The following is a 144,179-nucleotide window of genomic DNA, read 5'->3' on the forward strand; positions in this document are numbered from 1 at the left end:
TTTACCCTGGTAACTAATATCGAATGTAACTTGGCACCTCAAATCACGTAATTTAACAAGATGGCGCAATTGCAATATCATAGGGTAAGTGCAAGACAAGAGGTCTAGGCATGTAACACTGGGAGAACACTGAGCATTCTCCACTGGCCCAGCTGCAGGATGAGTGGTCCAGGAGATTCCTGGAGAAGGTAATTCCTTATTTGACTCTTTCTTAATGTATGTGCTGGAGTTAGTAGTATGACGACTCTCAGGGTGGGCGGGACTGTTTCCGAGGGGAGCATTCTCAAGAAGACACTCCTAGGCCAGATACATTATATTTCTAGACAGATCCCCAAACCAAAATGATTACAGAAGTCTTAGTGGGTTCTTTAATCTCCTCATTTAGTCTCTAAAGTTCCTACAAATTCACGAGGCTAAATGTCACTGTAAAAATTGGAAACTATACTATTATTGATTAATCCTGGGAGATTTCTTAAATTTCATTTATGCTAAGAAAAACAACCTTCATTTTCTAAAGGAGCATGTGAGAACGGTCATTTATGGATTTAAAATATATCCTGATAAAGAAGATGTGGCACATATATACAATGGAATATTACTCAGCCAAAAAAAGAAACGAAACTGAGTCATTTGTAGTGAGGTGGATGGACCTAGAGACTGTCATACAGAGTGAAGTAAGTCGGAAAGAGAAAAACAAATACCGTATGCTAACACATATATATGGAATCTAAAAAAAAAAAAGTTCTGAAGAACCTAGGTGCAGGACAGGAATAAAGACACACACCTACTAGAGAATGGACTTGAGGACACAGGGAGGGGGAAGGGTAAGCTGGGATGAAGTGAGAGAGTGGCATGGACATATATACACTACCAAACGTAAAACAGATAGCTAGTGGGAAGCAGCCGCATAGCACAGGGAGATCACCTTGGTGCTTTGTGACCACCTAGAGGGGGGGGATAGGGAGGGTGGGAGGGAGACGCAAGAGGGAGGGGATATGGGGATATATGTATATGTATAGCTGATTCACTTTGTTATAAAGCAGAAACTAACACAACAATGTAAAGCAATTATACTCCAATAAAGATGTTAAAAAATATATATATATCCTGATAAAAACTGATCTTGGGAGTTGAGAGGTATGACTACTTTGAAATGATGATCTCATTTAAAAAGTAGTTCAAATAGGATTTAATGGACTGTGGAACTATGGTTTTAAATTAATGAGTGTACCTAGTAAAAAGCTTTGCACTGATAAGGAATATGAAAGGTCAACTGAAATATTATAATTGTCTTCATAGTTAAAGCATCTTACTTATTAATATGTCAATTATTTTGACAGCCTTTTTTCGGGGGCAGAGGGGGTGAAAGCAAGGAGCTGTGTCTTTTAGCATCCTTATGATATCATTATAAATCATTTACCAAGTGCTCACATAGACACCACCCATGATGGATCACACAATCCAAATGCATGCATCATCTGAGCTTCAAGGAAATTTTGACTCAATGCTTTTAAGCCACAATTATATACCTAATACTGGATCTTGATTTGATTTGTCAAAACCCTTGAAAGTCATTACCCACAAAGAAAAGGCAACAGACATCTGGTCAATCAACTTTATTTTTAATTACCCAAATGTGTACTAACCTTCATATCCAGATACAAGGGAGGATACAAGAGGAAGAAAAGACAAGACTTCTACCCTCAAAAAAATTAAAATGAGCTGAAGACACACGGCCCAAGACAGTAAGACTTAAGGAAATATACTGAGCAGCACAAAACAACTTAGTACAGAGTAAACCCACACAAGGGGACACGATCAGCGACCATGGCAGGGAGTAGAGAGGGTGATTGGGAAATTCATCCTGGGAAATGGGATAAAGCAATGGACCTGTGTTCTAGCCAACAAAATATCAGTGGCTTATTGTGGACCTTGGGCAATGAAGTCCCACCTCTCTTGGCTTCAGTTTGCTCAACTCTAAAATAGAAAGTAAGGACAAGGTGGTGTCTAAGTTCTTCCAGCTGTAACAATACAGGATTCTAAGGACAAATGCAGAGATCTTGGAAGATGTGGACCTTACAGGTAAGAGGAAGGACAAGCACAAAACCACAGAGGTAGGAAAAAGCTAGATTTTTGTGCCTGGGCAATGTATACTGTAGGATAGCAAGGACCTTTAACACGCCTCTTTAACTACTGTAAAGATTCTGAGACCAGTGAACTTGGAAATGGGTGAGACAGAGTGCTAAGCTAGGTACTAGACAATACACAGGGATCAAAATGGAGAAAGAGATATTGTTTTCCTGTGGTCGGAAGTCTGACTTATCGTCATGCTCCCCACTTCACTCTACATTCTTTGTGTCTTCATGGAACTTTGTTACAACTCCTTCCCCAAACCCACACACCAAATAGAAGCACAAGAGGGTGTGCTTACAGATGCCCTCTCTTTAGACCCGCACAAGTAGCCCCCTTTTGTGGGCCAGGTAGCCAAGAGCAGTTGCTGACAAGATGGTGGTCAATCCAATCAGCCTCAGCAGGCCGGGCACGGAGGGCAAATGTCTCTCCAAGAAGGTGGTGGTAATGGGCTTCGCAGGGACATCCTGGGTTCAGAGAATATTTGGTGTCAGTACAGGGCTTATGCACTTCGCTCCAGAAAGTCTGTATTTCTTCCAGTTCTCCGAACGTGACTCACACTTGCCAACCTCTAGGCCATGAAACAGCACATTCCCTTTGCTCAGAACATTCATTCCCCGTTCCCCACCGGGCCCTTTACTTAACTAATTCTGACCACTAACTTCAAGTCTCAGTTTATACCTCACTGCCTTCGGGAGCCTTTCCAGTGTCCCCAAACTAAGATGACCCCCTCTTTTTACATTCTCAGCGTGTCATCTTCATGGCACGTGGGCTTTTTTGTTATCTTCTGTTCTCCCCACCACATGCTGAGCTCTGAAAGCGCTGCTGTACCATTATCCCAGTGGCTGATGCAAAGCCGGTGCACAATAAATATTTGCTGAGTGGATGCATCTGTGGTCCACTCAGTCCTCAATCCCATCTCTGAAAGAAGCACTAAGAGAATGACTTTGGAGTGGCCAGGCTACTGTTTTTAACCTTACACTTGACAGACGAATAACTTTGACCTTTTGGACCCTTGTCCTCTATGACGTGTGTACTTCCTTCCAGGCAGGAAAATTTCCTGGGGTTTTATTACAAAATGATAGGTATATTGAAAATGCATTTTTAACCTAAATCTGCTCCATTTCATTCCACTCCTTTGTCCCCAGACAGGGGATACTGACATATCTTCCTTTCATTTCCTCCCCCCTATCACCAGGTTAGAGATTTATTCAACAGACATTTATTGAGTTCTTAATAAGTCTAGAACTCTCTGAGTAATATCTCATCCGACCAAAAAATAATTAATTTTTTCCTAATAATCTGCAAGGCATGTGGCAGCTCAAATTTATCAAAGTTCTTCTAAATCCCTCACCTCTGCCCTAACCCGTGGCATCTCTTTAAACATTCATGGGTTGAATCACTTAGGGGAAGGTCTGCGAATATATACAAGTGTGTTCTATTCGCAAGTAATTGTTTTTAGAGGAAAGAGATTGAAATTCATGATATAAAATATAACGTACCACAGACTCTGGCTCGGGCTGCCAGATTTCATCCTCTGGGATCTTTCCCATGGCATGCAGGATCTGAAAAGAAAGCGCATCTTGGTGAATAACAAAAATGACACCAACTTTCTCCTAATCTGCTCTTTAAATAAAGGACTAACAATGTCTTTTGGGATATCCGTCAAAAACACCAGGGTAAAAGCCAGTGTAGTCCACTGAACCTTTGAAAAGGTCCAAAAGGTCTTCCATCTATAGCATAAGAAGGTCCAACCATTAGACTCACCATAAATTTTAATAGCCGTGAACACGCCTTAATAGGGATGAGATCAGAGAAACTGTCGGAAAATATATAAATGAATTCTGAATCCTAGTGTAAACATGTTTGGTTCTATAATATTAGACCTAGGTTATCTCTCAAGTATAGCCATGGTGATCTTTTGCCCCATGGACTCTTTTTACCTTGGACTCATTGTTACTTTTGGGTTAAGGTGTTCATTTCACCTGAGACTACTGTTAAAAAGGTGTTTCATTGTCCTTCAGATGGGGGTTCATGGGGAATTGGCTCCCAGGATCTCAGACATATTTAACCTGTTTGTCAGGCCCATGAGTTGCTTCCTTCCCCACAGCCCGTGACCCTAGGCCTTACCTCTCGGGCTGCTCTCTCCCCGGCCTCCACAGCCCCCTCCATGTAGCCACTCCAGTGTGTAGCAGTCTCCGTGCCTGCGAAGTAAATCCTGCCCACTGGCTGGCGTAGAACCCTTGAAAGCAAAGCAAAGAGATAAAAGTGGTCAGTCTCAGAGAGCCAGAGGAGAGCCTTCCCACAAAGACCAAGGCTGGTCCGTTTCCTCAGACTCTAAATGTCAGGAAGTCCATTGGCAATTTTGGAATAATGTTCATGAGTTCCTCCAGTTCTTACATGATCTTTGTCACAGACAAAATGGAATAAAAGCCAAAGTTCACTCCTGCACCAAGAGCTTACAGGTAAAGGGACTGACATCAATGGAGGTAAAATAAGTATTTGCTTCACATATGTAAAGTGAGGGACTGCATATGCCCGGTCATGGATAGCTGGTTCACCAACTTTGAGCGAGGGGACACGTGCCCCCAGTTTCCCACCTGGTCATTCCACCAATGAACTTGGCAAATCACTTCCTCTCACTGAGCTCTGGCTTCCCCATCTCCTAAGGGGCATGATCCAATAATTTTTAAAACCTTTTCTATTAGTAACATTTAACAAATCTGTGAGTATGACTATGGCTCCAAAACCACCATTCCTTGAGCACTTAGCTCTACCAGTGTGAAGAGTTTCACTGCATTAAATTATAACAGTTAACATTTGGGGGGGGGGCGCCAAACACTCTTCTAAGTGCAGTAATCTTTACCACAACCATATGAGGTCAGTATGATTAAAACCCCCATTTTGCAGGTGAGAATATGGAGGTACAGAGGCTGTGGTGGACATTGTGGTGCCCTGCCTAGACCTCCCTTCAAAAATGAAGGACCTTGCTGTTCCTCCCTGCTCTTGGCCCATTCCAGGCCCCCCTCCCCAGTCAACCACTGATCTGCTTTCTGTCTCTATAGATTAGTTTGCATTTTCGAGTATTTTATATAAATGGAATCATACAGTAAAAACAAAAAAACAGGAAGGGCTTATTCCCAGGTGCTGGAAGTGCTGCAGGAAGATGGCCTTCTGATGTCAGCCCTCTTTGGCAATTGCCTCCACTAAAGAAAATTGCCTGGTTCAAGGTCATGCCTCCTTCCAGCAGCAATTGCATCCAGTGACTGATCATCACAGGGCTATAAAAACCTGACCCCTCGCCCCAACTTGGGACATTTCTGAAGGGCCATCTTAGCCCTAGAGCTCCCTGAAGGGTCAGCTGAGGTCTTCACTGGAACTTCACTGGGAGAAACTCAACTTCTCTCTCTGCCCACTCCTGCTTCCTTCCTCTCCCTTCCACAGATGTTGATGCCTAGGCTCTCCCTAGTACATATCCTATATGCTCATCTTTGCTTCAGAGTCTGCTTTGCTGGGGAATCTAACCAGCAACAAAGACAAAGTAATTTACTCTAGGTCATAGCTAGTAAGTAGCAGAGCCGGTATTTGAATCCAGGTCATCTGACTCCAGAGCCCACAGTCTTAACCACTTGGTTATACATCCTCCCTCTATTGAATTATTTTTTAAATGTTTTTAAAGAACTCCATGGCATAGCTACAATTATCCATTATCCCATTTTACACATGAGGAAACTGAGGCTTAGAGAAATGTGTGCTGACTTGCCAAGACCCACTTGCTAGAAAATTGCAGAGCTAGGAGTTGAACTAGGTCGACCAGATGTCAAAGTCTCTGTCTTTATGCTATATATTTTTCCTAGCGTATCATCATCATCACTAGTTAACAAAGAGTGCCCATATGCTACACAAAAGGACAGAGTGTCACAGCACTTAGTTTCTACGAGGGGCCGTTTGTTGTTACCCTGACAAAAATACCATAAGGGAAGCGCCATCAACATGTCATTATTCATCCTATTCCAGGTTTCCATTATATTCCAGATAATGGATGTGGATGTCCAGAGCTAACATCCAGGCTCTGTCTTAGTCAACACTGTATACCACTGGGCCTTTTACAGACAATCAAATAAGTTGGCTTGAATTGGTGGGTTTTCCTTCACCTACCCTTATTGTTGCCATCAAGCAAAAAAAGGGGAGGAGAATAGAAGATACTATAGAATACTAGAATGCCGATAATAATACATAGCATAATCTGGAATTATTCATAGCCAGCATGGGCTGGACAGCCTAAGCGTATTCAGGAAGGGTTCTCGGCAAGAGAAGGTAATTTTGCTTTTTCAATGTTCATTAAACAGACGGAACCCAAATTGGAAACCTCTGGGAGGCCTGGCCAAATCCTGGAATTAAATATTAGAAGAGAGAATAAAGGCTTAGAGAATTAATCATGCTGACTACTGGAATGTAAAAATGTAAAAACCAAGAATTTATTTCAAACAGGCAAAGATATCTTCCCTCCACTTGTCATGTGGAAATCTTCTTCCTTTGGGGAAAAAGAAAGCCCCAAAACTGGGGAAGAAAAATCCCTGCCGTTTCTCGTGCAGGTGAGGGAATAGACACCATAGGATATTTCCATGTATACTTCTTGTGGCTGGGTGGAGTAAAATATTTCCTTATGTGTTTTACCACTTAATCACTAAAATATTGGGTTGACCAAAAAGTTCATTCGGGTTTTCATAACATCTTACAGAAAAATCCAACCCAATATTTGTCTAAGAAATAAACACTCATTTCTTAAAGTAAAAAACCTTAAGAAATGTGAGTTTATTTTTTTACTAGAGTTGTACTGTCAATACTGTCCTCTGTCTTCCATTTGGAAGCAGAACATTTACTGTGTACTTTCTAGGCCATGAAGATAAAATTCCTTGCAGTATCCCAAACGTCATGGACCTGAAAGGTCAAGGGAATCCCTGCGGGCCAGTTGTCCTTGCTTGGATTCAGAGGTACGTCACTAAGATATGCTCTGCCTCAGTTTCTACCCTACAAATTGAAGCTAGTCACATGAAGCCTGAAACATGGCCCTGAGAAGGAATAAAGATGAAGGAGGGCGCTGCCATGTCACCACAAATGCCTGATATGATGGGGTTTATCTTGCTTCTTTCATGTGGTCAGAGTCAGGCTAGTGCAGGTGAGTGCCCTTCCCCCCCAGCCCCGCCCCCCACTGACCCCATGGCTCCAAAGGCATTTTCCTGACACTCCTTATGGGATTGAGCATGAAACTAGCTACCCCGTGGTCAGAAATCTAATCACATCACAAAACTGATGGTCTTTCTCTGTTGAGAGGTTAAGTTTTGTATTCCTAAATGTGTTTTATGAAGCAAAGGATCCTATCTGCCTTTCTTACTCTCTATTCTATCCTCAAAATCACCCATAGGGCCCAGCCGTGTAACTTTTCCCCAGACATTCCAAGAACTTGTTAGATTCCTGTAGGAAGCGTTTGCTCATATATGGTTCCGTCTGCCTAGAATACATTCCCCAGTAGCCTTTCTCTGCCTTCTACAATTCTCAGGTGGTATGTGTATTATGAAGCCTTCTCAGCTTTCTCTAGGTAAGGCTAGCCCATCCCTCCCTGGGTCCCCATGGCATTTTCACGCCCCTCTATTCTTAGAGTACTTACCATAGTATGTTTGAGTCAATGTTTGATATTCTCTCCTCTCCCCATCCCTACCCTACCTCCTAACACCGTCAGCTCCTTTACAGCAGGGAGGGCTTATCTTGGTACAGGCAAACTTTGTTTTGTTGTGCTTTGCTTTATTGTGCTTCGCAAATATTGCATTTTTTTTTTCACGAATTGAAGGTTTGTGGCAACCCTGCCTTGTCAGATGATGGTTAGCATTTCTTAGCAACAAAGTATTTTTTAATTAAGATATGTACATTTTTTTAGACATAATGCTCTTGCACACTCAATAGACTACAGTATAATGTAAACATAACTTTTATACGCACTGGGCAACCAAAAGAAAATAATTTTGTGTGACTCGCTTTATTGCAGTAGTCTGGAACCGAACTCACAATATCTTCGAGGTCTGCCTATATATTGAAGTTTTCAGCAGAGTGCTTGGCAAACAGTTGGCACTTGGCCAATAAGTGCTGACTGAAACAATTACTATTGACATATTCTACAATCAGCATATCCAAAAATTAACTTAATGACCAGTAGCTAATCAGGCGGCACCCTCTGAATGATCTCATAGATGGTATTTTGCCATCTTCAGGAAGATGAGGAAAGTGGTCACCAAAGCCATTATGTATCCTCTCACAAGCAGGTTTTAATCCTTCTTTGACTGGTTTTCACAAACAGATTGATTAGCCATTTACATTTACTAACACCCTTTTTTTGTTGCATACTCAGCCTTACTCATTACTCTACATTTCCTATTTTGTTTAGATTGAGCTCTTGGCATTAAATGATTGCTTCGTTTAGTATTACTTTCATGGTCATAATAATTACTACTACATTATTAATTCATACCTTGTTGTTGTCATCAAATACAATGAACTAAACACCAATGAGTCATACTTGGCTGCACAACACTGTAAATGCTAGAAACCATTGAATTATGCACTTCGAATGGGTGAATTGTATGGTATGTGAATTATATCTCAATGAAGATGTTAAAAATAACTTATGCTCTTATTAACATACTGATTCTTGTCTACTGTATGCCGTCTTGTGCTTTCTCATACACCTGCTAAGGAAAGTGAGGTCCAGAGAGGAGAAGTGACCTGTCCAGGATGACAAAGTTGGTTATTGGTAGAATCAGGGGGTGGAACCCAAGTCCCTTTACCCCCAGTCTAGAACACGATTTGCTTTTATAATGCTGTACCCATGTTGGCACTTATACAGTGACCATTGAGGAAGTTCCACCGAGCCCTAAACTCACTAGAAAGACACTTCTTCTGACAATATAAGTGAACCCTCTATCTAAATTCCTGTTCTTATGCTGCCACCTTCTTTGGTTCTATTGATTGGGATTGCTCCTTCAGAGGAATTAAGAGTCAAGGGCACCACCACGATGCAGAATTATAATGACTTCATTAGTGAGATTCACAAGATCCAAAGGAAATTGGGGATTTGGGGATTTTTTTTTCAGCATTTACAAGGAACAGGGGAGAAGAGCTACACGAACCTTCTTAGAGTTATGGACTCAGATTCAGGGAATTTCAGTTAGAACTGAGCCCACTTTTACTCTACCTTCCATATTGAGTCATGATCCCAGGGGGGAAGTAGGTCGTGTAGCAGCCCCCGGAGTACTGCTCCTCGCACCAGTTCTTCTCTTCATAGTGCACCGGCTGCAAGGCAGAGTGACAAAAACTCAAAGGAGACTCAAAGGAAGCAATCTAGTCTCGAATCAATCAAACACAGTCCAGTAGACTTCATATTGGAGAATCAGTAATTGTCTGAAATAGAGCCTTATTATGCCGATGTTTTTAGAGATAGGACTTTGGGCAGGTAAATGTCCTTGGTAATAGACTTCTAAGAAATTCTGACTTAGAAAGTTTTCTCACTTGGTTCATTCATGTCCCAGGTACTGTTCATAAGCTGCAATTGTCTAGCTCTATGTTTAAATTGGCCTTACGTATTAAGAAGTTTTTAGTGCCTAATGGTTTCAAGACGAGTTTAAAAAGGGATTTATGCTTACTGGAGTAAGGAGGATGAAGAAAGTAGAAAAGCATGCCTGTTAAGGAAAAAGAATGACCAGATTCATGTTCTTCATGCAAGTCAACTTTGTTAAGAGAAGTTAGAACAGACGAATTAATGTTTTCATGGGATGTAGGCCCTTCTGTTGATGGCGATGCAGGCAACTATTGGTCTGAAAAATGTGTTTTTGCCATGAACAGGCAAAACATTAGCTGAGATTTTGCAAAGTTCAAGCTCTTTATTACAATAGCTAAATATAAGTGTTATCATTAGGTATTATTTTGAAAAGATAAATCAACATGGCAAGTCTTAAGAGAAAAATGTGAGCATAAAGATAGATTTGGAAAAGATGTTTTGTTTTAAAAATTTGCAGTCACACATGGGACTTCGGATAGTCATTTGTAACAAATCCTATCTACAAAGCACGAGGCCCTGTCTGAGGCGTGTAAGTTGCTCTGATGCCTCAGGCCCGGCCCTCTTCCCTCTCTGCATCTGAGGGTAACAACCATCTCGCGGGCATCCTTCTCTGGCTGTCTCCAGCCAGCCGATCAGATTTCATCTTTCACCTTTCCTTGCTCCCAGGACAAACACCAAAGCAAGTGCCCATCTCTATGCCAAGAGCAAACAACAGCAGGACCAACTCGCTTTTTTCTTTTTCTTTTTTTGGCCGTGCCTTGTGGCTTGTGGGATCTTGGTTCCCGTACCAGGGATTGGTCCCTCAGCAGTGAGAGCTCGGAGTCCTAACCACTGGATGGCCAGGAATTCCCAGGACCAACTCATTTTTATCACCAGCAATTAATCATCCACATTCTTCTTAGGAAAAGAGACTTTCCCATATTAAAAATGATCAACTTTTTGGGAACTTGAGCACAGTTGCTTTCCCCTCCCACTGGGGTTCCCTGGACAACCATCTCACAGGTTGTCGGAGAATCCTCAGTTCTGCACTGCCTCAGCCTGAGGGTGTCTCAGAACGTAACTTCAAAAAAGTTCGAGTATCTACCAGGGAGAAATATCTTGAACCGAATATTTAAACAGAAAGACCAGTCAATTTTAGCAGCTGTGGTAGGATTAATTTTTAATGTGTATATACTTTGGGTCTTGCTACCTCACTCATATTACGCTTGTGCCCAGAGGCTATGCTTATATTTAAACTTGTTAAATGGTATATGAAAGCAAAAAATGAAACAAAACACATTCTTCATTATTATTATGTTTCTCTCCAAACCAATCAATTCATCATTCTTGTTCATTTACTGAGGAGGAATCCCCCAAACCTTCAAGAGCATGTGTTTCACCTGTAACAAGTAACTCTTGCTTTAAAAGGATGAACAAAAATGACAAATTCAAAAGCCACAACAACTTGACTAGGAGGAAGCAAGCCACTGCAAAGCTGAGCAAAGTAAGTGTTTGGGGGATAAGATGAAGCCATGTAGCTGTTCAACTAGGTCATGGCGTGCACTGCAGAGATTTGGATTTAAGAGGCTTAACAAGTTAAACATTCTCAGCCCCTTTATTAGATTTTTCTCATGCTTTAACTGCTCATTTGGACATCCTTTTCCATTGTCTTCAAGTGCTGCACGGATAACTGGATTTAATAATAGCTTTCAAAAGGTGATGTAATCCGTGTCAAAACATTAAAACCCAGCAGTCTGGTGAATGGAATGAGAATGTCGGTTCATTGTTTTAAATATTGATGAAGGAGGTCGTTATGGCTACTGGTTATGGGCACTTTGGGCCCTTTGACTCTCACCAAATGCCCCTACCGCACTGCCTCCCTACCCATCCCATCCCACCTTTAACCACCCAGTGGGGAAGGGAACTACTTTGAATTTGAAGATCACAGCTTCCTCAGGCTACCTGCCAAGATGTCTAGGAAACTCAGCTGACAGGGCTCACCTTGAGCCAATCAGCATGTCTTCCCTGCTACAGGAAGAGCTCTGAACTCAGGGACAAGGGTAGTACCACCTAAAACACATCAGTGTTGCAGGGTCCCTAAGCTGCCACTAGCACAGCCAGGGCCCATACTCTCTGGGACAACTCATAAGTTTACCAACTCTGGTGCAGACTCCTCTGAGAATAGATCAGGGAAAACATGAGCTCTAGGGCCCTACTTGCACAAGCCCATCCCTGCTAGCCCCCTGACAACAAAGCAAGATCTCTCTCCCTTAGGGAAGGGTTGGGAAGCCTTACGTGCAAAGCTTCTTGTGAGCCCAGAACTTTTGCATAGAGGTCACAAAGTTTCTTCAACCTATGGGAAGAGAGGGGGAAAAATAAGTGAAAATGAAGAAGGAAGAAAAAGTCAAAGATGTACCTATGATTCCCATCATTCAAAAAGATTCTGAGCTATTGCTTCCACTTGACATTTCATTTCAATTTTTCAAAACAAGGCACCTTGTTCTAGTTCCAATATCTTAAATCTGGGAGCACTGAGACTTGATTCTTGCTCACCTTCCTTTCTCTCCCCATCCCACTAAGAGGAAATGGGCAAAGTGGAGCAGGAAAAGCTTCGAATTCTGCTTCTGCCTCTTCCATGCTATGAGGTCTTGAGCAGGTTACTTAAACTCTCTGACAGTTAGTTTTATCAACAAACTCACCTGATTTTTTTCACTAATGATGGTAAAACAATGTGGTCTCAGGACCAGCAACAGCGGCTGCATCACCCGGGAACTTGTTAGAAATGCAAATTCTCAGACCTCATCCCAGACCTTCTAACTCAGAAACAGCAGTGGTGGCAACTGTGTTTTCACAAACCTTCCAGGTGATTATGTTTGAGAACCACTGATATAGAGCATATAAAGTTCCCAGCTCAATAACTGGTACATACGTAATAAATGCTCAATAAATGGTAGCTCTTAAGAAATTTAGTCTTATGGGGGAATTGGATGTAAGCCAAAAGTTATAATTAGTCAGTTAAGGTATGAGATTAGACTTATTTCCATTCTGATTTTTATAGAATAGTATTGTTAAAGGGGATCTTACAGGTGATTTAGAGTTAGGCCAATGATTTCAAAAGTATTATTATTATTTTTTTTTATTTTTTATTTTTTTTAAGTGTATTTTTTTAAAATTACTTATTTACTTTTGGCTGCATTGGGTCTTTGTTGCTGTGCGCAGGCTTCTCATTGCGGTAGCTTCTCTTGTTGCGGAGCACGAGCTCTAGGCGCACGGGCTTCAGTAGTTGCGGCGTGCGTGCTTCAGTAGTTGCGGCGCGCGGGCTTCAGTAGTTGTGGCTCACGGGCTTAGTTGCTCCGCGGCATGTGGGATCTTCCCGGACCAGGGCTCAAACCCGTGCCCCCTGCTTTGGCAGGCGGATTCTTAACCACTGCACCACCAGGGAAATCCCTATTATTATTTTAAACCCAGGAGCTCTTTCTACAAACAAAAGTATATGCAAATGCCTAATTTCCCCGCCCTTCTTCCCTCTCTTCCATCCCTCCTTCCTTCTTTCTCTCCCTCCACCATCTCTCTCTCTCTCTCTCTCTCTCATTTTTTTCCTTCTTTGTTTCTTTCTAATTTGTTTTTACATAAATGGACTAGTTTGGCACAAGCAGAGGAACAGTCAGACAGAGTAAAGAAAATTAAATTCAGGAATAGAATCAAATACATAAGGGAATTTAGAATCATAAAGGTGGGTATTCTAAACCCATGACAAAAAGATTATTCAATAAAATGGCACTGGGACAAATGGCTACCCATGAAAGAAACAAAGTTGGACTCCTATGTGACTTCTTACACCAAAATATATTTCAGAAGGATCAAAGATTTACACATAATAGATGAAACCAGAAAAGTAATGGAAAATGGGTAATTTAAAACATAACCTTGGAATGGGAAAGTCTTTTCTATGCATGATAGACCATTTGGAAGCAATGATTTTAAAAACTGATCAACCTAACTTTATAAAAAGTTAAACTTTTATTATAGTATAAAATGGATAAGCCATAAATATGATCAAAAGACAAATTGGGAAAAGATCTGTCCCAGGCACTGTTCTAGGCACTGGAGATCCAGCAGTGAACCCACCAGACAAAACTTCCTACCTTCGTGGATGTTAATATTCTAGTGGGGACATTTTTTTAGTGAGTGGGTCAGTCAGACTTCCATAGCCCTGGCCAAGCACAGTGATGGCAATAGTCATAAAGCAGCATGCTAACGGTGGGGGGGAGGGTGCAGGGTTGTGAGGGTAAGGAATGTGCCATAACGTAATTCAGGGGCTCTTAGTTGGTAAATATGTTATCAGTGGTGGTGTGGGAATAAATAATTGGTAGTGGTGAATACTAATCGCTGAAAGAAATTGCCACCTCCAGAGAAACTAGTCCTTCTGTACCTATAATCTGTAATAGTTATGCATCATTCATGCAGGATATACTGCAGACTGCCCTGCGATGCGGTCATTTGTCTACCTGGTTATCTCCTCCCCAAGTAAAATTTCAGCTCCTGGGCTATATCCATTTTTGTATCCTCCATAGCTCCTTGCATGGCATCTTATGTACGATAAACTCAATAAATATTATTTCGAATGCTTGGTTCTTCAGTTATCAGCATTGTGCCTTTATACAAGACCCTCATAATGAACATAACAGACATGTTGTGTTGGGAATACACATAGTATTAAGCAGTCTTTAAGTTTAAAAGTTAAGCAAAGTTGAAAGTGGGTAGAAAGAAGAAAAGAAGGAGGAAAGAAAGGGAGATGGAGTACAGAGGGGGGCATGAAGGGAGAGAGGGGCAGAGGAAATAAGGGAGGAGTGAGGGAGGGAGAGAGAGAGGGAGGGAAGAAAGAAGAGGTACTTTTTTTCCCCTACCTTTCCTCTTTGGTAAGACGGGTCAGTTTTCTGGCTTTGTGGGCAAGAATAAATCTAAAACATACAAACAAGAAAAAGGAAGGGAAATCAATGGCTGCTTTCATCCTGGCCTCATTTCTATAGCTACACATGTGCCTAGTGTACAGGTTAAAAGTGAACCAGAAGAAACAAATCATACACTATATAATTTTATGTTCCATGTTTTAACTATTTCCCAGTTACATTCCTGACACTAAAAGGCACCTTCTAGTTTTAGGGATTCAAGAGACTCAAAACAGATGACTGGCCATAATTTTTGCCTGGGATAATACCATGACTGACCCATCTCCCCCTGCAAGGCTGATGTTCAATAGGAATATGCCCTGGGTCTCAAAGGTCTATCTAAGATGTGTCTGAGACTTTCCATTTTCATCCAGCCCTTTCTCTTTGGTTCTGTCTTCAAGATGGTATCTCCCTAGTGCCCAGCCTTTTAGAATCCGCCTCCATTTCTAGCCCTACGATTGCCTTCAACTTACCAACTAGCTTTGATCTCCCTGTTTTGACCCTTGGCTCTCTGAAATAAACTCATACAGATCCTAAGACCCATCTCAATTTTGGCTGCTCCAGGTAACCACCACCCATGACACCCCCATCTGTGCTGCTCTTCCCTGCCAAGCTGAGAACTGGGCTGGTCTTGGATCCTCTCTAGTGGCACCTGGAAAATCTCAGCATCCCATGTAAATACCATGGATGCCTACACAGCCTCCACAAGAAGCCCTCTTAGTGAAACACCCTAAGTCAAATCTTCCTATCACGTTTTCACAAAAGATAGGTTACCAGAATATATCAACCCCCAGTGTTAAGCATGAAGCAGAAAACTAGTATAACAAATTTTCAAATGTTATTGGTATTCTAATTCCTTTCTAAATATTAATTTGTTCGGAGACATTATTTTTTAAAAAGCAATAAGATTTTTCCTACTGCTGAATTTGGAGAAGAGTGACGTTGGGAAAAAAATTACTGAACAAAGTTTGGGGCATATTTATTAACAGTATAGGAATACGTTGTCAACATGGGAGATCATCACACCACCATAAGCATGCCTTACCCTATTATGGCGGCATAGCTGCCATCAGGTTTGGTATCATCCAACGTGTAGGCAACTGGAGCTTCCTCTCCTTCGATAATCATGCTTCCACAGTAATCTTGGAGAAGAGCAAAATGGAAAAAGGCATTCATCACCCTATCAAGCTACCCTTAGCAGTTACAATGAAGCACACATTTTTCAACTTGAGAAGCCCAAAGGCTGAAAGTAAGATATTATACCCTAAATATACAAAGTCAAACCAAGCTGATGTCAAAAGGAAGGCTAAGGAGCCAACATTTGGTGAAAAACTCAAACGGTAAGCCCCTCTCTGCAAAGAAGCAACGTGACATTATGAATTAATCCAGGCCAACATTTAATGAAATCTTGTCTTCCTTGCTGTAAATACGTGTGCCCCTCTTTCCCCTTTCACAGGAAATCAGATAAAACCAAAGATGTGTTAAAGAAACGCTAGTCTATTGCTGTAAAAGAGAAGGGACTGAACATTCACCTTTTACGAGGAGCCACTTATTCAATGCTAACTAGTTCTTGATTATCTAGAGACAGGGCAGAGAGGACACAGATGACTAAGATGCACAGGGTCCCTCCACTTTTCCACCCTCCTCCTTAAAAGGGAGGGGACATATGTATACACATAGCTGATTCACTTTGTTGTACAGCAGAAACTAACACACCATTGTAAAGCAACTATACTCCAATAAAAATAAATAAATAAAAAGAAAAAAGATATCTTTGCTGGATATTGAAAAAATAATAATAAAATAAAACGCACAGAGTTCCAAACCCTCATTGCAAACAGGACCTCCGGAACAACTTGGAAAACAATTTCAGCTCATTCTGCACAAAAGTGCTTCTCTCGTTCCCCTCCTGAACAAAATATATGTAATTTCAACAAAAGAATACAACAGAGCAATGGTGAAAATGTCAGGGCAGAATCTGAAATGTTATAATAAGATCCTACTACAGTGTACCACTCCTCTTGCCCCATCATTTACTTGCAAATTGAGGTTGTTCGAACAAAATTGTGGTGGAAGACCTGGGAACTAATGCTGTATAGAAAATCCAATGAGTGGGTTTCAAAATGAGGAAGAAAGAACAGAGAAATAACTTGGAGGGCATGCACTGTCCCGACCTGTGTGGGAGCAGACACACCTGTAGGCTTTTTGACCTGCACTTGCTTCTCTCTCTCTCCCCCCACGACTCTCTCCACTTTGCATCCATGAGAATCAATGTCCTAGTCAGCCACTGGATTGAGGGGGACTTGCATGCCCCTGAGGTGTACTGGGGCTAAGAAAAACATTGAGAAAAACTGAAATAGGGGAAGGAGAAATGCTTAAAGTTTGTCGAAGAATTTAAGAAGATTTAAGAATACAACAGAAATAGCTAAGGAATCACCCTGTTATAAGAAGACAAGAAAGAGGACAGGCTGTGATAAGAGAAAAGAGCAAGGGCACACGGGTCACTTGGGGTTCTGCTGGACCGGACAGACGGATCATGCAGGACACCAGGCTGGCTGGGGTGGAGGCCCTGCTTTCTGGGTGGAGGGGCTCCTTGGACACGTCCTTCACAGCACAAAGTTGGCCTCTGCACCATGCATGTGCACTGGGCAGAAGTGAAGGAACAGGGGGGCAGAGGGAAGAGTCCTGTTCATGCCAGAACAAACCATGTGGCATCAGTAGCAGTTCTATCATTTGTAGGTAGAAAGCTCAGGAGCTCTGCCCATGCACATGGGACTTCCAGTTAGCTTGGTTCAGCCTCACTCTTAAAAAGGAAGGGCCATTCAAGGACATCTAGACAGTGAACAAAATTCTTTAACAAAAGAAGCAAAGACAAAAGCAGAAACAAACTAACAAACAAAAAGGAACTCTCAGGAAAAAAAGACAAAGAGTAGAAGAAATTTCCCCCAAAGTGGCAAGTAACATTCTCAAGGAGAAAAGAGAAGATATTGTACCTATGGGAGGTAACAAAGAGGACTATTCAGAATAAAATAATTCAGGAGAAGCTTTTTGAGTGTGAAGTGTGGAAGGAGGAGTTCTGAAAAGACGATCACATTCATCTGGAAGAATAACTTGACATTTACCAAGGACAAAATTACAGGAAAAATAATGAAGAGAGAATATCCTACCAGATATCAAACATATTATAAAGCCACGGGGATTAAGATAGTACAGTGCTGCCAAAGGATTAGAGAATATAAGTCTGTGTTCTCCAAAGTGGGGTGTGCACACCTAGATTGCACATCTGGATAGTGGAGAAAGATATTAGAAATTCTTATTTTTCAATTCCAGGTTTTCAAAAATGACTACTCTTGTATATTTTATAATAAAAACAATACACTTTTTTCCAGTGGTCCATGTACATAATTTAGGAATAAATATATTCAGTGGTAGCTGATGTTTAATTTTTTATATATAGGGCTATAAAAAATATTTGGAACCCAGTGACAAAAATCAGTGGAAAAGAATTGTTGGTCCAGAAAAGCCGAATGTAGATATATTTCATAGGAGAATGAAACCATCATAAAAAATTTTTTAAAAACTGGTACACTGGGAGAAGATATTTGCAACACATACAGAAAAAAAATTAATAAGCACAGGATAAATAGATAATTTACAAAATGATTTCACACAGCCCTGAAGCCTTATTAATGATGAAACTTACAAATTATAGATAAATGGGACATTTTCCCCTACTGATTGGCAGAAAGTTAAAAATATTATTAGCTGGTCTACCCAAGTCAATTGACTTCGTAACTGCACTTTTACAAATTTACCAAAAGGAAACGCTCCTATTCAAATCTTCAGAGCAATGTGAAGGAAGCTGTTTATTGTAGCATAGCGTATAATAGCAAAAACTTGGAAGCAATCGAAATGCCTATCATCAGCATACCTATCGGGTACATTTTGATAGAGCCATACAATGAAATCCTGTTTATTCAGCTGTTGAAATGAGGTAGATTTAAATGCACTGATGTGGAGAAATCTCTGTGGCATACCATTAATAGGAAAGAGCAAATTTCAGTATAATGTGTATTATGTTTTTTTTAAAAAAATGGTTTGGGGAAAGTATATAACATCTATTTAAAATTGTATTTGCATATAAATGTTATGCATATTCTTTAATATACATTTAAAGTATATATACATTTCAATATATAGGTACAATATATTGAAAATATTACCTGTGCCTACGATAAATCTCTAAGGATAAACAACTTACATTTTTAACAGTGGTTCCCTAAGGGGAGGGGCAATTGGAGAGGGACATTTTTCATACACTTTTATTTTTTGAAAGTTTTATCGTGAATAAGTTCACTTCTGTAATTTTTTTTTTAAAAGCAGGTACTGCTTCTGTTATTTTAAACTTCAGGTGAAATCATTTAGATTTCAGGGAAAATAGAAATGGTGCAGATGAGCAAAAGCGAGCAAAAGCCTTATACTGAAAGACATAAGGCTTTGGCAAGAGCCTGCTCTCTCCAGGTGAGTGGGGATGGGAGGCAAAGCTTAGGATGATTTGGTGGGAGACCAGCAAAGAAGAGGGGGCCCCTCCTTGTAAACTCACAAAGATATTACACACTTAAGAAACTGGAAAGCATTTCCTGGGACAATCATTCTACAAGCCAGCAAGAACTGGCTAGGGCTACCTGTATCAAAAGGCAAAAAGTTACCTTGTCTTTAATAGTCCAAACCACGCTGCACTTATAAAACAAACAAACAGTAATCTTGACCAATCGATTGATTGCTGAGTGCCTCATATGTGCCAGTCACTGTGCTAGGCTGTTTGGGGCTGCAAAAATCACCCCCTTTGAATCTGGTTACCTCATATTCCCTGTGCTTTTTTTTTTTTTTTCCCTGTGCTTTTGTATTACTCATTAATCACAGTGCCTTTAGGGATGGCGTTGAAAGTCTGACGCAAAGCAAAGACCTTCTTACAAGAGTTAACTTCCTCAGATTTCATTCCCTTATAGAATCCTTCAAAATATTGTTATTGAATTGCTTATCGATGTAACAGGAATGATACTGGATGTGAGTCTTGGAGCCCTCCCCTGTGTTTCTATAATAGGCTAGGTAACACCAACAGTGAACTCAATACATTGTAATGCAATTATCAGTTTACAAGACTGGCTTCCTCCCAAGTCTGGATTTTCTGGGCAAGGAAACATGCCTTTGAATTCCCAATGCCTAGCACAGCGCCTGTTGTACAATAGGTGCTCAGTAGTGGTTGGCTGAGGAAACACATTCAATTTCTCAAAAGAAACTAAAAATGCTTTGAAGAGGCTCTCACGTCTACAGTCATTTTTTAAAGTGTAACTCAAGGCTCATTACCAATAAGGACCGAGTCAGACCCAGCCTCTTCTTGAGGATGAAGAACTTGGGTTTTCTTTTTTTTTTTTAATTTATTTTATTGAAGTGTAGTTGATTTACAATGTTGGGTTAATTTCTGCCATACAGCACAGTGATTCAGTTATACATATATATCTATTCTTTTTCATATTCTTTTCCATTATGGTCTGTCACGGAATACTGAATATAGTTCCCTGTGCTATACAGTAGGACCTTGTTGTTTACTCATTCTGTATATAATAGTTTGCATCTTGGGTTTTCTTTTTGATACTAGTACCTAACAATGAACTTGCCTGGCACACTGCAGACCTAAGATAAAGGTCTGCAGACAGGAATGGAAAGCTAGAGATTCTCTCCATAAGTAAAGGCATTCTGAGTCATTAAGAGGAAAAAAAATCTCCGTTCCACAGTCCTAAACCTTATCCACTGCCAGCAACCAGCTGTCTAAAACGCGTGGCCTGGACCACGAGAGGAAGCAGCTTAGCACCAGCAAGCTCTCCATGGTGGGTCACTGCACCGTCCTTTGTGAAAGATAGATTACTTGTTCAACTGATGCACCAATCCAATAATAGTCCTAAACAGAATTTCCTGCAAAGGGGGAGAATCAGGAGGCTGCAATGTGGTGGAAAGGGGTAGATACAGGAAGAGCTGCCCTAAGGTAAGAATACGAAACTTTTCCCCCTTTGCCTCCAGCACATCCTTCCTCTCCCTTCTGCAATCTAGCTCCTCATTTCAGTCCATCCTTCCCTTTGCCCTCAGTCCCAGGTACTGAGGGTTCTTACGTGGAGTCCTCTTGGAAGAAAAGGAGCTGTGATGAGAGTCGATGTGATAAGACTCTAGCATTGTGCTGTCCAATACAGTAGCCATGCGTGGCTTTTTTACATTGGAATTTAAAGCTATTAAAATGAAATAGCCATGTGTGGCTTTTTATATTTGACTTTAAAGCAATTAAAATGAAATAAAATTGAAAAATTCAGGTCCTCAGTCTCACTAGCTACATTTCAAGTGTTTGATACCCACACACGTGGCTAGTGGCTGCTGTCCTGGACAGAGCCGCTCTGGAACATTTCCATCGTTGCAGAATCTAGTACTTTAGTGGGCATCCCTGTAATGTTCTATCCAGTAGAGCCACACACTTATTGAATATATATGAATGCATAAATGAATTTAATTTCATATAGTAGAATCTTGACACTAGTGAGAAATTGCCTGGAAATTTTCAGAATCCCCACCGTTGTGAACGGCTCTATAAACTCATACTTTAAAAACCTGTAGCAGAAAATGTTAATAACCTATTTTCACAAGATTTTGTGAAAGGATTAGTAAACTTTATACTGAATTATGAAAAGAGTTGATCATATTCTAAGGGAACTTAATTGCATGAGTGTGTGCCAATGTACTTTACTCGATGGAACTGACCTTAGAAACTGCATGAACGTTTTACGTCCGAATTCTAAGAAAAACAGTTACACACAAATGCTGACTTTGCACCAAGTTTCTTGGACCTTTTAAGCAAAGAAAAGTACTCACCCTTATTCCTCCAGAAGGGCTCTTTATAATAAACTATGCACTTGATGACTGAACCCAAAGGCACACGAGTGATCAGCTGGTTTCTCATCATTGGCAGAGGGGGATTGAAATGAATCTTCATGCCCAGAACAGGAGGAATAGCGCTAACCACATACTTAGCCTGGAAGAAAAACGGCATGGTTAAACATGGCTGGTGGGTTGTTTTTGCTCTTTTTCTAATGTTTCTCCCTCATTTACCCTCGTCCCCCACTCAATCTCTCCTTAAAAGAGAAACTAGAAGAATCAAACTTGTTAGAATCAAAATGAGCTCTTGTTGCTCCCTAGCTCAAAACCTCCAATGACTTCCCATCACACTTGGAGTCAAAGCTAAGTTCCTTACAGTCACTTTCAAGGTCATACATGAAAGGAACCCCTGTCACATCTCTGATCTCATCTTCTGTTACTCTTCCCCTCAATCCTCTTAATTCCACCATTTTGACTACCTTGCTGTTACTTCAACATGCCAGGCTTGCTCTTACCTCAGGGCCTTTGCACTGGCTGTTTCAGTCTACCTGAAAAACTATTCCCCAGAGAGCCACATGGCTCAATCCCTCATCTCCTTGGGTTCTGTGCTCAAACATCACCTTCTGAGTGAGGTCTTCCTTGATGACCTTATTGAAAATTGCATGAACCAATCGTCCCACCTCACCTTCTGGCACACTCTCTCCCCCTTCCCTGCTTGGTTTTTTCCACAGTACTCATTACTGTTTGGCATAGTCTATATTTTAACTATATATCTGATTACAACTTTTCTCCTTTACTAGAATGTAAGCCACATGAAGGCAGACAATTTTATCTGTTTTGTTCACCGCTATGTTCCCAACTCCTAGAATAATGCCTGGCACATACGAGGCACTTGATATTTATCAAATAAATATTTTCTTTGATTTTCTAATTATGTAGGAGCCCAATACAGAGGGTTGATAATACGTGTTTTGTAAATCTCCCCCCTCACCCCCAAATATTATGGTTCTGTTCTCCTTTCTTTCAGATAGAGGTAGCTTTTTCGCTTTTGGCAAAGGCATTGTCTACGAAGTCTAGAATATTCTTGGCTTTACTTAAGCTCTGGTTATCTATGGGACTCTGGTCTCTTCTCCCTGGTTTAAGGCTCTTGGTTACCTCGTACACCTCGTGGTTTAGGGTCTCCACAAGGACACTTTCTCCTGTCTGGTCAACGTGGATCACAGGCCTCTCCAGCTTCACTCGGTCCCCAAGGAGGTCCATTATCCGCTCACTCACTTGACCAGATCCACCCACAAATTTCCTCTCCTGGAAAGAAAAAAGGACCCAAGAGGTGGGTAGGAAATATAGGAATGGATATAAATTGCTAAGTTGCTAGTTTTCCTCACATATCTTTACTGTGTGAGGTATACAATTTCACACGGCCGTTGTGGGTAGTGTCTTTCACCATTGTTTTCTAACCAATGATTGCTGGCTTTCAACAAAATTACAGGTTTTCGAGCCTTCCAGGCTATGTTCTGATGGACTCCCAGGCTCCAAACTCAGCTGGACATCCTCAGCCTGACTCCCATGTCCCACCTGCCTGGCCGAGACCCCTGCCCTGTGTCCTACCTGCATCCTTTGGTTGAGTTGCTGGGCCACCACTTGCCTGAGCACACCTAGGCCTGTTTCCTGTCTCCTTGTTGCTCAGTCTCAGAATCTTGCTGGCCCACCCATCCCCAGGCCAGCTTACTCCCTGTTGCAGTCTGTCTGTCTCACCCTGGGTCAGGTGCCTGCTGTTTCTGTGGCCGCTGAGGCCATTTCACCTCACTGCACCCACCTGCAGAAGCTTCCAAATGTTCTGCGTGATTGCGCACACAGTTGCGCTGACTGTCTTCTCCTAAATTTTCAGTTCAGTTAATTTTTAAAAGGACTATTTCAAATAGGTCTAGGAAGAAGGTCACGGAGAAAGGGAAAGAGAAGGGAGGGGGAGAAGGAGAAGAAAGAGGGTGATGAGGCGGAGGAGGGGGCAGGAAGAGGAAGGGAAGGAAAGGAAAATGACTGTCGAGGAGATTATCTAAGAACTCTAATCCATTTCCTACTGTGCCCAGCATAGCGCATTATACAAGGCTGGGGCTCAGGAAATAGGCACTGAATGAATGAATGAATGAATGAATTCCATGTGGTGCGTGTGTTTTAAACTGAAAATACGTTTCTGACTTTTTTTGTTCAGCTTTCCAAGAAGTACTCAAGTTATGTTCGTCAGCTGGTCTCTTACAAACTTACCAAATAATCATCGGATGTATATCCAAATGGAAAGTTGCAAAAGTACATAAAAAAGGAGACAAGCCTAATTTTAAAATGACATTGGCCACTGGGTTGTCACACTGGGTACCTAACAACAGACTGTCCCTTTCAAAAGTCACTTTGAGCTGCTATGATTAAGCTCTAAAAGCCACAAGCCTGCCTCCTGCTCCAACCTTTCATGATTGAAGGTTGATGCCAATCTTTCATTTAGGCAGTGGTGGTTTTCTGTTTGAACGGTCGGGGTATGAATGGGTACCTGCCCTCCATTGGTTGTTGACATGATCCTGGCACTGCCCCCACACTGCTTCACATACCACAGGAACCAGAGAGCGGAGACCTCATGGGTCTCTGCGGTGACACACAGGTTCACAAAGAGAGTAGCAAGCTGCTTCGAAGACCTGCTCAGGAAGAAACAAGAGCAAAGCTGGCAAATGCAGGGGAGTATCTTCTTCAGTCTCTGGAAATTATTCAAGCAGTAAACTTACTTGGCTAAGTGGAGCACAATTTAGCAAGTTGCAGAAAATTGTCACTAGAATCTAATATTATAAAACATGACATCAGAGATTTGGGGAATAGGAAACATATTTTCCCCTTAATCAAAAGACCTAGCTCAGAATCAGCGTGTATTCCATTTGCTATGCTGTCATCACTTGCTACTCTCCTAGGCATCCCCATCTCAGTAAAAGGCATCACCATTCACCCACTTGCTAAGGCCAACACTCCAGAAATCAACCTTAATTTCTCTCTTTCCATCACTCACTCTCCCACCATCCAATCCATCAGGAAGTCCTGTTGTCTCTCACCACATCACTCCACCTTCATTACCACCAAACTGGCATCATCTCTTGCCGGGATGATTAGAATTATTTCCTCCAGACTGGTCTCTCTCGTTCCACTTGTCCTCACTGAATATCTATTTACCACACTTGAAGCCAAAAGCTTTTTATTGCCCTCCCCTCCGTGGTGCTCTTTCTATAGTGTAAATCAAGTCATGTCATTCCCTCGCTTAAAACTTTCCAGTGGCATCCTATCAAAACCAGAATAAGATTCAGATCTTTTACCATGGCCTCCAAAGTCCTAAGTGATCCAGCCCATGCTTACCTTTCCTATCTCATCCTGTACCTTCTCTACTTATTCTAATGTCCCCTCAGAAAGATGAACTCTTATACGTCTATAAAAATGAGCACCAGCTTCTATATTCCCAGCACCCTGGCATTCTCTATCATTTTACCATAGTGTGGTAGCTTTAAAACTATTTTCACTGTCTTAAATTATCTTAATTATTGGTTTTATTATTTTTTATTGCTGTCTCCCCCACTAGAATATCAACCAGTGAAACAGGGATCTTAACTTTCTTGCTCACCATCGTGTCCTCTTTAATAAAATAGTGACTGGCACATAGTAAGCACTTAATAAATTACTTGTTAGATGACTGAATGAATACATGGTTGATGAGAAATGTCAATTAAACATTACTTTTCTTTTCTTTCTTTCTTTATTTTGGCCATGCCACACAGCTTGCGGGATCTCAGTTCCCCAACCGGATTAAACCCGGGCCACGGCAGTGTGAAAGCCTGGAATCCTAACCACTAGGCCACCAGGAAACTCCCTAAACATTATTTTTAAATGATCCATAATGCTCAAAGGATATGCTAGGTGCTGTACCAAGTACAGAATTAGTCACAGTTATCTAGTCAGTTATTTTACTGTCTAATGGAAGACCAGCTCAAAGAATGGATGAGGGGAAAAAGTGATTAATAGAGTATAGATAGACAAACTTTTGCTTGAGGTTGGCAGGTAAATGATGAGAGGTTATGTCCTATCTGGAGCCACACCAGAAAGTGAATGATCTCCTGCAATTCCAACAGCTCAGTGAAATCTAACAGATCCTAAAATTCACCAGTAGTAATGTGTACTCTGGGATATCTTTAATTAGGACCAATCCCGCTTTTGACTCTGACATAAAGTTTGCATGTTGTTAATCTGGTTATACCTGAGGCAGAATTTTCCACCTGGTAGTGCTGACAATGGGTGGAATAAATAATACTGTCTTCCATTTATTGAACTCTTTCACACTCCATGGTTTTTAAAACCCATTGTCTTATCGATTTGTCACAAAAATGACAGTCATTATTTTTCCCCAGTTCACAAACCCAAACACTGAGTCTCAGGAAAGTTAATAATACGTAGTGCACAGCTCACTAAATGGTACAAGTGCAAACCACATCATACCTGATTCAAACTTCATGCTTTTAATACCTCAAAATGCTTTAAAATTAGTCAGTTGACAACCTTGAAGGGACAAATATTGACCAAGGGACACCTCTCTACCCTAGTGTACCTTGACTCTGGAAGTTTGTAGAATCACACCTAACACACATACCAGTTACTTGTGACAACGTGTGCAACCATAATCACCTGGTAGCACTTTTGTGACAGTCCCCATCATTAAGCCTGCAAATAGTGTAATATATATGTTGAAGTGACTTCAAGTTAGTTTTGCAAGATTCCTCATGATAACTGAAGGGATGGAAATTGCTGACTCATGCTTTCTTTGCAGAGGCAATTTTTGGCTTCTATCTAAAACAAATATCCAAAGATTGGTTTAAAATATTACTTCAAAGTGAAAACATCCTTTGCTGCTTCCTGATGTCCCGTTTTCTTTGCTCTTTATTGTATAGGTGAATTCGGATGGTATAAGGGAGTCATAAATAACTAAAACCTAATGGTGCCCTAGCTAGATAACCGATATTAAATATAAAAATAGAGCTGTGATTCTAGTTGTTACTGTTGCCAGTTTGGTGAGAAAGAAATAACCCTGGTTTGAAATCAAGGGAGATCTAAAAGTAATTTGTCTCTGGAGGGCCAGGCCATTCCTAATCCTTTATTTGATTTACTCTAAGAGCTTTACTGAGAAAAGAAATGAGAAGAAAAATATCTGAGGGATGGAAGGCCAAGGAAGCTAGTGCAATAATATTTTCGTGTTCCTTGCCCTGTTGACTCTTTAAAAGACAAACGTTATTATGTTTTCTACATGAAAAATATACACATATTATATAAAATTTGGAAAATTCATAAAATAAAAAGATGAGAGAATGAGTATCTTCCACATTTCTGCCCCCCAAAAGATAACCCCTAGACTCATTTTGGTGCACTTCTTTTTCTAGTTATAGGTTTTAAAAAGTGTATTTACATAGCTGTGACTACATCATAAATTTAATCTGTTTCTGAAAACCACTTTATAAATGATAACAGAAAGAATAATCAACATTAGTCTTTGAATATATGATTATGCTTTAGTTTGAACCACGGTAGGTTGGATATTCTGGGGATTACTTCCTTTAAAACCAGGAAATGATATCATGCTTATCTTGCTTAGGAAAAATTTAAAAATTACTTTGTGTTCATATATTCCTAACATCTCAGAATGCTTTATTTTGTCAGCCAACAACCTAGAATATTCACTAAGGGGAGGGTTAGGCCAAGGACTATGGCAGAAAAACTCAGATCTCTGTGAGACCAAAGAAATATAATTAGTCCTATCTTCAATGAGCTTCAAAGCTCTCCGGAGAGAGAAGACCTAATGAATTTATTAAAAGCTTTTTATAACAGGAGTTATAAAACAAATGCAGGTAAAAAATACTCACTATATTTTGAAAATCTCATGTATAAAATTTAAAAGTAAATACTGCAATTTTATTACAAACAAAATAAGTTGTATTACAAACTACATTCTAAAACAGAGTGGTAAATAGCATCAGGTAAGTGTTAAAAAGGATGTAATTAATAATAGGCATTGATTTCATGACAATAAAAGGGTTTTACTCTTTCAAAATTGGTTGCTTTCAAAGGCTGAAGACGTAGGAGAGGCACATGTTAATCATAGAGTATTATATAATAATAACGATAATGATCAAAAACTGGAAGTAACTAAAACGTCAAATGATAATAGATAAACACATTATGGTATTCACTTCCCATGGAATAGTCTGCAACCATGAAATATGATGTTTGATGAAGAATTTTAATGACGTGGATAACTGTTTGCATTGTAATATTAGATGTTAAAAAACATTCTGATGGATATCCGTTGCTTGCAGGGCATGTACCGTTTTCTTTTTAGAAACGAGATGATATATCACGCTGTACATACTTGACGACAGCCTGCTTTTCTATCTGTTTAACAGTATGATGTTCTTCAAGCCATTAAATATTCTTCTTCAACACGATTTTTAAAGATTTTAGAGTATTCCAGTTTTCGGACACACCATAATTAATTTAACCAGTCTTCTATTATGGGACATTTAGATTTTCCTTTTAAAAATAATGCTTTGAATCTCCCTCCCTCCCTTTCTGGCTCCCTTTCTCCCTCTCTTCTTTTCTCTCTCCTTCTTTAAGCTAAATTCTAAGAAGTTGAATTTATGTATGACGAAGTATGTACATTTTATGTTTTTTGGTTATTTCCATATCTTAGATTTAGATATCTTTAAAATCTTTTTACTTTTACTTGACAATGCTCCAACTTCCCCCCCCCCCCCAATGCCTAGAGAATGAAGACATCAACCCCAGAGCCACATTCCCAACTAATGCTGTTTAGCATGGGCAAACAGTCTCATAGCAATGCCATTTTCTGACTTTGCTTACCACAAATTCACCATGTGCTTGAGGTGGAACCCTTATCATCCTTTCCTTTCTCCCTGCTGTCCAAGAGCAGGGAGGCCTTTCCACGCTGTCTGTCTATACAGCTTCCACAGCCCATGTATAGTTCCCAACTCTGCCAACCGTAATTTAATACTTGACTCTTGAACACTTTCTTTCAATGCTACACGTTTCTCCCTAATGGGGAGCAGTCAGTCCAGTCATCCATGTTTCCTGGACAGTTGTGAATTATCCAGAGAACTTCTCTAGAAGTTCTTCTTCAAAGCTTTGAAGAGTTCCACTCCATCCCATAGGTGTTTGAAATGCATGTGCTGATGCACTCTCTCCATACTTGACCACCAGTGAGGAGTATACAAGTATCCCTACATCGACAGCTTGATAAGTGAGATCTTTAAGCTGTTCTAAATAAGGGAAGTGGCACAACGTGGTCTGTCCTAAGGACTTTAGGGGGTAATACCACCTTTGTGATGCAAAACTATTCCAAAGAAGTAGGTTTGATGTATAGACATCTTTAGGGCAGGACATGGTTCCAATATTTTTCAGCACTCCACCTGGACAAATGGTGTGGTTATAGACACAAAGCGGCTACTTGTTTCATAGCTGCTGAACGGAATTGCTAAATAAACCTGAAAGAGAGTCACAGTCAATGCCTGTGCCTAACGGCGAGTCTTACTCCGTCCAGCAGATCTTGTCCAGCAGCTCCTTCATCGTCATGTGGTCCCACTGTTCTGCAAGGGGCGCCTTCCATGGGGCATCACTGGGAATCTACATTCAGATGACGATTCAGAGGGGAAAAGCAAGTGTAATTTTCCATTTTAAATAACTATTTCAATAGTATTCAAAACTCTAACTTAAAGAAGGAAAATGCAAGTTTTCCAAATTCCCCCAATAGTGGTTTTTTTTACTGCACAATCCATGTTGTCTGTGTAGATTTCCTATTCGCTCAATCCATATTTCATTTTTGATAACCTTTCCTGTGCTATAAATGGAGGCTATGTTGTAATCAGGCTGTTTCCAAATATCAACTACTAAGTTACTATTATAATTTAGAGAGAACAATTCAGAAATTCAACTCCTTGGGACTTCCCTGCTGGTCCAATGGCTAAGACTCCACGCTCCCACTGCAGGGGGCCCGGGTTCGATCCCTGCTCAGGGAACTAGATCCCACATGCCGCAACTAAGAGTTCGCATGCCGCAACTAAAGATTTCTCATGCTGCGACTCAAAGATCCCAAATGCCACAACTGAAGATCCCACACGTGGCAACGTAGATCCCTCGTGCCACAACTAAGACCTGGCGCAGCCAAAAATAAATAAATAATAATTTTTTAAAAAAATCAACTCCTTAACAAAGATCAGACAGATGTACCAGATCATGTCTAAACTGGAGTTTCAGGTCAAGCTCTGTGTGTGTTTACTCGGGAGCTGCAGGCTTGGGCATGGTGGTGACTCAAAGACCCAGAAGTCTTACTTGCTATGTCCTGAGGATATTCTAAATTAGAAACATCCTCCCAGGAAAGCTGAATGATAGAAGATCTTCTCCCCCCTCATCAGTAGTATGCAAATTGCAGCCTGTTGGACATCTCATTCTTTTAGAGGTCAGAAACAAGTTCACTTACTCATCTCACAAATCTTTACTGCAAGTTACTGTGCTACACAATGTGCTAGGCACTGTTGACATGCTTCACCTTCTTCCTCTTAAGGACTAAACTTATTATGGAGAATACAAATGTCATCAAAGAAGCTTTAGGAAGCTTTACCTCTCGTCCCATGTCATCCATCGTCCTCCAAAGGTTGTTATGATCTAGGTAGGCAATTGGATTCCACATAGGTGGGAATGGGCCCCTGAAGGGGTAGGATTTGCCCTGTGAGATACAAGATAATTTTAAAAGGAAACATTTACTACAATGGAAAAGTAGTTAAATACGCCAAGTTGTTAAATATCTGTAAGCAAGATCACGTTATCAATATGTGATATACACTCAAGTGTTTTAGTTCCTACTGTCCTCAGAACCCAACTTAACTTTTTAGCATTAAGATTTCCAGCAAAATTCCCTGTTACCTAAAGAAATTTGGTGCCACACCAAACACAATAGAAAGGTTTCTCTCTGAAATTGGAACCCTTATCATGTGAAATGTAAATGCCAGTACAGAGGTGGGGTTACCTAATCTCATTTGCCAATGATACTTGCAAATATCTCAGAGCCAGGAGACTCTGCATGGTGGAGGGTCAGAAAATGACAACTATAAATATTACACAAGTTAGAAGGGGATGAAAAACCGATTGCAGGAATGCAAGTATCTGTAGGAAGAGCCACAAAACAGGGCCCAGCAAGCTTCTCCAAGGAATCAGATACGCTAGGTCAACACAGGAGTTCCCAGAGATCAAGGTCAAAGCAGAAAGAAGAGACAACTTAGGGAGTTCCCTGGTGGCCCAGTGGTTAGGACTTGGCGCTTTCACTTTCGTGGCCCGGGTTTGATCTCTGGTCAGGGACTAAGATCCCGCAAGCCGAGCAGGGCAGCCAAAAAAAAAAAAAAAAAAGAGACACGACTTCAAGCTTCTCTTTGTGACATGTTTACACTGCCTGGTTCTCCCAGAAGAGCAGGGACGCCTCGACACAGAGACAAAGGGCATATATTTCTCCAAGGATTACTAACATGGCAGCTTGTATGTCATCTCTGCGAGGCTTAACTTAATGGCAGTACAGGTACATCCACAAAAACCACTTTAGGTTCATTTGAAAACCTGAGTCAGAAGTCAGGCCATGCATTCTGGCATCATCTTGCAACCAAATTGGAGTAACTCAAGGTCCACAGTCAACCAAGATCTCACAATAGCTCTCAGTCATTTGGCAAAGATTCATCTCACACTGATTTTGTAGTTACAGAAACTATTTTAATAATTAATTCTATGGTCATATTGTTCTTTGTTCTCCAACAAGGCCCTAAGATTCTCAGGGAAGAGTTATCATACAGGCTTACTTTTCTTCTTGTATTAGTCAGGGTTCTCCAGAGAAACAGAACCGATAGGATGTATGCGTGTGTGTGTGGCGGGGGGCAGGGGGGCAGTGAGAGAGAGATTAATTTAGGGAACTGGCTCAGGCAATTGTAGAGGCTTGGCGACTCCAAAATCTGCAGGGCAGGCTGGCTGGCTGGAAACCCAGGGAAGTGCTGCAGTTCAGGTCGGAAGGCCGTCTGCTAGCAGAATTCCGTCTTCCTTGGGGGACCTCAGTGTTTTTCTATTAAGGCCTTTAACTGATTGGATGAGGTCTACTCACATTATGGAGGGTAATCTGCTTTATTCAAAGTCTAATTTAAATGTTAAACTCATCTAAAAAAAATACCTCTACAGAAGCATCTAGAATAGTGTTTGATCGAATATCTGGGTATGGTGGCCTAGCCAAGCAGACACATAAAATTAACTATCATCACACTTCTTAGTCAACTTTACTGAGGTATAATTTACACCCAAAGAAACAATTTTAAATGCACGATTTGGGAAGTTTTTGACACACTGTAAGCACCTGTGTAACCATTGCCACAATCAAGATACAAAACATTCCCATCACCCCAGAAAGTTCTCTCTTGCCCCTCCCCAGGCAACTCCTGCCCACTTTCTGGCCCAAGACAACTACTGATCAGTTTTTTGTCACTATAGATTGTTCTAGAATTTTTTTAAAAATGGAATCATGCAGTATGTATGATTCCACCTTTATCTGGCTTCTTTTGCTTGGCATGACGTTCTTGAGGTTCATCCATGCTGCAGTCAGTCCCTTTTGATTGCTGAGTGGTATTCCATTGTATGGTTGTACCATGGTTTGTTTATCCATTCCTCTGTTGATGATTCTTTCCAGTTTTGATTCATTCATTGTGGACTAGCATCCTGCATTGCCATCGTACATTTCTCAAAACCCGGAGATTGACACTGGTACATGACTATTTATAAAACTTAAGACTTTATTCGACTTCACCAGTTTGTAAACTAATGTACTTTTTCTGTTCCAGGATCCCACAGAAGATACCACATTACACTTAGTCATCAAGTCTCCTTGGTCTTTGGTCTGTGACAGTGTCTCAGTTTTTCCTTCTTTTTCATGACCTTGACAGTTTGGAAGGATACTGGTCAGGTATTTAGTAGAATGTCTCTCAATCTGGATCTGTGTGAATTTTTTTTCATTTTTAGATGGGGGCTGTGGGTTTGGGGGAAGAGTACAACATAGGAAAGTGCCCTTCTCATCACATCACCTTGGGGGGCACCTGACTTATCCCTGCTGATATTAACTTGGTTCCTTGGTTAAGGTGGTTCCTGCCAGCTTTCTCCACTGTAAAGTTATATTTCCCCCTTTCCCTGCTCTGTTCTTTGGAAGAGAGTCACTAAGTTCAGTCCATTCTCAAGAGGAGATGGTAGGGAGTAAACACTACTTCCTGGAGGGAGGTATCCACATAAATTTTTAAAATTCTTCTCTAAGGAATATTTGCCTCTTTCTCCCCTATTATTTATTTATTCTATCTTTTCTTTATATCAGTATGGGCTTATATATATTCACTTTATGCTTTGGGTTATAATCCAATACTACATTATTTATTTTCTTACTCAAATTGTTCCATCTGTGGTCGTTGGGGGCTCCTGTGTCCTTTTGACATGCCTTCATCCTTCTGTTTCTTGAGCACTTTCTTCATTTCTGGCACTAGAAGATTCTCCAGGCTCACTGTCTATTGTCTCTGCCACAGCCCTAGGATCTGCCATTTCTCCAAGGATCCTTCATTTCTTTTATTTTTAAAAAAGTTGAATTTAATAGAATCAACTAGGTGTATGCTGGCTTAAGAAAAAAAGAAAGCAGCTTTATTGAGATACAATTCACATACCACACAATTTGCATGCTGACTTTTTTAAACCTCTACTTATGCCTCCATCAGAGCTCAGCACATAGAATTTATTCAGTAGAAACCTATGGATGGATCCATGGGATCATTCCCCGCAAAGCACATGTGGGTCCCACCCCAGCACCGCCTCTCTGAAACTGATTGACACCGAGCGAGTGAGTTGCTTAATCTCGTTGTTCCAACTCAACATCTCTTGGCCTCATGATCTTCCGCCAGGAATTATGCCCAGATTACCATAAACAACTGGGTTAGGTGACCTTCTCAGTGTCCCAGAACTCTCTGTTTACCTTTCACCTGCCACTAACTCCACTGTACCAGCTTCATGCATTTACCACTTTGTGTCACCCATCGGACTCTAAGCTGCAAGATCATGGACTCAAGCCAGCCTACCTGGATCAAGTCATGGCTCTGCCACTCACTAGCTGTGTTCAGTTACTTAAGCTCTCTGTCCTCAGTTTACTTGTGTATAAATGGGATGACAGTAACTATCTCACAGATGTACTGGAAAGATGAAGTGAGATGATTCACATAAGTTACTTTGAACAGTGGCTGGCATGTTGTCAGTTCTCAATAAATGTTGTTGCTGCTATTACTGCGGCTGTCACTACTGTAATTATTATTTTTGCATGCCTAGGACCTGTTGGCATAGATTGCTGGCACATAGTAAGTTCACAATAAATGTTGGATATCATCTCAGCTGTGTGACCTTGAACTTGTTAATTATTTGGCACACAATGTCCTGAATTCTAAAAAGATCTTTTGTACTTAGATTTTTGTCTTAGTCCATTTGGGCTGCTATAACAAAAAAAAAAAAAAAAAACAGAGACTGGGTGCTTTATAAACAACAGAAATTTATTTCTTGCAGTTCTAGAGGTTGGGAAGTCCAAGATCAAGACGCTGGCAGATTTGGTGTCTGGTGAGGACCAAGTTCCTGGTTCATAGATGGCCATTCCTTACTGTATCTTCACATGGTGGAAGAGATAAGGGAGCCCTCTGGGTCTGTCTATAAGAGCACCGACCTCATTCATGAGGACTCTGTCCTCATGACCTAATCATCTCCCAAAGGCTCCATCATCTAATACTATCACATTGGGGGTTAGGATTTCAATATATGAATTGGAGGGGGACACAAACATTCAGTTTATAGCAGGTTTCCTACGCTATTATTAACTTCCTTGTTTTCAAGTCACCTACTTTGGCCTCCACAGATCCTCACCAGCAACAACTGCCCTGCTTCCCACCACACACCAGAGATGCATTTATACAAAGGGGGTGAGAGATGGAACTCCCGTCGTGAAGAACCAAGTCAGGCCGCCTCGCAAGGGCAGAGTACATCCGAGACCGGCATACAGAGACCTCTCCCTGGACTCCTCAGCGTGGCATTGTGCCCACAGGTAAAGGGCATCAGAAAGAGATAAAACCACAAGCAGGTTGAAGAGCCACCCCTTAAATGGGAAGAACAGCCCATTTTTGTTGCAAAAATCTTTAGGACCAAGAATGGAGGGGAAGAAATTGGTAGTCAGCCAGACAATTTAGTTATTCAGGGCTCTGTGTTTGCTTGTTTTTACAAACACTTTGGTTCTGCCAGAAATCACCAGCAGATGACTTGAAGAAGCGTGTGAGCCCAGCAGATTTGGTTAATTGGTGTCTGCTCTGTCACTGCCAAGGTCTGCACCAACAGCCACGGCAACTCCTGGGAACATAAGGACAATTGCTTAAGAAACTGAGAACTCCAGTCTGACTCATGGATTGGCTCGGGAAAAGGTGAAGAACAGCTCTCGGGTGAGGGCAGAGCTACCCGGAAAACCATGACCTGCACAAGGAGCCCCATCAACAACAGTAACCTGTTTCTCCTTCCCCGTTAACCTTCAACTCAAGGACACATTGTGAGATGGGCATCTCTCCACCATCCCTCCCTCCTTTCTCAAGGATAAGGTCTTTGTACAGCACATGTCTTATGGAAGGGATATGATGGAAGTGGGGTGGGGCTTCCAAGATTGTTCTTGATAGATGCCAGCTTAGTAGCCCAGTTGAAATGTCACCCCAGCTGAAGCCCAGGGATTCTCATTCAATGGGGTCCTAAACACAGTGAGGACTGCACCAACAGCAATCATTCCAGCAACTCAATGGTGTCAGAGACCAGCTGCCAAAGCCCTCCTAAATCAGGAACGCTCTTAGATAGGAGGTGTGTTCAGAACTCTAAAGCCAAAACCAGAGTGAGAAGTGACCACCACAGAGGGCTCTGTGTGAGTAAATGGAAGCCAAACAATATGTAAAGAGCACCGTGATGAAGAAGAATGAAACACTTCACCTTTTTTAAAAAAAATTTATTTATTTATTTATGGCTGTGTTGGGTCTTCGTTTCTGTGCGAGGGCTTTCTCTAGTTGTGGCAAGCGGGGGCCACTCTTCATCGCGGTGCGCAGGCCTCTCACTGTCGCGGTCTCTCTTGTTGCGGAGCACAGGCTCCAGACGCGCAGGCTCAGTAATTGTGGCTCACAGGCCCAGTTGCTCCGCGGCATGTGGGATCTTCCCAGACCAGGGCTCGAACCTGTGTCCCCTGCACTGGCAGGCAGATTCTCAACCACTGCGCCACCAGGGAAGCCCCACCCTTTTTACGTTCTCATTTACTGACAGTCTTTGGTGTCTTACGTCCAAGCAGGTAGCATCTTAGCTAAGTTTATAAAAACGATTACAGTTGTCCTTCAGTGTTCTTAGGGCACTGGTTCTAGGACCCACAGCAGATACCCAAATTCGCGAATTCTCAAGTCCCAGAGCCGGCCCTCTGTATCCACAGGTTCCGCATCCGCAGATTCAACCAACCACGATCATAAACATAATACACGATCTGTGGCTGGTTGAATCTGCGAATACGGAGAGCCAACTGTATTCTTTTATAAGATTAGAGAAAGCTTCTGATAAACCCAGGAAAGAACTATTGTTAGAGACATAAAAATCTCAAGTCTTCAAGCTTCAGGGAATAAGTAGGGGAGGGCGGGAATGTCTAAATTTATTTGACATGACCAAAGGTACCATGAGAGTTTTGTGTCTCAGATTTGGCTATTGTAGAAACAGTCCAGTGATTATTACTATTTAGAACATTGTCCAGGGAGGCCTGTCTTGTCTGAAGAAATCATGACAAGACATCAGAGTAAGTCCCCAGTTCAGGGACAAAACAACATATCACAACAGATTGAATGCCAACACAGATATGAGAAGCCAGCTGTCTTCTCTCAAGCCAGATGTGAAAGAGATATGCAAAAATGAAAGTCAATGCCACTCACTCATGTGTTTGCTTTAGAAACCACTTTTTTTCCATAAAAAATGTTAACTTGTCATAGGGTTATTATTGTTATTTTAGGTGAATTAATAGATATTGTTAAAAATCCTCAGTTTCAATTCCTAATATGGAAAATACAAAGAGATGGAGTCAGTTGAGCCAAAGCTACTTGAGGTTCTCAGTAATTTTCAAGAATGTAAAAGTCTGAAAAGGGCTGGTATAGAACCACAGAAGAAGGGATGCAGGGGGGCTTTTTTTTAAAAATAAATTTATTTATTCATTTATTTATTTTTGGCTGCGTTGGGTCTTTGTTGCTGCACACGGGCTTTCTCTAGTTGCGGAGAGCGGGGGCTACTCTTCATTGCGGGCTTCTCATTGCGGTGGCTTCTCTTGTTGCGGAGCACAGGCTCTAGGCGCACAGGCTTCAGTAGTTGTGGCTCGCGGGCTCAGTAGTTGTGGCTCATGGGCTCTAGAGCGCAGGCTCCGTAGTTGTGGCACACGGGCTTAGTTTCTCGGCAGCATGTAGGATGTTCCCGGACCAGGGCTCGAACCCCGTCCCCTGCATTGGCAGGCGGATTCTTAACCATTGCACCACCAGGGAAGTCCCCAGGGTGGCTTTTAAATGACCAAAGAACGGATTCAAAATGGTCTCGGAAACTTGATAGCTGTGTGACTACAGTCAAGTTGCTCAATATTTGTGTTCTCTTATCTTTAGATTTGGAATAATGGTACTCATCTCACAGGGGTATTGTAAGAATTAACCAAAATGACACGTGGCAAACAGGATGCACTCAGTTAATGGATGTAGCTGAAAAGTTCTGGGATCATGATGAATGCCCCGTCATTTATACAACCACTTCTTACCCATAAATCCATGCCCACATTTTTGATTAATCTCCTTTGGGTAAATTCCTAGAATCAGACACCCTGGCATGAAGATTTATGTTTGACTTTTTAAAGCAGACTTGCTGAAAACCAGCAACCAACTCGGTTATCACATGGCCTTATTTTGTAGCCTAAGAGCTTCGGCAGGCTCAGTAAAAACATCTGAAATCTGCCTTCTCAATTCTCCCCCTAACGAGTGGGCCAGGGCTCTCAGAGACGGGCTGGCTTGGTGGCAAACACATCACTAATGTCAACTTTGATGCTCCAGATGTCTTGCTCTTCTCCTGACCCTTGTTCTCTGAGGCAAAGACCGCACATCCTGAAGTCTGTCCCATCTGGGAAGCCCTTTTGCCATCTTATTCCCCATATTGACCCCAGTCTCTGCAGTAAGAACAGGTGGCCTGGCCTTTCTTCGATCCCGCTTCTCGACAGTGACCTTTCCCTCTCAGTGTCTCCTCTGCTGTTCATGGGAATCTCGCCTTCCTCACTGTGGGGAGCTGGAGCAGGCCACCCGGCCCCTCTAGAACTCAATGACTTTTACAGCTCTTGGAAAGGACTATGCTTGGGCCACAAGCAAAACAGGAGGACCAAGCTTAACTTTTGATCTATATTTCCAGTTTGGAAGAAAAGAAATTTAATCTACCCTATGGGGGAGGAGGGCAGGAAGCTCTACTTAGGCAAATGGCTTTCTTCCTCTGTTTATCTGTTCTCATGTCTAAGCACTTGGAGCCTGGGGTCAACAGGGGTTCTTTTTTTTTAAATATATTTATTTATTTATTTGTTTTATTTTCGGCTGCGCTGGGTCTTCGTTGCTGTGCGCAGGCTTTCTCTGGTTGCAGTGAGCGGGGGCTACTCTTCGTTGTGGTGCGCGGGCTTCTCATTGCGGTGGCTTCTCTTGTTGCTGAGCACGGGCTCTAGGCACGTGGGGTCTAGGCGCATGGGCTTCAGTAGTTGTGGCGCATGGGCTCACTAGTTGTGGCGCACAGGCTTAGTTGCTCCAAGGCATGTGGGATCTTCCTGGACCAGGGCTCGAACCCATGTCCCCTGCATTGGCAGGCGGATTCTTAACCACTACACCACCAGGGAAGCCCCAGCACGGGGTTCTGATTGCATCATCACATGGGCGAAGCTGGAGGGAGGGGCAGACAACGGTGACAACGTTTTTGGAACAGGCCAGCAGCACTTAGCATGGGAAAGGCCTGGAGTTGTTAGGGAACTGTTGACTGAAACCACCTGCCTTGGCCAGACCCCGCTTGCCTCAGTTGTCTCACAACAGGAGGTCCTGATAAGGAACATGGTGGTCACTGAAAACTAACTAGGTGAATTCGGGAGGGGCCAAAAGAGGGAGGAGAGGACCAACTTCCCAGAGTCCTCTTGCTGGAATCCATCTTGGCTGAGAGATTCGCACGCCACCAGGCAGGACCCTGAGTCAGACTAGGGGCCAAGCAAGATGATTGGCCAGAGACTACCCGGAAACTAACCCCATTACCATAAAACCTGAGACTGCAAGTCAACGTGGCAGAGCAGTTCTCCTGGGTTCCTTTACCCTCCTGCTCTCCGCCCAGGCGCCCCTTCCTAAAAAAGTCTCTTGCTTTGTCAGCACGTGTGTCTCCTTGGACAATTCATTTTGGAGCATTAGACAAGAGCCCACTCTCGGGCCCTGGAAAGGGTCCCCCTTCCTGCAACAGAATCATCCATGTAGGGAGAAATAGGGAAGATGGGGATGGTACTGGCTGAGAAATTAGGCAAAGCCTTGCAGGAATAATAATAACAAACAATAACGACAACAGCTGACAGAGAGTGTTTACCCCGTTCAGGCCTTGTTCTGTGCACTTTACATGTATTGGTTCATTAATCTTCACAGCCACCTTTTCAGATGGAGAAGCTGAGACATAGAGAGGTGAAATAATTATCGTCTGCTCAAGGTCTCACAACTGCTAAGTGGCAGCAGGATTGCAATTCAGACATTCAAAGGCCAATACTCTTGATCATGAAACTTCCCAGCCTCTTAATTATAATTATTGAACACCATTTGTCAGACACTAGGCTGATGGTTTTAATTAAATAGTTTAATTTAATTCTCACAACAACTCAGTAAATTGCTAATTGTATGTTTCATTTTACAGATGAGTTCTGAAGCACAGAGAGGTTGAGAAGCTTGTTCAAAGGTCACACAGCTTTGCACGCCAGGGGAAACAGAATTTAACCTCGGGTTTGTGCATTCAGAGCTCAAGCTCTTACTTAGATCTCTCCTCCATGAGCCACTGCTCAGTTGGTGTAAAGAAGGTCTCTGGAAGACATTTTGACCCAGTAACCACTTGAGAGTCTTACAAACCAGGTAGAAGCTGATGATGGGTTCAACGACCAGCCAGATCTTTTCCGTGGCTCTCCCTCCTGATCCCAGGCAAGGACCAGTCCAGCCCATCCTCAAATGACTTCCATGCCAGTTCATTCACTCATTTATTCAACAAATATTTCTTTACACACAGTGTAAAACACACTGGAATTTGAAAACTTGGTATAAAAAAAAAGTTAAACACCTCATTAACAATTTCATATTGAATACACGTAAAAATGACTATTTTTGATAAATTGGGTTGAACAAAATATACTATTAAACATATATAATTACAAAGGGGCACAAAGACCTTTGATTGTGGGGATGGTCTCACAGGTGTATACATATGTCAAATCTTAACCTCTATACTTTAAGTATGTGCAGTGTATTGTATGTCAATAATGCTGTAGCTCCCCCATTGCTACCCGAGAGGATTAACAAGAACTAATTTCACCTGTTTATTTATTTATTTTTTCGATGCAGCTATTAGAAATTTTAAAATCACATAGGTCAACAAATACTTCTTGAGCACCTCCTATGTATCTGTCACCGTTCCAGGCTCTGGGGGCACAGTAGTGAGCGACAATAGACAAAAGTCTCTGCTCTCCTGAGAGCTTACATTCTAATAGGTGTAAACACAATAAACAAACAAAACAGACACTAAAGAAAATAAAGAAGAAAATCATGTAGTATATTAGACAGTGATAAGTGCTATGAATAAAAAGAGAGTAGGAAAGGCCAAGAGGGGGTGTTGGTGGTTTGGGGTTGATTATAATTTTAAATAAGGTGGACAGGGAAGGCCTCACTGAGAAGGTACCATTTGAGGGAAAAGATGAGAGGAGAGGGGGAAACCGTGTGACTCGGCAGGGTGGGGGGCAGAGCACTTCAGGCAGAGGCCCCAGCAAGCATCCTGAGACGGACTGCACAAGGAACTGAAAGGAGGCCAGATTCACCCTCTCTCTTCTTCCGCAGGGATGTACTCTTGCTCACTGGAACAAATCCAGGCTCCTGAGCCTGGTTCTCAAGGCTGCCAGAAGAAGGTGGATGCCAAGGAGATGGCCTCTGTGCTCTGGCCGGGGCCTCTGTGCCCTGATGTCAGCAGGCTATCCTCACCACTGCATTGTCGCTGCGTCTGTCCTTCAAAGGCTCCTTTGCCTTCTAATCTCCGGCAGTGCAAAGCTTAAACTACTTTCTATGCCCAGCTCAAGACTCACTTTCTTCAAGAAGCCTTCCGAAATTCACCTCACCCCCCATCAGTGCTCGAAACATAAGGTTCACTCCATTTGGAGTCCTTACCACAGCAGCTTGTAATTGTTATCTTGGTATTATTCTCAAGGTGTTCCACGTGAGTATGCCTTTTTTCTCCAGCTGCTTCAGGAAAAGAAACATTTGCCTCCTTCTATAATGCTTAAGAGTGATATATATTCAATTGGTGTTTGACGAGCATTGGATGATCGGATGGAGAGATGGAAGGATAGATGATTGATTGGATGAATAGTGCTATAGACTGAATGTCTGTGTGCCTCCCCAAATTCATATGCTGAAGCCTAACCCCCAGTGTGATGGTATTTGGAGGTGGAGGCCTTTGGGAGGTGATAAGGTTATGAGGGCTGCATCCTCATGAATGAGATCAGTGCCCTTATAAAAGAAAGTCTGGAGAGCTTCTACCAAGCGAGGATACAGTGAGCAGACAGCATCACCAAATCTGCCAGCAACCTTGATCTTGGACTTCCCAGCCTCCAGAACTATGAGAAATAAATTTCTATTGTTTATAAGCCACCCAATCTATGGTATTTTTTTTTTTAATGGCTGTGTTGGGTCTTCGTTTCTGTGCGAGGGCTTTCTCTAGTTGCGGCAAGTGGGGGCCGCTCTTCATCGCGGTGCGCGGGCCTCTCACTGTCGCGGCCTCTCTTGTTGCGGAGCACAGGCTCCAGACGCACAGGCTCAGTAGTTGTGGCACACGGGCTTAGTTGCTCCGCGGCATGTGGGATCTTCCCAGACCAGGGCTCGAACCCGTGTCCCCTGCACCGGCAGGCAGATTCTCAACCACTGCGCCACCAGGGAAGTCCCCAGTCTACGGTATTTTGTTATAGCAGCCTAAATTGACTAAGGCAAATAGTATTAAAATAAGAAGAGGAATTCTTCAGGATCTGAGACAGAAGTCTGACTGAATGTTTTCTAAATACAATGAAAGTTAATATCTTCTGAAAAAAATTAAAATGTTTCAACTAGGAAGCTGAAAATTGTAATTCTTCCCTCCCAAAACCTGATCAATATCTTTGTCCGCTTTACTTTCATAATCTGTTGTAAATACACCTGCTGATGGAGACAGAGGCCTCCACAGGGGAGAGTTTCCAAAATCAGCCCATACATTTACCTCAGAGAATAACAGTGTGTTGAGAAGGATGCAGGATTTTGTGCCCCTAATCCTCTGCTGCTTGTATTAGCCATTTCCAGCTGTATCACATGGCAAACCATCAGGACACACTATTGATGTCAAGAGGTTGTTTCCAAAGCAGAATAACGCCCACAGCTAAAATCTATTTTCCTGTTCCAATTTTTCACTCTTTCAATTTGTAGACACGTAAGTGTTTATTAGATCAAATTAGCACAGGCATCTAGAATATCCCAATAAATGTAATCTCTTTTTCTTAGGGCGTGTAATTTTGAACATTGCCAACACATTACCCAACATGCATCAGCACTAGCAAAATGCCAGAGTGCTCAGGCCTTCCATAATGTGCTTTTCAAAAATAGAGACAGCTACCCAGCAGTTTTAGCTTTCCCAAGAGAAATCTTGGCTCAAATAAACACTGTGTGTACCATTATAAGAAAGCCAAAAACCTGAAGCAGTGGTCCTTGCTCTTCTCTGGGACAAGGGTCCCTCTGAAACTCTGTAGAAAACCATGTAATCTCTCCAGTAAAGTGCACACATACAAACAATTCTGTATATAAAACTGGAGAGTGTAACTGAAACTTATCTTGGGCTCTTCCCCAAGAGGCACGGATTTGAGGTTGAGAAGATTTGATTACAGTACCGAGTGTTGGTGAGATTAAGAAGCAACCAGAACTGTCATGCCCTGTTAATGGGAATGTGACATAGTATAACCACTTTGGAAAACTCTTTGTCAATATCTACTAAAGATGCTTATGCACACAGCTCGCGACCCACTTCTAGATAGATGCCCAAGAAAATGTTCTCCAAACACATACACAAGAATGTGAAACGTCCATTAACTGTATTATGGACCAACAAATTGAGTTCTATTCCCACAATGGAATACCCTACAGCAATGACAATGAATGATCTACAACTACCCATAAATAAAAATCTAGGGACTTCCCTGGCAGTCCAGTGGTTAAGACTCTGTGCTCCCAATGCAGGGGGCACAGGTTTGATCCCTGGTCGGGGAACTAAGATCCTGCATGCCGCAAGGCACAGCCAAAAAAAAAAAAAAAAATCTAATGCTGTGTTCATCTGAAACCATGTTTAGAGGCCAGAGGAGATTCAAAACAAATAGTAGCAATGCCAAGAGGGCAGTTATGCTTTAATCACGTATTTGGAAGGTGTTCACGATGAGCTCATCTGTGAAGTCAGGTCACTGTCCCATGGTGATTAACTGAAATACCACTGTGTCTGTCTTGACAACACTTACCATTGACCACAGGATGGCTCAGGCTGGCGGGAGGGCAGTGACCAATGTCAAACAGATGCCTTCTGTTAAAATGGGTCAATGTACAGTGGAGAAGCACTCTGTTTTTCCTCTGGGAAAGGACAGCTCTCACCCAATTGTATACACACACACACACACACACACACACACACATATATACGGATTATTATTAGAGAAGACTCCTGCACCCATCTCAAGGCCAGAGAAAGAGCTGCACACCTCAGTCCTTAAGCACCAGTGCCTTTTAGAATTATGCGGTCTTTTGCATAAAACAAATGCTTATTTTCTAGGTCATGCTTAGTAACAACTACCTTTGGTGCTTGTGCATGGTACTTCTCATATATCATTTTTTCAAGTTTAAAAAAAATTTTTTTTATTGAAGTATAGCTGATTTACAATATCATGTAAGTTTCAGGTGTGCAGCATAGCAATTCAGTTATATATATATATACACATATACATATAAATTCTTTTTCAGATTCTTTTCCTTTATAGGTTATCACATAATACTGAGTATAGTTCCCTGTGCTATACAATAGGTTCTTGTTGGTTAATCTATTTTATACTTAGTAGTATGTATCATATATCATTTTTAATCCTCACAAGTATTTTATGGAATAGGTACTGTTATTTTTTGTAATTGGAGTACAGTTGCTTTACACTGCTGTGTCAGTTTCTGCTGTACAGCAAAGTGAACCATCCATACGTATACATATATCCCCTCTTTTTTGGATTTCCTTCCCAGTTAGGTCACCACAGAGTAACCTTATTTTTTATTAACAGCTTTATTGAGATATAATTCACATCCATAAAATTAACAAATTTATCATTTTAACCATCTTTAAGTGTACAGTTTAGTGCCGTTAAGTACATTCACAATGTTGTACAGCCATCACTACTATCCTTTTTCAGAACTTTTTCATCATCTCAAATAGAAACTTCATATCCGTTAAACACTAACAAACACCTCATTTCCCCCTCCCACTAACCCCCTCATTCTACTTTCCGTCTCTATGAATTTGCCTATTCTAGGTACCGCATGCATATAAATGGATTTTGCATCTTATTTATTTCACTTAGCATAATGTTTTCCGGATTCATCGATGTAGTAACATGTTTCAGAATTTCATTTCTTTTTAAGGCTGAATGATATTCCACTGTATGGATAGACTTCATTTTATTTATCCATTCATCTGTTGATGGACATTTGGGTTGTTTTCGCTTTTTGGCTATTAGAATAATGCTGCATGAACATTTGTATATTGATCCATTTTACAGATTGAGGAGAGTGAGTCAGGATAAACAACTTCACCAGGATCACCCAGCTAATGACAGGGGCTCAAATTCAGCCATGCTTAAAGTCAAGCTTGTTCCCCAGCTCATACCACCTCTCATGCAGCAGGAGATCCAAGATCTGGATGGTCACCGGGGCACAGGAAACAGCAGGCACCAATAAGGGCCACCTCATCGCCATTCCACTCTGTCTGCTTAAATGTGTTTGTGACTTTAAAAGCCCTAAGCAAAATCCTAACCAAAATCTAACTATTAAATTAGAACTAACACTATATTTAGCTAAATGATGAAGAGAATTAAAATTGTTTGACTGATCGGCTTGTAAAGGCCCAGGAAAAATCTCTAGCCATCATCCTTTTAAGTGCTATGAACACCTGGACAATTTCTTTCATTCAGTAAAAACATCCTGACCACAGATATGAGACAGGTACCATGTGACACTCTGAAGACACAGAAATGAAATAAGACACAATCCCAGGCTCAAGGAGCTCCAAAGTCTAGTTGGAGAGGCAGGTCCATAGAAACAGAATTATAGCACCATAATTACAACATGGCACATGGCTGGCTTCACGGTGTCACCTGGCTACATGGCTGTGTATTGCAAAGCCCCTTGATGGAACCCCCAGTTTTTGGGTAAAGGGAGCTATTTCATGGAGGGTGCAGTCAGCAGGATTCATGACTGCATCTATCTTACCCCAAACACCCCTATGCTTCTCCATCCACAGCCATTCTGTTAGCCAGGTGTCAAGGTCTACAATAGCCCCAATAAGTAAAGATTTGTCTAGAACTACTAAAGAGAAGAGTGGTCTACCCAAGTGGTCAATATGGTGGACATTGTCATAAGCTTGCCCATCTCCCCATTCAGAAGAAAGGGTCTTATTTCTTCACCTGCTAGGAGTGTTCCTGGCAGGCAGCCCTTGGTTCTTAGCCCCCTTCAGAGATGACCCCAGCTGCAGAAAAACCACTTTGCCCAAGGTCATGCTGCCTTCTCTGGGAAGCCCACTTCCAATGACTGACTGATGTGAGGGTAGAAAGGTCTTGTCCTCCTGCCCCACTCAGGACAGTTCTGAAGTGTCATCCATCTTCAGAATCCCTTGCAGAGTTAGCCGAGGCTCCCATTGAAAATATATCACAGTTTTGAGACAAGAAGGGGGCAGGGCACAACCTTTAAAAGAATGACAGCCATTGAGGACACGACATAAACTGGTTAGGACCAACGAGATCCAAGATGGTGGACGAGTCGACTTCCACTAGACCTTGAGCCTCATTATACTCTCATTGTAATACATTAGCACTTTCTGAGGTGGAACGCATTCTGCCTATGGAATGTGTATCGCTCTCAATAAACCTGCTTTCACTTTACTGCGGCTCACTCTTGAATTCTTTCCTGCTCGAAGCCAAGGACCCACTCTTGGCAGCCCGTCCCAGGGACTCATCCGAGACCTGGGACGTGACCCTCCTCTTGTACCCCACCTTTTCCTTCCTGCGACAGTTTGACTTCTCCCTCTGCCAGCTCCTGCCTCTCTCCCCTCCTATCTACAACTGTCGATGCCCAGAGCACCTCTTAATAACCCTCCTGCATGCTCATCTCCATCTCAGAGTCTGCTTCCTGGGAAACTCCACCACAGCAGCCATTCAATGGAATGGGCACAACAGACTATAGCAATGTCTAAAGACTTGCAATCCCTGGGCTCTAGGGGGGGGCCCAAACCTCATGGAAAACATGTAGAACCAGGCACAACGGGACCTCCTTTGAGAATAGGGGTGTTTTCTTTGGAGAAGATTAGTGGGGAGGTCCCAATCCTCTCCGTGATCCTCACGGGAGACTTGCTGAAGGAAATGAGAAATACTACCATAGCTGCTACAAACATATTCACATAGTTTAACAGATTGACAGGGGGAAATTGAGAGGAGAAAGTTTGTAATCAAATCTAAGTGAAACTGAGCAGGACCCTGTGGGGCTCCCGGTACAAATCCTTTCTGTGTCTCCCTTTTCTGGTTTGTAGGAAATGGGCTCCATTCAGCCTCCTTGACCTTGCCTGAGTTCCAAAGGGCAGATTCAAACAGTTGCTAATCAGGGAAGGGAGGGAATGCAGAGACAAGGGAAGAGCAGTCAGGAAACAATGGTGCAGCCTTGGGGCAGGGTCCTGGTTCCGCCTCAAGGGATACACATAACAATACCTTTGAGTTCAGCAGGAACTAACGCCCCCATCCAGGTGGAGGTTGGAATGATGATGTTGACCCTCCTGACTTCAATCAACTAAAGCTTGTACTCTGTAGACCTTTGCCCCAATTCTATGCTGAATTCTCCTCTGCTCAAGCCCCCTCATGAATATGCATATACCTGTAGCTTAAAACTTCCCCAGATTTGCTGTTGCGGAGACACTGCTTTGGGAAAGATCCGCAGTGTTCTCCTTACTCGCTGCAAGTAATAATAAATCCTTCCCTCTCCCTCGCTTTGGCTTGGTTGTGTCTATTGGCTCAACCACCAAGAGGGTGTCTACTGACACCCACCAACAGGCAAACCCAGTTTTCAGGCAACAGAAGGCCTACAAAGCAAAGCTCACTTTTACATCACAGGTCATAATTTTAAAATCCCATTAATGTTCACCTGGAGGTTTGTGCCAGCAGCAAGAGTGAATTTGCCATCGTAAAAATGTTTCCAAAGACCTTACAAAAATAATTACTATTGTATGTTTTGAGTTATTTAGGAAAGGACCTGGGAGTTAAAATCCACATGATCCCCAAATTCCAATAAATTTTAAACAAGTCTAAATATTGAAATCTTCCCTTCTATGCATTTTTACATGTTCTGCTAGCTGCATTAACTTATATGTAATCTCAAATTAGAGAAAAGATCCTTTTAGTCTCACTAAAAGTCTTCATAAAATCCTCCATAAATAATTTACACGAAAGATAGTTTCCCCAGCTCTAATATTACAGTTTAACTAATAAATCCAATGTGGTTTTTCATAGAAAAAAACCTGATAAAATGCTTGTTAAAATAACCATTATTAAAGAGTTGTAAAATTGCATGCTCATATAGGTATGTTATGGTTTGGAAAATTTTACTTCTGATAAATGGAAGGAATATTTATAAGTGGGATGGAATATTTATAAATGGAATACTTCCTGCCATATCAATAAAGGGTGTCACAGTCACCAATGATTTGCAGCCCTCCAACGTGAGCTGGTGAGCCCTGAGGAAACTCAGGGCTGAAAAGAATACCTGCCATCTAGCAGCCATCAGACTGCAGCCACTACCTGCGGTGAGCCCTGAGGAAACTCAGCATGTGAAAATACAGGCCCCAGATAGCTAAAGTACATATCAAAGGAATGATTTCAGTGAGCCCAGACTCTTGCATCTTCCCGTACACAGAAAAAAAGCGCCAAATTCCTTAACTGGAGATATCTGCTTTTCTTTAATTAACAATAATCTTTTGACTACCTGCCCTTTGTTGCAAAACTCCTATATATCCTGGCTCCTCCCCCTCGCCTCCTCGGAGCAGTTTCTCAAGAGTTATCTGGAACGCCGTCTCCCGGGCTGCAGTCCTCACTTTGCCCCAAATCTAACTTAACTCGCAACTCTCACGTTATGCATTTCTTTAAGTCAACACTTCTTCAATAGTGTGACATTGTGATGATATATATTTGATCTTTGTCTCTAGTTCCTGGCGAGCTTCTAAATCCTTTGGAAATTCCTGAGTGATAGGGATGAGAAGAGTGTCTTTGTTATTCGTAACAAACCCTTTGCAAGCAAACCTGCGTTTATGCTAATGAGGGTGACTCTTAATGGGCCCTTAGATAGCTTCAGGATCGGGGCTGGTTGCCAAGGGAACCAACCACGTGATTAGTGGTTGGTTCCCTTGGCAACCAACCACTAATCACTCCCTGGACCTCCAGGGAGGAAGGGGGCCGCTGGATCTTGATGTAATCGCCAGTGCCCAATGATTTAATCAATCATGCCTACAAGATGAAACCTCCATAAAAACCCCTAAGCAAGGGAGTTCAGAGAGCCTCCGGGTCAGTGAAGTAGAGCTCATCCACGTGCCTGGAGGGTGGTACACCCCAACTCCATGGGGACAGCAGCTCCTGCGCTCAGACCTCACCCTTCCAGACCTCACCCTACTACCTCCTCATTTGGCTGTTCATCTGTGTCCTTTATAATAAACGAGTAATAGTAAGTCAACTGTTTTCTCTGAGTTCTGTGAGCTGTCCTAGCAAAGTTTCAAACCTGGAGAGTATGTCATAGGAAACCTTTGATTTCTAGCTTGCCAGTCAGAAGCAGGCGAGGCCTGGAAATTTCGACTGGCATCTGAAGTGGGGGCAGTTTTGTGGGACTGAGCTCTTAATCTGTGGAGCCTACGCTAACTTCAGGTAGTGTCAGAATTGAATTTAACTGTAGGTTACCCAGTTGATGTCCAGAGAGCTAAAGAACTGGTTGGCGTGGGGAAAACCCCACACATTTGGCCGTCAGAGGGGTGGTGAGTAAAAAATAGATCATAGGGGACTGAATTGTAGTATATTAAAGAAATAAAACCTAACACAACTAGTCTTAGCAAAAAAGGGACACTGGCTTAATCACAATCATGGCCAACCCTCATGTTAGAATACTCAGACATCAGAAGTCACTTGAAAAGGATCCCTTTTTGCACCCACAGACATGCGATTAGAGGCGAGAGCACAGCTTGTGATGTTCAACACAGCACTAGGTAACCACATGTGAACTCAGGCAAATGACTTCCACTGCCTGACCTCTGTATAACGTGGCTGTTAATAGAATCAATGTCATGGTGTCACTGCCGGCAAGCCCATAGCAAATGTGTAAATACCAACTAATATCATCACTACTGTCCCTACACGTTTCTTTCCACAAAAGGTATGGCCAACTCTCATTTATTTTTTTTAACTAAAGTATAGTTGATTTACAATGTTATGTTAATTTCTGCTGTACAGCAAAGTGATTCAGTTATACATATAAATACTTTTTTTTATATGTTCATTATGGTTTGTCATAAGATATTGAATATGGTTCCCTGTGCTACGCGGTAGGACCTTGTCGTTTCCATTCCATGTATAACAGCTCACATCTGCTAACCCCAACCTCCCACTCCTTCCCTCCCCCAACCCCCTCCCCCTTGGCAACCACAAGTCTGTTCTCTATGTCTGTGAGTCTGCTTCTGTTTCGTAGATAAGTTCATTTGTGTCATATTTTAGATCCCACATATAAGGGGTATCATATGGTATTTGTCTTTCTCCTTCTAACTTACTTCACTTAGTATGATAACCTCTAGTTGCATCCATGTTGCTGCAAATGGCATTATTTCATTCTTTTTGATTCACCAACTGTCATTTAGAGGTTGAGAGCGTTGGCTCTAGAAACAGACTGATTCTGTGACCTTAGAGGTAAGTTACTTTACATCGCCGACACTTTTCATCATTTATAAAATGTGGATAATAATACCTACCTCCAGGGCTGAAGCGAGGATTAAATGACATACTATATGCAAAGTGCTTAGAAGGATGCTATTGTTATAATTTTAATAAATACAATGTCTCTTTCCAAACACATCTCCCCGGGGCCCTCTAGGGGAATTCCACTGTGTGAGCCCATGGATGATTTTGTAGCAGAAGACACAAAGTTTCCTGCCCTTACAACATCACTCAGCATGCTGGGATTTACCAGCAGAAACAATCAATCCCAACTGCTCACCCCAGTACACCCTTGCGAGGGAAGGTGCTCATCTAGTCACCTTCTCTGTCAAGTACTCTCTGAACCTCCAGACCTGGACCCTGAACTCCAGCCTCAGAGAGCACAGCTCAACTAATCCCAAACAACTGCACCCTTTCCTAGTCCAACTGTAGTCTCACTGGGGTCACAGGTGCCAGACGACAGGTGCGTCCCTAGTCTTTCAAAGATATTATCCGAATGCTTTTGATGTCCCCAAACTATACAGAGTAATGAGAAGATGAAAAAGCTCTTTGTAACTCAGGGACAGACAACATCAAAGGGGAGAGAGAGAGAAAGAGAGAGAGATTAAGACTTCTAAAAGAAACGATTTTTCTCACAATGCGTTTTCCCTCAGATGTCAGTAATTATCCTCTTTGGGTTAGCAGACTGTCATTTTGAAATCTGAGGTAATGTGATGATCTAGGTCTAGAAAAACTGTGTCTAAAAAGCAAGTTAAAATAAATAAATAAATAAAATAAAATAAAAAGCAAGTTATCAAAAAAAATTTCCCTCCTGAAGGGTTTCTCTACCACATAAGATTTTTTAGAGTAGTAAAAGTACCTGATACTTATAAAGTCATTTTATATATTATCATATTTAATTTTCATGACAACACTGGGAGGTAGAAACTAATAGTCCCTCTTTACAGACTAGAACTTGAGGGTTCTAAGAAGCAGTAAATGACATACCCGGGGTCCATAGTGAATTTACTGAAAGCCCAGGACTTTAACAAAAGGCTGTGACTCCAGAGTCAGTCTGCCTTTCTCTACGGAGAGGTCCTCACAAGATGGAAATTCATATCCTTGAATGTTTCCAACACAACATGTATTCTACTTTCCACTGAATAACTCACCCAGTTCCGAAGTCGGCCACTGATTAATGCCGGTAAAGATATCAACTTTTCACTCCATAAATAGTGTGAGGGAAAATGCTTACTATCTCTAACGGTACAGACCAAAATGATGATTCACTTAGATGAGTCAGAAGATTCCCAGATTTCAAATTCAATGCTTTGAAATACGAACTCCACTTTGGAATAAATCAAAAGAGACTTTATGCATAAATAGAAAGGTTGCCTTGGCCCCCAAATGAGCTTTGCTGCTATGAACATTAATCCCTGGTGGCAGAATAGTGTTGATTTGAGGGAGTCACTTGTTGAAGCAGTAAGAAGGATGCTGAGCAGATCCTAATTAGAAAAACATTCTGGAGTCTCGCAGAGAAGAGACCTGGCAGGAGAAACCTGGAGTGAGATTCAGACGAAGAAAGAGGCAAGTCTGGCAAAGAGGCAACTTGTGAATTTTACATACACTCTGAAGACACTTTAAGGAAATTCAAACTTTACCAGCTGGACTGAGATGAAAGGAATATCCCAGAGGCATCTGCTTATTTGAAACAATTCATTTCAGGAAGAAAGAGTTTTCAAAGAAATTCACTTAAGGGGTACTTTTGATCGACACCCATATGCTTAAAAAAAACCCCACCACTGCAAAGGAGAAGTCATGAGCAAGAAGAAGATGGCTAAGAGAAATAAGGATTGTGATAGGCAAACATCGTAATTACCATCATCCCCATCACCACCACCACCATCATCATCATCATCATCATCATGGCTAGCACTTTCTGTACGTTTGCTGTGTACCAGGGATTCTTTCAAGGAATTTGCATATTTAATTCATTTCTCTCTTTCTCAACAACCCTACGAGGAAGGTGTTATCATTATCTTCGTTTTTTAGATTAAGAAATAGAGGCTCAGAGAGGTTAAGAAACTTGCCTCAAATCACACAGCTAATAAGTAGTGAGTCAGAAATTCAAATCCAGGTCCTCTGGGTTCTAAACCTATGTGATCCCAATCTTTGTATTATTACAGATGGGCTGGCTGTTTTATCTTTGACTTTTCCCCCAAAATATATTTTCAAGGCTATGAGGAACTTTAATATAATAATGCCAACACATCTTCAAGTTGGTGGAAGATATTAGCAAAAGACCACTGAGACAAAGGCTGTTTCTCTCATAGCTAGGAGAGACACTCTTTAAGATGTATTGTATTTAAGATATATTCATGTCTTCTGTGAAATTTATAAGCATTTACCTCTTTCTTCTTCTGGACATTATTTTCAGCCATCTCACTTTTTCCATCTTCAAGCCTATGTATTTATGCTCAGGAAGCCTGTCACCATACAAGTATTTTCTCTTCCTTTGATCTGTATCATTTAGACTCACTCGAAATTAATCTATTAACTTAGAAGGTTCCTAAATACCTCCATTCTTATGCATAGCTTCAACTGTAAAATTCCATTCAGGGATATTGTCTCATATGGTTGCTTTAAATTCCAAAGCAGCCCACAGGGTGCTAGCTAATTTACGGTGACCAAAAGAAAATTTAAACGTGACCATAGAAATGAGAAATGCAGACTGGCCAAAGTATAGTTTCAAAATGTTCCCCTTCAAAGTTATTGAATGTCTGCTGACAACCCTTATGTTTCCTAAATGTACATAAATCCGTTTGGATAGAATGCTATGAGCCTCAGAGTTGGAGGACAGGGCAGAATCCTACGAATACTTTCATCACCAATTAATGAAATGAAGTAATATAACTAATTGTGACTACAACTTAAGGCTTCACAACGTGTGCCTGATTTCACTTTTATGAGAAGCTCTAAGGGTAAATAAGCAACATATTCTTAAAAGCCATGATAATGTATGGCATTTTTATTTCAGCAGGCTCTTGGTTAAATGCCTCAATGAAGAAAGAGGATCAGACCTTCGCAGGAAGGGATGTGAATTCTTCTTTTGTATCTACCCAAAAGCAAGAGCAGAGTGGTGGTTGGGGAACTAACATCTATGAAGAAGAAATATACATATAACCATGTGCTCATGTGCGTGTATGTACAGGTGTGGCTACACATATGTACACACACATACACACACAGAGTATCTATTTGCTCATGAGTGAACTTCTGTAGAATGTAACTTTTAAAACAAAAGTCAGATCACGTTACTTCTCTACTTAAAATCTTCCAATGGATTCCCATATGACCAGAGTAAAAGTCAATGTTCTTATAACTGCCTATAGGTCCTCTGACCTTCCAGTGTGGCGCTGGGGCTTGTGAATGCTGACTCAGGAGAACTGACTGTGCTCCTCTCTTCGCAACTCTGTATTAATTAATGATAAGTTGGTAGGCTGACCTGAGCCACAGTGAAGTATTTACACCATGCAAACCCTACAGATGAGAGTTAGGTTTTGTTAGAAGGTCACCTCCTCAGTGAGGCTCTACCTGACTATTCTATTTGATATTGGATCCCACTCTCTCACATCCCCACACCTCCCATTCTTTGTAACACTTGGGACTTTCCGATAACATATATATATGTGTGTGTATATATATATATTTTTTTCAAATATGGCTGAGCAGATGTTTTATTAATGTATATGGGAGATTTAGCAGATCTGGTTAAAAAGTTTAAAGCCTTTGTAGAAATTATTAAATCTTGACGTGGGAAAAGTCACAGATTTTAAAAGCCAAAGCGTTTTGCATAATTCCACAACTTGGTGGTTAACCGATTTTTAACTCTAAAATATATTTGAAAATCAACTCATATACCCATTAGAGCTGAGAGTGTTAAATTTAAAATGAGCATTTTTTTTAAAGTTTCATACAAAAGAATATATGAATTTTTGGTACATCTAAATTAACTTCATTTGTAAGAAAATCCATATTTTACACCCTTTTTTATTTTGCACTTTATCATATTTCTTGATTGTGTCAGTTACTGCAAGTTAAAAGCAATATAAAATCAAACATGGCTAATTCCAATTTTATTTTCGGTATATAAGTTGGGTTTTCTATATTTTGAAAATATAGAAATATATATCTCTATATATTTTTTTTTGTTTACTCCTGGTCCTACACAGCTAACATGTAAGCTCCATCAGGGCAAGGATTTGTTTTGTTTACCTCTGTGTTTGTAAGTTTATTTGTAACTTAATTGTGGACAAAGAAAGTAGTCTTCATTTGTGGAATTTTGGTGGAAGCTGGTGGTGTACGTGTTGAGATGGGGGCGGGGGTCTCGTGGTTTCTTGATATCAGATGAGGTAGGCACTTGTTATCTGTAAGACTAGATTACTTGTGACTACAATATTTCACTTTTGCCCCTAAGAACAATACCAAATCAAAGTCCGCCCACTTGTACTCTAAAAGGGACAGGCTCACACAGGGGCAAAGACCCATTCTTTCAGTCATTCAGGCAAAAAAACATTTACCTAAAGCCTGCTATGCACCAGGTCCTCATCCAAGTGTTGGCGGTACCTCAGAGGACAAAATAGAAACAAACTTCTGCCTTCATGGAGCTTACATTCTACCAGGAGAAGGCATACGAAAAACGAATACATATATGATATTATGTTAAGCACGTGTAAGTGCAGTGAAAAAACAATAAAGCAGGGAAGGGATAAATTAGGGATAGAGAACATTAGGTGGGGTGGAAGAGGCTACTCCTTAAGGTGGGGTTATCAGGGAAGGTCCCTCTGAGGAGGGGATACTTGAGTTGAGACCTGAGAAAGAGCATTCCAAATGGAAGAAATAGCAAGTATGTTTTGATTATCTATTGATGCATAAAGAAATAGTCCATGTCTTAAAACATTAGCCTATTATTATCTCTTAGAGTTCTATGGCTTGACTGGGCTCAGCTGGGCAGTTCTTGCTTGAGGTTACTAGTGTGGCTATATCAGAGAGAGGCTGGAGCTGCAGTCATTTGAAGGCTCGACTGTGCTGGACGTCCAAGACAACTTCATTGCCAAGTCTAGTGCCTTGACAGGTAAGGCTGGAAGGCTGGATTCAGCTGGGACAGGAGACCAGAGTAAGTATATGTGGCTTCTCCAGTATGGTGGTCTCAGGGTATTTGGACTTCATACATGATGTAACTCAAAGCTCCAAGAGTGCCTATTCCAAGAGAGAAGTGGATTTGCCAGTTTCTTAAGGCCTGGGCCCCGACACTGGAACAGCATAACTTCCATCATATTCTACTGGTCAAATCAGCTACAGGGCCCTCCCAATAGGAGGGGGCATAGAACCCCCCTCTCCCTTCCCACAGGAGGGGTGTCAAAGAACATCTAGCCATCTTATTTTTTTTAACTTTTTTTTTTTTTTTTTAATGGCTCTGTTGGGTCTTCGTTTCTGAGCGAGGGCTTTCTCCAGTTGCGGAGAGCGGGGGTCACTCTTCATCACGGTGCGCGGGCCTCTCACTGTCGCGGCCTCTCTTGTTGCGGAGCACAGGCTCCAGACGCGCAGGCTCAGTAATTGTGGCTCACGGACCCAGTTGCTCCGCCGCATGTGGGATCTTCCCAGACCAGGGCTCGAACCCGTGTCCCCTGCATTGGCAGGCAGATTCTCAACCACTGCGCCACCAGGGAAGCCCCTTATTTTTTTAACTTTTTAAAAATTGAAGTATAGTTAATTTACAATGTTGTGTTAGTTTCAGGTGTATAGCAAAGTGATTCAGATATATATATATATTCTTTTTCAGATCTTTTTCCATTATAGGTTATTACAAGATATTGAGTAGAGTTCCCTGTGCTATACAGTAGGACCTTGTTGTTTATCTACTTTATATACAGTAGTGTGTATGTTAATCCCAACCTCCTAATTTATCTCTCCCCCCACATTTCCCCTTTGGTAGCCATAGATTTGTTTTTGAAGGCTGTGAGTCTGTTTCTGTTTTGTAAGTAAGTTCAATTGTATCATTGTTTTAGATTCTGTATGTGGCCATTTTTAATGTTTCAAAGTGAAAAAGCCCTGGAATAGGAATAAACTTGACACACTAGAAGCCAGAGTGCCTGGACTAGGGTGGGCTGGGTCAGGAGGTTGGAAGGGGCTATCATGTAGGTACTTGTAGGCCATAATAAAACTTTAGTTTCATTCATTCTTCTAATTTATTTTTTATTGCTTTTTTTTTCTCCCAGGGTTCTACAGTCAAGAAGCCAGCCTGGATATATAGACAAGATGTCAAGAATGATCTGGAAGAAATGCCTAGAAGTAACAATGGAGAAATATGAGGTCCCTAAAATAGCAGAAGCACAACTACACTGGCCTTAGAAAGAGAGGTAGCAGCTTAAAATAACATGTTGTTTTTAGATGGACTCTCATCCTTTCTAATCCAAAGGATCAATGTCATTAGGTATCATAATGACCCCCTTCAACTGCCAAAACATCTACTCTACATAGCTCACCCTTAAATATATTGCTTTATCTTCTCTTTTCTGCCTAAGCATGAAGTTGTACATAAAGCAATGCTTCTTCTAACTATATTATCTTTACAGTTTGCAGTGGGAAAATGAAATGAATGTGAGATACGTGTATGGCTGTCTACTCTCACATTTATCTGATATAACAGAGTTCCAGCAGTCTTACCAGAATGAGCAGCTTTAATACTTCTTAAAATTCCTGGATTGAGAATGAAATGAGATGGTTCAATGTCTCTCAATAGCCCTTGATTTAACCAAATGGAAAGTTCATGTCAGTGGCCTCCGTGGGCTCCTAATGCCACTAGGAGATCAGGTGGGTCTCAGGAGGTCAAATGGGGATTAAAAAAATTAGCAATGAGGCATAAGACAGAAGAAAGGTAGTATTAGGGGGCAAGAACCTGAGCAGAAAGAAGAGGGTTGAGTCCATAGTTCAGTTCTCAGCACCCTTACCCTTTTCCTTGTTTTTCTTGAGACTTCCCCCGACTCTCATGTACGATTTCTGTGTCGGTCAGCAGCTCAGCTGAGAAGCCAAGTACACAAACTCTGGAGTGAGGTGGATCAGAGCTGGAGTCCTCACTCCATCACTTACCAACTGAGGGATCTTGAGCAAATCACCCAAATACCTTGTGCTTCAGTGCCCTCATTTGTAAATAAGAGATAATAATGGCCATCAAGCTTTGCTGAGGATTGAGATAATGCATATCAAATGCTTAGACTGGTGCTTTTCACATATTTAAATCTCAAACGGTGTTGGCTATTGTTGTTGCTATTAAATTCAACTTTGAACTCAGTTTCCAGGAACCACAATGCACATGTGTGTTTGTTTCAATGTGAGAGCCTGAACTATAGGTGGTTATGAATTGTGATTTTTTTTCTTGGTTTGCACATGACTAGATGCTGTCTGTAGCAGCTGCCCTTAACATTTGCCAACTTAAAAAAGAGGAAACAGCAAATGTCAGAAGTAAAAGGCTCCAGGTCACTTTGCAGTCCGGTTGCTCAGAGTTTTGCATGGAGCATGTGTGCTAAAAGATGAAATGAATAAATAAACATCTTCCACTGAACTATAGCCTTATCTTCTCTACAACTCATTACTTGTGGGAATCTTCCTTAACTATATTTTAAGCCAATAATCTTTTATAACACTTTGGGCCAGTTCTGTGGTTTCTCCAGTGTCAGTCATAGTCAGGGACAATTTAAAAACTTTATTAAAATAATATTAAGGTAATACCATCATACAAAAAGTATTTATGCTCTCCATGCAGTTAGTCCGTTAAATTTATTTAGCAATGTCCTTCAAGGTTTTGAGAAGTGTCCAAAGCACTCTCTGGCAGTGTCTCTGACCACCTCGACCTCGTTTAGTTCCAACTTGCTCGCTGCCTTATGCATGAAAAACTCGGGGACATGGCATTTTCCTGGGCACCTAGGAGAGTTTTTAAAAAGGGATTCTAAGCTGGTTTGCCCTTAGGAAGCAACAGGCACATAAGGAGTTTCACTCTTTGTTTACTTCCAAGTTCTTTGTGATGCCATATATTTGGAGTTGCTAGAATAAGTAGAATTAATCTATGCCATAATGTAGGGTTTATGTTATAAGATCTAGACATATGTTTTAGACAGGTTGTTAAAAAACTGAAGATGGATTAGAAACATTTGCAGAAATCCATAGCATTTGCTAACTTTCTAGGCCTCTGCTGTCCCAAACAGTAGCCACTAGCCATACGTGGCTATAGAGTGCCTAGTATGGGGCGAGTCCAAATTAAGACGTGTTATAAGTATAAAATACACACCAAATTTCAAAAGCTTAATACAAAACAAGGATGTAAAATATCTTATTAAATAATGTTTTATATTGACTACAAATTCAGATAATATTATTTTGGATATCCTGGATTAAATAAAATATATTCTTGGGCTTCCCTGGCGGCGCAGTGGTTGAGAATCTGCCTGCTAATGCAGGGGACACGGGTTCGAGCCCTGGTTTGGGAAGATCCCACATGCCACAGAGCAACTAGGCCCGTGAGCCACAACTACTGAGCCTGTGCTCCGCAACAAGAGAGGCCACGACAGTGAGAGGCCCGTGCACCACGATGAAGAGTGGCCCCCACTTGCTGCAACTAGAGAAAGCCCTCGCACAGAAACGAAGACCCAACACAGTCAAAAATAAATAAATAAAAATAAATTAAAAGAAAAAACACAGTTCGAGTACTTTAAAAAAAAATATATATATATATATATATATTCTTAAAATTAATTTCACCTCTTTCTTTTTACTTTTCAATATGGTTGCTAGAAAACTTTAAATGGCATATGTGGCACATCTTGTATTTCTACTGGAGGGTGCTGCTTTAAGCTATTTTAATGAGTAGTCCCCATTTCACATATTTGTCAAAAGGGGGAAAATTAATGTACTTTGATTCTCTGAACTTAGGTTATTTAGGGATTAGTAAACTCTGACATGCCCACTGTCTCCTGACAGCTCTACAAGACCATCAGCACTTAGTAACCCAAAGGAAAGCCACTTAGTAACCCAAAGGAAAGGGTCTCAATAGGGCCAAATAATAACCATGGTCCCATATGCCAGGATCTGAAGAGTGGAGCGGAAGGAAACTTAGAAGGTAACACAACTAAAAAAGGGGATTTTAATTTCTCTTTTTTATTATCTGTTTACTCCGTCTGGGCATGTGAGTCTAGATGCAGCCAAATGCTGATGTCCTAGCCTATTAGTAATATGGGAAATAAATAAAGAAGAGAAGACTGGATTTTAAAGTGAGAAGTTATATTTCAGTGTGTAAGGAGCCCACGAAAATATTTTCAGGATGAGTTTATTGGCCTGGTTCTCTTTTGAAAAGAATTTGTAAAGCTTTATCCTATCTGGTGTCGCACCATTTAAATTTTTACTTGGTAGTAAGGCTCCTCAGAGCCTATTAGAAAAGTTTGTTTTCAAAAGGAAAGGAAACAAGCTCTATCAAAACATCCTTAGTATCTTCAGTGTATCACAGCAGGCTTCTTGGTGAAAATAATGTTAATCAGTGTCTTCTGTTCTCTTTCTCTTTAAAATCTCAAAGCACTCAGCAAGACAGGTACAAATGTCCATCTTTTGCAAATGGAGAAATCAAGGTACAAAAGCATAAATAACACGGCCAAGGTCACAAAAAAAGTCAATGATGAAGTGTGTGTGTGTGTGTGTGTGTGTGTCTGTAGCAGACACTGCGAAAATTCTGTGGCCCAGTAATACCAGGATAAGAGTCTTTGAGGGTTTGCGTTCAAACAGCTGCTTTGGGATCCAGACTGCCTACACTCAAAGGGTCAAAGCTCAGTCACTAAGCCTGGCTGGAAGCAGTTTGGTTATTGTTAATAGATATGTCACCCAGGAGACTGCTGCCTAGGCAGGTGAGAATCACAGATATCTGCTGGAAACACTGGGCCTAACCTCTTCTCATAGACCATAAACTATCAAAAGTAGAGTCTGTCCGTAGAAAACAAACTTATGGTTACCTAAGGGGAAAGGGGTGGAGAGGGATAAATTAGGAGTTTGGGATTAGCAGATACACATTACTATATACAAAACAGATAACCAACAAGGTCCTACTGTATAGCACAGGAAACTATATTCAATATCTTGTTATAAACTATAATGGAAAAGAATATGAAAAAAGTAGAGTCTTTTTCTAATTGCATTTTTTAAAATAAAAATGAGAGGAGCTCTTCATAAAAGGTTCAAGCAGTACTCAAAAATACAATGAAGAAGGCAACAAATTACCTCAAATCGTACCATTCAGGTTAAAAAAATAGCTATAACATTACATTCCAGACTTCTGTGTAAGCATCTACAATATAGAAAGATGGCTGGCTGGCTGGCTGGCTGGCTGGATGGTTGATATGGATGGACAAGCGAACGAATGGATGACTGAGAGAAAGAGGAAGGAAACAAAAAAGGAAGAAAGGAAGGAGGAAAGAAAGGGCAAAGAAAGAAATAACGAGTATCAGAATCAAATCATATTTGTTGTTTTCACTGACATAAATGTACTTAAATTTAATGGAAGAAACATAAACGGAAGGAACTGAAGGAAGAGCTAAACTTCAAATAAATGTTGCATAACCCAAGAGAAAGAGCCCTGTAGCATAAAGTCAAAAGATCATAAAAATCATTAAGAGATTTGAGCCTTTGTTTTTTTATTAGCTACAAGTATAATTTTGGTATATACCGATTTCATGCTATGAAGGAAGATTTCAGTAGCCCTCACCTTTCTTATACCTCTTCCCTTCTCACCTTCTCCACATTCTGATTTTATAGATTATATAATTTTTTACCATATAAAGGCTTTTTAAAAAAAAGGTCTGTAGTACATTCTTTACTAGAGTCGTAATTCTTCCAATTCTTTGTTTAAATCTTTATTTAAACGTATTTAATGTTTAGCGCCAATTTCATCCAAGCTGATCCATTCCTGAGTTCTTTATTTGGAATCATCATTTGATGATACCTTGAAGTGGAGTGACGTTAGGACAAAATTTTAAATTGTGTGCCATTAGCTTAGTGGGCAGGATGCAGGTGCCCAGTAAAGAAATGGCACAGGATTGAAAGGTAGAGAAAGTGGTAAAGCACTGGCAGAACTGTCGCCTGGATGACTGGGAAAGGCAGACCAAGTACTTACCAACCTTGAAGCTCTAAGAGAAACTGTTGGAGTTGATAGTGATTTTTTACTTTGTAACATGTTTGCTTTCAGCAATGGTGTAGCTCTGGGATTGAAGAGCCAGGATTGGAAACCCTTTCTTGTCATCAATTCTCAAATTTTATGATCTATGGCTGCTGCCTTTTCCTGGTTTAATTGTGCCATGGGATTTTTTTTTTTTTTGCTTTATTTTATTTAGTCACTTTTCCTTTTTTTGTTGTTTATTTCTTTTCATATTAAAAGAAAAATCTTTGATCCCACAAATCCCACACCGACTTCACCCCAAATTGTCTCAAATTCAATAACTTAGCCCTGTGCCCTGCACAGTAGTCACTTGTATTAGATGTGCATTACATGTTAGACAACTTGAATAGAGTGTAGAAGCTTAACAGTAACCGATTGGCAAAATATCCACCATATTACAGAATGTTCTTGTGACAGAATATTAAAATCGCATCTACAGAGAACTTTTAATGACATTAGAAAATACTTGTGAAATATTTATAAGTGAAAAGGCAAACCTAAAAACCTTCTTTATGTGAAAGTGTAAAAAAAAGAATCCAAGAAAGTCAAATATAAATGAAATATGTTGTGTGTGTGTGGTGCATAATCTTAAAGTACAAATAACTGTAAATTACAAAATGTGATCGAGAAAGTGAGGAGGAGACAGGACTTGGGAAGGAGTCAGTGGAATAACTGGAGTCAATTGCAGAACATTTTAAGGAAAGGTGGATCTTTAACAGGGTTTTTCCAAGATGTGAGAGGGTAAGTTTGGCAGGAAGGAAGGGGGGCAAGCTAGGTGCTGGGGCTCGGAAGGAAATGACAGAAACCCTCCCATCCAGAGGACAGCGAGCTCTTCAATGTGTATTCTTGGCGCCTCAGTTCATGCTCTGACTCCATCGCTTCCTGCCATATGCAATTAATCTCTTTAGCCTATACATTCTTACCTGTTAAATGGGAACAAAACTTCTAGTTCACAGCCAAATAACTTCCAGTTATTTGGGACTCACGTTTGTGAGGTCCAAATAAGACATAAGTGTGAGAGCACTTGGAAGGTTCTAGATGTCCATACCAGAGTAACGTTACCATTGTTATTATTTACTGGTTGTAGCAGAGGTCAATAGAAAGGCATGGGCTCTGTGAGGGTGTGGCAAGGTAGGCTAACACATTTTAGGCCATCTTGTACTTCCTGCCAATCCCTACAGGCTGCTGAAGCTTTCACCTGTTACATGATCACCTTTATTAGTCACCATCCTCTGATGAGCTGGGCCCATGTCGCTGCATCTCCTTTGGACTACTTGGCCATACCCCATGATGACATCGTATAGATGTCATATAACATTTCACACAGGATTTAAGCTACAGGCTTGTTTCCTTTCATGAATTTCACCATCATAACTGAACTCTATACATGCTCTACCCTCCACCCCCAGTATAATTTAAAACTAACTCTGTGTTACCCACAACTCTAGTTTTTGTTAAGTTTATCTAGATGTGTGTGCGTGTGTATTTGTACACAAGAGAATATGTTTACTGATTTTATCATATTTTAAATTCTAAAAGGAAACCTTGAAGACTTAGAATAAGTTCATCTCATATCCCCTAATATCGCTCCACATCTAGCCATTGAAAGCATCATTTTCAGCAAATTATCACATGCCGAAAATCTGTCTGTGTTTTCTAAAGAACACAAATGAGTACTTTGGTTTCCAGGATAACTTAACACAAGCTTCAGAATGATCACTAAACAAATGGGTTTCACTTGCTGAAGAGGAAATGACTATTCTACACATCTGGGGGGAAAAAATCTCCCATGATGATAAGACATATATGTTTCCAACAAATAAATGAAATGGAATGGGGGTGGGTGTGGAAGAGAAGGTTCAGGAAGCCCATCTCAGCTCGGGCAGACTCTCGGAACCAGTGAGCTCTGTGTGGCATGTGTGACATTCATGTGAAAGGGGCAGCTGTTCCTGGATGAAATACAAGATTTTGTCTAACCTGTTTCTGGATTCTTCTGTCATCATGAGAGAAGCAAGTACACCCTGGACTTTGATCCAGGCTTCTCTGGATTAATAGGATTGGAGAGAGAGGCATGCAGAAGGGGATACTAAGAGTCTGAAGAGGACCGGGCCCTCCCGGTCTGCTGATTTCTGGGAGATGCTGGGGTCCCGCACCATAGGACGGTTTCCGTTTGCCAAATGCAATTAAAATTTGAATATTTTCTTTCTCAACATTTCGCCTCTACTTTTGTTGCTGTTCCCCAACACTGACAGTGATCTCTTCCAAGAAGATCACTCAACTGGTCTTATCATGAGAAATCTAGTTTCCGCTGTACGCTTTTATGTGCTTTTTTTTTTTAACTGTATTTTCCACTGGCTTTCAGAGTTCTCACCAAACTGAGGGGCTCTGCCATATGGCGCCTGCTCCGTGAGGCTGTTTGAATAGCAGTTGTAGCAACAAGCAGTAGGTAATATATTTGAGAGATGGCTCCTCATCCATAGGCCTCTTCAAGCACTGACGTTGACCACATACAACACAAAAGGGACTTTGACAGTAAGCTTGGCTTCTGCTCATTGGGAAGTAGACTAAGACCAGAGCATCTTTTTTTCTCAGTTTCTCCCCATAGCTGAAATTTGGAAATGATGATCAGTGTGAAGTTGGGCTCTTAAGTTTAAGTCACGCTACATCTTTACATTCACCAAACTCCTAACAGTTAAGCTTTTGGGCCTAAAGCAGTTTCATGCATACTTTAACTGGACACTAGTTCCAAATTCCAGACTTATAAAAGCTTCTGAGACAGAGGAACTCTATTTGCCAATAGCCTAAATTGTACCAAACTTCAGAATTTTCTCCAACTCCTTCAAAGTAAGAACCCAAAAGAACAAAAAACAAGCAACAACAAAACCACACATGTGAACATGCAAACACACACACACACTCTCTCTCTCTCACACACACACACACACACACACACACACACACGATGAAGGAGGAGGAGGCACAAATTAAAATATAGCAAGATCCCTTAAGAGGTTAATATTTTTTATCTTTTTCTTTTTAATTATGAGATAGTCCCTAAAACGGAACATTTTTCACAAGTCACTTTCAAGGCATGTAAACAGCTGCCTTCTAAACTAACCTAGCAGAAATTAGCATGACGATTTGTGAAACAGATTAAAAACTTCCGTAGATGTTTCACAATAATTGTTAAGCAGGAAGGACTGCATCACTGATTTGAGAAGTGCAGAAAACACCTTCTAAATTATATAGATTTGAGCTGAAGCGATCACTTTTCCCACTGATAATTAAATCCCAGTATAGCTTGGTATCACGTCTCTGAATCACAAACAAGGTTTTGGAAAACCACATTTTAGCGACATAAGACAGATCTACTGTAGTACTAAAAATGAATGCCACTCAGTAGATGGAAACATTTCTGGCAGATCAGAGGCAGACAGCAAAACGCCCTGCACATCACAGCACACCAGGGGTTGATGCATGCTTGTTATGGGCCCAGCATGAGCACATCCCATCTGTCAACAGACCATTTCTTCCAGAACTATCAGAGAACTGGTGATACTGGGAGTCCTCGTTTCTTGGGAAACACACCCTTCCTTTGGATAGCTATCCTATCATGGGCTGCTGTAGCACCCCCCTGCCCCCTTTTGTGAGTAGTTCCATTTCACCAGTTTCAATTCCAACCATCATATCCAAATTCCCTAGCTTAATGTTATTAAGGCTGCACGTAAAACTCTGTCTTCTTTTAACGACTATGTAAGAAATTGAAAAAAACCAGAGTCCTTGAGCAGGCTGATTTGAATTGCAGGATCTGACAATATGAGAAGTAACACACTTGATACTCTTGATATTCTCAGGCTTTGGGTTGAGAAATAACATGCAGGTCCGCTGAAGAAACAAGGCAGAAATATACTAGATATTTGCATGAACCACTTGGGAACAGTATTTGCACTTGGGAACAGCAGTTATAGAAATAGGTAATAGAGAGTAATGTCCAAATGGCCAAAGTACTGCCTACCATGACAGAGAAGACAACTTTCTGAACTACATTCTTCGGCATGTAGTAGCAGATCAGCTATCAGAGTTCTGCTCAATAATCCCAGAAATGGATGGAGTCATCTGAGATGCTTTTTACAGGTTCAAAATAAGAAAAATGACATATGAGCAAAGACATGGAGGTGATGATGGTGGAGAACAAATATTTAGTTTGGGGAGGACTTCTTAGCGCTAAGGTCTTTATTGTTATTTATTATCGTGTAGCGCTTCACTGGATACAGCCACAAGGAGGTCAAATTAGCACCCTCATCAAGACTGAAAAAAACCTTTGTTTCATAAATTCATTAGTGTTTCAATAGTGTCAGGATGAGAATTAATTAGAGAGTAAGTAAGTATATCAAACACGTACAGCAGAAGTCAGAAAATAGCAATATAGGAACATGAAAATCTAGGTACCAAAAGAATATTTTAGAGTGATTTTCTCTAGATAGGATTATTGGAGGGGTTTTTAAATTGTTTTTCTCTACCACATTTTCTTATTATATTTTTACAATAAACATGCTTTCCTTTTGTAATAACTCAAAAGCAATAACATTTATTTTGAATTTCATACAAAGCAATGTTGGCATATATATTTATTCTGTATCAAGTCAGAGATACTGCTTAATTATATTTTCTTAGCTGCACGTGGATTATACGAAATAGCTTAAGAAAGCAGCATTATTCGGTCATCACTCTGAAAAATTCAAGTATTACATCGTTTCCACAGTTGATGACTATGAGCAATCTCTTTCAAACAAGGAACATAATGTCGGCCGTAAGATTTCCAGATAAACAAAACGTCCTGAACTTAGCTCCTGACTGCCAAGAAACCCTGCCCACACACAGACAGAAAAGTGAATATAATTTCTAGTCATCTCCTTTGTCGGGAGAAACCTAAAAGAGATCCTAGTGTTCTGGGAATTCAGTCTCTGCAAGTCTTAAATGTTAGGACAAGATAAAGACGGAAGAAATCAGTCAAGATGAGCTACCTATAAAAGCAAGGAACGCAATGAAGGATGTTTACTAAGCGTTGCTGATGGATGTTCAACAAATCACTCTATCACCGTGCTACATTTTCATTTCTAATTCATGTGTCTCTTTTTCCACTAGACAAATAGGGAAGCAAGGTGAAAAGGCTCATAAAACAAAATCTGAACATCAACCAAAACATTTATGTATAAATGTTACCCGCATTATACCAAATCAGATAGATGTTTATTTCCTGTTTTATTAAATGATTCACAATGTACAGTCTATTATTTGTCCTTCTTGATATTATCACCCACAAATAATAACCAGGTGTCAACACTGTTATGTATATCAAAACTGACTGTTGCGAGTTCTTCTGTCTCCTAAGGGGATGGATGATTTCTTCTGGTGAGGAACTTGGCTCTATACTGCTCGCTTCCACTTACGGAGGCAAGTGAGGAAGAGAGAGGAAAGACTGAAATTCAAAACCTCTGCCAGTCCTTCCGTGGGACTTCAGAGTGGGGTCCAGGGTAGGTGACTCTTTGCTTGTCAGAGAACATCAGTGACATTGTGGACCAAGACAATGACGCTGGGAAAACAAGGATCAGGGAGATGCCAGAAGAGTCTAAAGGCAGAAACACGGTGGGAGACTGGAATCCACAGAGAAACGTGGCCAGTGAGAAATCCCCAGGGGCACGCTGTTTGAAGAGCTTATTAGAATTAGAACGTCCGGTATTCCATGCTAAGTTGTTTATGTTTTTGCAATTGAACCCCTTACCCACACTGTTCAAAACTTCAGTCAATTTTGCTGTACACAAATGCTTGGGGGTGGTCCGAAGAAAATCAAGAGAAAGAGATGAATTTGAACCCAGGTTGACATAGAACAAAGGAAAGAATAGTCACAGGCCATGAGTGTGAATGAGCATAAGTATCATGGAAGCAAGAACCATGAGCCACAAATGATCATGGGAATTGGAAACCCAGTAAACTCACAGGAATTTGGGGGAGATCAATGGAGCTTCCCCATGAAAGATGGAATTTGAGACTTGACTTACTTTTATGTAAATCTCTAAAAGAGAGTGAGTTTAGCCTCTATATAGGACATAATGACCAAATTTCAAAATATTACATTAGACATATTGCAAATACTCTATAATGTGAAGTCTAGGGCAGCATTAGTAAAACTATACACAGGTTTTTGTATCACATGAAAGAGCCCCAGTTATTTTAATAGAGGTATTTAATAAATCAATCACAAATGTTTTTTTCTCTATTGGTTTTGTTAAACTTTGTACCAAATGGGCAATACCACTTCATCAATAACCTTCCCAAATAGGCTTTAGAATTCTCCTTTGATAACAGTAAAAAAAAAAAAAATTCTCAGAATGGTTGAAATATACTTATAAAATACATATGCATCATTCAAGGATGAAGGAGATTGTCTGAGGGGAGGATCTGGAATTCATATATGGAAAACACCCATAGAGAAATCTTCAAATCCTTCAAAGGCTGGTGCAGGCTTACCTTTACATGGTGAATCAGACGCTCTACTTCATTCACTTTGTAGGTCTCCAATCCTAGCTCCTTGGATAATCTTAAGATACGATTCTGAGTTGGGCCAACATAAGATCCTCCAAGGTCCACATATTTAACTTTTTGGTTCTGTTTTCCCATGGAAAAAAAATAAAAATAAATATATGTGAAAATGTTATTCGTAAGATTAAAAAAAAAGACAGCCCGGAAATAAGAAAACTGGCATTTCATAGGTTTTAGACACACGTTGAGGTGTATCCATAGAAAACTGGATTCTGTTAGCAACTCTACTTCAGTCATGCAACTTAACAGTTATTGAATCATTCCTTAATGTAAAGCAAAATTGATTGACCTTGAAATAGGCAAGACTTCTGAACCCCATCATTCTCAATACATACCACAACGTGCTTTGGGTTTTAGTGGCTTAGATTTGTAAGCTGTGAATTACTGATGAATTTCTCTTTACTTAGCATTTCAGGCTAATTTTGAGGCACCTAATGCTAGAGGAAAAGCGAGAAAGGAAATGACCACTTCTTTTCTTTTTTTTCTTCATTGATTTACAATGTTTCAGGTGTGTAGCAAAGTGATTCAGTTTTATATATATATATATATATATATGTATATATGTGTATATATGTATATATGTGTGTATATATATATATATTCTTTTTCAGATTCTTTTCCATTATAGGTTATTACAAAATGTTTAATATAGTTCCCTGTGCTATACAGTAGGTCCTTGTTGGTTATCTATGTTATATATGGTAGTGTGTATCTGTTAATCCCAAACTCCTAATTTATCCCTCCCCCCTCTATCTCCTTTGGTAACCATAAATTTGCCTTCTAGGTTTGTGAGTCTATTTCTGTTCTGTAAGTTCATTTGTATCATTTTTTTAAGATTCTACATATAAGTGATATCATATGATATTTGTCTTTCTTCGTGTGACTTTCTTCACTTAGTATGATAAACTCTAAGTCCATCCAGGAAATGACCACTTCCTTTGTGGTTTGCTCATCCAGACATTTGAAAGATAGCATTAGGGAATATTTGGTCCTAATTCAAACCTTTGAAACTGCTCTTATGTTCAACAGAAAGTTTTCTATATGGTTATGAGTTAGCGTCACTTGAAACGACTAAGGACCAACCTTTGAAAAAGAGTGACTAGAAAAACTCCCTATGTTTGAACATGTCCAAACATAACTGGATTCCTAATAGTCAGGGACACCAGAGCAGGTCCTCCTTTTCTGTTTTTGTTTGTTTGTTTGTTGATTGTATAGTTCCCCGACTTAAAAAAAAGGGAACATACATTTCACAAGGGCAGTGGTCTTTGTCTTATTCACTAATGTGTTTCAAACACCTAATTATTGGTGCAATCATTTACTGGGCAAGTGCCAAGTATCATGAGGTGAGAAAAGGGACAGAAGAAAAGGGTTGAAAAGGAAGCAAATTGAGAGGCTGTGGAGAGTAATTTTCACTCTCTTAAAAAGAGTCAAATGAAGTTCAAGACTTTCAGAAAGAAACAAGAAACTCAGCTTCAGTGTCATGTTTCTCCAGCCCATCATTATTGTCTTACCCTGATGGTGTAAGTCCTGCCTCCCACACGGTCCCGGGCTTCCAGAACAATCACATTCAGGCCAGAGTCATGCAGGAGTTTGGCTGCTGCCATACCTGGGAGAAAATACAAGAAAAAATCAGAATCAAACACTTTACAGGGACTGCAGATCAGCTCCTCATGCTAACAGCCAATGAGAAAAGTCCATGTTAGCTCATACACATGGCTTATCATCACGTTCAAGTTATTCAGCTTACAGGTGGCTAGGGTTTCTCAATAGAGATCCAGAGTCCAAGTCTGGGAAACCAACTGCTATTTCTAGAAAGAATAAAAGGGATTTCATTTTTGGTAAAGGTCTCAAATCTTAAAAACTTCTTTGGTCACTATATCAAAATGTCTATCTTTAAAGACTAAATTACATGATTATGTGTCTGACAACATGAAAGAAAACACAAAACCACACAAAAGAGAAATGTATAAGCCCCAGCAGGCACAGGACGAAATGGAGCCACTGACTTCATTCTCAAGGCAAATCTGAAAATCCGGTAAATTGGGGAGTGGGGGGTAGAGTCAGCCTTCAAAACATGTGAAAGGACCTAAGCTTTACTATTAAAACCGAACTTTTAGAAGTTGATGTAAAGTTTCAAAACCAAGGACATAAGATTCAACCCACTTAATTGTCCTAATTCCCCATATGATCCATCACTGAAGCATGAAATGACTCCATTCATTCATTCAATTATTAATGTAGTCAAAAATACTTATTGTATGCCTACTACATTCCCACCATCATGAGTTCAACTTAAAAAAGAAAAAAGTTTTATTGAGGTACATTTACATACAATAAACCTTACCCAATGAGTTCAGTGAGTTTTGATAAAGTATAAAGCTTAGCGTAGAGTTCGAATATGTAGTTTTTGGTATAAGTACATCCTGAATGTAGTTTTTGACCTCACAGATCTTAAAATTCTGCATCTTTAACTTAACAGAGCTTTGTAAGAGTTTTCTCAGACAAGAGAGCTCTGGTGCTCTTACCACGATGAACTGAATTTGCTCAGTTCCAAATACCTTACTCGTTTGCTTTATGAGACCAAGCAAAATCAAGGAAATGACAAGATGCTGTGCCTTACAGATAAATGAAACAGTTTCTATCCCACCTTTTAAAAATAATAGTTCTGGGACTTTTAGATCGCACTAGTGTGAAAAAAAAAATGATTCCCATAAAAATTGCTAATATTCATATAGTGCTCACAACATTTGAGATGCTAGTCTCAATGTTTTAATGTATATTTTTAATGCTGTGAGAATTCAGTGAATTCAGTGAATTCTCACAGCAATCCAATAAAAAAGGTACTATTGATATTCCCATTTTATGGCTGGGGAAACTGAAGCACAAAGAGGTGTCCAAAGTCACATAACGAGCCAGCAGCAGAGCCGGGCAGTTTCGTTCCAGTGTCCGTTTCTATAACCACTACGAGTATTGCTTTTCACGGGGCCTCAGAGCCATCCTTTTCATAGATCGCATCTCTCAATTTTTGCTTCAGGGAGAGATTACATTTCAAAAGATATTTTTCACTTTGTTTGGACCAACGTGTTTTTAAAACACACTTGTAGGGACCTCCCTGGTGGTCCAGTGGGTAAGACTCTGCGCTCCCAATGCCGGGGACCCGGGTTCCATCCCTGATTGGGGAACTAGATACCGCATGCATGCCGCAACTAAGAAGTCCGCATGCCACAGCAACGATACCACGTGTCACAACTAAGACCCAGAGCAGCCAAAATAAATAAATAAATACATACATATTAAATAAGTAGAATATTCTAAAAAAAGCGCACACACTTGCATCTTGTGGTTTGATAAGAATCCATGGAACATAAGATATGCGCCTACCGTAAAAGCCACAATGAAAAGCTGAGGCTTCATTCGCCCTCTCTGAGCTGCCCTAAAAGAAGAAACCATTTTTTTTTTTAAAAGAGGCTGATGTGGGGCTTCCCTGGTGGGACAGTGGTTGAGAATCCACCTGCCAATGCACGGGACACGGGTTCGAGCCCTAGTCTGGGAAGATCCCACATGCCCCGGAGCAACTAAGCCCGTGCACCACAACTACTGAGCCCACGCACCACAACTACTGAACCTGCGCTCTAGAGCCCATGCTCCGCAACAAGAGAAGCCACCGTCATGAGAAGCCTGCACACCACAATGAAGAGCAGCCCCGCTCGCCACAACTAGAGAAAGCCTGCGCGCAGCAACGAAGACCCAACGCAGCCAAAAATAAATAAATTAAATAAATAAATTTAAAAATAAATAAATAAAGAGGCTGATGTGACATTTCACTATTTGAGTTAATTCATCTTCCAATCCCTGTCCTTGGGTGCAAGGCCGGGACTTCCAGTTGGTGGTGGGGTGATGGTGCCAAAGTCCACAGCCCCTCGAGCAATGTGCACAAGCACTGCAGAACCCTCATTTAGAAATACAGGGCTTGGATTTTTCACTCCAGTTTCCTAATTTTACCTTTATAAGGAAAAAACAAAGAGAGAGAGAAAACCTTTCTATTTAGAGTCAAAATTGCAGACGATTCAAGGCCGTTTCTCTTATCAAGCATCAGTTCAACAAATGAAATATGAAATAACATGCAGCCATAGTAACAGCTGCTATCATGGAATTCAGATACGCTTGCTGAGCATGTTGAGGCTTAAACAAAAGGGCTCAGAACGAAACACAACATCACTCATATACACTAGCATTTTATATTCCACAAAAGGTACTACTGGGTAAGTGCAGTTACCCAATAGTATCTGATGCTAAACAGAAACATTTACTAACACAAGCCAGGGTCTTATCAAATCATTGAATAGAGTTCTTTATGCTCATGTGCCTTCAAAAGGCATAAATAGAAATTACAAAAATATCTTTAAATAGGGCAATACGAGAATATGTTGTTAGAAATACCTCACAACTTGTCTCACTCATGCTTGTTGGATATCAACTGACAAAAACTGATTTGAAAAATAATTGACGCATATACCAATGGCTTAAGAAAGTCCCTGCAAGTTTAGGAGGAGGGAATTTTAGGAAACTGAAGAAGAAACTGAGGAGTTGGAGTCTGGTCCGGAGCTGATTAAGATTGTTAAGATGTATAAACAACAAGGTCCTACTGTATAGCACAGAGAACTATATTCAATATCCTATGATAAACCATAATGGAAAAGAATATTAAAAAAAGAATGTATATATATGTATAACGGAATCACTTTGCTGGACAGCAGAAATTAACACAACATTCTAAATCAACTATACTTCAATAAAACTTTTTTTATAAATAAAATAAAAAAAGATTGTTAAGATCTCAAGGGATTCCTTAGTGATGACTGGCAAAAGGACTAATGGTTTGATTAATCAAAGAATAAGCAAACAACTAAGTATCCAGAAGCGCCCCAGCTTACAACAGGGTTGTTTCCCAAGAGTTCATGTTTATGTCAGTCATTTGGAACTTTTTTTAAAATAAATTTATTTATTTGTTTATTTTTGGCTGAGTTGGGTCCTTGTCGCTGGGCGCGGGCTTTCTCTAGTTGTGGCAAGCGGGGGCCACTCTTCGTTGCTGTGCACGGGCTTCTCATTGTGGTGGCTTCTCTTGTTGCGGAGCATGGGCTCTAGGCGTGCGGGCTTCAGCAGTTGTGGCACGTGGGCTCAGTAGTTGTGGCTTGCGGGCTCCAGAGCGCAGGCTCACTAGTTGTGGCGCACGGGCTTAGTTGCTCCGCGGCATGTGGGATCTTCCCGGACCAGGGCTCGAACCCGTGTCCCCTGCATTGGCAGGGGGATTCCTAACCACTGCGCCACCAGGGAAGCCCCATTTGGAACTTTTAACACATTTTGCCACAGAACAAAAATATGAGAGATGGTACATTCTCTGGGAAGTCTGGGAATTTTAAAATGCAATACTATTGTGAAAAAAAAATCATAAAGTAGCAGAATTACATTTGCCCTAAGAACACTAGACAATGTAATTGGCACAGTTGAAACAGGCAATCATTTCCTGACACAATGCAATAACAGCTAAAAAAAAAAACCCACAGTAATAGCAGCCAACATCATAAAGCATTGAGGATTGCTTTGCTGTGTGAAGAAATAGCATTTCATACATAAAGCTCATCAGATTTTCACCACAGTGCTGAGAGGTATTATTATCCTCATTTTAAAAAGAAAAAAATGGAGGTTTGGAGACATTCACTGACTTGCCGGAGATTATACAATTAGTAAATGGCAGGGTCAGGGTTCAGCCCCAAACCTGAACTCTTAGCCACCACCCATGGACCAAAAAGGAAAAATTAAAAATGCAGTAATCTATACACTGATTGATGCAAAGTGTCTTAAAACATTCTGCTCTCCATCTAAATAGAAGAATCTTAAAATATCAGTTTTTCTCTTAAACAGATATTTAATTTTTGCAACTGATTTAGAAACAAGCCTATAATGACTTCGTACTTTTAAAAAGCTAATTAAATTTGAATTTAACATGCAGGATCAGTTACTATTTCACAATGATCATTTGGCAACTTCAGAGGCAGCCCCTATGTGTCCCTGCCACGCCCTTGTTAAGATCATCTCATTTGTTACCTCTAAATGGTACAGGATCCCTAGTATTTTGGCTCAGGGAGTCTCCTTTGGATGAATAAGCATAGCATGGCGCACCTTACTAATGGCAGACTAAAGCCTAATGCCATGAAATGATCAAAATATTTCATCTCCCTTCCCAGGTAATTCACTTGGAAAATGTTTCAAAGTGATGACTATTTCAATTAAATTATTTGGATACTTCAATTTGGATTAGACACTCAAATTATTTAAAATACCAAAACATCAGTGGTTTGCAGCTTTATTAACATTCTATGCTTCCAGTTTTGTGCCATGGAAAAGGGCCCAAGAGTAACATACTGTAGGAGACTGAAAAGTACACAGTGCAGGTAACAAAGGGGCCTCTTCTTGCTTTGTCGATATGTCTCATGTCCTTCCTATCAAAACCTGATATTTAACAGAATTTGTCAGCATTTTAAAATGCAAAGTTAATTGTTTTGAAAACATTATGAAACATCAGTACTTCAATATTACATAAGGACTTTTTCTCAGTTTAAAGTTACCCAAAAAAAGTATCATGTTAACCGAAACTGAGAAAAAAAATTCACTGTACCTCAAAGCATCTCTACCCTTATAACACTGGTAAACCATATAAGCACTCCCTCAGGAAGGATAAAAGCCAAAAGTATGCAAATAGCCCTCATCACCTCTGTCACTTCTGACAAAGCAAATGGTTTTATGAGAAAATTCTAGAAACAACCAAGTGACCTTCTGATCAAAGAACTGGAATTCTTTGATGTCTCTACAGAGAATGCCTTTTCAGTTATTTAACACAAACACGCACACACAAACAAAAGGGTCTGGGGTAAAAAGAAAAATATCACCAATGTGAGATTAAATTCATTAAAGGAAAGCGGCATTTGTAGGTAGAATTCAGACGTTGATTGTTGAACTCTTCAACACAGAGTAGAGGCAGGTAAAGATTATCACTGAAAACAGGAAAATTTTGAGCACTGACTGCATGCCAGTTTCTATTCCAAGTGTTTTACATATAAGAATTTATTTATCCTCCTAACAACTCCATGAAGTGGGCAGATGTAAAAAGAGAAGCACAGAGAGGTCAAGTAATATACCCAAGGTCACACAGCTGGCCAATGGCAGAGCCAGTATTCAAATCCAGGCAATCTGACTCCAGATAACAAACATGGCCAGCAGCCTTTACTAAATGGTGAAACACTGAAAGCCTTCCATAGAACATCACGAACCACATAAACATCAGGGTCACTGCTAGCACATTCCATACCTTTGTGTAAATGACAAGAAGGTGTTACAGGGAAGAACAAAATCTGACTACATGCTGGATCTGTTTCTTTTACTTTAACCTTTGCTTCCCATTGCTTTTGTTCACTAAAAGGATACTGTCTATACATAATAGCCTGCCTCAGGGAACCCTGCCCCTCTGCCTGAATGTTAAACCAAAGTGCCTTTAAAGTTCAGGGAAAGATCCTGACCCTGTCCACCTGTGAAAGGCTGCAAGAAAGAAGAAATTAACACATCCCCTCCCTGAGGCTGGCCATTCCAGGTGATATTTGCAAGACTTATGGCCTTTTTACCTTACTTCCTCACCTCCTCCCCCTCTTTGTTCTATAAGAGAAACTGGCATTCAGACCCCATAAGATGGTTCTTTTGAGACACTAGTCTGCCATCTTCTTGGTTTGTTGGCTTTCTGAATAAAGTCGCTATTCCTTGCCTCAACACCTCATCTCCCGATTTATTGGCCAGTCGAGCGGTGAACAGAGCGAGCTTGGACTCGGTAACAAAGGCACACACTCATGGCAGGTGAATTTCAAAAAGGCATCCTTTCTTTGGGTGAATGCAGCTCACATCGGTGCTTGGCTAGCAGAGTGTGGGCTGGATTACAACCCTTCTTTCACGGCATCAGCCTGAACAGCTTATGCCGTGGCCTTGAAACTCAGAAAACTTATTTCCTGAATGACAAGAATTTAATTATCTAGTCTTTGTGTCCTGGATGCTAGTACACAGTTCACACTTACATGTTTGTTGAATGTATTCATTTAATACCCTGCAGCAAAGATGACATTTAATTACTTAGTCAAGAAATAAACAAATGGCTGAAATGGTGTCTATATAAACATAATATATTTGTTTATATAGTATAGGAAACTAAACTATTGACACACGTTGAAACTGATTTCTTCTCCTCACACCGGAAATGGTAAAGGGATACCCTTGACTTTTTCAAAGAAAAAGAGCTGGAAAGAAAGCCGGCCAACCAATTATAATAACCACCTGATATTTGTACAGCACTCCAGTTTCCAATATTCACACACATTAAGTTCTTAACAATAAGCCTTTGAGGCTCTCATTGTTATTCCTATTTTTCAGATTAGAAAATGGAGGCTGGGAGAGATTCAAGAGCTTGCTCAGCGTTACACAACTAGCGATGGCAGAGCTCGTTCTAAAATCCGGCTCTGTTTCTGTGAACTGTGTGTTCTTCATTAGTCACATTACTTCCTGTAACATACAAAGCCAATGTTGTTAAAAAAAATTCTCAAAGCATGCCGAGTTTTAAAAATAGAATATTTCTTTATTAACTTTCTTGGAAAGACTATATTGATAAAAACCACCTGGAGTCTGTCAGTGCCCAAAACCCTGGGACCAAGACATTTACAGGCAGATCTGAAGACATTTAGAGCGTCGCAGTGCCCGCTAGGATACCGCCATTTAACTACTCATTAAGAGGTGCTTTGGCCAAACAGTTCCTCCTCAAGTCCAGGCTAACTCCTCTTTCCTGAGAACGCACACGATCACAACTTTCTTGAAAACTGAAACAACACATGATATAAACCAAACATATCAATGTGTATGTACCATCACTTTGATCACTGAGAAGCAAAGTCTAGAATTACGTTATTCACATCTTGCCCCCAGATATGAAAAAGACTCCAAACCCTCTTGGAAGCCCTTTGCTCTGTTTTCTCTTAGACAGTCAGAATATACAACACAAAAACAAATGGCAATAGCTTCTAAAATAAAGGAGACCTTTACTGAAGCCTCAGGCCGTGGGATGATTTATGCTCTTGAAAAGGAGAAAAAAACATCAAGCTTTCATGAGTTGCCATAGCAACCTTTCTCCAGATGCGGCTGCTTCTGAGATACTACAATGAGATTGCCTTCCAAGGCCTTTCAGAGTACATTTAAGACCATAAAAATTGTTTCATCACGCTTTACATGTAAATTATTGCATTTCCCTAAAATGTCAGCAATCATAATGAGTCTCGTTTCATAGCCAAGCTCTTGTCTTTTTTTGTCGTGTGAAAGGAGTGGGTTCTCTTTCGTGTATTATAATCATGGTAGACAAAATTTGTTTCTGCTTGACCTCAGTATGGTCTCCCACGAAAAAAGGAGGCAAACCCAGAAATTACAGCCTTGTCTTTCCCAAATTTGTGTGTTATAGTCTTCATTTTAAAAATTGTTATATAAAACTAATCGTTTAATTCACCTTTTGGAAATTCAATGGAATATATATAAATAAACACACACTCCTTTAAGAATACTGTTTTTTAAGTATCGAAAATAATCATATGATGCCACGATAGTTTCCTTGACTGTGATTTAAGGGTGAAATATCTCAGTGCCCTCCTATGGATTACCAACATGATTTTTATTTTATTTTTATTTATTTATTTATTTTACCAACATGATTTTTAGAATCACAAACATCTTTAAGGTAGAATATAAAATAGGAGAGATACCATTCCCCCTTTGGCTCACCCACTCCCTAGATCTTAGTCTCTGAAAGAGCTGGGTGTTAAAAATGCCCAGAAGAGGGTCACAGGCCTGCTGTAGAATACTTTGAACACTTCTTCATTTCAACATCTCCTTTCACCAAAAATGAGATGATTCATTTGGAATTCTAGCAGAACAGAATAAAATGTGGACGTTGCCAAGGAAAGGAAATCTGGATGAGATGTGACAAGTAACTGGAAGAAATGAAGTTACAAAGCAGTCATTTGGGAGCCTAGCTTGGAGCCTGGCCCAGGAGTTTTACTTTGCCGCTGAAACACCCTTGTGAGCCAAAGACCAAGGCAGTCAGCGGTGTGCAAGGACCAGAGGGAAAGGAACACATAGCCTCATTCAAGGACAAGGCAGAACATTGTCATTCTGTAGAAAAGCTCTATGCCAAATAGGTCTAATGGGCTGTATGACCTTGAACAAGAGTCCCCACCTTTCTGGGCCTCACTTTCCCCATCTGTAAAATGAATGATTAACCCCCCTTTCCATTCTGTGATTAATCTACATGAGACAGGACAACAATTTTAAATAACCTGGAATTTCATTACATAGGTGGTGTCTTCATAACCCCAAAGCATTAGCCCAAAGTCTGCCCTGTGGAGCATGAAATTTGAGTGACATCAATAGGTGTTAATAAAAAACATGTGAATTTTGTTATAATAAAAGCATTGTGATAAAAACAAAACAAAACAAAAAAACAAAAATAACATGTGATTTTTGTGCTTGTTGGAGGACAAGAAACTGCAGATGCAAACAAAGCTGGTTAAGGATAGACGTGCTAAGGTAATTAGAGGTAGAAGGTCCCGATGTCTGTGGCTTCCTTTGAAATGCATCAAAAAAAAGAGGGATTGATAGATAAAGAGAGGGATGGATAGATGGATAACACGGAACAAAGCAAATATAGCAAAAATGTTAACTGTACAATCTAGTTGGTAGGTATATGAGTGTATATAATTCCTTGAAAATTCTCACAATAAAAAATTCTGAAAAAAAAAGTTAAATCGGGTGGTCAAAAGGTACAAATTTCTAGTTATAAAATAAATAAGTCATGGGGATGTAATGTACAACATGGTGACTATAGTTAATCAGACCGTATTGTATATTTGAAAGTTGCTAAGAGAGTAGACCTTAAAAATTCTCATCCAAAGAAAAAAAATTTTTGTAACTATGTGTGGTGATGTATGTTAACTAGACATATTGTGGTGATCATTTCACAGTATATACTAATATTGAATCTTTATGCTGTACACCTAAAGCTAATATATGTCAATTATATCTCAATTTTTTTAAATGGCCATAAAATCAAAATTATGAAGATGATTATTTGAAATAATAGGTGGGTTTTCTTAGATTATATATATTTTTAATTGCAAAATACTTAAGGTTTGCCCAACTTAAAGATGGACGGGGCTTCCCTGGTGGCACAGTGGTTAAGAATCTGCCTGCCAATGCAGGGGACACAGGTTCGAGCCCTGGTCCGGGAAGATCCCACATGCCGCGGAGCAACTAAGTCCGTGCGCCACAACTACTGAGCCTGCGCTCGCTCTAGAGCCCATGCACCACTACTACTGAAGCCCATACGCCACAACTACTGAAGCCCGTGCGCCTAGAGCCCGTGCTCCACAACAAGAGAAGCCACTGCAATGAGAAGCCCGTGCACTGCAACGAAGAGTAGCCCCAGCTCGCCGCAACTAGAAAAAGCCCACGCAGCAACAAAGACCCAACACAGCCAAAAAAAAAGATGAATGAAGCATTGTTTAAGTACAAATGTTCAAATGTTTGCTGACATTTTCTGTATCAACAATGGTTGTTAGTAATATGCTACCAAGTTGCTGTAAAATAAAATAAAAATACACACACACACACACACAAAGTTAAACTGGTTTCTATCCAGCTGGACGTATTGCATACCTCCATCAGGAGATACTATATACTATTTACATAATTTCTTAGTCTCTAAAACTTATTGGGGGACAGGGGATGGAAGTGATTTTCTCAAGGGCAGAAATGTCTCCTTACATATTTTGGGAAATACTACCTAAAGCAACTGGTCCATTTGGTCAATTTGTAGCCATTGTGGCTACAACTGGTGGCGGGTTGGTCACAGAATCCCCTCTCAAAAATAACCCCTCCTCTCTTCCCCCCTACAAATCAAACATTCTCAACCACACCACTGTCCTTAAGCTGCACGTTATCAAGGAGTTGATATCCAAGCCTAACTTGCTTCTAGAAGAGAACGAAGCCTAACAGGCGAGGCACCACAGGGGTGGGAAGAGGGTGACTGTAATATACATATTTGGAAAAGGAGCTTCCTGGGGAGGCTGGAAGTGTACTTAGTTCCACCAAGTGGGAAATGGTGAAACAACAGTGTAAGAAACTAGAAGTTTCCCTCTTTCTTCTTCTTTCAAGACATGCAGTGCAGCAGGAAGGCCCATGGGCTACCAGTTTAGAACCTCTGCTCTAAGCTGTCTGGGCCTCATCTCATTAATAGGGATACGGCTTCAGCAGAGGTTCCCATTTTCCTGGGTTCTTACTGATTCGTCAGCTCCTTGCATGGCTTCAAAGATGGCAGCTCTTCCTGTTCCAAAGCAGGGCTCTTCATCAAACCAGTAAGGAAATCCCTAGTTTTCATTATACTCCAGCAATATTGAATCCCCTCCCCCTGTGGTTCTTTCCATATCCCACACTGTGTTTAGTGTTTCCAGGCCTTTGTTCTCCTGGGAAAATTTCACTTAATACCATCTCATCCCCCAAAATATAGCTCAGGCTCTAGACAATTTGCCCTACCCAACTGTCTCCCCCAAGGTGTGTTATGAGCCCTGAGTCACGGTTACCGTAGCAATGAATACTTTACCCCTTATTAGAGCAACTACAATAAGAATAAGGAGACCATGGTGGGCCAGGAGAAGGTAGGCTGAGGCAGAATTCGCATCTAAATCCCCAAGAATATTTTGGGAGCTCTATAATTTTAAACTTTTCACTCAAATTATTTTTGGAAAGAGGCTTTTCCTGTTATTTCATACCAACTGTTTGGAGATAGGTTGAAAGCTCTCCATGTCTGGCCAAAACCCACCTTATGGTTTGATAAAAGGCTTCCGGAAAGCCAAAACAAGCTGTCAATGTTTGTGAAGACAGGGCCTCAAATGGAACCCAGATGAAGTTACTTGTATGTTCATTAGGTTCAATTCTTTTTAGGGAAAATTATACTCTCAGAAAAAGTAAAAAAGGATCACTCTAAATCTCAGTGAGAGGTCCTGGACTCAGTTGTTAGGTTAATATCAGAAGAGGACCTGCCACACAAAAATGAACACTAGTGCCAAAATGTATAGAAAAACAAAATATCTGTTGCTGTCTGGGCAAATTATTTCAGGGGTATCTGTAGCTGGGATCCAGTTTCCTCATTCACTTTAGGACATCTACTCAGTTACCCCAAATCAAAAACAAATTTAGGTGCTTTTAGCCAGAATATCTAGATTTCATTCTGAGAAGTGGGCCCCAACCCTTACCAATCCAATTGTCTTAATTAATTCCTTGCGTGAAATCGGCTTTGTATCACTTCAAAAAGGAAATATTCATCTTTCTGAAAAATTAGACATCTCTCATATTCAGGGTCTACCATTGCTTAGGTGATTAAATTTATCCCCTCCTTTAAACCTCAAGTTCCTGACCTGTAAAAGAGTGGAAGTATTTACTCCCTACCTTATCAAGTAGTTGTGGAAAGAAATTGAGGCAAAATATATAAGGCTCTTAGAACATTGCCTGTTGCATGGTATATACTCAACAAATATCTGTTCAACGAACAGATCCAACATCTTAGGAAGTATTTGGCTTTGAAATTGGAAGAATGAGGTTCTGACCCCACTTTGCCTCTTAGGCACTGTGGAATCTTGGGCAAATAACTTCTGAACTCCTCCTAATTCCAGTCTGTAAAACAGGGATGTACCTTGCAGGCAGAGCTGAAACAAAGATTATGTGTGCCAAATTACTTGCATATATTGGGCCTGCTGTTGTCATATAGTGATAGGCAGGCTGGGCCTGCCAGGGAATTAATCATGCCTCTGCTTCCTTAAGTTCCACCTCCCCACAAATGCTTATTGGCAACTCAAGTCTTTCTATAGCATGTCTCATCATCCTTTGATTCAGTATAGATGATTTATCTATAGACCCACGTCTTACAATATTGGCATAACATCCCAGGTTTTATTATTTCTTCAAACTGTGCATCACACAAAAAATGACTGGGTCTTAAACCACCTTCTTTTTAACCTATAACAAAACAAATGGATAAATTGTATCACAGATTGGACAAATGCCCACTGACCATAGCAGAGAAGAGGTAAAGCAATTTTTTCTCTGTTCATAACATTTTTATCATGGGAAGAATATTCTAATATCTCTTTTCTAAAATTAAGACTATTATATTTGACAGATACCTTCACGCAATTAAATGAATAATGTTTTTGAACCTTAGTATGTAATTTCCCACTGTCCAAAATGGCTATTTCATGCCTTTTCTTCTTAAACTTCCATGACACCACCTCCCCTGCCCCCAGCCCTCTTCGACTGGTGACTCTGCTTCATTTTTTATTGAGAAAATAAAAATATCATCTTCCCATAATAAATCCAGCTATATACCTTCACCTGTGCTGCTTTACTTCTTATGACTTAAGTGAAGTGGCTTCTTTAAGGAAGTCAACCCTCGCCACTCTCTTTGGATCCTATTCCCCCCAGGGCTTTGATCCTCTTATCATACACTTTCTTTCCTGCATCATCAATTTCTCCCTCTCTCCTGGATCACTGTGATCGACACACAAACCTGCTCTGGTATCTCTCATCTTCAAAAAACCTAACTGGCCCAATATCTCCTTTTAGCTCCAACCCCTTCCCTCTGCATCTCTTCATAATACTTCTTCAAAGAGTTATCTTCACCCATTGCCTCTATTTCTCCACTTCACTTCAGTCAGGCTTTCATCCCTACCATTCCACCTAGGCTACTCTTGTCAAGGATGTCAGTGATTTTCATATTGCAAACCCAGTGGTCCAGTCTTGGTCCTTAAATTAATTGTTCTCTTAGCAGCTTCTCGTCTTGTCCTCCTCCTTATTCTCTCTTTCTCTTTATAATGTCCGTAGGATCTGCCTTAATGTCTTTTTGGCCGCGCCGTGCAGCTTGCGGGATCTCAGTTCCCCGACCAGGGATCGAACCTGGGCCAAGGCAGTGAAAGCCCAGAATCCTAACCACTAGGCCACCGGGGAACTCCCTTGTCCTCCTTTTTTTTTTTTTTTTTAAATTTATTTATTTTTGGCTGTGTTGGGTCTTCGTTTCTGTGCGAGGGCTTTCTCTAGTTGCGGCATGCGGGGTGCCACTCTTCATCGCGGTGCGCGGGCCTCTCACTATCGCGGCCTCTCTTGTTGCGGAGGCTCCAGACGCGCAGGCTCAGTAGTTGTGGCTCACGGGCCCAGTTGGTCCACGGCATGTGGGATCTTCCCAGACCAGGGCTCGAACCCGCGTCCCTTGCATTGGCAGGCAGACTCTCAACCACTGCGCCACCAGGGAAGCCCTGTCCTCCTTCTTGACCCACTGTCTTCACTTGTTTCTGGGCCACACACTTCCTTGGGTTTTTTCCTCTCTAGCTCTGCTCCTTCTCAGACTCCTTTGCTGGATTTTCTCCTCTTCCCAGCTTCTAAATGTTGGAGAGCCCCAGGACACTCAGTTCTTGGATCTCTTTTTTTTTTTTTTTTAATCATTCTTGGGTGATCTCACTCAATCCTATAGACTTGAAGCTTCAAGCTTGATATATAAATTGCCTACTTAATTGTGCCTTCAGCTATTTAATAATCATCTCAAACTTAACATATCTCAAACACAGGTCTTGAGTCCCCTCCACCAAACCAGTTCTTCTGCAGTCTTTTCCACCTCAGTAATGGTACCACACTTCACCCAGTTGTTCAAGCCCAAATCCAGGAATTATCCTTGTTCTTTTTCCTCCTGGCCACTCCACCCTCCAATCAATACATCAGTAAGTCAACTCTACCTGAATACAACCAGTTCTTAGCACCCGTACTGCTACTACCTTGGTCTAAGATGAAAGCATCTTTCCTTTGGACTATTGCAATAGCCTTGCAACTGCAACTGCTTCCACTCTTACTTCTCTGTTTTCAACTTACATAGGGTAGAATATCCTTTAAAGCAAAATCAAATTCAAGACATTTCCCTGTTTCAAATCTTCCAATGACCTACATTGCAAAGAGGTAATCCCACCTCATTACTTAACTTACAGGGCCACATATGAACTCACTCTTGCCTACGTATCTTGCCTTAGTACCCACTTCATCCCACTCCAGCCATGTTGATTTTCCTTCTGTTCCTTGAACACTTCGAAGTTGTTCCCACCATAGGGGCTTTGCATCAGTTGTTCCCATCTCCTGTAATACTCTTTTCCCTGATATTTACATGTTCAACATCTCTGATCTCAGCTTGTACCTCACCTCTAAGGAAGAGGTATTCCCTGACTCTGCTCCATCACACCATCTATTTTATTTTTCATGGATTACTTGCCACTGGTAGTACTTTGTATGTATGTAGGTAGGTAGGTATTTATTTGGTTGATTTATTGGTTATTTACTGTGTGATCCTCCTCACTAGATTATAAGCTCTGTGAGGGCAGGGTCTTACTTGTTTCGTTTCCTACTTTATTCCCAGCACCTGGGAGAATATCTGACATGTAGACATCCTCAATAAATATTTGTTGCTGGCATGAAACAACTCAGATAAGTCAACTAGTTCAGCTGCAAAGGATGAACAGGGGCTCATTTTGCAAAGAACTTACGCTAGTGCGTTCATCAGAACGCATTTCTACTCAAAATCTGATGTATCACAAAACTTATTTTAATGTCAGTGTGACCCTTTGATCACCAAGTGCCCTTTAAAAATTTCAACCCCAAATTTTCTGTTCCAAATATCATTTTAATTACAAACTTATTCCAAAAAATTTGCAAGGGAAAAAGTGTCAACATAGAAATGGAGTCTTCCACCTGGAGAAGGATTCATACAGGTCTCCAGATATTAACAGTACCAATGTCAGCTCCACAACCTGCCTGCCTCACATCTAAAGGCTACAGAGTTTCCTTTAATCAATAACATAGTCTGGGCACCCTGTCAGAAAACTAAACTGTTTCCTCAGCCCAAGATCACTTGAGCATCTGATATTTTAAAAAGGTATTTTAAAGGCTTTGTTAATTATGAATTCCTCTGGGGCATTTAAATCTTAAGCCTGCACCATTAGGTTGTGGAACAGAAAGGTATCTGGTCTATGTTGTACCAGCTACTTACAGAAGTTTCTTATACATTAAATGTGTTTTAATATTATGCTCTAGCTGAAGTTGTGTGTGTGTGTGTGTGTGTGTGTGTAAGTACCTTGAACAAATTCTGTACTCCCAAGCTTTGGGCATAGCACCAAATTGTAATACCAATCTGCATTCCAAGTTGAAAGGTGAAACCACCTCTCATTAGAGGTGGCTTCCATCTTGTTGAAAGGAGGTGTAATCCAGACCTGGGGGGTCCTCTGATCCTTGACAAATTCCTCCTAGACAAAGGAGCAAATGGAACTGAAAATGCCAATGTCAGCACTTACACCTACAATTGCAAAAATGCATTTAACAGCCTTTAGTAACAAAATTTTAAATCTAGAAAGTTATGCTGTGATGTTCTGTTCTTCTGTGCCCCCTCGTCCAGCTGAATTTCTGTTTGGTTCCATGAGTCTATTTCTGGGGCTCCTCTACTCCGTGTATATCCTTGTGTGGGTCTCCATGTACATTCTTAGCTTAGTCTTACTATGTCCATCTGTATCTCATACTTCCCCAGTTCCTTTTGTCTCTCATAACTGACCCAACTACAAAGCCAATCGTTATCTATTTTCCCATCTGTTGACTTTGGCTGGAAATACATAGTGATTTGGGAGTCATCTTAGCACAGGTGAAGTTTGAAACCACTACGTTCCCCTGGGGGTTTGTAAAAGCAGTAGGATCACAATACAAATTTTGCATAGAATAATACCACAAGGAAAACATGTTCAAGGAAGTCTACTTATTGGACTAAACCATTTTAATTGCAGTATCAGAATCATCCCGTGGCTTTTGGCCATACACCTGGGTGTGAAATCTGTACAATGGAAGGGGTCGAGAAGCTCACAGAAGACTACCTGCATTAGAAGGGCATAATCGTTCTCAAAGAGCACTTAAACATCTTGGTTAAAGTTTTTAACTGTAACCAAGAAACATATACGTAAATACTGGTTTATTCAAAAAGAAGAATAGATTCCACCCCAGATTCTAACCACAAATGAAGAAAAAAAAGAAATAAAAATAGCCCTCCCAGAAAATGTAATTGACTAATAGACACAAGAAAAATGTTCAACTTTCTAGTAATTAAAAACAACCATTTTCACCTCTCAATTTGAGAAACTGAGAAATACCATTTTCACTTGCAATCTGAGAAAGACTGTAAAAAAAGGATGATATTAAAGGCTGCCAACAATGTGATGAAACAAAGCTGGCTGGAATAGTAATGGGTAAAACATTTGAGAGAAGCAATTTGGCAGTATCTGTCAAAAACTTTAAAGTATCCATATCTTTAAATCGGAAATTATTACTTTATGATTCAGTTCCAAGAAATAATATCAAATGTGGAAAAAAGATTATTCCTAAAGATCTTTAGTGCAGTGTCGTTTATAATAACAATGCACACGCATAATACATAATGTCCAATAATCTGGTATTAGTTAAGTAAGCTTATTTGATATTAAATTGTGTGCATAAAGGCTGTAATAATGTGGAAAATGCTTATGTTTTAATATCAGGTGAAAAGATATAAAATTGTGTCTGTTCTATGACTATAAATATAAATGTGTGACACACACACAGAGAAAACAAACAAATGCATGAAAAAAGGCTGAAATAAAATATACCCAAATGGTAAGAGTGGTTGTCTTTGGATGATAAGACTTAAAAATGAACTTATGAAAATAATTCATCCAGAATTAGTAAAAAAAATTTATTAGTTGTGATGCCATATGAGTAGTTTCGTTTACTGGGCTATTTCCAGGATTCATTGTATAAATGATTGACTTTTTGTTATAAATTTATACTTTTTAGAGACCTAAAATTAAGCACTTAGAGTCACATAGTTGCAAAACTTCTCTGTAAATCATAGTCTATCTGCCTTTATATTGTCACTAACCTTCCCTATTTCAGAAAAAAACTGTATGCAAGTAAATTGACAGAAGTGCTTTCCCAAAGCTGTATATCAAATCTAATAAAAATAAACTCAACTACTTGAAATTTTATGAAATTTACTTCAATTACAACCTAATGATGACAGTGGGGAAAGGAGCGAAGGATGTACATTAGTTTTTCAAGGCTCAGGAGCTGTTTCCGTTAATTGCTTTTTCTTTGAACACCACCAATACATCTTTATTAGATTACCCTGTAAATTTTGGAACTTAATGACGTTGTTTATATTGTGCTTTCTAAACTGACGAATACAATGCAATTATCGCTCACCCATTAAGGGATTGAATTTGGCATCAAGATCTGTATTCCAGGCTCACGGGCCAACTAAAACGCCCCAACGTTCATAGGAAAATTGTTACTAAGGAAAATACTTTTTTAAAAAAAATTTATTTATTATTTATTTATTATTTTTATTTTTGGCTGTGTTGGGTCTTCGTTTCTGTGCGAGGGCTTTCCCTAGTTGCGGCAAGCGGGGGCCACTCTTCATCGCAGCCCCTCTTGTTGCGGAGCACAGGCTCCAGATGCGCAGGCTCAGTAGTTGTGGCTCACGGGCCCAGTTGCTCCGCGGCATGTGGGATCCTCCCAGAACAGGGCTCGAACCCGTGTCCCCTGCACTGGCAGGCAGATTCTCAACCACTGCGCCACCAGGGAAGCCCCAGGAAAATACGTGTTACATGTTAAATATAATACCTAAATATACACATAAATATATTCATGTAAATATACACATTTTATATATAAGCATATACTTAAATACACCAGGAAGTATTTTCTTTGGTCAGGGTTTTCCTGCGAATGTTGGGGCATTTTGCCCCAAGGATCTCTTCCAGTCCCAACCATCTGGGAAAAGCATACGGGAGAAGCAGGCAGCTTAGCTGGTCAAGCCCCTCCTGTTTCCTTCCAGTTTCCTGGACTAATACAGTCAACTTCTCTTCCCAGAAGGCAACACAAAATGCCATCTTTCTAGGTGCATCCACACTATGTGGTATCCAGAAAATCACTGAAGATGACATTTTAAAATCTTAGGTATAGAGAACAGACTTGTGGTTGCCAAGGGGGAGTGGGTAGGGGAGGGAAGGATGGGAGTTTGGGATTAGCAGAGGCAAACTATTATATATAGAACGGATAAACAACAAGGTCCTACTGTACATACAGCACAGAGGACTATATTCAATATCCTGTGATAAACCATAATGGAAAAGAATATGAAAAAGAATATATAGCTGAATCGCTTTGCTGTACAGCAGAAGTTAATACAACATTGTAAATCAACTATACTTCAATAAAATTTAAAAAAAATCTTAGGAAGATGATTCTCAAAAGGTTAAGCATAGAGTTACCATATGACCCAGCGATTCCACTCCTAGGTATCTACCCAAGAGAAATGGAAACATATGTCCACACAGAAATTTGTACATGAATGTTCATAGCAGCACTATCACTATCCACGATAGCCCCAAAGTGGAAACAACCCAAATGTCCATCAACTAATGAACAGATAAACAAAATGTGGTCTATCCATACAATGAAATATTATTCAGCCATAAAAAGGAATGAAGTATTCATACATACTACAATGTGGATGAGCCTTGAAAACATTATGCTGAGTGAAAGAAGCCAGACATAAAAGTCATTTATGGTATGATTCCATCTATATGAAATGTCCAGAACAAGCAAATATCTAGAGATAGACAGTAGATTAGTGGTTGCCAAGGGCTGAGGGTAGGCGGGTAGTGATGGTGGTGGTGGTGATGGGGAATGGAGAATGACTGCAAATGGGTGTAGGGTTTCCTTCTGCCAGGCCAAAAAAATTCAGAAGTTACATTGGGGTCATGATTACACAACCCTGTGAATATGTTAAAAACCATTACACTGTACACTGGAAGTGAGTGAATTGTATGGTACGTGAATTGTATATATCAACGAAGCTGTCATTTAAAAACTTTGAGAAGATGAAATTTTAGAACTCGATAAGGTTTACAATTATTATCATTCCTCTTCAAAGTTATGTTGAGGTTTTAATGAAAGATGTTGTAACAGGTGTTGTCCATGCCCCACCCTCCCTACATCCCCCCCTCATTCGTTTCTACTTAAGCCCTTGACTGACTCTGCCTCACAACTCAGTGGGGATAACTGTGGAGTATCCTCCACTGTCTCCCCCGGGGTCCCCAGCAGGATTGAGCTCCGGTCACCCACAGTGGAAACAGGCTTGAAAATTCATCCTTTTTGACTTCCTTACCTCCTCTAGCCTTCCAAACCCCTCTGGGGTTTGCTGGGATCACTTCCCAAATAAATGACTTGCACTCACATTCTGTCTTAGGGTCAGCTTCTAGGGGAACCCAAGCCAAGATACATGCTACTCTTTCTTCCTTTCTCAAATAATAGCCATATCTTGCCCCACTAGAAAGATCTAGAATGATGATAATTGGTCAAGTTATTAAAAGAAAAAACACAGACACAGAGAGATAGATTTAGAATTAGATTTTGTTGACTTGGTTTTACAAATAATGCCGAGTTTCCTTCAACTGCCATAATAACTACAGCCCATCTTTACATGCCAGGCTGCATGGGGAATGTGGTGGCCTTTGGAGCAGGGGTCTCCGGAGCCACTGTCTTCCCTGGGGGTTCCAACCAGAGGATTCTGAGACCTCAGCCCACAGGTGTAGAAGGAGCACCTCCCAGTGCAGCGCTGTGGATGGGGCGACTGCAGCGTGTTCAGTCCATGGAAACAGCAGCAAGGGCTTCAGGGGATCAGAGCAGGGACACTAGAGCTGGCAGAGACTAGCAGATGGAAGGTTCTAGAGTCAGCCAAGTTTTGGTGACTAGGGAACCCTACTGTCCTTTGGGGTTCAGTTAGCATGATGGCCCTACTCAGAGGGACAGAACAGCAGACGCCATGGAAGCACTGCCACCAAAGTACTGAAAGCTTAAAACTGGAAACTTGGTTGGTACTCCTACATGTTGAATTTTTGCTGAAAAGTTTGGTGGGAATAGTCAGGTCTTTTCTGAGAACGATGAACTAATTGTGTTCCTTAGCAAAAACCAACCAACTAACAAACTAAAACCTCACAATGAACAGAATAAACGTATGACTGTTTCATTTTTGGTATTATATTTTCCAAAGTATGCCATCCTCCTAGTTTATATATATATTTTTAAATTAATTTATTTATTATTTATTTTTGGCTGCATTGGGTCTTCGTTGCTGAGTGCGGGCTTTCTCTAGTTGCGGCGAGCGGGGGCTACTCTTCGTTACTATGCACAGGCTTTTCACTGACGTGGCTTCTCTTGTTGCGGAGCACGGGCTCTAGGCCCGCGGGAAGGCTTCAGCAGTTGTGGCACAAGGGCTCAGTAGTTGTGGCGCACGGGCTTAGCTGCTCCGCAGCATGTGAGATCTTCCCGGACCAGGGCTCGAACCCGTGTCCCCTGCATTGGCAGGCGGATTCTTAACCACTGCGCCACCAGGGAAGCCCCCTAGTTTATATTTTTAAAGATGGGCCTGATCTGAAACTCTGGGAACCAAATGCATTTCAGAACTTCGAATTTTTCAGATTTTAAGAGTGACAAAACAGTACACAGGTGTATATTATGTAATAGTCCTAATGACAACTGGGACAACCACTCTGAGATCACCTGCATTATTATGTCTGCAGTAAAACATATGACTAATAGCAAACCAGACACATCAGTTCTGGTCAGCTCTTGCTGAAAGCTCCTGAAAATACTTTCAATTTTCAGAGCTCTGGGTGTTTGGGAAATGCAGATAAGGGACTGTGGCCTGTATTATGGTAGATTAGAGCCATAGCTGTCACCAAATAAGTGCTGAGGACATGGATGTTGAAAATGGGACAAGAAGACTCAGGGAAAACGAGGACATTCCCTTCATTAAAAATATAGTTTTGCCAGTCAACTAGGTGGTTTAATAGTTACTAGCCAATCATCAGAAGAGCTAAACAGACACTTCTCCAAAAAAGATATACAGATGACCAAGAGGCACATGAAAAGATGCTCAACATCGCTAATTATTAGAGAAATGCAAATCAGAACTTCAATGAGGTATCACCTCACACCAGTCAGAATGGCCATCATCAAAAAGTCTACAAACAATAAATGCTGGAGAGGGTGTGAGTAAAGGGAACCCTCCTACACCATTGGTGGGAATGTAAATTGGTATAGCCACTATGGAGAACAGTATGGAGGTTCCTTAAAAAACTAAAAATAGAACTATCATACGACCCAGCAATCCCACTACTGGGCATATATACAGAAAAAAACCACGGTTCGAAAGGATACACGCACCCCAATGTTCACTGCGGCACTGTTTACAACAGCCAAGACATGGAAGCAACCTAAATGTCCATCGACAGATGAATGGATAAAGAAGATGTGGTACATATATACAATGGAATATTACTCAGCCATTAAAAAGAGTGAAATAATGCCATTTGCAGCAACATGGATGGACCTGGAGATTATCATACTAAGTGAAGTAAGTCAGACAGACAAAGACAAACATCATATGATAGCGCTTATGTGAGGAATCTAAAAATATGATACAAATGAATTTGTCTATAAAACAGAAACAGACTCACAGACTTAGAGAACGAACTTATAGTTACCAGGGGGAAGGATGGGGTGAGGGATAGATTGGGAGTTTGGGACTGACACGTACAGACTGCTATATTTCAAATAGAGAACCAACAAGGACCTACTATCTAGCACAGGGAACTCTGCTCAATATTCTGTAATAACCTAAATGGGAAAAGAACTTGAAAAAGAATAGATACATATATGTATATATGTATATGTATAACTGAAAAAAAAATGAACCCTGTTATTTGGGAAAAAAATAGTTACTAACCCATCATAATAACTACATTAAAGTAACTCAGAAAAGAGGGATAACACAAAGGGGTCCAAATGAAATTTAAAACCCAAAGTTCTAAAATTTGGTTCTCAAAGAAAGGCTTAATTAGCCAATCACTATTTACTGTGAACTTACTAGGTGCAAGCACTGTGCTAGGTGGTGAAAAAGACAGAGTGTCTGCACTCCTGGAGTTTATCCCAGGGAGGGCAGGAAAGGTATAAAACAAGGTGCCATAGGAAGGAAGAACTGGGGGTGCAGTGTAGTTTGCGGGAAAAGCTATCAGATAAGGAGACCCTCCCCCTAAAAAGTAAGTTTTAAAATAAACTCTGAAAGATGATCAAGAGTTACCAAAGTCGTAGGTAGGAAGGAGCAAAACGGAGCAGGACCCTGTGGTCCTTGCCCCCCATGTCCTCAACCTGCCTTTTGTCTGTGGAAAAACTTTAGCCGAAGAATAAGTTTAATCAGAGAAGTGAGAAAATGCAGAAACAAAGGAAAGCAGTCCAACAAGACTAACTAATAATAGTTTAGTCATTAAAAATAGTCAAGGACCTTTAAGTTCCTCCTCAAGGGCTATAGATAATATTCAGAGCCATATTTTTTGAGCTGTCTTATAGATACCAAACCCCCAACAGGTGGAAGAAGTTAACAACTACATGATGACCAGACTGGAGCCATGACATAAGCTGCCACAATTCTGAGAGCTGGCCTCAAAGAAATATGAACAAACCGACCTTGGAGCTAAAGACTAACTGTACTTAAAACAATCAAGACGACACTGGTCAGACCACCGCATGACCAATTTCAAGATGACTGTCAGAGCTGACTGTGCTGTTTCTGCATGTAGCCCCCTCCCTCGGCCTATAAAAGCTCTTGCCCCCTGATTGTCAGTGGGGGGGAGTCGGCCTTTGGACAGGACTCTGCCCTTCCCTCCCACCCCTGCTTGCCGGCCTCTGACATAAAGCAAACTTTCCTTTCCACCAACCTTACCTCTTTATTGGCTTTCAAGAGGTGAGCAGCCGGACCCCACTTCCAGTAACAGGAGGAGAGCTAGGAAGAGATCCACATGAAGAGCAAATGCAAAGGCCAGAGAGAACATGGTAGATTATTTGAGAAGTTGAAAGTGGGCCAGTGTGGCTACAGAGTGAACAGAAGAAGTCATGGGAGATCGGGCTTCCACTGTAGGCAGGGCTCAGGTCTGCAGTGTGTCTGGGCCACAGTCATCATTTCGGACTTGATCTTGGGTTCAATGGAAGGTTGCTGAAGGGTTTGAAGCACACGATTAACCTCCTGAGATTTATATTTTAGAAAGATTATCCTTCCAGGAGAAAAGTCTGGAAGGATACATGCCAGGCCGTCAACACAAGTCACCTCAGAAGGGTTGGGATGGGATAAAGGCCGATGGGTAGTTAGCTTTTGTCTTTGAACAACTTTGTTTACATCACTTCTGACAATAAATATTTTTTTGTAACTTAGAAACATCAAATTTGTGCTTTCCCCACTAAAAACAAATTACTCTTCCTTTAGTGCAAGAAAGGACTGGATGAATGAACCTTGAGGACATTATGCCAAGTGAAAGAAGCCAGACACAAAAGGACAAATAGTGTATGATTCCGCTTATATGAAGTTCCCGAGTAGTCAAATTCATAGAGGCAGGAAGTAGTATGGAGGTTACCAGGGGTTGAGGGGAGAGAGGAATGGGGACAGAGTTTCAATTTAGGTTGATGACAAAATTCTGGATATGGATGGTGGTGATGGTTGCACAACAATATAGATGTACTTACTGCTACTGAATTGTACACTTAAAATGGTAAATTTTACGTTATATATATATTTTATCACAGTAAAAAAGGAAAAAGAAAAAGAGTGGACTGGAGAAGGGCTGGACCAAATGACAGGACCTAAACGAGCAGACTCAGAACTACAGCGGTCCGATGTGCAGAACCCCAGGTCTGGAGGGACACGGAGACGGTGAGGTGGACAGATCCAAGCTATATTTTGCAACTACAGCTAATAGGGCTTTAGGAATAAGAAAAGGAGAAAAGAAGAAAGTATCTAATATCCAAAAGCAGACCCTGAAACAAGGAGTTGGATGCCACTAGTTTATTTGGGAGGTGACCTCAAGAAGCCCCGGTAGGACTCTGGGGAGATGAAACAAGGAAGGGAAGGTAGGCAGTAAAGACACAGTATCTAGCAGGCTGTTACTGTGGGCAACTGGGGCTTGATCCCACTCGAGACCTCTGGGAGACTGGGCAGAACATGCCTTAGTGATTCCAACTAAGAGGGGATTGATTGATCATGTCAGTCTTAGGAAGACGGCTGTTCCTGGGGGCATTAACCCCACCCCACTGCTGGCCTGTCCTGAGTGGAAGCCCTTATGGGTTCCAGTGGCCAGAGAAAGCCCTCAGGCATAGACTTGCAGCACTCAGTAGCCGTAGGTCCCTGTATATGGGAATGGGTGCCGAGGGGAGATGGTGGGACCCCTCCAATGTCTGCTACCAGAGTCAAGGGTCTTGGCTTGAAAACTGGTCTGAAGGTGATTCTATTTCCCAAAACAGGGAACACTGGAGGTGAAGCGTGTAGGTGCTGGCACAGGAGGCTAAAGGAGCAGCTAGAGAAGGAGGAGGGAAGCATGAAACGGTGGGATCATGGGAGTGATGAAAAGTGATGTTTTAAAATGCCCGGTTAACACATAGCACGAGAAGCTGAAAAATCTTAGTGGGAACTCTTCTGGAAAACACTATTAGTTAAATAACAGGTTATAGGACCCAAAGACCCTTATACTGCACTGTACCACAAGGCTCAGATGCCAAAGACAGAGGAAACAAGTAACAGTGTAAGAGAAATAAAAGCTTTCAATGTGTTTCCACACTCCATCTCTTTCTGACTTTCCGCTTCATGTAAAGTTGTACAAATCAATATACTGCACATACCACCTAATAGGAAGGATATATTTGTGGAGGAAAACAACCCCTAATATTGCCTTTCTTATATGTACGGAATTAAATGTAACCAAGGTCCTTTAGAAATACCAGGCAGATACTGTATTTTTGTTACTATATTTTGCATGTGTTCTTCACACATAGCTGCAAAGGTTTTAGCAGCAAGATTGAATAAGCTCTCACTTTACAAATTACTTGTAACTTGAAAAATGCAGACATCATTTTTCATTGTCATTGAGGTCTTCATCCATTGTATTTAAAAAATATTGAAAAACAATGCCAAGAATTTATATATAGAATGCATGATTTGAAGAGTGGCTTAAATTCTAATTGCTCATACTTTTAAAAACCCCTATTTTTCTATGAAAAAGTATTCAAATATCTTAACACACACATATATTCACTGGAAATTTACAATTCACTAATGCTTTGAATTTTAAAGATTGGTTTTAAACTTGCTCTCATGCAATCTTTAAACCTATAAATTCCTTTCAAAGGAATTCATCTATGGGAAAGGAAGCCATATTTAAAAGATATCTGTTTACTGAAATATACCTTTTAAAAGAACACAGTAGGAGAAAAAAAAATGCTCTCTCATTTCCATCAGCTTCTCATAGTATTCCGTTCACAAATAAAATCCAGAAATAAAGCAAGCATAAGCCCCCCTGATTTTTCTTTTGCACATAAAATGTTTTTGCCTCGCCTACCTTGCAGTCAGCTCAACCTCTTTGTACTTTTTCCCCATTTCTCAGACCGGTCCACTGGAAGCGCAATATTGTGGACCAGCAGACTGATTTATCTACAGAAAACTCATTTCCCTCTGGACATATTCTTCACGAAATCAGAGAGAAAGGAACAAGGGGAGAAAAGCAGATCACAGGCAGTGTATTTTGGATGTTCTGCCTTTTATCGACTAGGGCGACCCATGTGATTTCCTTTCAGATTGTGGCCGTTCCCGCATGCAACCCAATTTCTGATGTCAGAAAAGGCATTTGTGATGTTCTCCATACCCCTCCTAAGGCCAGAAGTATCACACCATCTATGAGTAAGACTAAAAAAGGTAACAGAGGACACAACACCTGGAAACCCAAACCAAAGTTATCTTAGCATCTATTCTAACTTGGTCCAAGGGTGATCTCTTGAAAGGTACACAGAGGCTTCTTTCATTGAAAAAGGACGTTTTTGTGCATGCATCAACAATAAATAGGCACAAGAAATGTAATTTAACATGATTCCTTGTGTGGGCGCGCCTGTGCTAAACTGGAACTGTTTCCTGATTGTTCATTCCTAGCACCTGGCACGTAGAAGGCCCTCACTTAATGTTTTCTCAATCAAAGGCTAGCAGCAGATGGACAGAAACAGATGGGCATGCTGCCAGCCAAGATTTTTCGGTAGATAGTAAACAGAACAGGCTGAATCACAGGATTAAAAACTAGCCCACAATTTCCTTTTACAGACATTTCCATAAGTAATGTGCTTCATCTTTTTCAATCAGAGAACAGAATCTTCAAAGTGTCAATGTCATCATAATACTAATAGTCTAGCTCTATAATCTTTGGTTTGGCAGGGCATGGGAAGGACAGGCTCTCTCTCTCTCCTCTCTCTGTTTTGCCGTGGAATGTGACAATGTGTTGTCCCTCTTGGACTTTATATAATGCTGAATTATATATAGCCCTTGCCTTTTTCTATGCTTTTCCGATCATCTTCAAAAAAGTAAGCTGGTAGGGAAAGTCTTTCTTTGTCTCCCTGTTGCTCTGCACTGCCAGACCTTGAGCGCCTTGCTTTGGGTCCCCTCCCTATTCTGTGTCCATCAGTCACACACAAGTCAGCCTTTGAGGGGTTATCCTTTCAGTGATGTGCGTGCAATTTGAACAAAGACCTCTGCTTAGAATCTTCAGGACCCAAAGCACAGGATTCCTGCCTTTCTCAATCCAGCAGATGGGCCTTCCCTAAACTTAGACTTAAGTCATCCCTAAACTTGGACTTAATGAATAGTTGTGTCCTCTGCCCAATTGTGAAACCAAGAGCAGATTACTATTTTTTTAAAAAGGCATTCATTTTTCTGGCCTTTAAATTGTTTGCTGAATCACACAGAGAATACTATCTCTGGACATGCTGATTCAAAATGTTGCAACTCATTTAAATGCTACTAATGGTCATTTCCAAGAAGTACAGTCAAAAGGTTACCTGTCCAAACTCTACAGCACCCTCCCTTGCAATCACGATCTTCTATCCTTCTCGTTCACTTGTTCAAATCCATCTCATATGAATGTCCTTTAACCCAAGACCCTCGATCTATGAACCTTTCCACTCAAATCCTACCAACAGCTCCCTCACAGCCTCACTTTCTCTCTTCTCCTGAAGGGATTCCACCATCCATTTCTAGAATCACTCTCAGTTATCTCCAATTCCCTATAAGAAATCCTACAGGAAGCTGCATGAAATGGTTGTGGTATTAGGGGAAGAACAGAGATTGACACCAACAGCACCATTTTGCCAATAACCCAGAATCTGAGCTGGATCCAAAATGGTAGCCTGGGAGAGATGGATGGCTCCTGACCTGAATCGTCTTCACAGATTAGGGGTGTCTGTTCCATAATTTATGCCTTGGCTGCACTGCCACAAATTTCTCCAATAAAGAAAGACATCCACATTTGTAGCAAGTCCAGATCAGAGCCTATGAATCTCACCTCTAAATCAGCACACAGAGTGGTGACAGAAGAATTGAATTCCCCAGAGCTTGTATGGGCCAGTGTAGTGGCCAGCCTCCACCATCCACCCCTGTTCCAGGGACTCTCAGGACACCTAAGAGAGATTATCCAGAACTGATGAGGCTTACCACCCTCCCCGGCCCTGTTGGCATCTTGCATCCTGGAAAGGGCCAAGTCCTTTAATGGCCTCCACCTCCAACTGACTGAAGCTTCGTGGTTAGAACATCTTGTGATGTGCAGAACAAAAATGCTGTTCAATTATTGTCTGTCTAAATTAGGGTCCATGGCAAGAAGCTTCTGAACCTGATTTGCCTACAGAAGCTTTATCAGGGTTCAACACGAGGAAAAATGTAAGTGAAGCAGGATTGGACAGAGGAAGAAGTTGAACTGAAATGCAGTCACAACATAGGCCTCAGTCAATCCTACAGGGGGCTCCACAGCTGAGATGGCCCTTCAGAGTTGTCTTGCATTGAGGCAAGGGGGCCAGGCCTCTATATCCCCACATCTGTTGCAGGAAGTCAGCTCTCCCCCCAGTCAAGGGCAATTTCCAGAGAGGGACTCAGCTGTGAACAAGCAGCAGCCAACACTCTCAGCAGGTGGGGGCATAACTGTCCTAAAGGGGGCTTGGGCAGCCCACTACAGCATCCACTACACTGCCATTTTAAGGCCACCGGCAAGAAGAACAAACCTGAAATTTCAATGCCACGTGTATATTAGAATGTAGATTTAAATTTCAACCACTTAACGCTATATTTTATGGAAGAATATTTGAATTGGCTAATTATCTCTCTAATAAATCCTATCACCAAGTCTTCCTTTGGGTCCTCTGAGGCCCTAAGGTGAAACTGCCATCCTCCTCTCCTCTGTGTCATCAGAACCAGATGAACTTATCTTTCTCAGCACACACCACCCCTCAAGAGAATTCACCTGTATGTGGCTGCATGCACCTCCCTCTGCTTGGTGTACCCTTCAAAGATGGAAACATGGATTACCCATCTGGATATTCCCACGTCTAGCCCAATGCTTGGTAAATAAGGCACTTGATAAGGGTTTATTGAATGAATGAATCAATCAACGAATGGGCAAACCTGACTTCTTTTTCTCCCCTGCAGAAACAACAAAATAAGAAAACATGTTTGATGAAATGAGGATAACTCATTTGAGTGTATGCCTTTATGTGTGCTTACCATCAGTACTTAACAAGGGCTGTTTCACTTTCACTGGCACAGCATAAAAGGGCTATTCTGAAAACAATCAACTGTATCTTATAGGACTCCTAAATAAACCAAAATCTATCATAGGATTTGAATGCAAACTAGAGAGGAAATTAAAATGTAAAACATGAAACAGCTGGTTGATCAGCTTTTACAATAGACTGTGGACCAAGGCTATATTCATGTCTTATCTAGACGGGTAAAAATAATCATAGAAAATGGTTTGCTACAGGACTATCCTTTTTTCTTTTCTGCACTGAAACACAACAGAATTATCTAATTAATGATCTCAAACTTCTAGAAGCACAGGATAATGGTATTCAAAAAATTTTATAGCACTATAAAAATATATAAATACCTAGGAAATCATGGTAGGCATAGAGCATTAATTGCAAAAGTGGTTTGCCTGCATGTCGTAGAGAGCAAGAATTACTTGCCACCACTGAAATTTTACAAGACTAAAGATCATTTACAAAACCTAGCACCTACAATTTCATTAAATTACAACACTGAGCTGGTGAAGAATGATGCTTTTCTCTGTGTTGTGTCAGAGAGGGAAAAATACTGGTTTCCTAGTGAAGTAACTAAGAAGCCCATTATTAAAATTCCACCTTAAACTGATGAAACTTTCTTGGAGTGACAATTTTGTAATCATTACTAAATGCCTTAAAAGGATTCCCAACACTTATTTCTAGGAATTTCCTAAAGAAATAATCAGAGTTATGCACAAAGGTTTGGGTATAAGGATATTCATAATAGCTTTGTTTAAAATAGCAGAAATTTGGAAACAGCACAAATGTTCAGCAATAGAAGATTGGTAAATAAATATAATCAGATGAAATAATATAAAGTTATCAAGATCGTATAGAAGAAGAGCATTTAAGACATGGTTAAACATTCATAATATGTTATTTATTTAAAAAGAACTACCAGCGAGTGCAGTAAATACAGTAGATGGTTTGCAAAAAGAAAATATAGGTGACAATAGTAACAGTGGCTGTTTTGTGTGTGTGTGTGGGGAATCAATTATAGATGATTTTCATTTTCTGTCTCTTTCTGTAACTTACAGATTTTCACAATAAACATATATTATTTCTGCAATTCACCGTATTAAAAAAATGTTCCCACATCTCCAAAACAATTCCTTAAGCTGTAAATAACCAAGAAGGAATGTGATTTCATCTTTCATCTACATCAGTGGCCTTTCTTCCTAAAAATTTTCGAGGGAACTTTGGTTATTAATTTGATTATTAATTCTTCACTTTACCCTAAGTTATCTGAAAGGGAGCCGTGTTGGATAACAAAACTTTTCCAAAGAGCGTGTTGCTTTAACTGGAAAATAACCCAAAGAAGTGAGATAGAATTAAACATAATTATAAAGACACAATTTAAGACAGAAACACAACTGGGATCACAGGAATAAAAAGTAGCTCCAATTCCAAAAGATGAGGTCAGGATTCCAAATTCACTATAAAAGAATCATTGGGAATGTCTGCAAGGTAAACGAAAAGGGGGGATTATTTAGGCTGGAAGGAGAGCAAATAAAACTAAGGACCTAGAAGGACACCTTCACCATTGCGGAATTCTGATAAATGCTGCTGCTGCTGATGAGTTCAGAGTGAAAAATGGCCCAGGTAAGGGATGAGATGACATGAGATCAAGAGTGTAAACTTCTGACATGAAGTTGAAATGAACTAGAACATGACATTTAAGATGCCATTAAATGGAGACTACGGTAACATAACTAACATTTGAAAGGCCAAACCTACCTGAACTTGCTTTCTGATTTTGCCCTCTCTCTCGCAAAACAACAAGTTTCAATAACAACTTTTATGTTACAAAACAGGATGAACTATTCACTTTGTGTTTGAGATTGCCCAAGATGTGTGTTTGTCATTTAGTAAGCTGGGTCACAACCCTTAGGAAGAAAATCTCTTTGATCTTATTTTTTAAAAAAAGGGAATTTAAAAATACAGTCAAGTCCTTCCATTTCAATTATAAAACTTCAGGGGGGAAATACTATTTTTTGTGATACTTCTTTTCTGGGTATGTTCTCAGCAAAATAGAAAAAAGGAGAGTGTACCATTGAAATACTTCTTTCCATTCTTGCCTCCCCTCCCTTTCTCCTGCGACCTGCCTTGAGCTTCAGGATAACTCAATTCATTATACACAGCTGATCACCTCTCAATCTATTCCTGAATTACTACCCATCTTTTGGCTGCCCTGGCTCTAGGGTTGCCCTCTTTCACCTATCAGGCACACAACTGCCCATCTTACATTTACAGTAAAAACTGTCAATGTTTCCTTCTTTCCAACCACAGAAAAATGTAACCAACTCACTTTGCTTCTCCTTGCTTGATCCTGCCCTCCTCCTTCTAACTTTATTACCCATCATCTCCCCATCCTACTATTCTAGACTTGCTGTACTTTCTACCTTCCTATCAACTGGAGCCTATGGCCTTATATTATTCCTCCCACCTTTAAAGCCTCTCTCTTCTTCTCTACTGACCCCAAATCTTAACTGTTCTTCAGGAACTGTTCAAATTCCACTCCTTTAAGGAGAACTTCTCCAATTCCTGGGGTCTTCAGTGATTTCCTCTATCTAACTTAGTTCTTGGGTCCCCCAGTACAGAACTCAATTATTATCATTTTGACCACGCCGCGTGGCATGTGGGAGCTTAGTTCCCGGACCAGGTATCGAACACACAACCCCTGCAGTGGAAGCGTGGAGTCTTAACCACTGGACCGCTGGGGAAGTCCCCAGAACTCAATTATTTATTATTTCTAGTCTTTTCTTATTGCCTATATGTGCTGCTCTTGTGTCTCCAATTGCATTCTAAGTTTTCTGAGGGTAGGAACTTGTTCTTACTCTTCTTTCTATACCTCCCTGTGTTAGTAAACGAACACATGCTGACTGGGACTTGGTTTTCTGCAGTGCCTTTGTTTACTGAGTTAACCGAGGAGACTGAAGATGGACCCATTTTGTGAACTTGAAAGTAGAAACAGTGCATTCGAAATGTTAGTGATTTTTATCTTCCACTCAGCATCATTTGGTGAGGTTCTTGTTCCAATTGCCCTTCCTCCTAAAGCTGAGGGTTCATCCTCCAGGACATTGATTTTATTCAAAAGAAGTGGCTATGAGGCCGAGACCCAGCTCTTTGGCCTCTCTTGGTCTGCATTTCCTTGGATGGAAAATCAGATGTTCTCAGTAGCAGGTAAAACTAAAGATGCTTCCATCTTCAGTCACCAATGATTCTACTAGAGCAAACCTTTCTTTGTCCTTGCTGTGGGGCATGCAGGATCTTAGTTCCCCGACCAGGGATCGAACCTGTGCCCCCTGAAGTGGAAGCACGGAGTCCTAACCACTGGACCGCCAGGGAATTCCCTAGAGCAAACATTTTTTTAGCACCGAAGGAATTTATGGGATTTGGATGATCAAAGTCAGGAAAGAATTTTATACCATTCTCAAGGGAAATAATGACTTTTATTCAGAGACAGTCCTAAAAAGCTAAGCCCAACAAACTTGGGGCCTTTGCCAAATGGTAATGCTGCATTTTTCACGTCAGCAAACTTCCATAAGTATTCTGTTATGGGGACAAAAACACTCATTCTGAACAGGGCCTCTCAATTTGGCTCACTTTTTGGACTTACAAGTGCATTCGATCGTGTATGTTTCCAGGATCCCCTCAGTTAAGTACTGCCTGCTGACTTTTGTAAAAACAGCAGAGTTAATATTGATTGAGCATTCCAGAAGTTAGCCCCAGGACCATCACTCCACTTAATAAGTGAAAATCTGGAGGCTAAGGAAGTAGGTTACTAACCCAAGCTATATAGTTAGGGACACAGGTAGGATTTGAACCCAAGTCTTAGGCTCCCAGAGTCCTTGCATTTAACTTCTGCGTTATCCTGCTTCCTCCAGGAAATGAAAGGTTAGGTCCATTCTTTCAACAGATTTCTTGTTGTAAGGCTTACCTTCTCTGGGTCCAAAGCCTGAGAAGACCCACGATCCTGATCAAGGGATTCTATCAATTTCTGGGGGCTAGGGTGAGCTGGGTTCTTTGCTAAACACCAGAGATAGGGAGATACATTGTACAAAGTCCCTGATTTTGAGCAGCCTATGATCAAGTGAGGGTTCGCAGATGCTTAAACAGGTAATTTACATTAAACATGGTAAATGATATCCAGTAATAGACATACACATGGAACACTGCTAAGACTATAAGTATAATGGCCATCAGATCCAAAGATGAAACGAAAGTTAGTGGGAGTTCTGATACAGAGTCACATGCTATTGTACACATTTCATTTGTCCCAGGTGCTGACTTGACATCTGCCATTATACTATGACCTTGTCACCTGTAATAATTCAATACTCACTAATTTTAAATATTATTAAACTGCAGAAGTTCTACTTCAGTGTCCATCAGTCAAGTGCATATGCATATATAGTTTGAATCTTGACAGGAATAAAGAAATGTACGAACATTAGAATTTGGTGATAGCAACATTTGTTGTCATTACTGATATCTGGAGAAATATTTGACACCGGAACATTATACTGACTTTACCATGTCAATAGAACATGAAAATGCTACCGAGGCCCAAAATATTAGAGAAATAAGTTAGAAGCTAAATTATCTCTTCAAGTTCATAGGGTAAATTTGAGTCAGAGGCCATCTGCGTATTTATTGTCAAAAATGCAGAAATCATCAAAACAGCTGATTTTCTTTCTCTTTTTTTTTGCCCTATCAGTTGCATTTAAAAGCAGATTTTTAAATGACTCTGAAGAACCTGGGGGCAGGACAGGAATAAAGATGCAGACTAAGAGAATGGACTTGAGGACACGGGGAGCAGGAAGGGTAAGCTGGGACGAAGTGAGAGAGTGGCATGGACGTATATACACTACCAAATGTAAAATAGATAGCTAGTGGGAAGCAGCTGCATAGCACAGGGAGATCAGCTAGGTGCTTTGTGACCACCTAGAGGGGTGGGATAGGGAGGGTGGGAGGGAGACGCAAGAAGGAGGGGATATGGGGACATATGTATATGTATAGCTGATTCACTTTGTTATACAGCAGAAACTAACACACCACTGTAAAGCGATTATACTCCAATAAAGATGTTTAAAAAAAAAAGCAGATTTCTTTTTCAGTGATAATCCATATATCTGTGTATATTCTTTCTTTCTTTTTTCTCTTAACCATTTTTTAAAAATTTTATTTTTTATTTATTTATTTTTGGCTGTGTTGGGTCTTTGTTGCTGCACACGGGCTTTCTCTAGTTGTGGTGAGCAGGGGCTACTCTTCGCTGCGGTGCACGGGCTTCTCACTGCGGTGGCTTCTCTTGTTGCGGAGCATGGGCTTTAGGCGCACGGGATCAGTAGTTGTGGCTCACGGGCTCAGTAGTTGTGGCACATGGGCTTAGTTGCTCTGCGGCATGTGGGATCTTCCTGGACCAGGGTTCAAACCCGAGTCCCCTGCATTAGCAGGAGGATTCTTAACTACCGCGCCACCAGAGAAGCCCTCTCTTAACCATTTTTTAATTGAAGTATAGTTAATATACAATGTTGTGTTAGTTTCAGGTGTACAGCAAAGTGATTCAGATATATATATATATATATATACACACACATATATATATTCTTTTTCAGATTCTTTTCCATTATAGGTTATTATAAGATATTGAATATAGTTCCCTGTGCTATACAGCAGGTTTTTGTTGTTTATCTATTTTGTATATAGTAGTGTGTATCTGTTAATCCTCAAACTACTAATTTATCTCTCCCCCACCGCTATCCCCTTTGGTAACCATAAGTTTGTTTTCTACGTCTGTGAGTCTATTTCTGTTTTGTAAGTAAGTTCATTTGTATCATTTTTTAGATTCCACATATAATTGTTATCATATGATATTTGACTTTGTCTGACTTCTTCACTTAGTGTGATAATCTCTAGGTCCATCCATGTTGCTGCAAATGGCATTTTCATGAATTATATATATATATATATATATATATATCTCACATCTTTATCCATTCATCTGTTGATGGACACTTAGGTTGCTTCCATGTCTTGGCTATTGTGAATAGTGCTGCAATGAACATTGGGGTGCATGTATCTTTTCGAATTAGCGTTTTCTCTGGATATACGCCCAGGAGTGGGATTGCTGGATCATGTGGTAACTCTGTTTTTAGTTTTTTAAGGAACCTCCATACTGTTCTCCATAGTGGCTGTACCAATTTACATTCCTATCAACAGTGTAAGAGGGTTCCCTTTTCTCCACACCCTCTCCAGCATTAATTGTCTGTAGACTTTTTAATGATGGACATTCTAACTGGTGTGAGGTCAACTACTCATTGTAGTTTTGATTTGCATTTCTCTAATAATCAGCGGTATTGAGCATCTTTTCATGTGCCTGTTGGCCATCTGTATGTCTTCTTTGGAGAAATGTCTATTTAGGTCTTCTGCCCATTTTTGGATTGGGTTGTTTGTTTTTTTAATATTAAGCTGTATGAGCTGTAAACCAGCTGATTTTCAGACTCTGATGACATACATATCAGTTGTATTACTCAGTGTGTATGTCTTTTCCATTGTTCCAGTGTGAACAAATTATATCAAAACAAATTCTAAGTTATTGTTACAGAGGAAATGGCTGCTCTGATGATGGGCAAAGGTTAAGAGACTGGAACTAACTGTTCCTGCAGTGACATTTTCTCTGGGAGCAGAAGAAGTCAGCAGTGGTAGAGCACAGAGGTTAAGAGCATGGCGTTAATTATGGTTTCACCACTAACCAGCTGTGCCACCTTAAGCAAAGTTGGTAACCTTTCCACGCCTTAGTTTTCTCATCTAGAAAGTAGGGATAATACTTCAAAAAGTGGTTTAAAGGGTTAAAAGAGAAAATGCATGTTAAGTGCTTGGAATGGGGCTTGGCATCTGGCAAGCACACAGTAGACCTTGGCTATTATTGCTAATCAGGCTGACAAAATGGCCACTAACCACTAATGCATCTGAAATGGCAGCGTGCCAGTCGACTCCACTGTCAAACCTTGGGTTGAGGGGGTGGCTAGTGGCCGTGCATGTACACACCCTAACACACACACACACACACACACACACACAAACACACTCGTGGAATATTATCTTGTAACAGGGATGCTACTTCACAGCCCTACTTTCTTGGCTTGTATACGATTTACTAACTCAGATGATAGACGAAAGCCGGCAGCTAAACTGAAAGAAAAATCTTAAACTCCAATTATTTTTAATATATATTTAAGAGATAAACATGTCAGAAATTCTAAACACAGAACAGATTTCTACATGAAGATTTCGAATTCATTTGGTGCTCGGCAGATGTTAATACTAGGATCACCTCACTGTTACTCAATTTAGCATAGAGACAACACTCAAAATGCTGGCTCCTTTATTATTATTAAATAATTAATATTATTAAAGACATAAATAATAGTCCTATTTATTATTTCTTATAATTAAGACAGGAGTCAGGTGGCTGAAAATGAGGACCAGGTCAGAACCGGAATAACAGCCAGCCTGGGGTAGTGATGAGATACAGATCTAGGGCTTTTAAAATGTCTTCTGAAGAGGAACACAGTGGGTTTAGTGGCTCTGAAGCCCAAGGTTAGCCTGAGCTCTTCAGGCTCCTCACCAGAGGGAATGAAGGGATGGGGGTGGGGCAGGATGAGGCCGGAACCATGCCTGCGTATATACCTTGCATCCTGTGGCCACCTTATAAATGCCTCACAGCAAGAAAAATGACTGGTTAGTAAAGAGGGAGATGTGATTACACAGAGGTGTCTGCCTCTGCTCCCACAGATTAAAAAACCCTAGAAGCTAAAAAAGATGTCTCTTTCAAAAGGTACAAGCGACACCATAATGACCACTGTGTACAGTCCTTCATGGGCATTCTTTCTAATCCTAGCAACAACCTCTCCGCCAATAAAGGCATTAGGAGTCTCATTTTAAAGATAAGGCAGCTGAGGGCTTCCCTCATGGCGCAGTGGTTAAGAATCCGCCTGCCAATGCAGGGGACACGGGTTCGAGCCCGGGGACGGGAAGATCCCACATGCCGCAGAGTAACTAAGCCCGTGCGTCACAACACTGAGCCCGCGTTCTAGAGCCCGCAAGCCACAACTACTGAGCCCGTGCGCCGCAACTACTGAAGCCTGTGCACCTAGAGCCCGTGCTCCAAAACAAGAGAAGCCACCGCAATGAGAAGCCCGCGCACCAGAACGAAGAGTAGCCCTCGCTCACTGCAACTAGAGAAAGCCTGCGGCAGCAGCGAAGACCCAACGCAGCCAAAAATAAACAAATAAATAAATAAAATAAAGTTAAAAATAAATAAAGATAAGGCAGCTGAAGAGCAGAGAGGTGAGGGAAATTTTAAGGTGACACAATAGGTAAGTGTAGGAAATGGGATTCATAACAAGTCTGTTTGATGTTTGATGTATGCTGCTTTAACATTGCCATACTGCTTCTCTATATCCTGTCCTTGACTGGGATATACAAATTTCCAAGCACTTCTATCCGATTACTATTTTTTAGAACATTCAGGTGGGTTATAGGAGTCCAGGGAAGTTCTCCATCTTTCTTCATCAAAGGTGAGGCGGGGCTTTTGCCACTGACGTACAGGCCACGTCTGCCTATTGCGTCCCTCAACTCGTGATCCCTCGTGGGCCCTCTCTGACGCCCCTGCCCAGGCCAGTCCTGCCAACCAGCAGCAAGCTGGCCCTCCTGGCCGCACAGATCACCTCCCAGGTGTTGGTTACCACTTGGAAAGCTGGCTCTGATTCCTCCAGACTCTGAGCCAAATGCCTGCCACCTTCACATGGCCAGATCTCCTCTTTCAAGCCTGGGGGAAAAAAAAAAAGTTCTCCTTTCTGCTTCAAGTTTCCCTTTTTAGCTTTTATTTTGAGGCTTGAGAGAGAGCCATTCCAGAATTGCAAAAGATAGTTTCCATGGTTCTACCAAACCAAACTTTAAAACCAAGACTCGGAACAGAAACCATATGCTGCTGTCCAGCTCCATGTGGGAAATGCCATTTACTCTGCCAAGTCTCCAGAGATGACCTGCTCCTCGGGCGAAAGAGATTTCAGGAGGTGTGCATTTATATACCACACACATTTCCCAAACCAAAAAGCTGTTCTACAGTTGCCTTGAAATTTTTCAAACACTAGAAAAGAAAGTTACATATTAACCAGCTGTACCCCAGTACATCTGTTTATCCCAAAGGGAGTGATTAAAATTTGCTGACAGCTTTGCAAACTATCAGAGAATTACCAGAATGACCAGAATGTCCCAAGTTTAATAATTAACAAAGTTAAAAAACCAGAGTCTAATTCAGACTCTTTTAAACCACTGTGTCAGTCACCGACTAATCCCCAAAATTCTGATTTTACCACTTTTCCCACTCTCAATATGATTTGGCAGGACATGCAAAAAGGGTTGGTAGTGAATGGATGTGAATATCAGATCCAATCAACTGCTGCTTTGTTGGTGTAAAGTTAAAGTTCATTGATTCAACTCATTTTGAGTGCTAAATGGGCCAGGCAGAGCTCTGGAGCTGGGGTTAGGGGTTCTCAGGGAGAAACAGAAACACCTCCCCGGGCTCCAGAGGCTTACAGCCTAGTGGAGGAGAAAGATATTGAACAAGAAATGACATTAATATATGAGCAATTAAAAACTCATGGAAAAGAACAAGATGACAGAGGAAAATTAAACAAAGGCATCTAATCCCACCTGGAGGGATTTGGGAAGGCTGCCCCGGGGAAATGACATCTGAGCTAAGATCTGAGGTTAACTAAGTGTTTTTCAGTTTCTCAGTTTCCTCATCCCTCTCATCAAACTATAAAGAAAGACTGTAGGGCTTCCCTGGTGGCTCAGTGGTTAAGAATCCACCTGCCAATGCAGGGGACACGGGTTCGATCCCTGGTCCAAGAAGATCCCACATGCTGCGGAGTGACTAAGCCTGTGCGCCACGACTATTGAGGCCGCGTGCCACAACTACTGAAGCGCGTGTGCCTAGAGCCTGTGCTCCGCAACAAGAGAAGCCACTGCAATGAGAAGCCCGCGCACCACAACAAAGAGTAGCCCCAGCTCGCCGCAACTAGGGAAAGCCTGCGCGCAGCAATGAAGACCCAATGCAGCCAAAAATAAATAAATAAATTAATTAATTAATTTTTTAAAAAGATTATTATTAAAAAAGAAAAAAGAATAACTGTAATATCTTCCTCCCAGTGGAGGAGGTAAGCACGCCCTTGTCCAGTTCTGTCCCAGGCATCCTGTCTTCTCTTTCTGCTCTTGGTTTGGGTCATTTCATGGACTTCAGTGGCTTCAACTAAAATGTCTCTGTCACACAAATCTGTCAGCCCAACTTGTTCCTTGCACTTCCAGCTGCTAGACATCTCTCCCTGGGAGTTCAACCAGCACCTCCAACTCTAGATGTCCCCCTCTTTCCCCCAAGCCTGCTCTTCTTCTTCTGCACGTCCCTCTTTTTGCATCACCATATTCCTGTCACTTAACACATGCCACTCTGTGAATGAAAAATCATCAGTGGTTATTCACTGACCTCAGAAGGAACTAAATCTTTGTGGGATGACATACAAGGCTCCCCACAATTCATCCCAACCCACCTTCATAGCTTGGTCTCTCACAAGTCCCCCCAACACTCCACACTGAAGTTCTTATGTTTCCTAAGCATGAGAACATCTCACATATTTGTGATTTTATATAAGCTGTTCTTTAGCTTCAAATACTTTCTTCATCCAGTCTCCTGGTGAATTCATATCCATTCCTTGAGATCGACTTCAAGTGTCACCTCCTCTGTGAAGTCTGCCCAGATATTCTCAGGCAGAGTTGGACATGCGCTTTGCCCAGAACTTCCTGCTACTAAGGCATCTATCATAGGTCACTAGGATTACTTGTTCATGACTCTGCCTCCTGCCTCAGCGTGTGACTACCCCAGGGGCAATGGCTCTGCCTAATTCATCTTTCATTCCCTTTGGGATAATATGTGGGACAGGAAGCAAATATTCCTTGAGTGAATGGATAATGAATTAATGAGTGGACCCCTCTTGTGACACCTACCGCTTTCTACCTCGTATTGTCTTTGTTTGGATACCTCACCTCCCTTCCTGAACGGACAAATCTTCCAGGACAAGAACAATGTGACCCATTTTTGCATCCTCTACCGCAGCTGGCCCTAATGCCTACTGTTTGAATAAATGAGCAAAACTCTTGTAAGACCTCATACATATGTCAGACTTTGCAAAGCCATTTTCACACACATTGCTTCACTTACCTTTCACAAGGACCTTGTGACCTAGCTATGACTAGTTGGTGTTATCCTCATGTAGAACAATGCCTATTCTATGTAAGGTTCTTGAGAAAAGGCAGATCTACTCACCAGTCCCTTGTTTGGAGAGTTTGGGGGTCAGAGTAGACATTCACCACTGTTGGAAAAATAGCTAAAACCTTATCTATCCTTCCCATACGAGTCTAACATGAATAATTTGAGTGCGCTTGAAGGTTTGGAGTATGAATCAGAAAGGCCAAAATAAGAGGGAAAACAGAAGACTCTGAACCCATTAGACATAGTCTGGGCAAGAAAAGGACTTTGGAGGCCTAGAAAGAGAGCATTCAGCTTCCCTAAGATAGGGTGCTGTGCAAGGCAGCATGGAGGCACATCTAGCGATATTTTCTAAAACACCTAGGTAGATATGATTTTGAGTCCAAGTTCTTCTAGGAGAGGAGATGTCCAAAATACTGAAAGACAATGGCATCTATATAGCCTTAGCCTACGGCAGCATGCTGTTGTGCTTATGTACCTGTGTACCTGCAGCACCGGCCACAGAGCCTGGCATGGGTGAGCTCAGGAGGGACCGGGCAGACAGAAGTGGTAACCTGAGATCTGACTCAAAGGTGAGGAAGGCTGGAGTGGAGAAGCAGCACCCAACATCCAACACCTTGGTTTCTTCACCTGGCACAAGGGAGTCGGAGCACCTCTGCCCTGCCCGCCCCACAGGGAGCAAGGTGGAGCCCTGCTCCTGAGATCTGGTTAGGGCATACTTTAGCTAACACATTCACGGGTTGTGGAGGTGTCCTAATTACTGCTCAAGCACCAGGAGGTCCTGGGGGTTCGGCCAAAGCATCGCCAGGGGTCTGTTAGACAGGCTGTTTTGGAAGCATTGCTTATTTCCACTGACTCCATCCCATAGGGTCCGCCTGACCCTCCTGAGAGGGTGGGTTCCCCCACTGACCCCATCCCTCTTCTGGCTTCTGTTTTTTTGGGGGCCCTGCTGTGTGCACGGCCCCTCTCCCCCCGTGTCTAAGAGGGTAGTTTCTGTCCCCACCCCTGTTGGGCTTCTTGGCCACCGCCACTGAGTGGGGGGAGGAAGGAATGAGAGGAGAAGAGGCATTTGACAAGAAGGCCCTGCAGCCCCAGGCAGACCCATGGCAATCAGGGAACCACAAAGAATCAGGGTCAGGAGGGTCGTTGGTAATCGACTGCCCCAGGGTCCAATCCTTTTTGAACTGGGAGCTGTTCAAGGTCGTTTTCCTGGTTCCAGAATAACAACACGCAGTGGTGCACGCCTGCTCCAAGTAAGGATGTAGAGCTTCCAGGTCAGGCTGCAACAAAGTGACTGACCTTTGCTTGGGGCAAGTGACTGACCTTTATGCCACCCCCTAGTAAGACTCTGTCCCCTGCCCATTTTCTTCCCCCGCGATTTGAAAATTCCAGCAAGCTCAGGCTTGGCAGCTGTCCGGGGAAGAAGTTCAAAGTCCAGCCCCAGACCTTCAACAGATTTTCAGCCCCCCGCTTCTGTCCAGGGGCGCACCAAATCCCTCCCCCGAGGGAGGATTCCGTGTGCACGCTCGGGACCCTCTAGATCCCCTCCGGCGCACGGAGGGTCTAGGGGCTCCTGGGGGCACCCCGCCCCACTGCCGCCCCGCGTGCCTCCCTGGGCGGCCACTTGTCGGAGCCCGGGAGGAGGGAGGAGAAAGGAGGGCGCGCGGCCGCCACTGACCTGAGATGCCGCCCCCCACCACGACCACGTCGCATTTGCTGCTCATGTTGCTCGTCCCTCTCCGGGCCAGCCCGGTGCCAGCCGCTCCGGCGTCTGGATCGCGCGGCCCCGCCCGCTGAGCTGCCCCCGCGCACCAGCGCCTCAGCCGAGCGGCTATATTGCTGGCCGAGGGCGTCGGGTCGCGGAGCCCCGCCCGCCCGCCTACGCGCCGGCCTGGTTGGAGCGCACCGCCCCCGACCCCGCCTGGAGCTCCGCCGCTCAAACCTGGGGAGGGCGGACGCCGGAGCAGAGAGGTCACCTAGGGCCTCCGAAAGTCCATGCCCGGAGCCACCACCCTTTGGCCTTCTGCACTGCACGGTATTTTCCCATCAGCTTCCCTAGAGCGCTGTTCAGCTTGGGGGCTGGGAGGATGGCAGGTTGGGTGTCCTCCTCCAGCACCCCAGGGACTCCCTGGAAAGGAGCAGTAGAGAGAATAGCAAACAGCAAATGAGGGCTTTTCCGGTACCAGGCACCGTACTAAGCATTTTACATGCATAATTCCCAGTTAAACCTTACAACAGCCCATTTTACAGACGAGGAAAGTGAGATAAAGTAGTTAGCGAGGGGCAAAGGCAAGATAAAAAGCCAGAAATAATGATTTTCTAAAAGGCCAGGAAGATTCCAAGACCCACCTTGATCTACCACACAGTATTGCCATTACCTTGGCCTGTACTTGAGTGGGATTGCCAACCCCTCTCACCTGCTTCCGAATACCCACATCTTTCCCCACTCTCCCTGCCCTTACGCCCACAGTGAACTCAGGCAGGTTCTTCCCTAGTATTGCAAATGCAACACCTAAAGGTTATCTTAAGAAGTCTCATGTTTGAGTGTGTTTCGTGTTTGGTAATTGCAATCATTGTTGCTTTTGTTGTGGTCATCCATTTACAATGCTTGGTGTCAGTTTATCTCTTGTAAAACTAAAATACAGTGTGTGTGTGTGTGGAAAAAAAAAAAGTCTCATGTTTGCAAGTGATCCTTGAGCAACCCAGTGTGTCCCTTGTGGGAGCTGCTGAGGCAGGAACCCAGGAAACTGGTGGTGTCAGGGTGAGGCCTTGGATGGTCAGGATAGAATTCAGAGGCCCCCCTGAATCAGCAAGGGGAGTTAGTTATAGCCCTGGGACATGGGCCTGGGCTTTGCCAAACGTAGGATGATTCAACGAGATGACAAGTGTTTCAGCTGAGGCAGCTCTAAGTAATACAGACGTGTACTTCTTCATACCACCCGGAAAGCCACCTCTGAGAACCAAAAGCAGGAAGAAGCAGTGTAGTGTGGCTTTTTCAAGAAATAACTGTGAAGTGCTTCTGTTCAGAATAGGGAAGCTGTGGGCCTGGTGGGGGACTGGCTCCAGGTCTGGTGAATTGATGAAGCCTGAAGTACACCTCTATCTCATCCCACCCCAGTCCGTGTATCCACTTGCTGCCAAAGAATTCTGAGCTCCTGCTGCCCTCAGACTAGAAGAGGGTTTGGGCATGTCTGTGACTAAGAAGTCACTGGTGGCAGAGAAAGTCTTGGTCCAGCTCTAAGCTGAATTCTGGAAACTTCCATCTCTCACACTTTGGTGTAAAACAGCTCTTGTGTTTGAATGTTGAGCCCACATCCCCACTGCCTCACCCAGCAGGCAGCCTGTGCTGGCCTCCTCCTTGTCAAGTCTTACTCATCCACTTCCATCCACAGGTCCCTGAAGCTGCGGGCTCCTTAGCTGTGAACACTCTGTCCCCTTACCTAGCCTGCAAGAGAATCACACATCCAGGAGGGTGGGACGGGACGGGTGGAAAGGATGCTTGTGAGATCTGCTTGGGATGTCTTTTGCTTGGTTCCAGCGATGCAAAGTCAGCCAGAGGCCTGGGCATATAAAACTTCGAGTCCAATGAAGGTTGACTATCCTTTCTCGATATCCAACGGGCAGCAAGGCCAGGAGAGGAACTGCAGTTCCATGGTGTTTACGGAGAAAACTCACTGGCAAACAGCATTTTCCCCAGACAAAAATAATCAGTGACATTGTGCTCTATGAGGTCAAAAATGGCTTGAATTAGAACTCAAGCCTTAGTTGTGGAGGGAACAGGAGCCTTTAGAGACACATCCGGGCAGTTGTCCAGGCCTGTTCAGGGTCCTCAGCCTCCTAGGTGGGGTAACTGCCAAGGTCCATCTTCTCCCTTGGCATCATGCGGCAAGATGAAGCCTCTAAAAGCAGTGTTTCTTAAACTTGGATGTGGGTACAAATCACCCAGGTCTGGGGTGGGGCCTGAGAAGCTGCATTTCTAACAAGCCCCAGGTGATGCCAGTGCTGCTGTCTGTGGACCACACACCTTGAACACATTCCACTCTTCTCCAGGCCTCTGCTCCCCACCAGTTTCAGAACCAGCTCCACGGTCCAGAGCCCCTGACCTATCTCAAGGTGATCTTAATGATAAGATGTCTGTTCATTATACAAGCATTTATGGAACATCAAGTATGCTGAGCCTTGAAGGATGAACAGGAGTTAATCAACTGCTGAGGAAGATGAGCACGCCAGGCAGAGTTGGGAGGCAAGCTTGAGGCTGGAGAGTTGGAAAAATTGGACACAGTCCAGGGTACAAAGAACACTTTTGACCACCTTTAGGACTTACTACAAACACTACAAAACTAATAATGAAAAATAAGATAACAGTGAAATATTAACAATGAAGAAAATGATAGGAAGCATCGTGTGTGTGTGTGTGTGTGTGTGTGTGTTTCTCTTCCCAAGTAGATAATAAATTCCTGCAGGAAGAGATCTTGCATTATCTTTTATTCATCCATTCCAGAATGATTTATTGAACACCAGCTCTGTGTCAGGCACTGTGCTCATCATTGGAAATAGTCCCTTATCGATCAGAAATGATGCTAATCCTAGGAAAACCAAATATGGAAACAGACAATTACCATGAACCTAATTCATGTTCCAGTAGAGCAATGCTCAGCACCTTTAACCAAGAAGCCCAGAGGAATGCTGCTGTTTGCCCCGAGCAGTGTTTATCTGCCTTTTCCAACTTGATGAAATCCGTGTTTCTTTCATCAATTAAAATGAACTTACTTTCCTTTCATTTTTTTTTATTAGAAGACTGCCAAAGAGATAAAATGTCCTTATTACTTCTTTCTTGCTGTCCAGCTTTTCATTAACAGATATCTCGGTGAGTCTCTTATGATGCCACAGGAGGTTTCAATAAAGAGGTAGTCTGTGCAGAACAGAGTTCGCCAGATATTATCTAAGTTGTACATTTCACTTTTTTTTGAACACTGGAAGCCTGACAGCGAATAGAAAATTTTGTTTTAAAATTAGATTCTTTAGAGTTTACCAGTTTCTTTTTCCCAACTTCTCTGTTAATCACTTTTTTTTTTGAAATATACATGGAAGTATCAAATGATGAAAGGGTCTCAGCCATCGCTGCTTTTTAACAATGTTAAATAGGAATTTTAACCACTTAACAATGGTTAACTATTATAGGGCCTCTGGTTCAGCCCAGTGAAAAATCCATCATCAGCTTGGATCCTAATCTGAGAGTGTCTAAATCCCCTCCTTGGGGACAACAAAAAGGCAGTAGGGGATTTTTCGATAGGCCAAGACCTTACTTTTGGCCTCAAGGACTTGCTTAGAGGGGAATCACATCCTCAAGCAGCCAGAGAGTTGGGGGAGCCTAGCTTCATTCCAAGTCAAAGCCCTTCATGGGACTTTGGGCTAGAAGCTTGAGATTCAACTCAAAAGTCCACAGGCTGGTTTGAGATGCCAAAGGAAAGACCTGCCCCAGGGACAGGGGACTGGTCAGGACCTGGATCAAAGCAGAGTTGGCGGAGAACAAGGCAGAGGACAGGTGGGTCTTCATGACTGTCCTTAACAGGCCGGCAGTGAGATGGATGCGCTGAGCTGGCTCATAAACACAAGGTTGAGAGGGAAGAGGAATGACTCTTCCTGCCCAAGGAACCAGAGGATGGCTCTTTCCTCTATGACCTCATTGCCACAACAGGGCAGGACTGGGACAAAGGGGCACAACACAGAGGGGTGGGCCCCGGAACATATGGCCTCAGGCCAAAACACCAAGCTCCAAGGCTTCAGAAAGACAGAGGTCATACCTAGACATGTTGCAGAGCCTGATGAAGAAAAACAAATCTTATTTGCAACATAAGTGCTAAACCAACTGGACCCAAAGTGATTTCTTTTTTTTTTACAATGACTGTATGTCGAGACTAAGAGTATTTCTACGAATCACAATAAAGTTTCCTAAACAAGGGGTGACGTATCAGATGACATGACAAGGATTGCAGGGGACACACAGGGGAAGAGCAAACTGCAAACTATTCAGCTCAGGAAGAAGAGAAGCTCAGAACATTTCCCAGGAACACCGTGTTAAGGGTTTTCACCAATTCTCTGGGGAAGAAGAAATTAGAAATGAGTATTAGAGCCCCACCATATACTAACTATTCGTTGTTAAATAAATTAATTCTTCTTATTTATATGATTCTCATTTCATAGTGTGAGGTCACGGATGCAGAATCAATCCTTTGGTTATCTTTATGTAGTCCTGTGTTAAATAATCTCCCCTCATAGACAGCTACCACAGCAAGACATGTTCCTGGTGGAGAGGGTTACACATTACAAAATGACGCTAATAGCTGGAGCTTGAGCTACTTGAACTCTTCTAAGTAATAGACATTCACTTTATACGAAATGATTGAAATCAAGGTGTTAAAGAAGGAAAAAAGTATTCTTCACTATGGATGTTGTGACCATTAGAGGCTTCAACTATGAACAACTGTAAAAATAAGTGAAGCAGGGATTGGGCAATCTACTGCAAAAACCTGAAATGTATTACAGAAGGTAGAAAACCTGAGCATACCTCTGAAATATATAGTAATAGACTGAATATAATCATAGAACTATATATTACATATACATATATTAATGTAGTCCATATCAACTAATTATATATTATAACTATTCACATAAAATAATATATCTTAAGTAGATATATCATATTACATAATGAATACGGGTGTTTGGCAGTGCACACGGAGATGCGTTTGTCTGTGGCAGTGCAGCCAGGATTGTGGACCAGCAACCGAGGCTGGTGGGGGGCTCTTCAGAAGATATATAGCATCATCATGTTTTTTAAGTCAGACACCCACATCTACAAGGGAAGAAAAATATTCTATGAGAGGGGGCAACCTAGAGACACTGCAGGAATTTACCGTTCCTCAGGAACCTAAGTGGTATCATAATGAGTTTGAGATCATTTTCTTCAGGGGTAGAGAGCAGTCTTGTGCCCAAAGCATGAAGGATTGAGGATACTGTCCTCACAGATTAAGCCAAATCCAACAACCTGGGTCACAGTCTAGATTACTCAGGAAACAGACTCTGAAATAGAGGTGTTCAAAGGTAAACTGAGGCACATTAAAATTTTCAGGAGTTTATTTGAGCAAAAATCTATTCGAATGGAGTAGCGCCAAACTGCAAGTGATTGGGGGGCACTCGGATGGCAGGAGCTAGGGGCAAGGCTTTTACACATCAGAGAAGGAAGCAAAGCAAGGGAGTTATTTGATTGGCTAGAGCTTAAGCAGCTGCCTATCTGGGAAAGCCTAGCTGGCTGTTTGTGATTGGTTGTTCTTGAATTTCCATCTCTTGGATACAAGTGCCTGAACTGGGTTCGGTATCAGTTTGCTCACATAGGCTATCAAGGCATCAGGGTGTTTAATCACTTTAACGGAGGTTAGTGAACAGGAGATTTGTTAGCAAGTGCTCTCAGGATCCAGGACTGCGGAAGGGAAAGGAAGGAAGCAGGAAGTTAGAGAAGTTGACCTGTAATTCAGTCCCAGTGGAAGGTTCAGCCAACTGTGCAGGGAATTCTGGGACTGGAATGGCCCTGCAGACTTGTTCCCCCTTGGAGCAGGGGCCAGGCCTTTGTATTCCTGCCTCATCCCCCGTTGGTAGTGGGCTGCCTGGGGATGGTGACACGGCTTTCAACAGCTGAGGCAACCCCTAAAGGGGGCTGACAGATTTTACTGGAATCTGTTAAATTTATAAAATTAGCTTGGAAAGAGTGAACATTTTTATGATGTTGACTCTCTTTATCCAAGCACATGAAATATTTTTCTACTCAATCGAGTAGAATTCTGTGTATTTCCAAACTGTTTTGTAATTTTCCTCATATGGGTTTTGGATGTTATCTTGTTAATTTTATGCCTAGGTATTTTTTTTCTATTGTGAATGAGGTCTTTTGTTTCATTATATCTTTGAATATTATATTGTTTTCTTTAATGGAGGACTTTCATTTTTGTATATTTATTCTATAACCTATTACTTTATTAAAATCTCTTGTCTACAATGATATATCGTACAGCACAGGGAATATAGCCAATATTTTATAATATTGGCCCAATTCATGAACCATTGAATGAAGCCAATTAGATCTTTAAATTTACTCAGTTGAATTTTGTTTTTTTAACAGTAGAAAAGCTTCTATGATTAAAACAGAGTGGCATTAATTCATGAGCTATGTAATCCACAGCTCAGTGGAATAGAATTGCATACATTGATTCAATTGCATATGGAAATTTACCATGTGATAAAAGGTGAATCTCAAATCAGGAAACGGTGGAGGTGTTTTTTTCTCTGTAACTATGTTGTTTTACACAGTCTCAAACTTACAGAAAAGTTACAAGTACGGTACAAAGAACCTTTTATTCCTTGAAGCATTTGAGAATAAATTGCAGGCACGATGTCCCATCACCATGACCCCCAACTACTTTAGTGTGTCTTTCTTAGGAACAATGTCATTCTCCTACAAAACCACAATACAGCCCTCCAAATGAGAAAATTAATGTTGTCTCACAGCTGTGATCTAATCCTCAAACTCCATTCAAATTTTGCCAATTGTCCCAATAATGTCCTTTCTAGCAAAATGACCCAGTCCCGAATCATATGTTGCATTTAGTTGTGCTGCCTCTTTAAACTCCTTTAATTTGGAACAGTTCTCAGTCTTGCCTTGACTTTCATGATCTTGACATTTTAGAAGACCCTAGTCAAGGAATTTTGTAGAATGTCCCTCAGCATGGGTTTGTCTGTTGTTTCCTTGTGATTAGATTCATTTTATGCATCTTTGGTAGAGATCTCACAGACGTCTGTGTTCTCCTAATTGCATCCCATCAGGTACAATTTCAGTTGGTCCCGTTACTAGTGATGTTAATTTTGATATCTTGGTTAAGGTGGTATCTTCCAGGCTTCTTCTATAAAGTTACTTTTTTCGTTTGTAGTTAATAACTATTTTGTGGAGAGGTACTTTGAGACTATGTAAATATCTTATTCCTCATCAAATCTTCAATGTATTTTGCTTATTATTTACAGCAGGATGGACTCATGGATCCTTATTTTATTCAGTAGGTTATAATCCACTACTATCTTTATTTATTTTGGTCAAATTGTCTGTGAGTTGGGGTGCCCCTTCAAGCTGACTTCTTTGTCTTTCTGACATGTCCCCCCGAAGATGGAGTTATTAATAAATGGTACTGAAATAACTAGATAGCCATAAAGCAAAAGATAAAATTGAATCCATGTCTCACAATATATACCAGGATACATTCCAAACAGATCAGGAATTTAAATGTGAAAGATTAAACTATACAAGTGCTCAGAGAAATCCTTTATAAACTAGGAGTAGGTAAAACTTTCCTAACAATGACTCGAATGCAGAAATGTTAAGCGAGGAGATGGCAAAATGTGATCAACCTTGCCCCCGTGGTGTTCGTATGACGTCTAAGACCCTTTACCTGGCTTCATGGCATCCCTTGAGCTGACCTTGGTCCCCCTGCTTTTAACAGCCCTCCCCATAATTCCCCACGCATATCCTTTTGAGCAAGCCTCCTTACCACCACCCAGGCTCATTCCAGCCCCTGCGTCTTTGCTTTTTACCCATTCCCTGTCTTTGCCAACCCATCACCAGACTGCTCTGTCTTCCCGCTGCCTGCCCAAGCCCCTTGCCTCTCCTGTAATGTCTAGGTCAGTCTCTCTGCTCACATTAACCTTCCGGGGTCCTCAGGCCCCCTTCATCTCCACCTACACTGAATCCGTAAAACACCAATTTTTAAGTGTTTATTTTATTTTTTAATTTTTTGGCTGCTTGGCTGATCTTAGTTCCCCGACCAGGGATTGAACCCGGGCCCACAGCAGTGAAAGCGTGGAGTCCTAACCACTGGACCGCCAGGGAATTCACTATCACTCGGATTAAACTCTGTTGATTGCATATGTCTACCTTGAGGACAGGAAACATGCTGTCACATCCTCAAAGCTCCTGATATAGCCAGGCTGGCAGGTGCACGTAACCATTGCACACATGTGGTCACTTTATTTCCATGAGGACTAAATAGTTCACTTATTCATGTATGATTGAATGCCCATCACAGGGCATATGCACTGTTAAGTGTTAAAGGCAGTAATGATGTAGAGACCCAGACCCTACCCTTAGAGAGCTTTCAGTCTAGTTTTCAGCAGTTTGCTAAGTCCGGCTGTTTAACAGCTTTATCTGTACCCAAAACTAGTTGGAAAATCCAAATGGCTGCCTGCCTTTCTTGAGCCTTGCTTTCCTATACTTTATATAAGTCAGCATCATACTTCTTACATTATCATTTTCATTTTTTCCTGCTCCATCCAAGGCATATATAGGTTGCACTTCCTATACAGGGGTAGGAAAACTGTTAAATATACTTTCTGTCTTTGCATTTCCCAAGAGAACAGTGACACTCTTGTCTTGAGACAATTGACACTACGCTGCCCTTCATTCCTTTCCATTCCCTTGGTTCCCATGTGCTACGTGTCCCCCCAAAAGTCATATGTTGAAGCCCTTTCTTCGGTGTGATGATATTTAGAGGTAGGGCCTTTGGGAGGTGATTAGGTTTAGATGAGTTCCCTCCGGCCCTAATGATAGGATTCGTGCCCTTATTAGAAAGAGACACCAAAGCCCTCTAGCTCTCTCTCTCTCTCCTTTTCTCTCTCTCCTGCTCTCTCTCCCTCTGCCATGTGAAGATACAGTGAGAAGGTGGTCACGTACAAGCCAGGAAGCCTCACCACACCCTGACCATGTTGGCACGCTGATCTCCGATTTCCAAGCCTCCAAAACTGAGAAATAAATTTCTGTTGTTTTAAGCCACCCAGTGTGTGATATTTTGTTATGGCAGATTAATGCACAGTATCAGGATTTTTTTCCTCCTCTTATCTTAGCCCTCTTCAGGTACCTTTTTCTGAGTCACTTTGCTGAAACCTCATGTATTGGGTTGGCCAAAAAGTTCGTTCCGTTGTAAGTAAAAACAAGACATTTTTCATTTTCACCAAGAACTGTATTGAACAATGTATTCACTAACCGAACGAACTTTTTGGCCAACCCAATACCTTCCGTGTTACCGCTGCTTGATTTTTTTTTTTCCCCTCTTGGTCCCCTGTCATGTGGTTTCCCCAATTTCCTGAGCCTAGCTAGATGCTTTGGTGAAGCCTCTCATCCTATTGGAAACGGTGTATTTTCTCTCTCAGTAAATCAAATGACCCATTAGCTCTTTCTTGACATACCTTACACTCATAAAAATCTTGCGGTAGAAATGTCTTCAAATTTTACTGTGATTTCTCTAATAGATAGTCTTGACTTTAGGTAGTGTTTTGGAGGTGTTTGTTTTAAACTGGAAAATGCTAGCTAAAGCTTTTGTACAACAAAGGCAACAAAGCTCAACTAAGTCTTTTACACATTTTTCTGAAAGAAGCTATGTGTCAAAGGCCATGGTCTCACTTTGGTTCTTTGTGTATCACTTGGAAGAAGCTCTCTATCCCAAAGTTCTAAACCACAGTCTGATGTTCTGTATACTATAATCACTTACTCACAGACATCTGGCCATGTGCAGTGTAATTATTATTATGCTAAGGATCCCAAGAGTCTCTGAAATCCTGGAATGTTTTCTAAATTGTCCAATAAAAACAGATTAAATTGTGCTCACTAGAAAAGAAACTTGAAAGGCTCAACCAAATGCAATGTGTAGACTTGTTTGGATCTTGATTAGAGTACACCAATTATATTTTGGGGACAGATGGAGAAATTTGACTATGGATTGGCTACTAGATGATATTAAGCAATTATTGTTCATTTTGATATATGTGATAAGGGCGTGGTGGTTATATAAAAATATCCTTATCAGTTAGAGATGCATACTAAATATGTGAGTGTAAAACAACATAGTGTTTGAGATTTGCTTTAAAATACACTAAGAGGACATAGTGATTGCTGTAAATAAAGCAAGACTAGCAGAATGGTGATAGATATTGAAGCTGGGTGATAAGTGATAGGTGCATGAGGAATACATTATTTTGTTATATTTTTTTATTGAAGTATAGTTTATTTACAATGTTTCAGTCATACTACAAAGTGATTCAGTTTTATATATATATATATATATATATATATACACACACATATATATTCTTTTTCAGATTCTTTTCTCATATAGGTTATTACAAAATATTGAGTAGAGTTCACTGTGCTCTACAGTAGGTCCTTGTTGTTTATCTATTTTATATACAGTAGTGTATATACGTTACTCCCAAATCCCTAGTTTATCCCTCCCCCCCACCTTTCCCCTTGGGTAACCGTAAGTTTGTTTTCTATGTCTGTGAGTCTGTTTCTGTTTTGTAAATAAGTTCATTTGTATCATTTTTTTTAGATTCCACATATAAGTGATCTCCTATGATATTTGTCTTTCTCTGTCTGACTTACTTCACTTATATACTATTCTTTCTACTTGTGTACATTTATGAAATTTTTCAGAATAAGATATTTTTAAAAATCTGTTTACTGTAATTTTATTAAGCGTATTTGATTATGTTCAAAAGATTTGAAAACTGGTAATTGGCTGATAAATTTGTGTTAATCTGAAAAATACTGTCCAATTATGTTGGATAATAGAGGATTTACTGTATTCCAAAGAAAATAAAGTTTCCCCATCTTCCTTACTTCCTACTCTAGTAAATTATTCAGTTTCTTGGTTCTCCACCTGGAATAACCTAGAACAAATTCAAATAAACTTTCTATCTCCTCAAGACAGATGAAAAGTTAATACCTTCCCATCTTAAGAGGACTGATGATGTGGGCCACAGAACTGGAAAAGACCTTTGGAGCTATTTGGTCTACGTCTCCAGTCGTGTCCCTATAGCAGTCCATCTAAAGCCTCGGGACCAAGGAGCAATGTCAGTGTCAGGCAGGCCCTAATAGTGAGACAGTGGGACAGACAAAAGGCTCTAAATAGGAACAGGAAGTAATTTCATCTCTGATACTCCTTCCTCCTGCAAAAAACAGCACCCTTTTATACAGCCAAGATTAGAACGCAGGACTCCTGGCAATGAAAAACAAGGATGAAAAAGCTCACGTGTCGTGAAGTTGTCATGGCATTTTGTGTGACAGTAGTTCCTGTTTATATAATACTTGGGCTATATGTGTGTGACATTTACCGACCAATTCCACATAGCAGGGCATTTTCAGGCTCCAAAAAGCAATACTTGTAGTTGAGGTTGCAAATAGAAACTCTGACCTGCTGGGCTCAAAATGAATGCTATTTGGCAATGGCTGTTTATGCTTTCTGGGCATTTAAGTCAAGTCATTTCATCACGGTTGAGATTTCGGGAGCAGCTCCGGGTATTTTCAGTTACAACGTCGACCACAGAAATAGCATAGTGTTCATTGATAGCAAAGTGCTAGATGAAAAAAAAAATACTATTTGTGGTGAAATTTCCGTGATTAATTATCCAAATAATTGAGACTGAAACAAGTTGTTTCCCTGCATTATCAGTATACATGCCCTGTGTGAAACTCACCTTGGAATGGATGGGACTAAAAGAGAGACTGTCATCCACCCTATCCTCCTGGAGGGAAGAAAAAAATCCCTAGGGCATGGATTCTCTTCTCTCCTAATTTGATATTTTAGAAGTTACACCCTAAACTCCACCATTTCCTGGAAGCCTGCTTCTGCTTCAGATCACAACTGATTTAGCTATGATGTCACTATCAACTAGAACAAATTACTCACTGTTCCTACCTTTGGAGGACGAATATTTTAACTTTCTGTGTTCCTCAAAGGAATGAGACAACTGCTTATTTGAGTGCTTGTTTGAGTCCTGACTGCACATCCAGGCCTCTCTCATATGTCCTTGGAGATGTAGGGAAAACACTAGAGAACGCTTGCTCTAAACAAGATTGCCAGATTTGGCAAATAAAAATACAGGACGCCCAGGTACATCTGGATAGTCTTTTTTAAAAATTTATTTTATTGAATGAAGTACAGTTGACTTACAATGTTGTGTTAATTTCTGCTGTACAGCAAAGTGATTCAGTTATACATATATATACATTTTTTTTCATATTCTTTTCCAATATGGTTTATCACAGGATATTGAACATAGTTCCCTGTGCTATACAGTAGGACTTTGTTGTTTGAATAATCTTTTAAAATATAAATGTGTTGCATACAACATTTGCAACACACTCATACTGAAAACATTAGATGTTGTTAGTCTGAAATTCAAATTTAACTGGATGGCCCATACTTTATCTGGCAACCCTAGCCTGAAAAGATATTTTGTTCTGGTTCAGGAGGAGAAATCAATGCCAAAAAAGTCAATTTGAGAGTAATAAGTAGCAGGATATAATTAAGTATTAAATTGTGGGGTGCAGGGAAAGGGAAGTATTAACAGAGGTCAGAATTCCTCCAACAATGAGCTACTCAAGGAACTCTGTCTTTGGGGGGTTTTCCAATGTCCCTAGCCCTTAGCATAGTGCTAGTGGTGTTTAGTAGATTCTCAATGCATGTAATGAATGAACAAATAAATGAATGCATCCATGAGTGTGAGGGGTCTTGAGGTAGGTCTTGAAGGAAGACCAAGATCTATAGGAAAAGAGTAGCAGAGAGAAAGAATGGACCATCTCAGCAGGAGGCTGATGGGGAGGAGCTGTTGAAAAGAAAAGTTTTCATAGCAGTGGTTCTCAATCGTTTTTTGACTGAGAATGACTTCGGCAGAGAAAAAGATTCCATAGCTGTTGACGCTACTCATTGCACTTTCCAGTAGAAAAAGAACTAGTGCCACAAAATTCAGTGAAAGTCTATGGAATTGCATGTGATCAGAAACACTGATGTAATGTAAAAATTTACATTTTTAGGTCTGTTTACAGCTCTCCAGGGGAACTCTTGTCACCCATTAGTGGTTTAAGGATTGTATTTTGGGAAATATCCAACCAGAATACGGGTGTTAAGTTTCCTGAGCTGGAACACTGAAAAGTGAGAGACTATTTTTCTTGATGGGTCTGGCTAATGGTTTATCAATTTTGTTTATCTTCTCAAAGAACCAGCTTTTAGTTTCATTGATCTTAGCCACTGTTTCCTTCATTTCTCTTTCATTTATTTCTGATCTGATCTTTATGATTTCTTTCCTTCTGCTAACTTTGGGGTTTTTTTGTTCTTCTTTCTCTAATTGCTTTAGGTATAAGGTTAGGATGTTTATTTGAGATGTTTCTTGTTTCTTGAGGCAGGAATGTATTGCTATAAACTTCCCTCTTAGAACTGCTTTTGCTGCATCCCATAGGTTTTGGGTCATCATGTTTTCATTGTCATTTGTTTCTAGGTATTTTTTGATTTCCTCTTTGATTTCTTCAGTGATCTCTTGGTTATTAAGTAGTGTATTGTTTAGCCTCCATGTGTTTGCATTTTTTACAATTTTTTTCCTGTAATTGATATCTAGTCTCACAGCATCGTGTTCAGAAAAGATACTTGATATGATTTCAATTTTCTTAAATTTACCAAGGCTTGATTTGTGACCCCAGATATGATCTATCCTGGAGAATGTTCCATGAACACTTGAGAAGAAAGTGTGTTCTGTTGTTTTTGGATGGAATGTCCTATAAATATCAATTAAGTCCATCTTATTTAATGTATCATTTAAAGCTTGTGTTTCCTTATTTATTTTCATTTTGGATGATCTGTCCATTGGTGAAAGCGGGGTGCTAAAGTCCCCACTATGATTGTGTTACTGTCGATTTCCCCTTTTATGGCTGTTAGCATTTGCCTTATGTATTGAGGTGCTCCTATGTTGGGTGCATACATATTTACAATTGTTATATCTTCTTCTTGGATTGATCCCTTGATCATTATGTAGTGTCCTTCTTTGCCTCGTGTAATAGTCTTTATTTTAAAGTCTATTTTGTCTGATATGAGAATTGCTACTCCAGCTTTCTTTTGATTTCCATTTGCATGGAATATCTTTTTCCATCCCCTCACTTTCAGTCTGTATGTGTCCCTAGGTCTGAAGTGGGTCTCCTGGAGACAACATATATACGGGTCTTGGTTTTGGATCCATTCAGCCAGTCTATGTCTTTTGGTTGGCGCATTTAATCCATTTACATTTAAGCTAATTATCGATATGTATGTTACTATTACCATTTTCTTAATTGTTTTGGGTTTGTTATTGTAGGTGTTTTCCTTCTCTTGTGTTTCCTCCCTAGAGAAGTTCCCTTAGCATTTGTTGTAAAGCTGGTTTGGTGGCACTGAATTCTCTTAGTTTTTGCTTGTCTGTAAAGGTTTTAATTTCTCCGTCAAATCTGAATGAGATCCTTGCTGGGTAGAGTAATCTTGGTTGTAGGTTTTTCCCTTTCATCACTTTAAGTATGTCCTGCCACTCCCTTCTGGCTTGCAGAGTTTCTGCTGAAAAATCAGCTGTTAACCTCATGGGGATTCCCTTGTGTGTTATTTGTTGTTTTTCCCTTGCTGCTTTTAATTTTTTTTCTTTGTATTTAATTTTTGATAGTTTGATTAATATGTGTCTTGGTGAGTTTCTCCTTGGATTTATCCTGTATGGGACTCTCTGCCTTTCCTGGACTTGATTAACTATTTCCTTTCCCATATTAGGGAAGTTTTCAACTATAATCTCTTCAAATATTTTCTCAGTCCCTTTCTTTTTCTCTTCTTCTTCTGGGACCCCTATAATTCCAATGTTGGTCCATTTAATGTTGTCTCAGAGGTCTCTGAGACTGTCCTCAATTCTTTTCATTCTTTTTTCTTTATTCTGCTCTGCAGTAGTTATTTCCACTATTTTACCTTCCAGGTCACTTATCCATTCTTCTGCTTCAGTTATTCTGCTATTGATTCCTTCTAGAGAATTTTTAATTTCATTTATTGTGTTTGTTCATCATTGTTTGTTTGCTCTTTAGTTCGTCTAGGTCCTTGTTAAATGTTTCTTGTATTTTCTCCATTCTAGTTCCAAGATTTTGGATCATGTCTACTATCATTACTCTGAATTCTTTTTCAGGTAGACTGCCTATTTCCTCATAAAGAAGATGTGTTAAAATAAAGACTATTACAAGAGACACGGAAGGACACTACATAATGATCCAGGGATCAATCCAAGAAGAAGATATAACAATTATAATTATATATGCACCCAACATAGGAGCACCTCAATACATAAGGCAACTGCTAACAGCTATAAAAGAGGAAATCGACAGTAACACAATAATAGTGGGGGACTTTAACACTTCACTTACACCAATGGACAGATCATCCAAAATGAAAATAAATAAGGAAACAGAAGCTTTCAATGACACAATAGACCAGATAGATTTAATTGATATATATAGGACATTCCATCCAAAAACAGCAGATTACACGTTCTTCTCAAGTGCGCACGGAACATTCTCCAGGATAGATCACATCTTGGGTCACAAATCAAGCCTCAGTAAATTTAAGAAAATTGAAATCATATCAAGCATCTTTTCTGACCACAACGCTATGAGATTAGAAATGAATTACAGGGAAAAAAACGTAAAAAAGACAAACACATGGAGGCTAAACAATACGTTACTAAATAACCAAGAGATCACTGAAGAAATCAAAGAGGAAATAAAAAAATACCTAGAGACAAATGACAATGAAAACACGATGACCCAAAACCTATGGGATGCAGCAAAAGCGGTTCTAAGAGGGAAGTTTATAGCTATACAAGCCTACCTAAAGAAACAAGAAAAATCTCAAGTAAACAATCTAACCTTACACCTAAAGAAACTAGAGAAAGAAGAACAAACAAAACCCAAAGTTAGCAGAAGGAAAGAAATCATAAAGATCAGAGCAGAAATAAATGAAATAGAAACAAAGAAAACAATGGCAAAGATCAATAAAACTAAAAGTTGGTTCTTTGAGAAGATAAACAAAATTGATAAGCCATTAGCCAGACTCATCAAGAAAAAGAGGGAGAGGACTCAAATCAATAAAATCAGAAATGAAAAAGGAGAAGTTACAACAGACACCGCAGAATTACAAAGCATCCTAAGAGACTACTACAAGCAACTTTATGCCAACAAAATGGACAACCTGGAAGAAATGGACAAATTCTTAGAAAGGTATAACCTTCCAAGACTGAATCAGGAAGAAATAGAAAATATGAACAGACCAATCACAAGTAATGAAATTGAAACTGTGATTAAAAATCTTCCAACAAACAAAAGTCCAGGACCAGATGGCTTCACAGGTGAATTCTATCAAACATTTAGAGAAGAGCTAACACCCATCCTTCTCAAACTCTTCCAAAAAATTGCAGAGGAAGGAACACTCCCAAACTCATTCTATGAGGCCACCATCACCCTGATACCAAAACCAGACAAAGACACTACAAAAAAAGAAAATTACAGACCAATATCACTGATGAATATAGATGCAAAAATCCTCAACAAAATACTAGCAAACAGAATCCAACAACACATTAAAAGGATCATACACCACGATCAAGTGGGATTTATCCCAGGGATGCAAGGATTCTTCAATATACGCAAATCAATCAATGTGATACACCATATTAACAAATTGAAGTATAAAAACCATATGATCATCTCAATAGATGCAGAAAAAGCTTTTGACAAAATTCAACACCCATTTCTGATAAAAACTCTCCAGAAAGTGGGCATAGAGGGAACCTACCTCAACATAATAAAGGCCATATATGACAAACCCACAGCAAACATCATTCTCAATGGTGAAAAACTGAAAGCATTTCCTCTAAGATCAGGAACGAGACAAGGATGTCCACTCTCACCACTATTATTCAACATAGTTCTGGAAGTCCTAGCCACGGCAATCAGAGAAGAAAAAGAAATAAAAGGAATACAAATTGGAAAAGAAGAAGTAAAACTGTCACTGTTTGTGGATGACATGATACTATACATAGAGAATCCTAAAACTGCCACCAGAAAACTGCTAGAGCTAATTAATGAATATGGTAAAGTTGCAGGATACAAAATTAATGCACAGAAATCTCTTGCATTCCTATACACTAATGATGAAAAATCTGAAAGAGAAATTATGGAAACACTCCCATTTACCATTGCAACAAAAAGAATAAAATACCTAGGAATAAACCTACCTAGGGAGACAAAAGACCTGTATGCAGAAAACTATAAGACACTGATGAAAGAAATTAAAGATGATACCAACGGATGGAGAGATATACCATGTTCTTGGATTGGAAGAATCAACATTGTGAAAATGAGTATACTACCCAAAGCAATCTACAGATTCAATGCAATCCCTATCAAATTACCAATGGCATTTTTTACGGAGCTAGAACAAATCATCTTAAAATTTGTATGGAGACACAAAAGACCCCGAATAGCCAAAGCAGTCTTGAGGCAAAAAAATGGAGCTGGAGGAATCAGACTCCCTGACCTCAGACTCTACTACAAAGCTACAGTAATCAAGACAATATGGTACTGGCACAAAAACAGAAACATAGATCAATGGAACAAGATAGAAAGCCCAGAGATTAACCCACGCACCTATGGTCAACTAATCTATGACAAAGGAGGCAAAGATATACAATGGAGAAAAGACAGTCTCTTCAATAAGTGGTGCTGGGAAAACTGGACAGCTACATGTAAAAGAATGAAATTAGAATACTCCCTAACACCATACACAAAAATAAACTCAAAATGGATTAGAGACCTAAATATAAGACTGGACACTATAAAACTCATAGAGGAAAACATAGGAAGAACACTCTTTGACATAAATCACAGCAAGATCTTTTTTGATCCACCTCCTAGAGTAATGGAAATAAAAACAAAAATAAACAAGTGGGACCTAAAAAAAAAAAGAAGATGTGGCACATATATACAGTGGAATATTACTCAGCCATAAAAAGAAACGAAATTGAGTTATTTGTAGTGAGGTGGATGGACCTAGAGTCTGTCATCCAGAGTGAAGTAAGTCAGAAAGAGAAAAAAAATACTGTATGCTAACACATATGTATAGAATCTAAAAAAAAAATGGTTCTGAAGGACCTAGTGGCAGGACAGGAATAAAGATGTAGACATAGAGAATGGACTTGAGGACACAGGGAGGGGGAAGGGTAAGCTGGGACGAAGTGAGAGAGTGGCATGGACATATATACACTACCAAATGTCAAATAGATAGCTAGTGGGAAGCAGCCACATAGCACAGGGAGATCAGCTCGGTGCTTTGTGACCACCTAGAGGGGTGGGATAGGGAGGGTGGGAGGGGGACGCAAGAGGGAGGAGATATGGGGATATATGTATCCGTATAGCTGATTCACTTTGTTATAAAGCATAAACTAACACACCATTGTAAAGCAGTTATACTCCAATGAAGATTTTTTTTTTAAAAAAATGAGAGACTAAATCTTACCTCGCTAACATTTTGTTATCAAAGTGTTAATAGAACAGCATATTCTCTGGCCTGGCAGACTTCAAATGCATTTTAAAAAGTCTTTAAAAATCACCTGAGGGAATTCCCTAGTGGTCCAGTGGTTAAGAATCTGCCTTCCAATGTAGCGGATGCGGGAACTAAGATCCCACATGCCGTGGGGCAACTAAGCCTGCATGCCGCAAAGAAAGATCCCGCATGCCACAACTAAGACCGGACGCAGCCAAAAATAAATAGATAAATAGATAGATAGATAGATAATTTTCAAAAATCATCTGTGGTGTGCTGAATTGGGCGATTGGGATTGACATGTATACACTGATGTGTATAAAATTGATGACTAATAAGAACCAGCAGTATAAAAAACAAACAAACCAAAACAACAACTAATACTAAACTTTCTTTGGGTTATTTGTATGGAAATATGTTAATATAAATGTTTCAGACATTACATGAAATTTCTAAAAATCTTATATGTTCTGGTATAATGTTATAAGTCATAATTCTAGTTATTACTTTAAAATGTATATCTCAGAAATAACTAAATTTCCTTGTCAATTGCATTATTATGAACTTTCATCAAATCATTAACCATGGTCATTTTTAAGTCTTTTGTCATTTACAGACAGTTCTGGGTGTACTCTGATGCTTTTGCAAAAATGTTCCTATAAAAGGGTTTCATCTTCAAGAAATTCATGGAAAAGACTCTGACAAGTACAGGTTTCTGGTAACTGACTATACTGCTGAACTGAATGAATAAGCATTTTCAGAACTCTAATGGAAAACTGATGAATTCATAAAAGTGCTAACAAAGATCAAGATGAAAAAAAAATTAATTACATGGGACTGAGTGAACTGATGAGGATGAGTATAATTTTTGTGACTTTCTGTTTGAATAAAAAAAAAAATCCCACAAGGACTCAGAGGCAAAAAATATACAAATCAATTTTCACTGCAAAGTAAAGGAGCTGTTACAGTGGAGGATTACTGGACTGAATGTCAATATTATGACATAGTATGAGTGTGTTTCATGTTTGGTAATTGCAATCATTGTTGCTTTTGTTGTGGTCATCCATGTACAATGCTTGGTGTCAGTTTATTTATCTCTTGTAAAAATAAAATACAGTGTGTGTGTGTGTGTGAAAAAAAAAATCATGTGAGACCAAGAAGGAACATGATTTAAACCTGAAATTGCTTCAGGCTAGATCAGGGTTTCTCAACCTCTGCACAGCTGACACTTTGGACAGGAAGATTCTTTGTTATGGGGGCTGTCCTGAGCATTGTAGGATGCTTAGCCGCACTCCTGGTATCATGGTCAATTTTATGTGTCAACTTGATGAGCCACAGAGTGCCCAGATTAAACATTATTTCTGGGTGTGTCAATGAGAGCGTTTCCAGATGAGATTAGCATGTGAATCTGTGGACTTAGTAAAGCAGATTGTCCTCTCCAATGTAGGTGGGCATCACGCAATCCATTGAGGGCCTAACTAGAGCAAAAGGTGAAGGAAAGAAGAATTTGCCCCTCTTGCTGCCTGCCTGCTTGACTTGAAAGATCTCGTCTGATCTCCAGCCCTCAGACTGCAATTTTTAAAATTTATTTATTTACTTTATTTTTGGCTGTGTTGGGTCTTCGTTTCTGTGCGAGGGCTTTCTCTAGTTGTGGCAAGCAGGGGCCACTCTTCATTGCGGTGCGCGGGCCTCTCACTATCGCGGCCTCTCTTGTTGCAGAGCACAGGCTCCAGACGCGCAGGCTCAGTAACTGTGGCTCACGGGCCCAGTTGCTCCGTGGCATGTGGGATCTTCCCAGACCGGGGCTTGAACCTGTGTCCCCTGCATTAGCAGGCAGATTCTCAACCACTGCGCCACCAGGGAAGTCCCAGACTGCAATTTAAACCACTGGTTCTTCTGGTTCTCAGGCTGTCTGATTTGGACTGAGTTACACCATTGGCTTTCCTGGATCGCCGTCTTGCAAATGGCAGATTATGGGACTTCTCAGCCTTCACAGTTAGGTGAGCCAATTCCTCGTCATCTATATATGTGCCTCTCACTGGTTCTGTTTCTCCAGAGAACCCTAAATGATATACCATGCTTCTACCCACTGGATACCAGAAGCATCACCACTGCTCTCCCCTCCCCCGCCATTTGTTTATGACAAACAAAAATGTCTCCAGACATAGCAAAATGTCCCCTGGAGGGGGGGAAACACCCCCTGTTGAGAACCATTGGTCTAGATGAAAGCACCCTGAACTGGTTGAATTAGATGTCTAAGAAGTCTCTAATGTAATTCTTTTCCTATCCAACTGAGACAAATAAGGGACAATTTGAGCAAATAAGGCCTATGCATTTGAGAAGCTCATCTCTAAGATGAATAAAGGTGCTGTGAGACATGAATACTGGGTGATGAAAAGGCAAGTGATGAACTACATCCATTAAGATCACACACATTCACTTCAAAGATCCTGTCTTCAGTGGTCCTGTGTTGACCTCAACAGATTCACTCATTAAAATAAGTGCATCTGAAAATGAAAGCCAGATTACTACTGGCTAATTACAGAGATGATTACCTTTAATAAATGTTTCTTCATCTACAATTTGGGGGAGAAGAAAAATTGCCCATGATAAAGGAAAAGGAGAAAGATCCTTGAAAATCTGGAGTCCCTCCCAAGAGGCAAATCTCTTCAGCTGATAAACACTGTTCTATCAGTTCAAAACCGCATGAAAATCTTGCACATTCAAAATTATTCTATCAAAAGAGGTAGGTGCCATACTGTTTGCCTCTGGCTATCCTATCCTAGAGACTTTATTTCCTCACTTTGAGAAACAATTGCTGCTTCTAACTAGTATTTGGAAGCTCATTAAGAATTGATCCCTATGGGAGAGATAAGCAAGGAGATGTATTCACAACACATTTTTTCCTGATCCAAGAATTTTTTTTCCCTATAGTGAAGTTAGAAAAAAATCACTTTTTCTAGTAATTTATTAAGTGCAATTTAGTCTATTCAAAATATGGATAAAATGAATGTATACTTTGAATGCCCACTGTTTTAGGGAATTATTGACCAAATATTAGAGGAAACTCTCTTATTCTTGCTTTAAAAAAAAAGTAAAACATTGAGTGAAAGTTTCTGAACTCCAACAGATAAATATCAGTGAAAAGGATTTTCAGTAACGTCCCTTAATTTCCTACTCACGGTAATAATCAGATATAGGACTTCTATTTCCAGCAACCTGATGTATATACTAGATGTCCTGAAAATTCTCCCAACACAAAACAGCTAAAAACACTAGATAAAATATAACAGCACATTATGCTAAATAAAAGAAGCCAGACACAAAAGGTCACATATTATATGATACCATTTATATGAAATATCCGGAATAGGTAAATCCATAAATACAGAAAGCAGCATAGTGGTTGCCAGGGGCTGGGGGGTGGGAAACAGGGGATTAACTGCTCGATGGGTTCAGGGTTTCCCTTTGGGATGATAAAAATGTCGTGGAAATAGACAGAGGTGGTGCTTACACGACATGGTGAATGTACTAAATATCACTGAATTGTACACTTCTAAATGGTTAACTTCATGTTATATGAAATTTGTCTCAATACAAAACATAGAGAGACATAACAAACATCTTTTTAAATGTACGGCCTGGGAATTCCCTGGTGGCACAGTGGTTAAGAATCCGCCTGCCAATGCAGGGGACACGGGTTTGAACCCTGGTCCAGGAAGATCCTACATGCTGCGGAGCAACTAAGCCTGTGCACCACAACTACTGAGCCTGTGCGCCACAACTACTGAAGCCCACGTTCCTAGAGCCCGTGCTCCGCAACAAGAGAAGCCACGGCAATGAGAAGCTCGCGCACCGCAACGAAGAGTAGCCCCCGCTTGCTGCAACTAGAGAAAGCCCATGGCAGCAACGAAGACCCAACACAGCAACGAAGACCCAATGCAGCCAAAAATAAATAAATAAATAAATTTATAAAAATAAATAAATAAATAAATGTATGGCCAGGTGAATAAGAAAGTGATAGAAATCACGAGGGGCTAAAATTTAGGAGGCAGATGGAAATGCAAGTGGTCATATGAAACTATAGCTCTAGTTCAGCTTTGATGATTTTCCTAACCAAGGGAATTGGCTTTTAAGGGGCAGCACAGGATAGGAGGCAGTGCTTTGGACTCATGCTGCATGAGATGTTGAAGCTGAGACCACTGGATGAAGCTCAAACACTAAGAAGAATGGGTCAATGAAAGGGCTCATTGGACACAAGCCACCTGCCTGAAAGGCAGAAGAAAAAGAACATATCTCAGCTTGGGATCTGGATGTGAAAAAAACCCCAAAAAACCAGTTTCTTCCTGAAAAACTGTAACAGCAGGTTACAATTACAGTGAATGGTAGAAATGATGGGGAAAGGTAACAGTTAAAAACTTATAGTAAAAAGGGATATTTAGCATATTAAACAATTGAATAAAATTAAACAAAATGGTGAAAATATAAGGAGTTGAAATCAAAAGAGTTTGCTAGTGTCTTGGAAGTAAAAAAAGAATGAAAATACTATAAAGGTGATTTGAAAAATAAAAGGTCATATAAAATGAAGAGATAATCAAAGGGAAGAATTTTTAAAAGTATAAATCTTAGAGGGTCAAAGAATAGAAAAGAGAGTAGTAATTCATAGAAAAATTATTTAAAATAGGCTAAACAGAGTAAGAGTGTACAAAACCAGAAATGCCAAGCTACAAATAACTCTAAAATAAAGTAAATGTATGCCCAATCACTGTGAGGAAAAATAACAGCCACACAAGCAATAGCAGAGGGGCTGAGAATTCCTAACTCAGCAGAGGCCGCCAATGTCAGAGGGGCAAGGGTAGCAGAGCCCAAATTCCAGAGGTCACAGCCTTACCTTTGGCTATTTACAAGATGACTTGAAACCCAAGTCACCTCCTCAGTAAAAACACACACAGAAGGACACTATGACTGCCGGACATGGGGGCTTCCCTTACATCACACAACTGATAAATGACAGAACGATGAGCATATACCTGGGCAAAACGGGCTGCTACTTCAAGACTGGGGATAAATGATGTGCTAGCAGGATATGAGGCAATGCACCTGAAGGGTCTGATACAATGCTTTTGTCAAGTAGAAGAAGAATCCAGAAGCAGTTGCCTCATGATAAGAAGCAAGGTTTCAAGTGAATCTTCAGCTGGATGTAATTCTCTTCCCATTAGCCTATAGCGCTTCTGGCCTCATCCCAGTGACAGCTTGGGAGGGCAGGCAGATGTTTTTCTTCTTTTTTTTAACTTATTTTATTGATTTATTTATTTTTAAAAATTTATTTATTTTATTTATTTTTGGCTGCGTTGGGTCTGTTGCTGCGTGTGGGCTTTCTCTAGTTGTGGCGAGTGGGGGCTACTCTTCATTGCAGTGTGTGGGCTTTTCATTGCAGTGGCTTCTCTTGTTGCTGAGCATGGGCTCTAGGTGCGCAGGCTTCAGTAGTTGTGGCTCGCGGGCTCTAGAGCACAGGCTCAGTAGTTCTGGTGCATGGGCTTAGTTGCTCCCCAGCATGTGGGATCTTTCCAGACCAGGGCTCGAACCTGCGTCCCCTGCATTGGCAGGTGGATTCCTAACCACTGTGCCACCAGGGAAGCACAACTTATTTTATTTTTTTATTGAAGTATAGTTGATTTACAATGTTCTGTTAGTTCCTGCTATATAGCAAAGCAATTCTGTTATACATATATATACATTTTTTTTTTTTTTCTGAGAGCTTTTCACATATTATTTTCTTTTTTTTTTTTTTTCTTTTTTTTTTAAACATCTTTATTGAAGTATAATTGCCTTACAATGGTGTGTTAGCTTCTGCTTTATAACAAAGTGAATCAGTTATACATATACAATATGTTCCCATTTCTCTTCCCTCTTGCATCTCCCTCCCTCCCACCCTCCCCATCCCACCCCTCTAGGTGGTCACAAAGCACCGAGCTGATCTCCCTGTGCTATGCGGCTGCTTCCCACTAGTTATCTATTTTACATTTGGTAGTGTATATATGTCCATGACACTCTCTTACCCTGTCACTTCTCACCCCACCCCCTCCCCATATCCTCAAGTCCATTCTCTAGTAGGTCTGTGTCTTTATTCCCGTCTTGCCACTAGGTTCTTCATGGCCTTTTTTTTTTTTTTTTTTTTTCCTTAGATTCCGTATATATGTGTTAGCATACTGTATTTGTTTTTCTCTTTCTGACTTACTTCACTCTGTATGACAGACTCTAACTCCATCCACCTCATTACAAATACCTCCATTTCATTTCTTTTTATGGCTGAGTAATATTCCATTGTATATATGTGCCACATCTTCTTTATCCATTCATCTGTCGATGGACATTTAGGTTGCTTCCATGTCCTGGCTATTGTAAATAGAGCTGCAATGAACATTTTGGTACATGACTCTTTTTGACCTATGGTTTTCTCAGGGTATATGCCCAGTATTGGGATTGCTGGGTCGTATGGTAGTTCTATTTGTAGTTTTTTCAGGAACCTCCATACTGTTCTCCATAGTGGCTGTATCAATTTACATTCCCACCAACAGTGCAAGAGTGTTCCCTTTCCTCCACACCCTCTCCAGCATTTATTGTTTCTAGATTTTTTGATGATGGCCATTCTGACCGGTGTGAGATGATATCTCACTGTAGTTTTGATTTGCATTTCTCTAATGATTAATGATGTTGAGCATTCTTTCATGTGTCTGTAGGCCATCTGTATATCTTCTTTGGAGAAATGTCTATTTAGGTCTTCTGCCCATTTTTGGATTGGGTTGTTGGTTTTTTTGTTATTGAGCTGCATGAGCTGCTTGTAAATCTTGGAGATTAATCCTTTGTCAGTTGCTTCATTTGCAAATATTTTCTCCCATTCTGAGGGTTGTCTTTTGGTCTTGTTTATGGTTTCCTTTGCTGTGCAAAAGCTTTTAAGTTTCATTAGGTCCCATTTGTTTATTTGTGTTCTTATTTCCATTTCTCTGGGAGCTGGGTCAAAAAGAATCTTGCTGTGATGTATGTCATAGAGTGTTCTGCCTATGTTTTCCTCTAAGAGTTTGATAGTGTCTGCCCTTACACTTAGGTCTTTAATCCATTTTGAGTTTATTTTTGTGCATGGTGTCAGGCAGTGTTCTAATTTCATACTTTTACATGTACCTGTCCAATTTTCCCAGCACCACTTATTGAAGAGGCTGTCTTTTCTCCACTGTATATTCTTGCCTACTTTATCAAAGATAAGGTGACCATATGTGTGTGGGTTTATCTCTGGGCTTTCTATCCTGTTCCATTGATCTATATTTCTGTTTTTGTGCCAGTACCAAACTGTCTTGATTACTGAAGCTTTGTAATATAGTCTGAAGTCAGGAAGCCTGATTCCCCCAGCTCCATTTTTCGTTCTCAAGATTGCTTTGGCTATTCGGGGTCTTTTGTGTTTCCATACAAATTGTGAAATTTTTTGTTCTAGTTCTGTGAAAAATGCCAGTGGTAGTTTGATAGGGATTGCATTGAATCTGTAGATTGCTTTGGGTAGTAGAGTCATTTTCACAATGTTGATTCTTCCAATCCAGGAACATGGTATATCTCTCCATCTATTTGTATCATCTTTAATTTCTTTCATCAGTGTCTTATAATTTTCTGCATACAGGTCTTTTGTCTCCTTAGGTAGGTTTATTCCTAGATATTTTATTCTTTTTGTTGCAATGGTAAATGGGAGTGTTTTCTTAATTTCACTTTCAGATTTTTCGTCATTAGTGTATAGAAATGCAAGAGATTTCTGTGCATTAATTTTGTATCCTGCTACTTTACCAAATTCATTGATTAGCTCTAGGAGTTTTCTGGTAGCATCTTTAGGATTCTCTATGTATAGTATCATGTCATCTGCAAATAGTGACAGCTTTACTTCTTCTTTTCCGATTTGGATTCCTTTTATTTCTTTGTCTTCTCTGATTGCTGTGGCTAACACTTCCAAAACTATGTTGAATAATAGTGGTGAGAGTGGGCAACCTTGTCTTGTTCCTGATCTTAGTGGAAATGGTTTCAGTTTTTCACCATTGAGGACAATGTTGGCTGTGGGTTTGTCATATATGGCCTTTATTATGTTCAGGAAAGTTCCCTCTATGCCTACTTTCTGCAGGGCTTTTATCATAAATGGGTGTTGAATTTTGTCGAAAGCTTTCTCTGCATCTATTGAGATGATCATATGGTTTTTCTCCTTCAATTTGTTAATATGGTGTATCACACTGATTGATTTGCGTATATTGAAGAATCCTTGCATTCCTGGGATAAACCCCACTTGATCATGGTGTATGATCCTTTTAATGTGCTGTTGGATTCTGTTTGCTAGTATTTTGTTGAGGATTTTTGCATCTATATTCATCAGTGATATTGGCCTGTAGTTTTCTTTCTTTGTGACATCTTTGTCTGGTTTTGGTATCAGGGTGATGGTGGCCTCGTAGAATGAGTTTGGGAGTGTTCCTCCCTCTGCAATATTTTGGAAGAGTTTGAGAAGGATAGGTGTTAGCTCTTCTCTAAATGTTTGATAGAATTCACCTGTGAAGCCATCTGGTCCTGGGCTTTTGTTTGTTGGAAGGTTTTTAATCACAGTTTCAATTTCAGTGCTTGTGACTGGTCTGTTCATATTTTCTATTTCTTCCTGGTTCAGTCTCGGCAGTTTGTGCATTTCTAAGAATCTGTCCATTTCTTCCAGGTTGTCCATTTTATTGGCATAGAGTTGCTTGTAGTAATCTCTCATGATCTTTTGTATTTCTGCAGTGTCAGTGGTTACTTCTCCTTTTTCATTTCTAATTCTATTGATCTGAGTCTTCTCCCTTTTTCTCTTGATGAGTCTGGCTAATGGTTTATCAATTTTGTTTATCTTCTCAAAGAACCAGCTTTTAGTTTCATTGATTTTTGCTATTGTTTCCTTCATTTCTTTTTCATTTATTTCTGACCTAATCTTTATGATTTCTTTCCTTCTGCTGGCTTTGGGGTTTTTTTGTTCTTCTTTCTCTAATTGCTTCAGGTGCAAGGTTAGGTTGTTTATTCGAGATGTTTCCTGTTTCTTGAGGTAGGCTTGTATTGCTATAAACTTCCCTCTTAGCACTGCTTTTGCTGCGTCCCATAGGTTTTGGGTCGTCGTATCTCCATTGTCATTTGTTTCTAGGTATTTTTTGATTTCCCCTTTGATTTCTTCAGTAATCACTTCGTTATTAAGTAGTGTATTGTGTAGCCTCCATGTGTTTGTATTTTTTACAGATCTTTTCCTGTAATTGATATCTAGTCTCATAGCGTTGTGGTCGGAAAAGATACTTGATATGATTTCAATTTTCTTAAATTTACCAAGGCTTGATTTATGACCCAAGATATGATCTATCCTGGAGAATGTTCCATGAGCACTTGAGAAAAATGTGTATTCTGTTGTTTTTGGGTAGAATGTCCTATAAATATCAATTAAGTCCATCTTGTTTAATGTATCATTTAAAGCTTGTGTTTCCTTATTTATTTTCATTTTGGATGATCTGTCCATTGGTGAAAGTGGGGTGTTAAAGTCCCCTACTATGATTGTGTTGCTGTCGATTTCCCCTTTTATGGCTGTTAGTATTTGCCTTATGTATTGAGGTGCTCCTATGTTGGGTGCATAAATATTTACAATTGTTATAGCTTCCTCTTGGATCGATCCCTTGATCATTATATAGTGTCCTTCTTTGTCTCTTGTAATAGTCTTTATTTTAAAGTCTATTTTGTCTGATATGAGAATTGCTACTCCAGCTTTCTTTTGATTTCCATTTGCATGGAATATCTTTTTCCATCCCCTCACTTTCAGTCTGTATGTGTCTCTAGGTCTGAAGTGGGTCTCTTGTAGACAGCATATATATGGGTCTTGTTTTTGTATCCATTCAGCCAGCCTGTGTCTTTTGGTGGGAGCATTTAATCCATTTACATTCAAGGTAATTATCGATATGTATGTTCCTATTCCCATTTTCTTAAATGTTTTGGGTTTGTTATTGTAGGTGTTTTCCTTCTCTTGTGTTTCTTGCCTAGAGAAGTTCCTTTAGCATTTGTTGTAAAGCTGGTTTGGTGGTGCTGAACTCTCTCAGCTTTTGCTTGTCTGTAAACGTTTTAATTTCTCCATCGAATCTGAATGAGATCCTTGCTGGGTACAGTAATCTTGGTTGTAGGTTTTTCTCCTTCATCACTTTAAGTATATCCTGCCAGTCCCTTCTGGCTTGCAGAGTTTCTGCTGAAAGATCAGATGTTAACCTTATGGGGATTCCCTTGTGTGTTATTTGTTTTTTTTCCCTTGCTGCCTTTAATATGTTTTCCTTATATTTAATTTTTGACAGTTTGATTAATATGTGTCTTGGCGTGTTTCTCCTTGGGTTTATCCTGTATGGGACTCTCTGTGCTTCCAGGACTTGATTAACTATTTCCTTTCCCATATTAGGGAAGTTTTCAACTATAATCTCTTCAAATATTTTCTCAGTCCCTTTCTTTTTCTCTTCTTCTTCTGGGACCCCTATAATTCGAATGTTGGTGTGTTTAATGTTGTCCCAGAGGTCTCTGAGACTGTCCTCAGTTCTTTTCATTCTTTTTTCTTTATCCTGCTCTGTAGTAGTTATTTCCACCATTTTATCTTCCAGGTCACTTATCCTTTCTTCTGCCTCAGTTATTCTGCTATTGATCCCATCTAGAGTATTTTTAATTTCATTTATTGTGTTTTTCATCATTGCTTGGTTCCTCTTTAGTTCTTCTACGTCCTTGTTAAATGTTTCTTGCATTTTGTCTATTCTATTTCCAAGATTTTGGATCATCCTTACTATCATTATTCTGAATTCTTTTTCAGGTAGACTACCTATTTCCTCTTCATTTGTTAAGTCTGGTGTGTTTTGACCCTGCTCCTTCATCTGCTGTGTGTTTTTCTGTCGTCTCATTTTGCTTATCTTACTGTGTTTGGGGTCTCCTTTTCACAGACTGCAGGTTTGTAGTTCCCGTTGTTTTTGGTATCTGTCCCCAGTGGCTAAGGTTGGTTCAGTGGGTTGTGTAGGCTTCCTGGTGTAGGGAACTAGTGCCTGAGCTCTGGTGGATGAGGCTGGATCTTGTCTTTCTGGTGGGCACATCCACGTCTGGTGGTGTATTTTGGGGTGTCTGTGGCCTTATTATGATTTTAGGCAGCCTCTCTGCTAATGGACGGGGCTGTGTTCCTGTCTTGCTAGTTGTTTGGCATAGGGTGTTCAGCACTGTAGCTTGCTGGTCATTGAGTGATGCTGGGTCTTGATGTTGAGATGGAGATCTCTGAGAGATTTTTACCGTTTGGTATTACGTGGAGCTGGGAGGTCTCTTGTGGACCAGTGTCCTGAAGTTGGCTCTCCCACCTCAGAGGCACGGCCCTGATGCCTGGCTGGAGCACCAAGAGCCTTTCGTCCACACGGCTTTTTGGAGGTCGGACGTTTTCTGCCAGCGTTCAGTGGGTGTTCTGTAGGAGCAGTTCCACGTGTAGATGTATTTCTACTGTATCTGTGGGAAGGAAGGTGATCTCCGCGTCTTACTCTTCCGCCATCTTCTCTCCTCCCCCCTATACATTATTTTTTTAATATTCTTTTGCATTATAGTTTATCCTAGGATATTGAATATAGTTCTCTGTGCTATACAATAGGGGTTGTTATTTATCCATTCTATATAGAAAAACTTACATCCAGGCAGATGTTCTTCTAACATGCCATGTACCCAAACCCAGCTGAAACTCAAGCTGCTGTCTTAGGGTTTCTTACTTCCCAAGGTCCCTACTTTCCTCCCATATTTACACAGTGGTTGCAGTGATCTGCTCTTTGCATAAGGACTTAATAATTCAGTCTCAAGGGTTACTGCAATGGGCCTCCTTCAATTCTCCATGGCCTAGACTGGCTCAGTCCCAGCCTGGGTGAGAAATAAGCTGTCACATGTGTACAACCTTGCTAAAGTTACAGGACATTTTCACATGACATTTCTTATGTGGCCTTCACATCAACCCTGGAGGAATAGATAAATGGTAAAAGTGGCAGCTGCATTCCAGAAGTAGCATAGCTACCGAGCCATAAAATGTTAGGATTTCTGACAATGTTCTTTCCTCCTGGATATCCTACTTCTTGTTCATAACAATTTGGGAAAACAGCTCTTAGGCACAAATAACTTTCTTCTTACAAATTAAAGGTAGGGCATTGCAATGACCATCTTCTGTCACAGTTGTCACTATATCCCTAGTGGGCCACTTTATATTCTTGAGTAAACAACTGAAATCAATTCTATCTATCTTACGAAACAAAGATTTGTTGGAAAGATATAGGTTGGCTAACAGAATCAGTGGGAAGACTAAAGAACTAGGCTAATAAATGAACAGGAACCAAAGTTACAGGGTTGCCTAGGTTATGTTTAAGCAGCTTAAATCAATAAAGGCTTATTTCTTACTCAATCCACATATCCATTTTGGGTTGACAGAGGACCTCCGCTCAGCATAGTCACTCAGGGCCCCAGGCTGATAAGGCAACCACCATCTCAAACCTTGCCAGTGGCCATACCAGAAGGAAAAGATAACTCTGGAGGTTCTCACTAGACCAATGAAATCCTCAGCCCTGAAGGAACACTCATCACTTCCAGCCCAATTCATTGGCCATAACTGGTCATATGGCTCCACCCAACCACAAGGCAGCCGGGAAATGAAATTGTACCATGTTCCCAGAAGAAGGAAAAAACTGGAAATAGATGACAAACAGCACTCGGGACTGTCACAGTCATGCAGAAGGAAAATCCCCTGGTTAGCATGTCACCCTTGGGCACTGCTGGCCACCACTAGCAATGGCAGAATAAAGCCTAAACTCCCCTTATCATTCATTCTGACTTCCAAACCCTGAATGCATTCTGAATTCAAAGTCCATATTAATTGACTGGGCTTGGGTCACATGACCATGCTCTAGTTGCCAGGACCTGTCTCCCACCATGTCATTGTGTGAATTCAATAGCAGATTCCCAAAATAAAAGAAAGGAGTTTAGATCCTGGGCAATCAAGAGGGAGAAAAATGTCCACTACATGATAAATGTCCAATATACTCAACTTGCAGAAGAAAATAGAAAAAAATATATAAACGGTCTTATTCAAAGTGTCATTCCTATTTGTTCTCTGATTAATTTGGAAATCAGTGTTACATGGACCATTCACTCATATCTACATCCATATATTCATTTAGGCAACAAATGTTCACGGAGATCTCATCTGCTTCCGGGCACTCTGAACATACCAAGATAAATAAGACATGGCCCTCCAGATGC

At 40.8% G+C, this 144,179-nt stretch overlaps 1 protein-coding gene across 1 annotated transcript; it reads right to left on the reverse strand.

Annotated features, from left to right (window-relative positions):
• Positions 1-1,601: 1,601 nt before the first annotated feature.
• On the reverse strand, positions 1,602-112,202 carry MAOB (monoamine oxidase B). The gene is made up of 15 exons (XM_068532572.1): positions 112,079-112,202; positions 69,653-69,747; positions 68,070-68,207; positions 30,287-30,391; positions 29,201-29,292; positions 24,125-24,266; positions 22,741-22,890; positions 21,583-21,742; positions 15,713-15,809; positions 14,626-14,679; positions 12,014-12,071; positions 9,377-9,474; positions 4,261-4,372; positions 3,633-3,695; positions 1,602-2,597 (listed from the first exon to the last, which is right to left on the reverse strand). The coding sequence occupies exons 1-15, from the start codon at positions 112,122-112,124 to the stop codon at positions 2,445-2,447; spliced, it is 1,563 nt and encodes a 520-aa protein (XP_068388673.1). The 5' UTR covers positions 112,125-112,202; the 3' UTR covers positions 1,602-2,444.
• Positions 112,203-144,179: the final 31,977 nt, after the last annotated feature.

Source organism: Eschrichtius robustus, chromosome X (assembly GCF_028021215.1).
Source record: "Eschrichtius robustus isolate mEscRob2 chromosome X, mEscRob2.pri, whole genome shotgun sequence".
NCBI classification, from domain to species: domain Eukaryota; kingdom Metazoa; phylum Chordata; class Mammalia; order Artiodactyla; family Eschrichtiidae; genus Eschrichtius; species Eschrichtius robustus.

Coding starts and splice junctions, on each gene's coding strand:
- MAOB (XM_068532572.1), bottom strand. CDS start 112,124: ATGAGCAGCAAATGCGACGTGGTCGTGGTGGGGGGCGGCATCTCAG. Junction 68,208..69,652: donor GCAGGACTTACACCATCAGG/GTAAGACAATAA, acceptor ATGGGAAAACAG/AACCAAAAAGTTAAATATGT. Junction 22,891..24,124: donor CAACAACCAATGGAGGGCAG/GTACCCATTCAT, acceptor TTTTCTTTCCAG/GAGAGGAAATTTGTGGGTGG.